This window comes from Ruditapes philippinarum, unplaced genomic scaffold, assembly GCF_026571515.1.
Source record: "Ruditapes philippinarum isolate M1 unplaced genomic scaffold, ASM2657151v2 ctg12_1_1_1_1, whole genome shotgun sequence".
NCBI lineage: Eukaryota > Metazoa > Mollusca > Bivalvia > Venerida > Veneridae > Ruditapes > Ruditapes philippinarum.
Window position 1 is genome coordinate 158,574 of NW_026861084.1, and position 144,179 is coordinate 302,752.

At 31.8% G+C, this 144,179-nt stretch overlaps 6 protein-coding genes across 8 annotated transcripts; 2 read left to right on the forward strand and 4 right to left on the reverse strand.

Moving 5' to 3' along the window:
• Window positions 1–3,507: 3,507 nt before the first annotated feature.
• LOC132714465 (uncharacterized) lies at window positions 3,508–14,666 on the reverse strand. Its single transcript, XM_060697363.1, has 5 exons — window positions 14,619–14,666; window positions 14,052–14,146; window positions 5,279–5,423; window positions 4,710–4,887; window positions 3,508–4,194 (listed from the first exon to the last, which is right to left on the reverse strand). The coding sequence occupies exons 1-5, from the start codon at window positions 14,664–14,666 to the stop codon at window positions 3,737–3,739; spliced, it is 924 nt and encodes a 307-aa protein (XP_060553346.1). The 3' UTR covers window positions 3,508–3,736.
• A 3,011-nt stretch (window positions 14,667–17,677) lies between these two features.
• Window positions 17,678–30,700, forward strand: LOC132714449 (putative tyrosine carboxypeptidase MATCAP2). The gene is made up of 4 exons (XM_060697337.1): window positions 17,678–18,925; window positions 22,696–22,972; window positions 27,086–27,391; window positions 28,454–30,700. Exons 1-4 carry the CDS (start codon window positions 18,296–18,298, stop codon window positions 28,705–28,707), a joined length of 1,467 nt encoding a protein of 488 aa, XP_060553320.1. The 5' UTR covers window positions 17,678–18,295; the 3' UTR covers window positions 28,708–30,700.
• Window positions 30,701–32,889: 2,189 nt separating this feature from the next.
• On the reverse strand, window positions 32,890–38,381 carry LOC132714451 (dynein light chain roadblock-type 2). 2 transcript variants are annotated; one of them, XM_060697341.1, is made up of 5 exons: window positions 38,308–38,381; window positions 36,073–36,148; window positions 35,529–35,696; window positions 34,564–34,645; window positions 32,890–33,385 (listed from the first exon to the last, which is right to left on the reverse strand). In XM_060697341.1, exons 1-4 carry the CDS (start codon window positions 38,308–38,310, stop codon window positions 34,599–34,601), a joined length of 294 nt encoding a protein of 97 aa, XP_060553324.1. In that variant the 5' UTR covers window positions 38,311–38,381; the 3' UTR covers window positions 32,890–33,385; window positions 34,564–34,598. The 2 variants fall into 2 exon arrangements, with proteins under 2 accessions (XP_060553324.1, XP_060553323.1); XM_060697340.1 differs by lacking the exon at window positions 34,564–34,645.
• Window positions 38,376–53,519, forward strand: LOC132714450 (inositol monophosphatase 1-like). 2 transcript variants are annotated; one of them, XM_060697338.1, is made up of 9 exons: window positions 38,376–38,467; window positions 41,244–41,325; window positions 43,472–43,605; window positions 44,051–44,155; window positions 44,513–44,558; window positions 45,135–45,243; window positions 46,907–47,012; window positions 48,333–48,484; window positions 49,862–53,519. In XM_060697338.1, exons 2-9 carry the CDS (start codon window positions 41,260–41,262, stop codon window positions 49,966–49,968), a joined length of 825 nt encoding a protein of 274 aa, XP_060553321.1. In that variant the 5' UTR covers window positions 38,376–38,467; window positions 41,244–41,259; the 3' UTR covers window positions 49,969–53,519. The 2 variants fall into 2 exon arrangements, with proteins under 2 accessions (XP_060553321.1, XP_060553322.1); XM_060697339.1 differs by lacking the exon at window positions 38,376–38,467 and adding an exon at window positions 38,489–38,510.
• A 693-nt stretch (window positions 53,520–54,212) lies between these two features.
• Window positions 54,213–60,461, reverse strand: LOC132714452 (U6 snRNA phosphodiesterase 1-like). The gene is made up of 7 exons (XM_060697342.1): window positions 60,304–60,461; window positions 59,510–59,682; window positions 58,138–58,306; window positions 57,593–57,646; window positions 56,875–56,980; window positions 55,592–55,675; window positions 54,213–54,889 (listed from the first exon to the last, which is right to left on the reverse strand). The coding sequence occupies exons 1-7, from the start codon at window positions 60,393–60,395 to the stop codon at window positions 54,764–54,766; spliced, it is 804 nt and encodes a 267-aa protein (XP_060553325.1). The 5' UTR covers window positions 60,396–60,461; the 3' UTR covers window positions 54,213–54,763.
• Window positions 60,462–64,145: 3,684 nt separating this feature from the next.
• On the reverse strand, window positions 64,146–102,542 carry LOC132714453 (sodium-dependent neutral amino acid transporter B(0)AT3-like). Its single transcript, XM_060697343.1, has 11 exons — window positions 101,919–102,542; window positions 88,736–88,851; window positions 70,055–70,243; window positions 69,578–69,739; window positions 68,827–68,937; window positions 68,000–68,201; window positions 67,524–67,648; window positions 66,241–66,442; window positions 65,654–65,813; window positions 64,911–65,073; window positions 64,146–64,429 (listed from the first exon to the last, which is right to left on the reverse strand). Exons 1-11 carry the CDS (start codon window positions 102,271–102,273, stop codon window positions 64,196–64,198), a joined length of 2,019 nt encoding a protein of 672 aa, XP_060553326.1. The 5' UTR covers window positions 102,274–102,542; the 3' UTR covers window positions 64,146–64,195.
• Window positions 102,543–144,179: the final 41,637 nt, after the last annotated feature.

The following is a 144,179-nucleotide window of genomic DNA, read 5'->3' on the forward strand; positions in this document are numbered from 1 at the left end:
ATTGGTCTTATTGAGCAGATGATCCTATTGTTTTTGGGGTCAGTAGTTCAAAGGTCAAGGTCACAGTGACGCGTTGGTCAATTTCTCGTTTCCGGATGATAACTAGAGTTCCTTTTGACCTACAGCCCTCAAACTTCATAGGATGATTGGTCTTATAGAGCAGATGATCCCTATTGTTTTTGGGGTCAGTAGGTCAAAGGTCAAGGTCACAGTTGACCGTTGGTCAATTTCTCATTTCCGGATGATAACTAGAGTTCCTTTTGACCTAACAACCCTCAAACTTCATAGGATGATTGGTCTTATTAATCAAATGATCCCTATTGTTTTAATGGTCAGTAGGTCAAAGGTCAAGGTCACAGCGACCGTTGGTTAATTTCTCCTTTCCGGATGATAACTAGAGTTCCTTTAGACCTACAACCCTCAAACTTCATAGGATGATTGGTCTTATTGAGCAGATGATCCCTCTTGTTTATGGGTCAGTAGGTCAAAGGTTAAGGTCACAGTGACCATTTGGTCATTTTCTCATTTCCGGATGATAACTAGAGTTCTTATCAGTGAGGACATTTAACTATTATTGATATATCAGTGATATATCAGTTGTCTGGTTTTATATACTCTGTTCTTTTTTGATCTTTCCACCCTTATGCGGTCATTTTCTTCCCAGCATTTATTCTCAGCAGTGGGGGAGACATGCGCTTTTTTACAAAAGCATCCTCTAGTTCATTATTGTTTAATGCTGTCTAATGGATATTGTCATTGGTTTGTAGTTGTTTTTGGATAGACTACTACATGATTTGAGATTATTGACTTGAAATTTGTCGTCGGTTTTGTGCTTCAAGCATTTGCAATGACCTATGCTTAACCCAAGGACTGTGAACGAATTAATTGTACTGATAGATGCCAGAAAATTGTCAGTCCTAGCTAAAGTCTCAGAATTTCTAAATTTTGGAATCTTCATTAATTATTTAAAAAAGATTAAAAGTGACATTGTAACTCTATTGAATACTTGTAATTACATGTACATTAAAAAATAAACAGGTTTGAAGAAAAGAAAGGAAACAAAATGTCTGTTTAACCCATTACTTCATGAGCATTTTGTGAGAAAAGAGCTGTTTCATTGAAAAGTCTCCCGTTACAAGTTCAAATTGCTATAAAACTAATGATGGGGGGGAGGGGGGAAGGCGGCGCCGAAAAAGTGGTCGCTGTTTTATACATTTCTCTAAAAAAAAAAAGGTTTTTTTTTTCACCATTTGAGACAACAAAAAGGGGGGGGGGGGGGGGGGGGAGGTGAAAAATGCGTGTATATCAAGTTAACACAAAATGAGGAAAATAGAAAATTGTTGTTTTGTTGATTTTTTAGCTCACCAGAGCCGAAGGCTCAGGGTGAGCTATTAGTATCAAAGGGGGATACTCCGGTGTCCGTCATCATGCGTCAACAATTGTCTTCTCTGAAACTGCTGGGCAAATTTACTTCAAATTTGGTCTGTAGCATCCTAGTGACAGTCACACTTGAATTTGCTCATGTCATTTCAATTGGCCCTTTTAGGGGTCAACAGAGCTAAAAATAGAAAAAATCTTTAAACATCTTCTACAGAACTAATTGATGTATGATCACCAAACTTTGTCTGTAGCATCCTTGGGTAGTCTTTTATCAAATTTGGTCATATTAATTTGATTGGCCCCTTTTAGGGGTCTCTAGGGTTAAAAATAGAAAAACCTTTAAAGGTCTTCTTCTACAGAACTAATGGATGGATGATCACCAAACTTTGTCTGTAGCATTCTTGGGTAGTCTTTTATCAAATTTGCTCATAATAATTTGATTGGCCCCTTTTAGGGGTCTCTAGGGCTAAAAATAGAAAACCCTTTTAATGTCTATTTCTACAGAACTAATTGATAGATGATCACCAAACTTTGTCTGTAGCATTCTTGGGTAGTCTTATATCAAGTTTGCTCATATTATTGTGATTGGCCCCTTGTAGGGGCAGCTCTAGTTAAAAATAGAAATACCTTTAAACGTCTATTTCTACAGAACTGATTGATGGATGATCACCAAACTTTGTCTGTAGCATTCTTGGGTAGTCTTTTATCAAGTTGACTCATATTAATTTGATTGGCCCTTTTAGGGGTCTCTAGAGCTAAAAATAGAAAAACCTTTAAATGTCTTCTGCTCTAGAACTAATTTGATGAATGATCACCAAATTTTGTCTGTAGCATTCTGAGGAAGTCTTTTATCAAGTTTGATCATATTAATTTGATTGGCCCCTTTTAGGGGTCTGTAGCGTCTTCTTCTATAGATGATCACCAAAATTTTGTGAACATCTATATCTAGAGAACTAATTGATGGATGATCACCATTTAGCATTCTTGGGTAGTCTTTTATCAAATTTGCTCATATTAATTTGATTGGCCCCTTTTAGGGGCCGCTAAAGCCTAAAATAGAAAAAAACTATGAACATCATTTCCTACTGAAATAATTGATAGATGATCACCAAACTTTGTAGCATTATTAGGTAGTCTTTTTATCAAGTTTGCTCAAGTTTACCGGGTCGTGTACCGGGTCGTATACAGTTCGTACAGTGTTTCTGTAAAAGTTCGTAACTGAATTAATATCTGATGATTAAAAGTACAAAGTTTTGTCAAGAAACAATACAATTAAACTAAAGCTGGCTGTTATTTTCGACTTTTTTTCTGCTCTGCAAAAATTTAACGTCTACGCCGCCATTACCGGAAGTATAATGGTATCTTTTAGATAGGAGGCGGCGCCGAAAAAGTGGTCACTTTTTATACAACATTTCTCCAAAAAAACAAGTTTTTGGGGCCTAAATAGGATTTTTTTTTCGATCATTTTAGACAACAAAAAGGGAGGGGGCTGAAAAAGACGTGTATATCGAGTAATGGGTTAAAGGTCCATTATGCCCCAGAAATGCTTTTATTATTTCTTGAAAGCTTATTTCTGGTCTACTTTTATACTTTACAAAAAGATACTCAACAGGCATTTACCTGGTCGTTCGATTTTCTATTACTGTTTGGCAATTAGTACAATTATAGTGATTTGATATTTTATGTAGAAGTCGAAATACTACTTTGTTTACCTTTTGCTACTTTTATTACATAATTTCATATTTACCGCTATTTTCTTCAGGTAACAAGCATCTAACATGCTCTTTAAGTGTTATTAAACTCCCTTTTTCCTTTATAGAGAAGTAGACATTTACTTGTTTCTGAGGCATTATGTACTTTTAAGAGATAATGGGGACTAGACCCTCAATCACTCAAATCTGCAGTAGGAAGACACAGTATTCTTTGTTTAAGATGAGCCATTTGTTACTGAAAAAATGTTACACATTTACCTGGAAACTGTTTTGTTTATACTAAAGAATTGAGAATTGAGAGATGATAAAACTATGTTTAACACGATCAAATTCGTCTAAACGAAACAAAAAGCCGACTTTTATGGTATAATCTTATCTATGATTATAAACATCTATCGATCAGCAGCAGAAAAAACAAAAATCAATGATATTTAATTTCCATATATACATAACCATAATTATGTATTAGTTACGAGAATTTTGCTGAGTCAGAATATTTAGTAAGATTTCATAATTATAGTTTCATTGGCAATTTGCAAATGCTAAAATCAAACTTTATTTCAAACTATCATAGTTCAAATCACTAGCATGATAATAACATGAACCAATATATTATACACTCTAATGTAGTTAGAAACTGATCTTCAGTTGCTTTTTGTAATGTTTGCTAGTATACTCGGGTGAGGTCGGTAGGAATTACACTCTGCTTTTTCTTCCTCTATATCTGTGTTTTTCAAGTATTTCTCTATGTAACTTTTACAACCTCTTGTATCGTGCCCTTGGCTCTTTGGTGTCCAAAATTCTTTCTGATGCTCTGGCATAGGATGAAGCTTGTTAAGTCTAATTTCCTCATACAACCAGAGTTTTAATTCTTCTGGGAAAAGCTCACTGAAAAGACTATCAATTTTGTCATGATGTCGTTCCATGTGAACTTTTTTAACTGTGGCGGCAGGTATAAAATGTTTGACAGCTTTCCAGAAAGCATGAAACAAAACTCCATGGTTCACACAAACAAATGCACCAAGGCGTTCTGGATAGTGATTAGACATAAGGTATTCTGTTGCACGTGCCAATCGTGGATTGCACGCCGAGACCTTCATTCCTGAAGATGAAGTAAAATATTATTTGCAATAATTATTAGCAGTCACAGTCTGCCAAATCCCCTGACAAATTTTTCGAGTAACAGCCTGAATAAAAAAATAAGCATGAACAATAATAAAAAAATGTAAAGCAAAGAGATACTATTCTTTTGTTCTTCACAACTCCATTAAATCTAAACACCTATGAAGTTGCAACTTGTTTTGTCTCGCCTTTTGAGTATCTTTTCATATTATCCGGTTTAAAAAATTTACTTTAAAAAAAAATAGAGTCAATTTACCAAAATCTGTTATAAATATCGCTCGAATTTAACGGTATATTGAAAATATAATACCGTCAAATTTGGCCAATTTCAAAACTTACGTCGTTAAATTAATATGATATTGTGAGGCCGTACATTCAGATAATGCGAAAAGATATTTAGCTGTATGAGAAAACATTTAAAAAAAAAAACCATTACATAATTCAAAATATGAGCCAAAATCTGCGGCCCCGTTCCCGAGTTCCAATGCTACTAACCAGTAAAGTCCATAACCCACACGAGCTGGTGCACGTGTGCAGGCATTGCCCGTATTGCGTTCTCGGATATATCCAGTAAATGTTGCTCGGCGTCCTCGACAGTATTATGTTGAGTCAGGCACTGGGCAAAGTTTGCATATAAAACTGGACGATCTTGTTTGTCAAATCCAACATGGCGCTGTCAAGAAAATAAAACACATTGAGAAACGGGTACTATTGCTTTATCTAAAGAGAATCAATCATGATTATCAATTCGGAAAGTATTGCACATCTGGACGAAGATGGTATTTCCATAATAATACTATAGTAATTTATTGTTCGTCGTAAATTTATTTAAATAAATTTGACTGAAACTCGTGGTAAGCCAACTGACACCTTAAATGATAAGCATGAAAGTGTAACTGCATGAGAAGTGTTAAAGCTGAAAAAAAGAGCGGCTTCAGGAGCTTTAGGGGAAGTGGAGTAACACCTTAAATATGTTTAGTGCAGTCAACTGACATCAACAAATTAAAGTTAAGGCCGGGATATCGAAGTCGAAAACAAATCAAATATTTTGTCTGGATACAAACCATTGAATGATATCCAGGTTTGTCATAACAGAAAGTGCAAACAATATTATGGGGTTTTGTTTCCCTTCTCCAACCTATGGTCGCTTTGAGAAACTTCTCGGCTACGCTCACGTCCCAATCACATGCTGTAAGGTATCGACGATATCTATAATATTATATAAATATTAATTGCATTCAACGACAAATCAGGATTGTAATACAAAATTTGAGCAAAGGCTACATATCATTTGAAGTAGACTAGCTTTGAACGTAAATTACATATCATAACATTAATGTTATATCTTTTGTTGAAAAAATCTTGTGCAATGTTTTGAATTGAACGTTAGTAAATAAAACTTTAACAATGACACGTTTATCTGAGTAACATTTCGAATGATTTATAATACATTTAATAGCGATAAAGAAAATTAAATAATTTCTCGTTTTTTTAAGGCAATTTTCGGCAATCCTTAATATATATGCACAAAATTTGATATGTAATACATGCGATAATGTATATACAATTAAATACTATGCTTTATTTGATTTTAGATCGATTTCTTACCGGTCGATCATTGATTTAAACAAATGTAATTTGTTGTTATTTTTCATGATCAATTGTTTACTATATATAACCTCACGTGAGAGTTAAGCACATGATGGGTAACGTATTTTATTACATTAGATAAATTAAAATACTTTAATATGTTAAAATGTAGGCTGTTTCAAAATAATTTGATCCATAAATTTTATCAAGACAATATAGTAGATACATATATAAACGAACAATATCAATGAAATCCAAGTATATCCATATAATTATTACTGTGAAAACATTTGATTAAGTAAGACCAAGTTCTGCACGTGAACACGCGATGATTAGAGTTGAATTTTTCGATACAGTTTCCGTTACTTGTCGAGCGTATCAGATCTAGCATAAATTTATGGAAAGCCTTGACTGTCTAATAATGATAAACCTAAACGTTGTTATGTCCATATAGCAATATATTGAGTCAATCTTTCCTTATACAATGTGCACTTATTAATATATTATGTGGATCCATCTTTATGGAAAGCCTTGACTGTCTTATGATTATAAAAATGAACGTTGTTGTGTCACTCTTTCTTTATACGATGTGCACTCATGAATATATTATGTAGATGCATCCTTATATGAATTCAACTGAACAATATATGATGTCAATGTGTCTTTATATGATGTCGACCAATCATTATACGATGTGCATTTATGAATATATGATGTGGTAGAATCATTATATACAGTCAACTCATCAATATATTATGTCAATCTTTCATTATACGATGTGCATCTATTATCATACGATGTGCATTTATGAATATATTATGTGGTTGCATCATTATATACAGTCAACTTATCAATATATTATGTCAATCTATCATTATACGATGTGCATCTATTATTATACGACCGCTACTTTATATGAAGTGCAAAGATCTTTATATGGTGTGCTTCTGTCATTATACTGATGGGGTTAATTTACCGGGTTATATTTCACTATGCACCGTTCGTGTCAACAAGTAAATTATATCATAAAGTGTTAAGCTGACTCTATGTAAAGACAATTCTACATACTATAGTGTTGTTTTGATTCTACATAAGAATGGTTGCACATAATATACTCGTAATTGCACATCATATAATGAAAGACTGACATCATATAAGGACGTGTGGACATCATATAATGTTAAGTTGACTCTATATAAAGAAGGTTTCACATAATATATTCATTAATGCACATCGTATAATGAAAGATTGGCATCATATAAGGACGTGTGGACATCATATAATGTTAAGTTGACTCTATATAAAGACGGTTTCACATAATATATTCATTAATGCACATCGTATAATGAAAGATTGGCATCATATAAGGACGTGTGGACATCATATAATGTTAAGTTGACTCTATATAAAGAAGGTTTCACATAATATATTCATTAATGCACATCGTATAATGAAAGATTGGCATCATATAAGGACGTGTGGACATCATATAATGTTAAGTTGACTCTATATAAGAATGGTTCCACATAATATATTCGTAATAGCACATCATATAATGAAAGACTGACATCATATCAGGACGTGTGGACATCATATAATGTTAAGTTGACTCTATATAAAGACGGTTCTACATAATATAATGTTGTTTTGACTCTATATAAGAATGGTTCCACATAATATATTCGTAAAAAGCACATCATATAATGAAAGACTGACATCATATAAAGACACATTCACATCATATAATGTTAAGTTGACTCTATATAAAGACGGTTCTACATAATATAATGTTGTTTTGACTCCATATAAGAATGGTTCCACATAATATATTCGTAAAAGCACATCATATAAAGAAAGACTGACATCATATAAAGACACATTCACATCATATATTGTTAAGTTGACTCTATATAAAGATGGTTTCACATGATATATTCTTTAATGCACATCGTATAATGAAAGATTGACATTATATAAGGACGTGTTGACATCATATATTGTTAAGTTCACTCTATATAAGGATGGTTTCACATAATATACTGAAAAATGCACATCGTATAATGATAGAATGACGTCATATAAGGACGCGTTGACATCATATAATGTTGACTCTATATAAGAATTATTCCACATAATATATTCATAACTTCACATCATATAATGACAGACTGACATCATATAAGGACAGATTAACATCATATATTGTTATTTTGAATCTATATAAGGATGGCTCCACATAATATATTCAAAAATGCACAATGTTTAATGATAGATTGACATCATATAAAGACACGTTGACATCATATATGGTTCAGTTGACTACATATAAAGATGGATCCACATGATATATTAATGGGTGCACATTGTATAAGGAAAGGTTGACTCAATATATTGCTATATGGACATAACAACGTTTAGGTTTATAATGATAAGACAGTCAAGGCTTTCCATACATCTTGTCAACGTGTCTTTATATGATGTCAATCTATCATTATACGTTGTGCATTTTTGAATATATTATTTGGAGCCATTCTTATATAAGGTCAAAATAACAATATATGATGTCAATATGTCCTTATATGATGTCAGTCTGTCTTTATATGATGTGAAGTTATGAATATATATATGTGGAATAATTCTTAAATAGAGTCAACATTATATGATGTCAACACGTCATTATATGATGTCAATCTATCATTATACGACGTGCATTTTTCAGTATATTATGTGAGACCATCCTTATATAGAGTCAACTTAACTATATATGATGTGAATATGTCCTTATATGATGTCAGTCATTTATTATACGATGTGCATTAATGAATATATTGTGTGGAACCATCTTTATATAGAGTCATAATAACAATATGTTATGTCAATATGCCCTTATATGGTGTCAGTCTTTCATTTTATGATGTGCAATTACGAATATATTTTGTGGAACCATTCTGATATATAGTCAAAACATCATTATATTATGTAGAACCGTCTTTATATAGAGTCAACTTAACAATATATAATGTCAACACGTCCTTATATGATGCCAATCTTTCATTATACGATGTGCATTAATGAATATATTGTGTGGAACCATCTTTATATAGAGTCATAATAACAATATATGATGTCAATATGTCCTTATATGGTGTCAGTCATTTATTATATGATGTGCAATTACGAATATATTATGTGGAACCATTCTTATAAAGAGTCAAAACAACATTATATTATGTAGAACAGACTTTATATAGAGTCAACTTAACAATATATGATGTCAACACGTCCTTATATGATGTCAATCTTTCATTATACGATGTGCATTAATGAATATATTATGTGCAACCATCTTTATATAGAGTCAACTTAACAATATATGATGTCAACACGTCCTTATATGATGCCAATCTTTCATTATACGATGTGCATTAATAAATTTATTATGTGCAACCATCTTTATATAGAGTCAACTTAACAATATATGATGTCTACACGTCCTTATATGATGCCAATCTTTCATTATACGATGTGCATTAATGTATATATTATGTGTAACCATTCTTATATAGACTCAAAACAACACTATATTATGTAGAATTGTCTTTATATAGAGTCAGCTTAACAATATATGATACACTTTACTTTGAATTTTCCCGCTGTTGCCACGAACGGTGCACAGTGAGATATAACCCGGTAAATTTAACCCCATCAGTATAATGACAGAAGCACACGATATAATGATGTTTGCACTTCATATAAAGCAGCGGTCGTATAACAATAGATGCACATCGTATAATGAAAAATTGACATAATATATTGATAAGTTGACTGTATATAATGATGCAACCACATAATATATTCATAAATGCACATCGTATAATAATAGATGCACATCATATAATGAAAGATTGACATAATATATTGACAAGTTGACTGTGTATAATGATTCTACCACATCATATATTCATAAATGCACATCGTATAATGATTGGTCGACATCATATAAAGTCACATTGACATCATATATTGTTCAGTTGAATTCATATAAGGATGCATCTACATAATATATTCATGAGTGCACATTGCATAAAGAAGGAGTGACACAACGACGTTCATTTTTACAATCATAAGACAGTCAAGGCTTTCCATATAAATTACAGAAGTTCTTGAGGAGGACTCCTGTGTAAGAAATTAACCCTTTAATTAAATGTCCCCGTTCTATGTACTCGTATGTAGTGTCTAATTTCATTTTCATTATTGTACACAAAGATTTAGTTAGTTTAGTCATGTCATAGTTATTGATCTTCTCAAACATTAAATTAAACACTTTTTTTACCAAACATATCGGCTTCAGTGATTATACGCAAGTATATCTATAACCAAAAACTAACCTATAATATGTGTTCTATTTAAACGAAAATCTGTTTGATGTAATATAAATAATTGCCATTTAAAGTACATGTATATACGGTGTTCCGTTTGGACACGTTTGGACAATCGTGACATTTTATTTATTCTGTACCCGCGATGCACGATGGTACGATGGTGAAAACGCGATGGCACGATGGTACGATGGTGAAAACACGATGGTACGATGGTGAAATCACGATGGTACGATGGTGAAATCGCGATGGTGCGATAGTACGATGGTGAAAACGCGATGTTACATCGCGTTTTCACCATCGTACCATCGTGATTTCACCATCGTACCATCGCGTTTTCACCATCGTACCATCGCGCTATCGTGTTTTCACCATCGTGCCATCGCGCTTTCACCATCGTACCATCGCGATTTCACCATCGTACCATCGCGATTTCACCATCGTACCATCGCGTTTTCACCATCGTACCATCGCGTTTTCACCATCGTGCCATCGCCTTCCTTTGACATGCGCATTGTACATCTTTATCAACACTGGATGAATGCATAACTATGTATTATGTGAGAGGCTATACGTATCGAGACATTTTAAATATAGTGAGGCTTAAAACGGGATTTGATCTCAGCACAGACTATTTAATAAGTGTTGTGTATTAAGATTCAATCATTATAAAACCTTTATGCACTGTGCTTAATTCATCTTGTCTAGATATCTATAACACAAATTTTTTAAGGTTTTATATCATAAATATGATGCTCAAATTAAGATAAGTTCCAAAAAGCATTATTTGTAAAGATGTTACCGAATTTAACATTTCATGTAAATAAAGGGAGGTAATAAAAATTTATTTTCTGTAAAGTCTAAGTCAAATTTTTCAATTAGAAATGAATGCATATATTTTAATGATTACATATCATATGTATAAATATTTGCAGTACATATTTTACATATTCTCGATGTTTGAAACTTGTTTTATATTAAAGCATTATTATATAAATATATATAATTTCACTGAAGTGTGGTGTTAGCTCAACAGGTACAGCGTTGGACTGTGAATCGGGCGATCGGGTTTATATTTCTCCTTCAAGCTACTCAATCAAAAGTAAACACACATACACAAAAATATGAGAGCAGGATAAAGGACCGATGTTTGATAATTCTATAAGCTTAACCAGACCGCTTATGGATTACAGTAAGGATTTTTGCCGTTGTTTTTAATTTGTGCATTCAAAATAGCAATTAACACCACTTTAACGAAAAAAGAAGAACTCAAAGAAATGTTGATGTTTATTTTATTCAAAGTTTTACAGGATACAGTCTTCTTGTAAAATGTTCACGTTATTCTTTATTAACTAATTAATTTATTCCCAAGAAACAGTATAGTTTGCAGTAACTTGTGTATCCGACAAGACTCTTACTGCCATCTTAAGCTTTTAAATAGATAAAGAAAGAATGTATACTGTACCTGTATCGCTGCTTCAATCTGGCCAAAGTCCAATGGTTGTCTTCTTTTCAAACCTAATCTCTTTAAGTGTCCTTTCAGTTGACGAAAACTGAAACAAAATGTCGCAATATCTGTACTGAAAATACATTTTATTTTTATATCACGAATTTTTTTTTAATGCCACAAGACATGATCGTTGAATATGTACGCAGAAGACAATCAAGGGCCTATGTGGGTCTCGGATGAAGCCGGATAAATGTAACGTGACGTTGACTTTAAACTTTGTTATCATTAATTGAATATAAGTATTGAAAATGTATTGTTTATACATTTTGATCAATGTATCATGAAAATCATGAATATCTTCAGGCGGTAGCTGTTTGTTTGTTTTTTTTCTTTTTTCATTTCTCATGATAATTATTTATTTTCCTCTTACAAATACCTTAAAAATAATATCATGTCATGTGTTAAAATTAACAAATATTCACCACTGTTATGTATACTCATGTGTTATATTATATGTAACTTGAGTTAATGTTCTGTACTTTTCTGATAACGTACTACATTTATGTACAAATCAAAGTAAAATAACGTTTTCTTCTGTTCTGTTATGTTATTTAATTGATTACAGAGGCAAATCTGAGAATTCAATCATAATCTATAACAATAAAATCTGAAAGTATGTAATTAAGTAAATTACTGATCAATCCCCAGGTCTGGCACTGGAACCAATGCTCGGATTATAGCGCCGAATTTACAATTTTTGCAGTTATAATTAATCTTCCATAGTAATATAATATTCTTTGGCTTTAAATTCCCAATCGGACCAGGTCAAGGGCAAACATTTCTCACTTTAAGGCATACACATTCTAATAGTCTCGGGAAATAGAATTATCTTATCTATATGTATGAGCTCTTGATGCATCATTTTCTGGCTCAGTATTTTCTTTAATTTTCCTTTTATTTTCATTTTGTTTTATAATTTACTTTCTAATACCTGAACGTATTGTGATTTTTCATTCTTCCATATCCAAGCAAGAATAATTGAAGAAAAAAAAACATGACGGCTATACCAAAAGACAATTTTGTACCGTTCTAAAGATTTTGTATGTTGTAATTGAGGTTGTACACCGTGGTGGTTGTGGTGATAGTTTTAACTTCCGATCATGACAGTAAGCCACATTGAATTCACAAGAGCACAGTTCAAACACCGCATTTTCCTGGGCAGACTGTCAAGCAGTTTACCAGTACTAGTTGCCTTCACTTTCGCAAGGAACTGAAACTTCTGCAGAGCAGAGACCAGTGTCAATGACCGTAGAAAGGATTTCATGATCAATCACAACGAAAGTGACCTGCATCCGTCGGGGGAATCCAACCCGATCGCCCGATTCACAGTCCAACGCTGTACCTGTTGAGCTAACACCACACTTCAGTGAAATTATATATATTTATATAATAATGCTTTAATATAAAACAAGTTTCAAACATCGAGAATATGTAAAATATGTACTGCAAATATTTATACATATGATATGTAATCATTAAAATATATGCATTCATTTCTAATTGAAAAATTTGACTAAGACTTTACAGAAAATAAATTTTTATTACCTCCCTTTATTTACATGAAATGTTAAATTCGGTAACATCTTTACAAATAATGCTTTTTGGAACTTATCTTAATTTGAGCATCATATTTATGATATAAAACCTTAAAAAAATTGTGTTATAGATATCTAGACAAGATGAATTAAGCACAGTGCATAAAGGTTTTATAATGATTGAATCTTAATACACAACACTTATTAAATAGTCTGTGCTGAGATCAAATCCCGTTTTAAGCCTCACTATATTTAAAATGTCTCGATACGTATAGCCTCTCACATAATACATAGTTATGCATTCATCCAGTGTTGATAAAGATGTACAATGCGCATGTCAAAGGAAGGCGATGGCACGATGGTGAAAACGCGATGGTACGATGGTGAAAACGCGATGGTACGATGGTGAAATCGCGATGGTACGATGGTGAAATTGCGATGGTACGATGGTGAAATCGCGATGGCACGATGGTAAAAGCGCGATGGCATGATGGTGAAAACACGATAGCGCGATGGTGCGATGGTACGATGGTGAAAACGCGATGGTACGATGGTGAAATCACGATGGTACGATGGTGAAAACGCGATGTAACATCGCGTTTTCACCATCGTACTATCGCGCCATCGCGATTTCACCATCGTACCATCGTGATTTCACCATCGTACCTTCGTGTTTTCACCATCGTACCATCGTGCCATCGCGTTTTCACCATCGTACCATCGTGCATCGCGGGTACAGAATAAATAAAATGTCACGATTGTCCAAACGTGTCCAAACGGAACACCGTATTACGTATAAGACTATTGAAATTAAATAAATTACGTCTGCTGTGACAGGAAGGCGGGGTCATCCTCCGCCGTTTCCAATCCCTCCACTCGCTTTTCTAGTTCCGCTATTTTATCCTGCTCGTCAGGAGTCTTTACATTCAATAATTATTATTATTATTATTATTATTATTGTGGAGTTTATTTTGTACGCAAAGACAATGTACTTAACAATGGAAATAACATGCGCACTGCTTACTATAGCACTTTGAGTTCACTTTTTTAAAAGCTGAAGCGGATAAATTGCGTTTAAAATAATAAATTGTGATTAGCTCAATTTTTAAAAATCATTTTTTTTAAACACAAAATTATTGCTTACCCTTGAATAGTACTCAGCATTGACCTTGGTGTAACGCCTGTCCCGATCTATGACGTCCTTGACTTCCTTAATTGACGCCACAGTCAACGTTGACTTTCTCCCACGACCCTTGTCGTCTTCAATGTCCTCTCGGCCGTCTCGAAAACGCTTATGCCACTTGAAAACGAGTGATCGACAAACAGGAGGTCTCACTTTTGCAGTCTCCAACATTTCCTGCGTCTGTGTTGGCGTCTTCCCAAGATTAACACAAAACTTGATGATAGTCCGACGTTTCGCGTAATTCGTGGACGTCATTTTTTGTTAAATATCCAAGAGCAACGGTTGTCAGTTGTCCGCTGGTAAACAATACATTTTTTTAGATACATAAGCTTTCGATAGTTCATGTTTTACAGTGTTGTTATATTTTTCTGGTCTCGGGCACCTTTAAGGGTAGAATATTGTGTACTGCTCAAACTGGTGCCAGGGCATGATCTCGAGGGATGTTAATGCACCCTTTCATTATCCCTCATGTACAGACTCCAACAAAAGACAAAACAAACAAACAAATAAACAACAACAACAAAAACAGCAAAAACATATAAACGGCAACAAACAGAAATCACAAAAAACTAAACACACGCACACAAACACAATACAGAAAAACAACAACAACAACAACAAAAAAAAACAAATAAAAACGCGGAACTAAATTTCGACTTACTGGAAATTTCGACTTACTAACCCTAAATTTCGACTTATTCACTCGAAATCTCGACTTATCAACTCGAAATTTCGACTTAGTATTTCGAAATTTCGACTTACTTACTCGAAATTTCTACTTATTACATCGAAATTTCGACTTAGTTACTCGAAATTTCGACTTACTAAACCGCAATTTCGACTTTTTAACTCGAAATTTCGACTAAGTAACTCGAAATTTCGACTTAGTAACCACGGATATTTATTATGAATCCGTGTAGCACGAATCTTAATTACATGTATTATAAATCCGTGTAGTAACTCGAAATTTCGACTAAGTTACATTACTAGAATGGCCAAAAAAGTTATGAGTTACCATGAGTTTAGATAATATAAGATATAGTGGGGAGTTCGATTGTACGATGGAGATGGAGAACCAGGTGCCTGGTCAAACTATTAAAGTTAACCTTAAGGTCATTTTTGACTATCGCGTTTACACGCCGGACCTCAAAAACACAAATTGCTGCCTTTAATTTGTGCGTTCAGGCGTTCTTCAGGCATTGTATTGTAATCCACCTGTTCGCACATATCTTTTCACTGATAATATTCTTCACATCCCTGTGAATAAAACGTTACTAAACTTCACGTGTTGGACATCTGAGGAAAGTACCGCGGAGTGGCCGAAATAGAGCGTGGCGCTGAGGCCTTTGGCTGACTATACGAGAATTTTTCCGTTTCTTGTAAAATCGGATGCTTTAATATTATTCCCAACAAACAACAAATTCCACTTTCAACACAATGCGAATCAAAGTCTGAGTAAATAAAAGAAAATAGAATATTGACATCTTTTAAAAAACATTACAAAATTAATACATGTGTATTAGTATAAAGAAACGTGACAGACTAACTGGCGTATACATACGGAAGCGTCCTGGTGCCAATTTAAAAACATGTTCTATAAAAAAAGATAACTCTTACGTAGGACTTTGTAACTCCTACGTAGGACTTTATAACTCCTACGTAGGAGATAAAAAAAGCCTAATTAGGAGTTTATAACTCCTACGTAGGACTTTGTAAGTCGTACGTAGGACTTTATACCTCCTACTTAGGACTTTATAAGTCCTACGTAGGACTTTTTAACTCCTACGTAGGAGATGTAAAAACCTAATTAGGAGTTTGAAAGTCCTACGTAGGACTTTATAACTCCTACGTAGGAGATAAAAAAAGCCTAATTAGGAGTTTATAACTCCTACGTAGGACTTTGTAAGTCGTACGTAGGACTTTATACCTCCTACTTAGGACTTTATAAGTCGTACGTAGGACTTTATATCTCCTACGTAGGAGTTAAAAAAGCCTAATTAGGAGTTTATAACTCCTACGTAGTCCTACGTAGCCTAGGAGATAAAAAACCCTAATTAGAAGTTTTAAAGTCCTACGTAGGAGTTTAAAAGTCCTACGTAGGCGTTTATAACTCCTACGTAGGACTTTATAAGTGTTCCTCTACGTAGGAGTTATAAAGTCCTACGTAGGAGTTATAAACTCCTAATTAGGCCTTTTTATCTCCTACGTAGGAGTTACAAAATCCTACGTAGGAGTTACAAAGTCCTACGTAGGAGTTAAAAAGTCCTACGGAGGAGTAAAAAAGTCCCACGGTCCCACGTAGGAGTTTTAAAGTCCTACGTAGGAGTTAAAAAGTCCTACGTAGGAGTTTAAAAGTCCCGTGTAAGAGTTATAAACTCCTAATTAGGCCTTTTCATGTTCTACGTAGGAGTTAAAAAGTAAGTGCATTTCTGGAGAAGGTGCGTTGTCCTGAAAAGGGGAGATCACTTCGTAGAGAAAGAGCCGAACTTATCGAGTCCTACGTGTAGGAGTTTTAAACTCCTAATTAGGCTTTTCTATCTCCTACGTAGGAGTTTTTCAATTTTATTGAACATGTTAAATTGGCACCAGGACGCTTCCGTATATACACGCCACTTAAAATTTAGCTTACAGTCATGAATATTGCACAGTTTACAATAGGGTGGGTTTTAGACTTGTACGTATCTCCACATGATGTTTGTATGTGTGCTTTAGACACAAGAAACATCCGGTTAATACGGAAATGTGGAGAGTGTTATCTCCTCCTCTCCCCTCACACAAAAGCAATCACAGAAAATGGGAAGGGTATGATGATCGGTCTGTGTGCAAAATTTGATCCTGTTAAATTGTCCCGATAAATACATGGGTGTATACATGGGTGTTTTGTCAATGTGCAACAGCTACACATGGAAGAAAGCGTGCTTTCGCCGGTAACCAATGTAAGTTGTGCAATGTAAGTCGAAATTCCGAATAAATAAGTCGAAATTTCGAGTTAATAAGTCGAACTTTCGATTTAGTTATCGAAATTTCGAGTTTGTAAGTCAAAATTTTGAGTCAATAAGTCGAATTTCGTATTAGCAGGACTGGTACGTATATTAGTAAGTCGAAATTTTGAGTTACGGAAGTCGAAATTTCAAGTTAGTAAGTCGAAATTTCGAGATAAGTAACTCGTGCATTTCTGGACTGAAAAGGGGAGATCACTTCGTAGAGGTTTCAAGGTTTATGAGAGAGAAAGAGCCGAAAAATTGCGATTGGAGATTTAATGCAACACCGTTAAATCAATTACTTCCGGGTCACTGTTTTGACAGTTGCCAAGGCCGCTATAAAAATTTGGCAAGAGTATTGGCTTTTAACTCTACAATTCAAATAATCTCAAGCAATGTCATTCACCAGATTTTGTTCCAATATATTATATTTGCATATTAGCAATACAAGACGCTCTTAACGAGCGATTTATGCTCTAAGAAAGAAAGGAAAACTCTCTACAAACTTGACATCGGCATTTGGAATTACACAGTATTCTAACTTGCCTTTTTATTGGACATATATTTCAGCCGCTACGTTGTATTCTTAAATCGGTTATCAGATTAATATGTCATCCGTTATCCATAAAGTGAGTAAGCGTTTTGATTCTATGGGAATAGAAACAGTATGGGAATAAAAATAGTACGGTAACTGTATTTAACCTGTTGAAATTGAATGGATATAACTTCATTGTTAACAATTAATACAGTACTGTAGCTTTATATTATGATGATTAATATGTTTGAAAAACGAACTGACTTTAAATGTCACAGTTCATATGTTAAACAACCAGAATACTTCTGTGGGAAAATATTCAAACAAAAAGCAAAATCTTGAGTAAAATTTAACATTATTTAAGTCTCATGTTTTCAATGTTTATGCCAAATATGCCAGACAAGAAAGTAAATCAAAACAGACCACCAGTTTATATCCAGACTATGGCAGGAGGTTCAGCCAAAACTGCTAATGGTAAAAAGAGGAAAAAAGGAAAGAAACTGAAATTCAGAAAGCAGTTTGTATCAATGGCCTCCATTGTGAAGATAGACAATGAAGAGGAAATGAGATTTAAGAACAAAAATGGTTATTCAACAGACAGGTCAGATGATAATTGTACCATGCAGTACATTTACAGACCAATAAGACAATCTCAAAGTGAACATGCATTGATGTCATTAACAAAACTGCCACAATTGCCAAAACCTCCCACACCTACACAGTCACTGTCAGGTCTGTCCTGTCAATCAACTACACCACGATCAGCCGCAGGATGTCGTCTTCCAATTACCTTGCCATCAAACTTGCAACCAGGTGCTCATGAAAGGCGGAAAAAGCTGCCAATTTTAGCTGCAATAAAACCAGAGAACGAAAAAGCAGAAAGGGACAGATTTATGAGGGCAAATTATAATTACAATCCATTGTTTGTGTATAGATTTCCAGCTGATTCTGAGGTGCTAGAGAGATTGGGAAAACCTTCTGATAAATACTTGAATCAGGTAAGAGGAGTCACCAAGATGAAGTTAATGAATTTAAATTATCTGTAAAAAATGTATTGTATCAGACGTAGCATTTTATATTTACTGATCATTTCTTCATCCTGTTTTCAACTGAATTGTTTACCAGCCAAAACATTACCTTATCAGTAAAAAAATGGCTTTCATGATTATATTTCTGTGCTTCTGAACTCCATAGTAACCATGCTATATTATAACACAGATCACCCAAAATCAAGATTTATTTCCTTAAAAACAAAACAGCAAATGAAATAATAATTTGATATATGTATTAATGGGAAACTATAATATAAGGGCGAGCTATCCTACTCAGAGTCAGATTATGAGTCACACTAAAGTGACTTATGATTCTGATTTATATACCATGTACCTCTTTTTTCCATATCCTTTGAGATCTTGTACATGTATTGCTTTTACACTTGGAATTTTTTTATCATCATTCTGGCCTCTGACAAGAGGACATGACTGCCAAGGAAATTGGCAAAATCATGACCTTTCATTTTCTACTTAAAATTTTGGGGAAGGTTTCTTAATTTTTTATTGTAATAATTGAATTTAAATTGACTTGATAGTGATGATCATGATGACATATAAAAGTTTTTTTTCTTACCATCATCTGAATATCATAAGACATGCTTTACAATTTACTGTAGATTTACGAAATACATTAAAATGTCAATTGTATGATATAAATGTATAGGTAATGCAAATTTTAACATGAATAGAAGCTTTAATTTAACTTATTATAAAGAGGAGCAGAAGAACTAAATTTCTTTAAATATATCTTTCTTTGAAATACATTGTCCTTGTATGTTTAAAATGTCTATTTAATTTAGCCTGTAAAGCAATGATTCTAAAACTTGTCATTTTATTTTATACAATGATTATTTACCCTCTTTTATGACATTTAAAAAAAAGATACCTTGGGACGGGTTTAATAAATGACCTAGACTTGTTCACTTAAGCAGATTTGAATTTCAAAAGAAAATCATATACAGGAAGATTAAGCAGTGCATAATGCTTATTAATTGTTAAGTTTGTCAATTCTAATGTATTAAAATCTAGGTGCTCTAAATGACATTACAAAAACTTCAGTCTTAAAGTCGCAAAATGCCTGCAGATTTAACACCTTTATTAAGTTATGATGACTTCAGTTTGTTTAATAGACATAACTTTAAAGTGAAATAATTGTTAGGAACCATACATGTAACTTCTATACACACAAGCTAAGTCATGTACATACATATTGCTTTTGGTGTAAAGTTAGTGTATTTTATGGCATGAAATAAAACCGAATGAGCTTTATTTCCTACATTTGTACTTCACTGAACTTTTAAATTTAAGCATAATTAATATAGGTTATTACAAAAAATAAAGTTTACTGAAAATAAAAGTCCTAAAATTATAAAAATATCATTTGTGTAGTGAACTGCTGTTTCCATTTGATATTGGGTCATTGACAGAATATAATGTTATAATTGTAATATTTACCTTAAGTTTGACATAAAAGCATTATTATTGCAGTCCTTTTTTATTGAATAGGAAATAGTATATTTTGAAGTTTAAAGTTTTTTAAGTACAAATTAATCATAAACCGAGTATAATATGCATGATTAAATTAAATGTTTATTTACTGAGAGATAAAATACCAAAATACAGATATCAAAGTAATATTCTATTGTTATAATCAAAACCTTTTGTTTTGGATGACAGATTTTTTATTAGCTGTACCTTAAACTGTATCTTGTGTCAATCTAATTGAATAAAATTGTATCCTTGTATTGTTTTTGATAAACCACCAAATTTTGGTGAGAATTTTTTTAAATGTGATATTGTAGATTAAATAGTAATGATGTGCTGCAGTGAATATCAATTATAATGCTAAGATTGAGTATTAAAGTCAAGTCAGTTTTACAAATATGTACAGGCTTGTCTGACTTAACTTACTCTGATGGCATACTGGCAAAGATAATTAATTACATGTACCAACACAAGCAGCCAGCTAACCAAAACGTCTTTTCTGTTTCGGCGGTATATGACCTAAAGGTGTGCTGTAAAATCCAACAAACAAACAAATTTTAACATGAATTTTTTATGTTGAGAACGATTCCTTGAAAGGTCCTTTATTATAAATTGAACAAAGAAACTGAAATAAAAGATATAAAAGGAATATATCAAGAAAAGTACCAGTCTCAACTTGACATTATTTGTATATATAACTTTAAAAAATGTTAAACGAACCAGCTATCATCAACTTATCAATTCTATGGGAGAAGAACAAATAGGCTCTTGAAAGAAAAGAAGAAAAAAGGAAAAAATAAGAATTAAAAAATTGCCCCTCCCTCCATGTCTATTATAATTTTTCCAGGTCACACATATAGGATGGATTTTAATTGGTTCAATTCTATAAAAATAAGACTTTTATTTAAAGCAATGTAGAAACTTCAGAGACAACAATTAGATGACTGGAAATCAATAGTCATAAAACAATTCCAGTCTTTTGTCTTTGACTTTTTGCTCAGTACAATTCAATAGAGTTTATTTGAAATTATTGCAGATAATTGAGCGACATATGTTGTGTCTTGTACAGGTATAAATTAAAGATATATAGTGGTAATAAAATACAGACTGATGTAAGGGACCAGTTTTATATAACAGGAATGTTTAAGTAACTTCATACAGATTTATTACAATATTGATGAAAATAATACAGTCAAGTACATGTAAATAAAGCAGAAATGGGTTATTACATTAGATCCATTATGTCAATGTACTTATTTTGAATGCAAACTAAGTGACTGAAACAGAACTGGGCATTATAAATAAGCTACAGTACCAGTGTACTGAGTGTAGCCTACACGTTTTTTATGCTCCCTGAAGGGAGAGCATATACATGTAGTAGCCGCTTTGTCCGTCCTTCCGTCTGCTAATCTTGTCCAGGACATAACTTTGAAACAACAAGAAGTATCAACATGAAACTTTGTAGGTAGATAGATCTCATTGAGTAAAAGTCAAGTGCAGTGCAAAAGAACCATAACTCTGTCTTGCTTAATTTTGTAATTATTGCCGTTAGTTCATTTTTATACTCTATATTCTTTGTCACGGACATAACTCTAAAACTATGAGATATTAGCATGAAACTTTGTTGATAGATAGATCTCATTGGGTAAAAGTGCAGTGCAAAAGAACTATAACTCTTGCTTGCTTAATTTTGGAGTTATTGCCCTTTGTTCATTTTTACACTTTGTCCCAGATATAACTCTTAAACTATAAGAGATATCAACATGAAACTTTGTAGGAAGATAGATCTCATTGGGTAGAAGTGTTATGCAAAAGAACCATAACTCTGTCTTGCTTAATTTTATAGTTATTGCCCTTTGTTAATTTTTTTCACTATGAACTTTGTCCAGGACATATTTCTAAGACCATATTAAGAGGTATCAACATGAAACTTTGGAGGTAGATTGATCTTAATTATCAAATAGAAGTGCAGTGACATAACTTTGACACTACAAGAGGTATACTTTCCTGGACCAAAACCTAATCGAGGAGCATCACCCGGTTCAATCTGCTCTTGTTTTTTCAAATAAAAATCATTTACTTGTCTTATAATATGTAATATTTAACATTCATCTCCTGAACATGACTTATTTGTACTAAATATTTGCCAAAAAAGTATCTCGCCTCAGTCGTCTGTAAGAAAATGTAATGATCGATATGTTTATAATGTATCATGGCATGATATTTTTAAGGCTATTCACATCATGGAGAATTCTCTACAGAAATACGGAACTTATGAAAACTTCGAGGAGAAAACTGGTGGTAAAGTACTGCAGCGGTCCAGTATTATGGCACTGATCCAGAAATATCTGAAACGTGACGAGTTAGAGAGGGAAATCCAGGTGAATCTTTCTGAGGATCTTTTATCTCGTGGCTCTATGACACGGACAAAAGGAAAACCTACTCTAAACGTGAGGGTTGTTGATTTAAGAGAATACTGGGTAGAAGGATTGTTACGACATGAAATTGGTAAACCTTTTTGTTATATGTTTTATGTATAATAAATTATGTGTTATATGAATTATGATTTTGCATATATAACCTGTTTCTTGAAGAATGGGCACTATAAGGAACTAAAAAATTGACATCATAGGGCAGATTAATTATACCTTAAAGTACACCTGTATGTAAAATTTAAACAAAATTTACCGTACGGAAATCAAGTTATGGCCACTTTTCTGAACTCAAGCTAGGATGTTTTGAGAGCCCTTTTTTAGAAATGAGGAACCTTTAAATAATCTGCAATTACATTCTAATGAAAAATGTTTTCCCATTAATTTTTGGTAAGAAACAAAATTAATAGTACCATTCAGCTAACAATCCACATCAGCAAAATTATGGTTTCTACTTAAAATTTATGAAATCTGTATAAAAATGTTACCCTACCCCACCCATTTTTACCACGTGTCTGACCATTTTCCTACTAAGGGAGCCTTATTTAAAAAATCCTTAAAATTTACACAAATGAGTGCCTGTTTTCAAAGTTTCCCTTAATTTTTAAAGAAGTGTATTGGTTGATCTTGTAAAATATGAAATACCTTTATCGTCTAGTTTTGATTTTATTACACTTTGAAAATATCAGGTACCATATTTATTACTAGATTTAGCATAATTTAGCCAATAAATACCTATATAAATTAAAAAATCAAAATTAAACACTTTTTATGCCCCCGGGCATATAGTGATTGAACCATCCGTCCGTCCGTCTGTCCGTACGAGGTTAACCTAGAATGGCAAGTTGGATTTTTCTTGAGTTCTACCTGTACCAATGGCTCCTAAGTTTACACACTTACTAATCAATACAAAGTACATGATCTGGGCAAGTTACATAACTCTGGCTTTCATATTTACCAAGTTATTGCCGTTTTCAGCACTTAGAAAATGAATAATGGTTAACCTAAAACGGCAAGTTGGAAATATCTTAAGTTCTATCTATACTAATGGCTTTATAATTTCCACACTTACTTATCAATACGAAGTACATGATATTCCCAAGTTATATAACTGTGTCATCCATATTTCCCAGTATTTTCCATTTTTTCACTTTGAAAATAGGGCCTAATGTCTGGTTAACCTATTTCGGCAAGTTGGATTTATCTTAAATTTCTCCTAATTGCTTAATTTCTTTAATGATATCTTTCATATTTAGTAGGTGGATACCTTTGATGGTCCTCTAATTTTTTGTGGAGTAAGCGGTCTCTAGGGTCAAGGTCAAGGTCACTGGTTTAAAAAATAAATATAAACATTTTTGCTCATACAGTCTTTATATTTTATGTGATGTCTTAGTTTAATACAAACATGCCAAGGGAGGTCCTCCTTCTTTGGGTGTAGTAAGGGGTCATTTGGGTCAAGGTCAATGTTACCAATGTCAAGGTCACCAATGTTAAAAATAAATTTTTACATTTTTACAGGTGTATTGACCTTATTCTAAAAACAGATGTTATTTATAATTGATAGAAACATAAACTTTGATGGAGTTAGTGGTCAGTTGGGTCAAGGTCACCAGTGCTAAAAATAGATTTTTACACATTTGCTCATACAGCCTTTATTAAGTGACAGATATATTTTATATTTGTTAGGAAGATAACTTGTATGGTATTCATCCTTTTGATTGGGGTAGGGATCAGGGGGTCAAGGTCACTTGTGCTAAAAATAGATTTTTACACTTTTACCCGTACAGCTTTTATTTATTGACAGATGTATTTCATATTTGGTAGGAAGATAACTTGCATGGCATTCTTCCTTTGGATGGAGTAAGGGGTCAGTTGGGTCAAGGTCACAAGTGCTAAAAAAAGATTTTTACACTTTTGCCCATACAGCCTTTATTTATTGACAGATGTATTTCATATTTGGTAGGAAGTTTACTTACATGGTATTCTTCTTTTGGATAGAGTTAGGGGTCAGTTTGGTTAAGGTCACCAGTGCTAAAAATAGATTTTTACACTTTTGCCCATACAGCCTTTATTTATTGACAGATGTATTTCATATTTGGTAGGAAGATATCTTACATGGTATTCTTCTTTTGGATAGAGTTAGGGGTCAGTTTGGTTGAGGTCCCCAGTGCTCAAAATAGATTTGCCCATACAGCCTTTATTTAATGACAGATGTATTTCATACAATAAAAAAATATAATGAAAATCCTGTAATTGCTGCAGTTCATATTTAACACAAAAGAACATTTTTTGGGAGAGAATTTAAATGCCAGTCTGCCAAAACAGTTTTTTTGTGTACAGTAAGGAGTTTTTATGTGTTCTTCAGGTAAACAAAACTCTGAGTATTTGTTATTATTAAAAACAATTGAACAGCCAAAATTTATGAGTAATCAAGTTATAAAATTCAAGCAGTTTATAATTTATAATTCTTCTTTAATATATCTTCTATATCTTCTTTAATATTTATATATCATAATATGCATGTAATAAAACTGCAAGTTTCGTGTAATTGTTTATTTAATATTTATGTACATTATTGGCATTCAGACATTTTAATGCAATAGATTATATAATATTATATACTATATCAATGATATGGTACAAACATACTCTAAATACATCATATTGTACAATATTAAATATTTATTATAAAGACAGAAATTGTCACTGTCAGGACAGACTGGGATATACACTGGCCAGGTGTACAAACTAATTGTATTTATTGGTTGAAATGTCAAAGAAACAATTACATCATATCACATTATATCAAACCATTGAAGTATTTATAATTAAACATTACATGTAGCCATAATTGTACAATTTCCAGATATTCAGATATAGGATCAAATAAATCTATAGGTTAAATACCATAAGTCGCCGTTTGACATTAAATACAGTGGAACTACAATTTTGATACCATAAACCACTACTAGCCCAATGCCAATGCACTGAGCGCAACTAGAATGATCTAACATGCAGTCTTTTCAAACAAGACTAGCAGAAGTAGTGTTGATCTGTGCCCTATACTGCTTATTTAAAAGAACCACTTTATATTTGAAAAATGAAACATTTAAAAACTTGTATCATATAGAGGATATTTGTTTAGTTCAGAGTGTAAGATCGGAATTTATTACATGCTTTTCGGTGGTTTATAGAAATATATCAGTGATATAAAACTGGTAATTTCACTGTTTCAAACAGTGAAATTACCACTTTGATAATTTCACTGTTTTGAATTTAAGCCCCTCACGTTGTTTCAGTGAAATACCAGCGTGCACAATACTGGGTACCAACTTAATGACGTGACGTCGTAAATGACGTCACATTGTATTATAATTTGGCGCGCATTTCATTCAGTATTAGGTTAAATGTCTTTTTAAAATGTTTCTTTGCATGTAATAAAAAGAAAATTTGTTTAGTTTAGTGTAAGATCGAAATATATTTCACCTTGTGAACACCAAAAGTTCATATTTTACTCGTGGCTGCGCCACTCGTGAAATATACCTTTTGGTGCTCACTCGGTGAAATATATTCCGATCTTACACTGAACTAAACAAATATCCTCTATATATTTCACCGAGTGAGCACCAAAAGGTATATTTCACGAGTGGCGCAGCCACGAGTGAAATATGAACTTTTGGTGTTCACAAGGTGAAATATATTTCGATCTTACACTAAACTAAACAAATTTTCTTTTTATTATATGCAAAGAAACGTTTTAAAAAGACATTAAACCTAATACTGAATGAAAAGGGCCAAATAATAATACAACGTGACGTCATTTACGACGTCACGTCATTAAGTTGGTACCAAGTTCTGTGCACGCTGGTATTTCACTGAAACAACGTAAAGGGCTTAAATTTAAAACAGTGAAATTATCAAAGTGGTAATTTCACTGTTTCAAACAGTGAAATTACCAGTTTTATATCACTGATATATTTCTATAAACCACCGAAAAGCATGTAATAAAATAAATTCTTTTTAAGAACTTGTACATACATGTATTTCATAACAACTAATGAGTGAAATTCAATGAATGTTTGAAGAAGTATAAACTTCAAATACATAAAATAACTTGTATTGCATCAAGTGTCAACAAATATGCCATAATATATAATTAATTACATATAAATGCTATTAATGTTTGTAGGAACACATTATCTGAGGAGTTACAATAATAAAATGCAGGAATGGTGGAACTGGAAGGTGAGAAAGGAGCTAGGTATGAAACCAGCAAACCCAACAGAGGAGGGTCTTGCCTCGCTTCACAGTGTGTTGCTAAGGAAAGACCCAAATTTATGGAGGATTGCTCTCCTTTATTATGTGTCATACAAATCAGCATTTCTATCATTAAAAGAGTTATTTAAAGACCTTGGACAGTTTGTGAGTGACCCTTATGTGAGATGGGATTATTGTATTCGAGCAAAGCGAGGACAAGGGGATACCTCAACTCCAGGTATGAATAATTATAGTCTTTGTATTAAAAAGGGAGGTCATATACTCGGCAAACTTGGATATCCAAGTCATGCAATGTACACAGTACTATTTATCATCAATGATACATGAAAGGTTAACTTGAATATCTTGGATTACCTTACAGTATACAAAGGGATGTAACTGAGTATAATTTAAAATGGCTATCAGGATTCATTCAATGATATGTCATTTACAGTGTATAAAGGGAGGTTACTTTGTATTATCAAATTTTATTTATCATGAACCAAATATTATATTAGGAAGTAACTTTGTATTATTTGCATTTTTTTTATTCTTTGCTATTATGTCATACTTACAGGTACACACTTTATAAAGGCCATAAAGCAGCTTTCAGTTAAACTGGTGGAGAATAAAACCACCAGAATTCTGTAAGCTAACTGAGATAGATAATTCATAGGTCTTGATTAGGGCTGTCATTGAATATCACGATATATCATCAATATTCATCATCCGATACATTATCAATACACAACTTCAAATATCGATACAAGCTTAAACAATTGTTTTTCTGTTAGTGAATATACATCTTTATTTTTGCCTAATAAGCGAAGTCACTTTTCTATTTTTCTTGGCTAATTTGAACTTTTAACTCTGTTTTCAAATGTCAGCGACAAAACTTTCTGTTAGTTTGTTTTGTAAATGTCTAATACAAGCATGCGTAACACCATGATCCCAATTTATAACTAATATTTACATGTTTTTCATTCTATCTACTGTTATTTCGATATATCAATATTTATAATTACATGCTTTTCGGTGGTTTATAGAAATATATCAGTCACAAACATTTTAGCTTTTTTCTAAAACAACTTTAAAAAACAGAAAATCTTGTAGGTTAGGTTTCACTTTTTTTTATTGTTTGATAATAAGAATATTTGGATGTTAAAAAGAAATGAAAATATATTATAATTATAATGTGTAATGCATATAAATTTATTACAACAAGTTTAACCTAAATAGGGCAGAATGTAAGAGCTATGAACAGGGAATGGAATAAGGCAAACATATAATTACATTTCAGGTGGTTTCTGTAAGGATCAGGTGTATTTAGAAGGTGCTCTACAAATTCTTAAAAATCGTAAAAACATTGACTTCCATCTGCTGGTTCAGCTGGGAAAGATATCATGGGAGGACATTGATAAAGTGGCGTTGCTAGGCAACTTAGATGACACAAAGATTCCATTCTTCATGCAGGACCTTGAGGCTTATCATAAATATTTGGACAGAATTTGTGAGGCAAATGATTTGACTGATGATATCTTAGAAGATGTATGACGAAAATAGAGGAAGGCTATATCTCAAGCATATCTACATAAATTTTGAGAAGGATCATTCTCAGCTTGTAATGAACGCTTGATTGACGACCAAATAGTTTTCCTTTTATTAAGTAAAATGACCAGTAAAAAGAAACAAAAAACATTTTGCATTAATATTGTTCTGTGGAGATATCAGTGGATTAATATGATTCTTCTTAATATGGCCGTTTTGAAAACTCAAAAATATGTACAACATCCAGATGTGACTGAAATTACAAAATACCATGTACTTTTATCAAAGTTCTATAAGTACTCTGATGATATATATATAACGACTGAATTAAAGATATTGGTGTTCGGATTCAATTTCTTAGTTAGACCATTTTATTTCATTTTAGATAGTTTTCACAACAAAATTCGACAAAAATTGTTTTTTATTTATCAGATTTTCAAACAAAATGGCGCCCTCAATGTGAAAATACACAGGGAGATAATAATAATGGCGAGTGCATTGTTGTAGAATAATGCGCGCTACAGGCCTTCTTCGTTTATATAGAAAAATTTCAGAGTGTTAGAATCAAAATTTTCTATTACAGTCAGAGACTTAGTGTGCACTACTTACAGCGTTGTATCTTACTTCAAGTTTGCTGCATGGATAAAACAGCTTTTCTGTATTAACAATGTGACAATCTGTTCCATTCTGTGACTTTTTTGTTATGTAACAATAACAGATTCATATGCTAAGTTGGCTACATTTCTCTTGAAAGTTTGGCCCCTTTATTTTTATCGGCCAAGTAAGCAAAGCCATAGATGCAACAAGCATGTTGAACATCTACCTAGTTATGGCACTACATGTTATTAGTTCATGATCTCAGTGCCTACATACAGCATACTACATTAATATAGGTTGTCCAGTTAGCTGGTGACATTTTTGCATCCCCTTGATAAGTTTCAGTTGCAGAATGTCATGTTTTGAAGACATTACCTATAATCATGTATCAAACTTATACCTTTAGGTTGCACCTTTAGATTAGGGTCACCTATAGACAACATTAATACATTTACCTGTGTCTATTTTCAATCATATTGTCAATCATGAATTTTCCCTGGTGCAAAAATCCAGCGCGGCGCTGCTCTCTGATGCTATAAATCTTAGATTTCATTATTCTTGCATATCAGACAGGATTATCTACTGTTTACACAAGTGCTAGAAAACCTCTCCCCCCTTCCATACAAGAAAAGCCCTGTGTCATTTCCACAAGCCTTTTATGAATGAAATGCGTTCTTAGTATGACATTGTGCCGTTATGAATGAAGTTGTAAATTCAAAATTATGCTACCATAGGAAAAAAGTGCTAAATGAAAATATAAGTTTTCCTAATTTCTTTTTTGAAATGTCATTAGTTTGTAATATGCAAGAAAAAGAATCAAACACTGGCTCGTCACAGACTGGAATATCTAGCTCTTAGGTAATTGTTTAGCGGAAACTTGGCAGAGCCTTGTTATCGCCTTAAACAGTTCCCTGGAGCTAGATATTCTGGTCTGTACCAGCAGCCTGTGTAAGATCCTTTTATTCTGTCATTGCAACAATAAATGATTCGACTTTATAAACAAAATATCATGTATATGTAATTTCATGTTTCAATTCTGGAGATATACACATTCCAATCAGAGTACTTCGTAGGGCATTTTGTTTAGTGTATATGATATTTATATTATAAACAATGCCAATGTATTAAAGAACAATTTATACCTTTATATGGCGTACTGACAATCCAATTTTTCAATTATTTATCTAGCTAGCTTGTATCTCATTTTCTCAAATGTATCGGAAACTAGAGCTAATTTCATGAAAGTATTCAAAATCTAAATGTTACTGCTTTCTTTATAATTTGTGCCTGCATTATAGACTTTCAGTATGCTGAAGGTTACGTAGATGTAAAATAATATTATTGTAATTTTGCTGAAGTAGCATTATGATAATAAATCTTCCAGATTTCTGCTCACATCTCATTGTTCTTGTCATATTTTTATGTGAATTTGAATAAAACATGATTTCAATAGAAAATTAGCACTGATATACTAGTAAAATGTAATGATAATATTACTAAAGGATATCGAGAAATCAAAATGGTTTAATATAGTTCATTGACTGATGTTCAGTTATGAAGTTGGGAATGTACTTCATGTTACTGTTTTATATTTTACAGGATCTCATGTTCACCCCACAACAACAAATTACACCATTGGGTCAAACATACATTTTCTTGTGAATCAGGTTTTTTGCTGGTTCCGGTATTTCTAAGAATTATATGTAGGGAGCCCTTGTTTGCAATGACCACTATTTCTAAGTGAAAGGAAAGGAATACCGGTGCTTTCAATAATTGTATGTTACCTTTCAAATTGCATGAATTATTCTGCTGGTTTTTATTCACTTTATGCACCAGGCATACTAATGACACAGCCAAACAAGGTCTCTTAGTGCACTGGGACAAAGCAACTTTGAGATAAGAAAATCCCTATCTTGCAGGGAAAATTAGATGGTTAAATATCCATGTTAACCATCATGTTTAATGCATGATCACTTCACATTTACCTGTTGACATGTTACAAGTAGTGCAGTTGTTGGCACTTTTAATCATAAAAATTTGTTTATTTGAATTAAAATATTGATGTGTAACTTACCATATTACCCAGATAAATAAAGTGATAAGAGGTCAACTAGTTACTTGTTGATGCATTAACCATGTTTAATTCATAAGATATTAACACATGGTTTTCTGGTGGCAAAAATATACAACTTTTACCCTGCCACTATCATGGCAAATATATTGCCCCTAGTATGGGACCATCACTCTGAAATTTAATAAGGACACAGGAAATCATCAATGGCTTGAAACATAAGCCCAGCACTATGAATTAAGGTAGAGAAATATAATTTTAGCTCACCAGTCTGAGCAAAGTGATTTCACTGTGTCATACAATGTATATTTACACATGTAAAATATTGTAACTTATAATAATTTACATAGATTTCAAATCATGGGTCAGTGAGACCTTGACCTAAAACTCAATATGGGTCATCAACTTGCCATGAACAATGTTCCTACTAAGTTTAACAGACCTTACCACGGTTTATTACTTCTCCAGCAATTGTTTTGAAGAAGATTTACACGAAGTTACCTTGAATGACCTGAAAATAAATAGGCAGGTCACAATGTCCATACTATGTTTAATAAACTAATATTTATTCGTTCTCAAACATTGACCAAATACATTTTACACAGAGACCTTGATTGAATGCCCTCATATTAAAAAGCTCAAGCTTATTGTGCCTCATTATGGGGGGGGGGGGGATTTAGATTTACCCTTGTCTGTCCATCCATCCGTTCTCATTTTGTGTCGCATGTTGCAAAAAAAGTTTTTGACCTAGTCATGAAACTTTACAGGAATGTTGCTCAGCATGTGTAGTTGTGCACCTGGGTGTTTTTGTGTATTTGTAGAATTACTGCCCTTGACTTAGTAAAAATTTGCAATTTTCAACTTGTGTCGCACATGGCTCAAAAATGATTTGATCTAGAGTCATGCAACTTAACAGAAATGATGCTCAGCATATGAAGTTATCCACCTGGGGTTTTGCTTGTATTCTGTTTTGTCAGAGTTATTGCCCTTGACTTAGTAAACATTTGCAATTTTCAACTTGTGTTGCATAGAGCTCAAAAAGAATTTGACCTAGTTCATGGAACTTTACAGGAATGTTGATCAGCATGTGTAGTTGTGCATCTGGCTATTTTCGTGTGAATTTATATAGGATTTGTAGTTATTGCCCTTGACTTGGTAAAAATTTGCAATTTTCAACATGTAGCTAAAAAAGAATTGAAAGGTTACAAGAATGTTGGTCAGCAGGTGTACTTATGCACCTTGGGAGTTGCTGGTGGATTTATTCTGTATTTTTTAAAGTTCTTGGCCTTTACTTAGTAAAAGATTTTTAGTTTTCTACTTGTGGCACATGTAGCCCAAAAAATATTTGACCTAGTCATAGGACTGACAAAACAGTGGAGTGTGGGTGCAACTATGGACACATTTCTAGTTCCTTCTCAAGTCGCATAAGACATACAAATAGATTACATATAAACCACGCCATCACAGTATGCTCCCCACTTTTTAAGTGGCGGCATTTTGAATAACAGGAAAAGCCTGTGTATGATTAACTGGATAATTTAATGAGATTTCAATCTTTCATTGCATATATCACATACACAAATAACTCTCATACATGAAAAAGAATTTGATAAATAAATGTCTTAATAAAGAAACAAAAAGTTGTATACCTAAACAAATAAAAACATGATCAAAAATGCTTATATTGTAAATGAAATAATAGTTAAATTGCTTATTTATTCCCAATATTTTACTTTTTCCCCTTTTCACAAAGTAATATAAAACATAAATATATGGACATATATACAACATTTACATTTTTATATAAATTAAGAAAATAAAATAGTTTCAACTTTACTACAATATTCAATTTCAATCTCAATTATGTTCTTTTTTCAAATTTCATTACTATTCGTATTTTATTGTGTTCTTTCGAGGATCTAAATAATGTTGGTCCATGTTAATGTTGTTGATCTATGTTGTTTACTGTTTAATTTTCACTAGGATTCTGCATAACTATCAAGAGGTATTCCTTATCTGGAAATGAAACAAAAAAACAACAAAATTAATATTACAATCAAGGAAAACAAGTGGGATATAACAAAGTGTTTGCTTCTAAAAGCGGAACATTACAATAGATGCTAAAGTCTGAAATAAACATGGCACCTGGGTGTCACTGCAGGAATTTAAACAACTATAATACTCAAGCAAAAGATCATAAACATTTTGTAGATTCCTTTCAACTGATTTATATGGTACTTTATAAAAGTACTTGACTTTTAAAGATGAGAAAATAAAGTAATTTCTAGGCAATAATATAACAACTTCCAGGTTTATGTCCTGGAGCCCTGCTCCTGTCGAAAATCTGGACTTTTGACTTTAAAATGCTTAATATATCATTTTACTGGTATATATTTGTCATACAATAATTGAATATCAAGTTTACAAAGATATAACATTCTGATTGAAGTAAACAAGACTGCTATTTACCATAAAAACATGCTTAAGCTGAATTTTTATCAAATCAAAAAAAAGTCAATGTTACATGATTAAACATGTCAAACACAAGCACTTTTATCACACATAAAATTCTTCTATATTAAAAAGTATTCTTAAGCCATAAGACACTTCTAACAAAGGTTAAAATTAATAATGCACACATTTTCACCAAGTTATAATCAAAAACCATAATTTAGATATTCTGCCTGTTACAAAACTCTCATTAATATACATGTATATATAAGTAGCAATAATTATAGTCCAACAGGTAGGGAAAAGTCATAAATTGCAAACTACATTTTATAAAGGTGTTGCCATGACAACATTTATGATTCTTTCAAAAAAAATTATTTACTGATTTATTATTTAACTAAAAACTCATTCAGGAGGTATATAAGATAACAGGATTACCAGTTCCTCAATTTTTTAGTTTGACTTTTAATACTAACAAATGAATGGTGTAATACAAATTGACTTTATAAATATAAAGGTCTATTCATTTATATTAATTAATTTAAACACTTTCATATTGAATGTATGACTGAATTTATTGTTCACTTTTACGTTCATTAATGGTAACCAAAGGATGAATAAGTAGTTAAAAAGTTTGAATAAGCCAAAAAATATTCCAAACATACTTATTATCTATTATCTAAGCTTTTGTTAAAAAAAGACAAAAACGAACAAAAAGAACACTCTTTAAATAAGTATCATACAAAATGCTGAATATTGAATGTGCAGAACAAGTTCCTCAAACTGAATTAGGGTTCTGGATAACCATCAGAACATAATCATTGTCTGGTGAGGAAAAAATAAAAATAAATATTCAATAAATTCATGAATATAACTAAATATCAAGCTATTTATACATATTCCATGATAAGTTTATTCCATGGTAGGTTAGGGACCCTTACAAGACATATTGCGAAAAATTATGTTAACTTTCCTATATCTGAGTAAATTAGATCATTTTTTTCGTTTCTTTCGTTTAACATTGACACATAAATATGCTGAACTTTATGTCTCACATTATTTCTCATCAAAGTATCTTAATAAAAAGATCCAGATATATTTTACATAGATTTCAATGGTTAATATTTGAATACCCTATATGCATGAGTTATACTATCGACATCGTCACACATGTGTATGGTACCAACACTGATTAAAAATGTCAAACTTTGGGAGCTTGACAAAAGGATTCACATTACAAGTTATTTGTGGCAGTCCTGCCATGGAACATGCCAATTGTCAACTTTGATCCTTCACAAAATAATTTTGGTCTTTAACCAAATAAAATAACCCTTGTTTATTTGTAAAAATTCCCCTTGAATTGAATATTTGGCTAACTTCCAAACATTATATTACAGTTAACCTAAATAACTGAATTTTAAGATTTTCAAACAATGTACCATATGTACAAGTAAATTTTAAAGATGTTTTGACCCACAGACTTAACAATAGCAAACAAATGCAACACACCCAACTTTACACACCCAACTCCCAAGTCCCATTTTAATCTTAACTGTACATGTGGAGATATAAAAAAATCAGTTTAAAATGCCGAATTTTACTATATATGACGTCTTTTATTTGGCAGGAAGATTATAAATTTATGTTCCTTTCTTAAGTGTACTTGAAATTTAGACTGACAATTTCAGAAAAGCTTTGAAGCACTTACCTGGAGCAACCATTATTTCATGTTTCTTTGACCTAATTCTGAGAAATGTAAGGTCATTTTGTGGGTCAATATCACGTACTGTGCTCCTTGCTTTGGCTGCCAACAGATGGATCAAACCAGCATACTGAACTGTCGTTGAGTTATCTAATGTTGTCCTAATTGGAATACCTTGTCAAATAAGAGAAAAGGGTTATATTTATAAGACTGTAAGGTAACCTATATGTATCTACATAGCATATATAGTTGCATTCTCCCTATTTCAGTTTTATTTGTCAGACATTTAAATTATTTTATTTAAAATTTATATTTGAAATTGATCTGTGATAAAGTGAAATGCTGCGTATTATACAAAAATGATAAATATGGCTTATGATGATTACTGGCTAAGACTTGTATTTGCTAATTGCATTTAAATACATAGTTTATATTCAATTAAAATCTTAAAAGAGACTTTTGTTTCTATCACTTAGCAAATGTCAGTTAGGATCAAATAGCAAGGTTTACCTTAAAATTACCATGTATACAGTTAAAACTATGTTATTACCTTCTGAATTGACAACAATGATACCAGTGACTCCCCTGTGAGCATGGATTCTTTTGAGAGTTTCTTCTACTTCAGACTGTTAAAAAATATGGAGAAAAATGGTAAAACACTAAATCCTTTACAAATTTTTTGAAGAAAGAGCAACAATTTAACTTCCAGTAAAAGAATTCTAAAAATTACAACAGTTGATAAGCTAAAGAAGACAAACAAACCAAGTCATGGTGTATTTAGATGTAACATAATAAATGTAAGACCAGGGCTCTCAAAAACATTTCATCAGCAGCCAAACAGCAAATTCTAGCAGGCCTTTTGTGTAATTAAAACAACAATTTTCTGCATAAAAGTAAGAAAACGGTATATCTTATAGAATTTCAACAGACCAAATCATGATTTCAGCCAGCCATTTTGTCCTGTGGCCTGCTGTTGAGAACCACATAAGACACCAGTATATGTATCAATGAGGTTAATAAATACACAGTCATACTGAAACTCTGCATACTGTGAAAATATGAATTATTGTTATATTTTAAAGTATAAAATTGAAACCATTGTCCTGTAACACATTAACTGTCAAATGACAGCGGCTCTGCAGGTCCACACTTTTAGACTAGATATATATTGAAACAACACTACAATTATCACTGCACAAAAACTTATCAAACATGTTATGACTACAAAAGTTGCACCATTTTAAGAGAGATAACCTTAATACTAATTATCTCATTTGAAAAATTTCTGTCAGATAAACTTAATAACATATTTAATTCTCAAGCATGGCCTCATAAAAAAATACACCAACCCAATGACTCCTTCCCCCACTTCATTAGAAAAAAATCAACATATCTGTACAAGACTCGTCACACAATTTGTAGGTGTTCCTAAAGTCTTTGAAGTACTGTAGGTATGCTTCATTCAATAATAAAAAGTAGTAATGAAGAATGGTGTTCCAAAATGGTCAGTATTATTACAAAACATAAAAAAAAACAACACAATTTTGTGGAGTCAAACTCACCTTTGTTTCCTAAGAGTAATATAAAATTATTTATTTAATACAATTTCCTTAAACAGAAATACAAGTAAAGAGAGCATTAAATAGCAGAAAATGTTCCAGCAAAGTTTACGCCTTTGAATAAGATAGTCTTTATAAGACAAGTTATAAAATTTCAGTTTTTTTTACCTCACAATTAACTTGAAACTCTGAATACTCATCATTAGCACCAATTTTAAAGTGAAATTGGAAGTATTGCCAAGACCTTCTTATTTTTGAAGTCTTCCATTGCATTTCTCATGCAATAAAATTTAAAATACATGAAAATCATAATACATGTATAGTAACCCATTTATTTACACTGTAATTACTTTCTTGCCCACTTTTGTCCGATAAATCAGAAAACATGAAATCAGTCCAACAACTGATAATGGAAATTTATAAAATTAACAATTTCAGTTCAATTTAAATATGCATGGTACAGCTTTCTGTCTTTCAGTCAATTAATTTATCTGATCATCGTTCAAATGCATTGTAATTAATCACTCACTCTTATCGACCTTCGTGACTATATTCTTACGCATTTAAACGCGAACCAAGCATTATTCTAAAGCAAAGGATTATGCCCTTATGGCCTAAAATGCTTATAGATTTAGTCCTAAACATAATTTCTGGTGAAAAGTAATGAGTATAATACTGTATTTAAAGAACATGTGACTTCACATGTTCAGTTGATATGCCGCTGGCTATTTTATGGCCAATAACACAATAACTGTATTCAAAATAGGACAGTGATATAAGCATGAAAACTAATACAGTATATAGATGAAGAAATAACTAGTATTTCTTCCTTTTATTTTCCTGTCTGTAACTTAAGATCGAAGTTTAATTATCACAGTGTTACAATTCAACATCTGTATTATATACACAGAATAACAAAAGATGAAAAACTACAATGCAGGATCCATAAATAAGAAGGTAAACATATGTAAGCAGAACTTAATCACATGTCATAAGTTGATAATTAAGTCAAACATGAGTCTTAGATCATGATTATCAACAAACAAAACATAAATTTTCAATGATGGTCAAAATATTATGAATCAGTCAACTGAAACTGTAAAATCAATTAACATTAAACAACAATTTTACGATCAAACTTACTAAATTCTGGGTTATAAACAATGTCAAAAAGTTGTTGCTTAAAATTATTAAGGAAATAGTAAAATTAAAACAATCGTACTTACCATTTTGGTGTGTTTTGTTGCTGCTCTATGTTTGACAAGTACGATCTGGAATCGTTGCTAAGGTTTGACGCATGCGCACCAATATATCCGGTGATTCACCGGTTACAAGGTTAACGCTTACTCGTTTAAAAGATCCTTTGACGAAAGTGCAATTTTTCATGTAAATACATGCGTTTTTTGATGATACAATGCAACATTTTAAGGTCCAGATTTAATGCAATATATTTAAGAACAAAATGTAAACTTTTGTAGGCAATGACTTTTTTAAGTAAATTCATTTAGGTGTATATGTCGCATAATTTCGCGATATCATCTTACTTTTTTGACGTTTCCTCCTCCAAATAACGAGCCTTGTTACTTTCCTTATTTAGACGCTTCGTTCGTAGGCACGCTCCTTAGTTTCTTTTTATCTGTGTTTGTATATGGGGATCCGCATTAACTAGGTTGTCAATAGATGCAGGGGCGGATACAGAACGGGGGGGGGGGGGATGCTGGTGCATGTTTGAAGATTTGGCCAATATCTTGTTCATGTGACAAAAAAAATGTAATTGATGTGTTTCATAGCTTATCTGATGAGTGGCAATGTACTTGCCAAGCAGGGGGGGGGGGGGGGGGTTGCTGCAACCCTGAAGCCCGGGCCTGAATTTGCCACTGGGATGTATATTGGACTAGGCCTGGGTCCAGATTTTCAGGTTCTTGAACTTCTTTCTAATAAAACCCAGGGTCTGGTAAGTTGTAACCTTTTATCACATTCAAATCTGATTGAAGAGTGTGAACATGGAGTTACAATGTACATGTAGTTCTTAAAATCTCAAGCTATTTTCTTGTATCATGTTACAGTTGTAGCCTGTATTGAAGCTCATTAGCCATGCTTTTAAAGAGCTTACCTCAGAGCTTCACCTTAGTGAATTGCCCATATACCTTGATTGATGACTGCACAAAATATACCCTGTAACAGACCATATCCTGTATTGGCTTTGTCACATTGTGTGGCTTTGAAAGTGCACGTAATGATAACAAATTTATACAATATTGGCATTATACTCAAAATCACAAGAGAGATACTGGCATTATCTCCATTTACTTTTTGTGTTAACTGACTTAAAAAAATTGATGGAGACTGGTTCTAAGAGGCTCCCAGTAATAAGTATTGTATAGGTATTAATCAGTACAAGTATTGATAGGGCCAGCCATAATGACATTTTTTAAGTGGTAGATCATGATTAAAGAGTGAAGTGAGGAATATATTTAGATTGATTAAGTTTAATATCAATAGCAAGAAAATTAAATTCCAGTAGTTTGGGGAAGAAGATGAAATTTTGAGTTTCAGACATCATAGGTTGGTCGCAAAACTGTTGTAAGTCCTTTATTTCATATATGGTACTGCAGTTTTGCGGTCAACCCTTCAAATATATCTTTCACCATGTCATTTTTCATCTTAGAGCAGTAACTGGTTAAGTCCTTCTAAATTTAATAGGAGTTAACCAGTTATTGCACTAACGATTTATAGTGAAATAATGAATTAAGTAAATTGGTCCCATATCAGAGTTAACACACCAGAGCACAAAAATTTTAACCCTTTCTGTCCATTTTGTCTGTCCACACTCACAATAATTATATTAATACTCTGGTGCCAATGGGAATATTGGCAATTTGCTGCAAAAAAACACATTTATAATGCACTGATAAGCTTTAAGATTTTTTTTATTGATTATAAATGTAAATGTAAATTTGCTCTTGTATATGATAAATCAAATATGTTTAAGCCAAGATTAAAAAGCTTCCAAACGTTTACAATTATTTGATGCGAAAATCAATTAATCAGGACACTATTAATTACCCCTTTTTAGCTCGACTAATTCGATAAGAATAAGTAGTACGCTATTGCAGTCACGACCGAGCGTCAGCGTCGGCGTCGGCGTAACCACTTATGTTAAAGTTTGTAATAGTTCAAAATATTTTCAAAGTCCATTGACATATGGCTTTGAAACTTTGCACACTTGTTCACACATCATTGACCCCATTTGTAGACAGGAGGAGTAACTCTACATCAAGCATTTTGACAGAATTATGCCCCTTTTTCGACTTAGAATTTACGTAAAGTTTTTGTAATAAGTAACTATTTTTCAAGTCCATTGACATATGGGGCTTTTTGAAACTTTGCATACTTGTTCACCATCATGGAACCCCAACCTGTACACAGAGAGGTAACTCTATCATAGCATTTTGACAGAAATTATGCCCCTTTTTTGAACTTAGAATTTAACGTATAAGTTTTTGTAATTTTCAAATATTTTCAAAGTCATTGACATATGGCTTTGAAACTTTGCACACTTGTTCCACCATCATGCCCAATCTGTAGACAAGGAGGAGGTAACTCTATCAAGCATTTTTGACAGAATTATGCCCCTTTTTTCCGACTTAGAAATTTACGTTAAAAGTTATTTGGTAATAGTTAAATATTTTCAAAAGTCCATTATATGGCTTGAAACCCTTTGGCAGCACTTGTCACCATCATGACCCCAACCTGTAGACAGGAGGAGGATCTAATCAAAGCATTTTGACAGAATTTATGCCCCTTTTTGAGCGTAAATAGTTTAAAGATATTTTCAATCCATTGACATATGGCACTTTGCACACTTGTTCACCATCGATCCAACTGTAAGACAAGGAAGGAGGTAATCTATCGAAGCATTTGACAATTATGGCCCCTTTTTCGACCTTTGAAATTTACGTTAAAGTTTTTGTAATAGTTTAAAATATTTTCAAAGTCCATTGACATATGGCTTTGAAACTTTTGCACCATTTTCATTGTTCACCATCTTAACCCCACCTTGTAAACAGGAGAAGGTAACTGTAATCAAAGCATTTTTTACTAAAGCACTTAGAATAGTCGAGCGTTGCTGTCCTACCGACAGCTCTTGTTTTAATTCCAGAACTTAAACAGGATACATGATGGGGGATGAGATTCAAGATTTCTTCAAAACAGGTCTCGAAGTAGCTAAAGAAGCAGGGGAGGTAATTCACAACAATTTATAAGATAATTAAAAGCTACAGATCAGAATGATTTTGTAGTAAGGCTGTCATTAATAGAAAATTTGTAATTTTGTACCGATATATTGAAGGTTAAAGATTAATGATATTTAAAACTGTTATGATCTTAGTTAAACATGGTTTAGATATAACAAAATACAACAGACCAAAAGAAATTGTACATTGTACTTCAGGGTTATTATTAATCTTAAAGGCCCATTATGCCTCAGAAATGCTGTCATTTTTATTTCTCAAAAATTTCTTATTTTTGGTATACATCTTGTGACAGTTTCCAAAAAAATGTTTGTTTGCCCAGAGTTTAGTTGAATTATATTTGCTGCTTTTGATTTGTTGAACATTGGTATAATTATTGTGATTTAGTATTTTGTATGGAAGTCGAAATACTACTTTGTGTACATTTTACTACCTTTACGACATATTACTGCACATTCAATGCTACTTTCCTCAGCTGTTAAACATCTAACATGCTCTAAATTCATTGTTAAAACATTATAAAACAGTACACATACTTGAAATTTCTGAAGAATTTAATGAATATGTATTTCTGAGACATGATGTGTCTTTAAGAAGTAAATGACTAAATTGATACATGAGAAACAAATATTTTAAAAGAAACCCACAAAATAGGAAATTAAATGTGACTTAAGCAGTCATTAACTAGAAAAGTTGCTTGACTTTCAAAACTGAAAAGAAAAATTAAACACTTGAACATAGAGGTTTTAAATGGTCTTATTAGAGCAGGAAATTACTTAAATTTTTAATTATGAAAATCATAAATACAATATATATAATGTATTGTCTAAATTAGGTTCACCCTGCTTTTAATTCAAGATGTTTCTATCTGTTATACTGAAGCATGCACAATGTCAACAGTAATGGCTGCTTCCTTTGCACTTAAAGGATAGCAAAATGCTTTGGTGACCATAGTGTTGCTTCAGTATTTCTTTGAAATGCTAGAACTAAAATTTGAAACATAAATATACATTCAAAACTTGCATTTTTAGCTCGACTATTCGATAAGAATAAGTAGAGCTATTGTAGTCACCCGAGCGTCAGCGTCTGCGTCGGCGTAACCACTTATGTTAAAGTTTTTGTAATAGTTCAAATATTTTCAAAGTTCATTGACATATGGCTTTGAAACTTTGCACACTTGTTTACCATCATGACCCCAACCTGTAGACAGGAGGAGGTAACTCTATCAAGCATTTTGACAGAATTATGCCCCTTTTTCAACTTAGAATTTACGTTAAAGTTTTTGTAATACCTCAAATATTTTCAAAGTCCATTGGCATATGGCTTTGAAACTTTGCACACTTGTTCACCATCATGACCCCAACCTGTAAACAGGAGGAGGTAACTCTATCAAGCATTTTGACAGAATTATGCCCCTTTTTTGACTTAGAATTTACGTTAAAGTTTTTGTAATACCTCAAATATTTTCAAAGTTTATTGACATAAGGCTTTGAAACATGTTGAAATTTTATACTCTTCTTTGAGAGCATAATAGGACTCTCTCCAAGGCCTATAACTGTAATATGGATTTAAAGAAAAAATTTGCTTTTTCTCTACTGAAAAAAATTTTACCTTTTAATGAAGGTTTTTTTACTATCAAGCACTAAGAATAGTCGAGCGTTGCTGTCCTTCGGACAGCTCTTGTTAAATTTTTGAAACCTTGGCCTGAATTATTTTTCTTATGAATTATTAAGCTATTTTTTGTTGTTGATGGCCTTTTTGCTAGTATAGTGACTAAATTGGTATTTAAATTGATTTACCCATGATAGGAGCTATTGTTTACATTTTGTTTTAAAACTTTTGAATTGTTTTAAAGTATTATTTGAGCAGCAATTTAAATAAGAAGTAATCAAAGTTACACAAAATCATCTAAACATAACTACATTGTTCATTTGACCAGTTATAATATTTATGAATAAAAACTGATTTTATTGTTTTCATTCTTTTATTATCATGGTGAATCATTTAAAATGTAATAGTCTGTCAAATAAGGACATACAAAATGTAATTGAATTGCAATTGTGCCACTTAATAAAGTATATACTTGAAATACACACTGTTTTTGTGGTTTACTTATTTTATCACATTACTGTTACAGAGAGTAAAGACTGATTTCTATAGGAATAAGAAGATAGAAGTGAAGGAGAACTTTGCTGACCTTGTTACAGAGACAGATAAAGCTGTAGAAGATTTGATCATGTCAAAATTAGGACAAAAATTTCCTAGCCATAAGTAAGTTCATAAATGGTCAAGTCAAACCCTTATAAGGAAATTATTTCAGTTTCTGTAGGTTTGAATGCCACTAAAGGCTTTAAACTCTTTTGAAGGGGCATCCTTGGGCGAATTGTTAAGGATATTGTCTTCAAACCAGTTGCTTCCACACCACTGTGGGTTTTAATCCCGACAGTGTGAAGAAACTAATTAGCATGATTTAGCGATCATATAAAAGATCTGTGGTCCTATTTGAGTTTTATTTTATGCCTGAAATATTTTGGGAGGGTATCCTCAAGAAGTTTTTACTTACCAATTTAGCTGAAAATTCAATTCTATTTAAACCTTACATTGTTGTAGTGACAACTTTTTTCTACCATCCAACAAAAAAATTGAAAGAATGTTGTATGATTAAAACCTAAGATGATGTAAAATATTGCATTATATCCATTTTATTACCTTGTAGATTTATAGGAGAGGAAACAGTATCTGCAGGTGGACATTGTGAACTTACAGATGATCCCACCTGGATTATAGATCCTATAGATGGAACTACTAATTTCGTACATGGGTAAGTCAGGTATTAAAGTTTTGTCTTTTCAGTAATAGAACTAAAGTTTGTGCTAGCTCTTGCACTTATGGGCTCTTCATCCAGGCTAAGTGTAAATGGGTACTAATATATTTCTTGGCACTATAATATGGGCTGCCCAGGGTTGTCATAAGAAAGCAGCTGTGGGCCAAAATGACCTCTTATTTGCATTTTTGGCATTATTTGTTGTTACATTGTAACATTCAAAGCTGGTACCCTTAAGGGTTTATTAGAATACATGTATTTTGTTTAACCTGGTCATAAGTTAGAAATTTATGTTTGTTACAGAGAATAGGCTATCTAGTTTATTTATTAACTTGTTTGTGTACTCTTTTTCAGAATTCCACATACATGTATATCAATAGGTCTAGCTGTAAATAAACAGGTGAATACATTGTTTTTTAATCCATCATTGAGTTCGTTTTCATGTACAAAAATAGAAGTCATTAAAACTTGCTACATAAAATATTTACCAAAAATGAAGAAAGTTTCAGATTTTTTTATCAGTATATTACATAAATAATGTTTCTAGTTTTCTTTTTGAAATGCTCAGAATGTTCTTTGATAGTGATAAATCATGCAATAACCATATCATTATCATATGATTCAAGATTATTCTACGCTTTTCCTCTCTGTTGTTTTCATAGATTAAAAAACGATAATTGTTAACTGTTGGTTTTAAATTGTGGGATCTCATTTGAGCTGGTGGTTTAACTTTGAAAAGAAATTAAGCAGAAGATAAGTTCCTGTTCATTGATTTTCAGCTTTTTCAAATTGATTTAAAAAACACAAAATAAATCTTCAAAGAAATTCTGCTTGCATCAGTATTGTATCTCTTTAGCCAAACTTTACTTATGCAGAAATATGAGGTAGTTACGTACATGTATATTAAATTGGCAAGTAAAGAATAGGCAAGTAAAGGATATTTAATTGGTAACTGATTAAAACATTATTGTTCCAGATAGTAGCAGGAATTGTACATTGTCCAATACTTGAGGAGACATACACTGCTATCAAAGGTCATGGTGCATTTTGTAACAGTGATAAATTATCTGTGTCTCACAATCAAGGTAACTTTAAAGCTGCATTTTATAAATTAAATAAAAACAGAATTAGCTACATTTTTTTAATTAAATGGATTTCATATCGACTACTATTCTGATTTTGGTGTCCAGATGACTAAAATGAGCTTTATAAGTTTCATAGTCAGCAACCTTGTTGTGGAGAAATCAAGAGTACATTTCCTATTTACATGTGAAACTCCACCTTTGGGTCATTCGAACATCAAACAGAAAATTGACAGTCATGGCTTTATGTAGCATTTCCAATTTAACCATATATTTCTGCATTATATAACATTTGTTTTCATAATTTTATTAGTCACATGATAACTCTTGAATAAACAACAGACCTAATGTAAGCCAAAAACGGTAAAATTTGATTAGATTGGAAAATCCTACATTTGCCATTTACAACTTCATGTATTGATTTTTGTGTTGCCTCTAAGGAGTAGTGGCGACATATAGGGATCACTTCTCCGTCGTCTGTCCGTCTGTCTGTCTGTCCGTCCGTCACAAAACTTGTCCGGACTACTCCTCATAAACTACTGGTGCAATTTCATCCAAACTTTACAGGAATGATCAGTACCAAGTCTAGTTGTGCATATTGTCAGCATTTTCCGGTTCAATGATTTTTGTCAGAGTTATGGCCCTTTAATAATTTTTAATTTTAAAGTTTGTCCAGACTACTTCTCTTATACCACTAATGCAATTTCTTTGAAACTTTGCAGGATTGATCTGTAGCTCAAGTCCTTGCGCATATTGCACGGGTTTTCTGGTTGAATGATTTTTGGCTGAGTTATGGCCCTTTGATAAAAAGGTGTTTTTTTTCTGTGTGTTGCCAGATACACAAAAGCTTGTCCGGACGACTCCTCATAAACTACTGGTGCAATTTCATCCAAACTTTACAGGAATGATCAGTACCAAGTCTAGTTGTGCATATTGTCAGCATTTTCCGGTTCAATGATTTTTGTCAGAGTTATGGCCCTTTAAAAATTTTTATTTTTAACGTTTGTCCGGACTACTTCTCTTATACCACTAAAGCATTTTCAATGAAACTTTACAGGATTGATTTGTAGCTTAAGTCCTTGCGCATATTGCACGGGTTTTCTGGTTGAATGATTTTTGGCCGAGTTATGGCCCTTTGATAAAAAGGTGTTTTTTTCTGTGTGTTGCCAGATACGCAAAAGCTTGTCCGGACTACTCCTCATAAACTACTGGTGCAATTTTATCCAAACTTTACAGGAATGATCAGTACCAAGTTTAGTTGTGCACTGTCCGTCTGTCTGTCCGTCTGTCACAAAATTTGTCCCAACATGAAATTGGCCATCATGAGGCGACACATGTGATTACTGATCGCTCTTGTTTAAAAATCTGACACTGTGATGTAGCGCATACACAAGCTAATTACAGCCTTCATTTAAAATTTGTATAAAAAACTTTAGTGTTACCATGGGATTTTCCTTTTAAAATCATAATTTCGGAACAGTATTTGATAAGATTTACAACAACGTTGTTAAAAAGGTTAATAAAAGAGACTGCTTGGTTTCGGCAGCAAAATATTTCTAGATATTTATGACATAAGTATAATGTAGTTTTAACATATACTACAATAACTTTAAAATTCTGCAATGTTTGCAGGATGATCTTGATTCGTTATTGTTCGTTATTTCAGAATTAAAAGGTGGTGTGGTTATCATAGAAGGTGGAACATCAAGAGTGAAGGAAATACTTGATGCTAAAATTAACAATACCAAAGCTCTCATTGAAAACTGTCATGGGTAAGACATCCGTTTAATTAATTTGTACCACTTATGCATTTGTATATACAGTGTAGATAATAAAACAGAAACTGTCATTACATATATACAAATGTAGATTGATGGACCTTTCCGGTATTTTGCCACACCTTTTCCATTCATTGCTAGGTCAACTGCTCACAAACAGTATCACAAACATAACCATGTGTTCTTTTGTGCAAACCAGGTCAACCAGTGACTATGTATAATCTCAGTGTAGCAATTGGATAACAAGTTAGCCAATTTACATAAAACTGTAAACACTGGAAAGGTCCATTGTGTAAATTGTCAAAGTATTTATCAATTTATTATTCAATTTTAATCTTATCCAATCTAATGAAACATTTTTAATCTGATCAAATCAAGTTTGAACAGCACTAATCTTATCAAGTTGAACAATTCATATTGATCTTATCACACAGAACAATTCCAATATAAATCTTGTCTAATCAAGTTGATAACTTAATGTATTTGTTGCTTTTTTTCTTTGAACAAATCTAATCTTGTCAACACAAAAAAAAATATTGGTTCAAAATATTCTCAATTTGTGGGAATATTTACATACTGTGATACATAATAACGGCAAATACGGAACCAGTCAAGTTGATGTCTACTCTATATATATGTCATGTTTAGTAAAAAAATAAAAAAAATATGGACAAACTGTGGTCCATCTGAAACATTAATCACAACAAAATACATGAAAATTACAGAATTGGTTTGATTGAGTGATATTCAATTTTCAACACTTAAAAGTGTTCAAATCATGCAATGATCCCATAACCAGAAAAATATAACAACACTGAATGTTTTTGAGTTGGGATGTATAATGTTGCACAGTTTTCTTGTTAAAGGTCATGTTGTCTAGTCTAGTGCTACATTTGGTTTATTTTAGTTTAAGTGTGTAGGAATCTTCAAGTTTATAGACACACTTTTGAGTCTGTCCAACTAGTACTATGCAATGACTGTAAAGTTTCCGGCATAAGAAAACAATGTTTTGCCCCAGGCTGGGTTTGAACTCATGCTTCTAGCCATCATAATATTACTAGTCTGGCAGAATAACCACTCGACCATGTGCTTGATTGTTTTCTTGGTCTCCTATCTATTTTATATTCTATGCAGCTATACACACTTGGTCTGAAAATGGATGTTTTTTATTTCTTGTGCGAGAGAGATAATGTTTGAAAGTACTTCTGTTCTAAAATTTTGTAATATTTTTTTTACATATATTACCCATGATAAGAGGTATTTTGCAATGAGTAAAGAATATCCCTTTTACAAAGATTTTCCACTGCCTTGCAGAATACGAGCATATGGTTCAGCAGCTATCAATATGTGTTGTGTAGCACGTGGATCACATGCTGCCTACCTTGAACATGGTATACATGTATGGGATATTGCAGCAGGGAAACTAATTGTAGAAGAAGCTGGCGGTGTTGTCTTTGATCCATCAGGTACTTTACATATGAATCTTTTGAGGGCTTATTTTATGATAATGACAACTTTATGTCATTTGTATGAAAAATAGCCTACATATCAGGGCAATATGCCCAGCTTTCACTTTTGATTGTCAAACCATGAAAAGTCCTTTTTTTAATTCAAACTTTTTTTAATTAAAGTCTCAAATGAAATCTTCTACTTACTGTAATTTTAACATTGTCGTGGCTCTTGTTTTACCATCAGTCATTGAGAATGGTAAAATGTAATGTACTTCTTACAGCTCTTATTAAAATACCTGGCCCCGTGTTCACAAAGATTTAAGGATCAGGATCAAGATCAGGATCAAATTTAAAAACTCAAATATTCCCGGTTATTTATCCTCATAGATTAAATATTCAGTATTAACTTGATAAAACTGGACTAAAAATAGCATGTTTATGAAAATTAAGAATAAATTTATTGTTATTTTCAAAAGGTATGGGCATTTTACAGTTGATCCAAATTTGATCTTGATCCTAAAAATGATCCTTATTTTGATCCAATTATTTTTGTATTTGTTTTGTTATTTGTTGATTTTATCCCAAAAGAGGTTGGTTTCTTTGCAAATTAGCAATTATTTATATTTCGAATACATACCATTTAATTCTAGCATAATACAATCAGTTTTAATATTATAAAACAATGAAAATTAAATCAGGATCATCTGATCCTGATCCTGATCTTTTCTTTGTGAACACAGGGCCTGTATTTTGCTACATTTACTGCATGTATCACATCTGCAAAATTAATACAACTGAAGTGGTTAAGGTTGTTGTCTTCAAATCACTTGCCCCTTCGCCGCTGTGAGTTTGAATCCCAACTTGGACTTAAGATTCTTTCATGTTGGCTTACATAACATTGGTGGTTCTACTGAGACTGTTTGTGCATGAAATTAAACTTGGCATGGCAACTGAGTTCTTCTGAGACTGTTTGCTCATGAAATTAAACTTGGCATGGCAACTGAGTTCTTCATTCATCAGTAAAGCTGGAAAGTCGCGTTATGACATATACTATGTTGGTGTGACATAAAACACACAAAAAAAAATTATGTATACTATTATGAATGATGTCCAATATGATGCTGCTTACATAAATGGTTGAATGTATATTGTAAATATAAAAATGTATAAAATAAAAGGATCTTCCTTTCCGAGTATCTTAATCTTAAGTTATCTGTCATGGGCAACTACCTCACTTGCTGCTTCCGTGCCTTGCGAGATCCTGGTCTAGTATAATACACACAAGTTAATAAAAGTACTCTTCTTATTACTCTTTTTTATTATAATGTAAAATATATATAAGGCATTCTTTTTGTCTTTTTGAATTGATTTATTAAACTTAAACTATTTCAGGAGACTCCCTAGATATCATGAACAGAAGGGTTCTGGCAGCATGCAATAAGGAAGTTGCTGGTCAAATTTCTAAAATCATCACAAATATTTCATTAGAGAGGGACTAGTCATTTTAATGCTATTATGTTTGTGTCATAAATGAATTTTGTTTCTTAATTTATTTTACTGATTTTTATCAATTTCCAATATTAGATGACAATATATAATAGTTTGATAGTAATGCACATTAATTATGGGAATTTATTACTTAGATTATATTTAAAGGTATGATTGTTAGAGGTTTTATGGTAATTGTCCCCCGCCTTTTCAAAAAAAGGGGGATATAGAAATAGGCTCTGTCCGTCTTTCCGTCCGTCCGCACTCACAGGAGAGTAATTATGTGGCTAGAGGGACAATAGGTTCTCTTTGATGTCATTCATTCCGTAATGCTTTTATGTGGCTATTTTTCTTTTGCGTGGCTAAAAGAACAATAGAGAGAACAATAGAGTAGCCACATAATTACTGTCCTGTGAGAACGTCCATCCGTCCGTCTGTCCGTCCGTCACACTTTCGTGTCCGGTCCAAAACTTTGTCATTTATTGAAGGAATCTGAAATAACTTTGCACAAATGTTTGTTATAATAAGATGATGTGTCATGCGCAGCAACCAGACCCCTACCTCCAGGGTCAAGGTCGCACTTGCTCATTCAAGTTCAACATTGTCTATTTGAGGGTATAGGTCGTGTTCATCTTTGAAGGGATTTTGTAAATACTTGCCACAATTGTTTACAATAATGAGATGATGTGTCATGCGCAAACCAGTCACCTACGTCCAAGGTCAAGGTCACACTTGAAGGTCAAAGATTAACATAGTCTGTTACAGGGTATATTTCGTGTCCGGTCCATAACTTTGTCATTTATCAAAGGAATTTGAAATAACTTGGCAGAAATGTTTGTTATAATAAGACAATGTGTCATGCGCAAAAACATGACCTCCAGGGTCAAGGTCGCACTTTCTCATTTAAGGTCAACATTGTCTATTTCAGGGTATATCTCGTGTCCAGTCTATTACTTTCTTATTTTTAAAGGGATTTTGTAAATACTTGCCACAATTGTTCACAACAATGAGATGATGTGTCATGCGCAACAATCGGTCACAAACCTCCAAGATCAAGGTCACACTTGGAGGTCAAAGATTAACATAGTCTGTTATAGGGTATATTTTGTGTCCGGTCCATAACTTTTTCATATATCAAAGGATTTTGAAAATACTTGGCACAAATAGTCACTATAATAAGATGTGTCATGCGCAACACCTGCATCCCTACCTATAAGGTCAAGGTCACATTTCGAGGTCAAAAATTAACATAGTCTTTTAAAGGGTATATATTGTGTCCAATGTAGAACTTCTTCATAGTTCAAGGGATTTTGAAATAACTTGGCACAAATAGTCACAGTTATAAGACGATATGTCAAGTACAACACCTGCACCCCTACTTCCAAGGTCAAGGTCACACTAAGAGGTCAAAAGTTAACAGAATCTGTTATATGGTATATTTTGTGTTCCGTCCATAACTTCTTCATAGATCAAGGGATTTTTAAAATACTTGGCACAAATAGTCACAATGATAAGATGATATGTCATGCGTAACACCATTGTCCCTACCTCCAAGGTCAAGGTCACATGTAGAGGTCAAAGATCTACATAGTCTGTTATAGGGTATATTGTGTGTCCAGTCCATAACTTTTTCATAGATCAAGGGATTTTAAAAATACTTTGCACAAATAATCACAATAATAAGACGATCTGTCAGGTGCAAAACATGGGTTCCTACCTCCAAGGTCACACTAAGAGGTCAAAGATTAACATAGTCTGTTAGAGGGTATATTTTGTGTCCCATCTATAACTTCTTCATAGTTCAAGGGATTTTGAAAATACTTGGTACAAATAGTTACAATAATAAGACGATATGTCATGCACAACACCTGCACCCCTATCTCCAAGGTCAAGGTCACACTTAGAGGTCAAAGCTTAACATGATAGATTTTTTAAATTCAGTGTTTCATTTTATTTCTTTAATTTTATTGTTGCATTTGCAGATCTAGCATTGATCATAATTTTTGACTGAAAGTCCTGAGATCCATACCTCAATCTTTTGAAATAGCACAATTTTATGCTTCATATAAAACTTCTCTGAGGCGGGGGACATTGGTAACTCTGTTACAAATTCTTGTTTACTGGGTAACGATTTAATTTAGATTTGATACTGTGTAGTAATATTTTCACGACAGTGAAATTGATTTGGTATGAAGGAATATGAAATAAAACACAAATATTTCACAAGGTTATTTGACAGTTTTCTATACATAACTAAAATATATGTTGACAGGTTTTGGGTGGAAAAACATATTAGAAGAGCTATTTTATTCTAGCTATTTTTCAACTGTCCATATATATGCTCATATTGAACAGGTCATTGTTAAATAACCTTTTTATTTTATACCCCATTTTTTTATACTTTCAAGCAAGGTAGTTTCTTTAATCCTACTACTTGTTTATCTATTTGCAATTGTTAATAAGGACATAGTATATAACCAGTTTGTATAGGGTGTCTTATTAAATCAGATTAACTTAATCATCCAGAATGTGTTCATGCATGTATAAATTTTATTGTTGAAGTTTACATAGGACTGGTAAATCATTCAATTTGGAGAATATAAGACATACATGTATATGCAGACATACATGCATTCACACTTTTAAAAGGAATCAGGCGATTGGTTATGTTAAATAAGTGAAGAATAAATATTCTAAACTTTGATTGTGTACATGGTGTATACATTTATGTTTTAAACGTTTACTTTGACAGGGTGAAATTTTATATTTTTATAGTATCTTATTATGAACTCTTTGAGTTGCCAGTAGGGGTAATTACATAATTAAATAGGGACCATATCTGTTCTTATTTGAAGTTGAATCATTGTACAAATTTAACTAGTGCTGCAACATTTCACAGGTATACTATTGTACTGGTAGACTAATGTAACATTAATTTAGTTGATACCTTTTGTTGTAACAGGTTGAGTGTATCACAATATATGGCACACAAGTTAAAACCTTAACCTGTATTGTTGACTCCTAATTTTAGCATAAATTCATGTGCTAGTCAGTTTAAATATGTTGTAATGTTTTTTAGTATCTTGTAACTTAGGGTTATATATCTGCTTTGCAAGACTTCAAGTATAATATTGGAAGACTATGAATGAAACTATCAAATACTTACATTGCACTATTTCTTTAGTCTTGGTAGCAATGCAGTATAAATTACTTATCTTTGGTACCCACAGTACACATTCTGTATATACTACATTTATTTACTGATAATGGTTAAATAGCCTGGGTTACCGAAGACGAAATTACTTTGTTTAGTTTACATAACAGGGTTGGCACACAACATTTCAAGTGTCCAATTTTCAACATATCAAGTAACAAGTCCTTGTATTACTTAGCATATACAAACTAGTAAACACATTCAGCTACAGTCCCTTTTTAAACTCATAAAGGTATCTCCAAAACTATTTTAATAGATGTACTAGTTACATATTATTATATACAGTTGTTATTATTTGATTATATTTTTATTCATGTTGTACTATCTTATTAAGGAATAAAAAATATAGGCTTCTTTTGTTCTTTTTTATGTAAATGAAATAATTGTCCATATGCTTGTCCTTAGGATTAACCTATTTTCAACAAATTGTATTTACCTTAAGGTCAATTTCTACCAATGACTTTATACTTTATTACCACTTGCAGGTCACAATCCTGGTATTAAGGTCAATAGCACTAGCTCCTGTTTATGTTATCTCCCATTCACACACTTTTAAGAATGATTGATTGACAAGATTTATTTGATTGCACCAATACAGTAGAGGTCATATGGCAACTTTCCAGCTTCACTGGTAGAGGATGACATTGGGTGCCCCTCTGTGCATAGTTATAAGCACCAACGGGCATCTGAGTAGAATCACCGACATTCTGTGAGCTGGCTCATGAGAAAATCATATCAATCCATTGGATCAATATACATTGTATCTATAAGTTCTACAAGTATCTGTGGCTTCATGCTATTCACACTTCTATACAAAGGCTTTAATACTAGCAAGTTTCAACTTGGAACAATTTGCACTGGCAAGACCTTAAGGTCAAGTGCTTCAGGTCATGAAAAAGTACCAACATTCACTACACCTGAAAGTATAGAATCAATCTTTAGTAAAGAATAATAGTTAATCTTCAAACTTTTTATAAACCTTACGAGTTTTCTTGGTTAACTAAAAGACATGTACATTTATTTAATTGAAAACTCATCAAATTATTTGCTTTTAGTTTTATTTTGATTGATTTCAACTAAAACACATTTCACAATATCTATAACAGCCAACTGTTTTGAGTAACAATCTTGTGGTAGTGTTCATAACTCTTTGCTTCAGAGAATATTTTGATAAAATTACAACCAAATATCACAGACTGCAAGTTGAAACATTTACAAATATGTTACAGCATATAAGGTATAATAAGGATTGTATTTCAGTATTTTATCCTTATGCATTATACATGTATTTAATGTTTTAATTAAGCCTGCTTATGGCAATATATCCTAACAGAACTATTTGACCAGTGTATACCAGTCCAGACTGAGATTAGCTGAAAACATCCACACTGTCTGATGTTGGTTTGCACTCTTGGCTATCATTCAGTAAATTTTTGGAAATGTTCCCTTAAAATGATGAATGGTTTTGTCCAGATTGAAAGATGGACAAGTCAATTAAAGATATTTAGTGTGGTAAGGGATAACTGCCAAGAACTGACACAAGTGTCTTTTAAAAGTTGTTTTGTTCCAATTGTCATGACTTGTTTGTTTATTCAGGTGACATTAGAGCTGGTATCAAGCTGAAACACAAACTGTTTATTTCCTGTCTTCATCAGTAATTTATCTATGTAGAAATATTTCAGATCTGAACATTCTTGTAGTATCCTCTCCACGATTTCCTGTTCAATTAAAAACAAAAACAAAATCTAATTTATTTGTATGAATGCATTTATTAAATTTAATAAGCCAATTTGACTAAAGTTAAGAACTTAGGTTTTTATATAAACATAGCATTAGTTTGAATCAGAATTTAATAAGATTGGTTGTAAGTATGACCGCACCTAACTGTAAATATATCCAACTCTACTTACTTGTTCCCTTGATATCTATTTAATTCATGATTCAATAATTTAAGACAAATTGGTAGAAAGATTCATTGTTAACACAAAATGAGATGTTCAAAGACCAAATTTATACAAGTATTTATTGTCTTATTTTGTAAGTCAAGGTCACAACTTCAAGTCAACAAGAGAGATATGTTTGTGTATCTAAACCTTATCTGATGCTCAGTTACAACATTGCAGAAACAATATGTTGTGCACGAACTGAAGTTATATCAGTAGATATAAGTCATGCTGCATCAATTTTGTTCTGACCAGATTTTTATACAGGTGCTTATTTCTAAAATTTTGATCTTGAAGGACCTTACATTATCATTAACAGCTGAATGAGTTCTTATATATAAATTATAAAGACTGGGGTGTATAAACATTACATGTTTTATTGAATCATTATAACTCCTTAAAATGATTTAATATCATTATCAGTTTTGAAAAATTACGATTTTATATGGATGATTTCAAAGACAAAACAATTATTACCTTCAATTTTTTATTACACTTCCCTGTAACAGAGTCTGTCACATCACCTAAACACCAACCTATGCTCACATGGAAATGTGGGGGCTGAAAAATGCAAAAAAAAGATATCAATGCAGAATAGACACATGACAGAAAAATACAATTTCTATGCCTTATTTTGACTTTTCTTTAATTTCATTGCACTTAATGTCATCCCTGACCTGATAAACAAGAGCTGTCAGAAGGACAGCGCGCTCGACTTTTTTAGTGCTTGCCTATAAAACAAAACTTTGACAGTTAAGGGCACACAAGACTTTAACTAGGAATTTCTAAGTACAAATCAAGAAACATTTTCACAGAGTTATCTTCTCTTGCTTACAGATAGGTCTCATGATGGCACATAAGAACTCCAACTTCCAAAGTAATATCTCAAATGGTTAAGTCAACAAGTGGACAAGAATGAAAATCTTAACTGAGTTTCTAAGTCAAAAAGGGCCATAATTCAAATAAAATCCTTAACAGAATTACCTTCTCCTGCCCATGTTTTGGGACCATGATGGTAAACAAGTATTCCAACTTTCAAATTAATATCTCAAACAGTTCAGTCAAAAAGTGGACTGGTACTAAAAACTTAACCAAGATTCTAAGTCGATAAAAGGCCTTAATTTTTAAAACAAATCCTTGACAGAGTTACCTTCTCTTGCGTACAGATGGGGGTAATGATGTGAAATAGCATTAAAAGTTTCAAAGCAATATCTCAAAGGGTTAAGGCAATAAGTGGATTTTACCCATATTCAATGTATTTTCTAAGTCAAAAAGGGGCATAATTCTGTCAAAAACCTTGACAGAGTTATGTCCTCTTGTCTGTTGATGAAGGTCGTGATGGTAAACAAGTATGGTCAGTTTCAAAGCAATACCTCCAATGGTTTTGAAATAAAGTGAGGTGGTACAAAAAACTTAACCAAGCTCAATACACTTTCTAAGTCAAAAAAGGGCCATAATTCTGTCAAAAACCTTGACAGAGTTATGTACTCTTGTCTGTAGATGGAGGTTATGATGGTGAACAAGTATGGTAAGTTTCAAAGCCATACTTGTAATACTTCTGAAATAAAGTGGGGTGGTACGAAAAACTTAACCAAGGTGTGACGCCAACGCTAACGCCGACGCCGACGCCGGGGCGAGTAGGATAGCTCCCCTTTTCATAGAAAAGTCGAGCTAAAAAAGGAATATGAAAAATAATTGTCCTCTATTTAACATGAACAAACTTTTAAAACCTAAAGCAATATTTGTGTAAAGTTTGATACCTTGTAGTATTCCTGTAATTTATATTGTTCAAAACATGTATCTATCACAGATATATAGTCGTGTAGTAAATCATCCGCCGGGGACACTGATAACACCAAGAATGATCTGTAATTAATCAAATAAATGTAGGACAAGATTTTAATGAATAAATAATGATCTGTCCCATAATGACATTTGTAAACATTAACCTCATGTTAGCGATAACATTATTGATGATTTTTCTCTTTTTTAATTATCAACATCATTCGTGTTTAAGGAATACAATTTTTAACATTAATTTTTATCAAAGTGGGGTGTTTCATCAATTACAAGAAGTAAATGAATGAACACAAAGTTAAACAGGGTGTCATTGACAAATCTGAGTGGGGCAAATAATTTTTTAACCATTTTAATATCATAAATGCTAAATATTACATATTATAAACATTCAAATGTTTATCAAGCATTACCATACAAGGCCCATTAAACAATTATTATATTTATTAAAATATTTATAAATATAAGAAGAAGATAAAATATCAGGATCTGTTTAACTGTAGATACATATAACAATTTGCAAGTTAACAAAATTTGCTAGTTTATTCATAGCATTTTTTAAAAAGATATAATCATAGTTGTTCTGCCAGTATGTTTGCAAACAGTAGAAATTAACTCAAAAACTTAAGACACAAACAACAAAATATAATGTAAAAATTGAAGTTTATTTGAATCCCTTACCTTGTTTTTTCATCATTAGTTAACACTTGAACCCCATCAATTTCACAACAGCAACTGGAAAATATGCCAAATAGAGAATGTTCTAAAATAAATGCTTCATTTGTTCTTATATGTTAAAAGGCTCTTGTCACATCAATGTTTTTTCTTTTCTTGTCTTTATAACAAACATTTAAATAAAAATTTCAGTAATTTCAGTAATAAAAAAAATTTGTACAAAATCAAACCAAAAACATGGTACATGTACCTGTCACATGAATTATTCATCTCACAGTACTGAAGATATGCATGCAGTTTAAACACATCTGACGGAATAGCCTGCGAGAGATCTTTTTAGCTTCAATACTCAATTAGTTATTAATTATTTCTTTCAACCAATTAAAACAATTTCAACCAATCAAGAAATTAGTGAAATAAAATTACCTGGCTTTGAATTTGAACAGGTCCTTATGCATTATAAGTTAAAATACTAAAATCTTGACAACAACAAAAGTGGGGTCATATGTCATCTATTATTCAGTGTTTAATTGATATCCTAAAAAAATTACCCTTCTAACTGAGAAAATTCCTTTGCCAAAGAATCACAAATATCTTGTATCCAGTGGTGACGGATAGTGACTGTTCTGGAGAAACTTATATGATAATCAGCCAATGGTTGAAATTCTAGAGGTCTCAAACACAGAAATAATTCCTGCTGCATCCGTAAGAAGTCATCATCTGTTTTATCTACAAGAACAATTTGATATTAAGTCCATCTTGTCCACATAAAAAAACTGCCTGTAATCGTGATGTGTACATATTACAGACAAAAATTAACAGAATCAACTATATAGGAAACATGGTTACTTATAGAATTTTAAAGGACATTTTGTATTACAACCTCAAGCAAGTGATATTTCACTTTAAATCTCAAAGTCATTATTCACATTTAAGGCATGCTTTTAGACTTATAAATAATCTTTTAAAATAAAAATGAAAATTTTTCAACCAAAGTATAATTCTATTCATAGCTACATGTATAAGATTAAATTTTGTTACAACATCTTGAATTTATCTTGATGATATAAGTAACAGTTTGCCAAAAATATAGTGAAGAAATGAAAATACAACGTCCATATATACATGAAAAAATCTAATTCTTGAAAAATGGATTCCAATAATAACATAGCAAATGTTTGTCTGCTAAACAGAGTGTAAGTATATATAACAGGGTACAATACTGGTTGGAGAGATAACTCCGACACTAAATCACATATTTTTTGCAATATCTTAATTATCTTCCTGTATATTTTAAATATTGAACCACCTAAACAAAGTTCAGTACAAAGACTTTACATTATACTACAAAAATTATGTATGAAATGGAATCTGGTACTTCTTAAAGTTTCTGAAAGAGGTATACAAAACATGGTCTTTTTACCCCACAACAGTAGATAAAGTCAACACTTAATTTTTTAAGTAAAAAATGACTGGAAAATCTGCATCAATAATTTATTTTTACATTTTATATGTTTTATCTAGTTTTTGTGAATATTTAAACAATTTTTCAAAAATCTTTCCCAAGCCAGTGGCCTGTGGTCAATACAATTCTAACTACCTTATTGTAATTTAGTAAAAAGAACGTTTTGAAGCAGTTCTGCCTATGAAAAGTTTAGGTTATTTGAAAAACATTAAAAAGTTTACCAAATTATAAAAAAAATCATCCCATTCTGTTCTGCTCCTATACTTTTATAACTTTTATATACTTTAGTTACAACAATTATATTTATCAAGTGTCTGGGTATCTATGCGTCAGAGTTATCTCTCCGACCAGTATGTATGTTTAATAGTTTAAATACATTTCAAAGTGAAGTAGTGGGTATTTAAATGACTGAGGTAGTTGAAATGACTAAGGTAAACAACAAAAGCAATACAGGTAACCTACATATTGTGCAAATACTAAAGTTGCCCAGTTTCCTTCCTCATGTGGAAAAGACCGCAACCTACCATCATGATGTTTAGGGTCATTGCTTACTTTTCTCTCACTGCCTGTATCATTAAACAACCCCCTTATGTCTTCTGGAACTGGTAATGCCTTTTTAACATTCCCACAGCTGAAATAAAGCGAATGGGAGGTAAATTTCAAAACCTCTGCATGTGCAACAAAATGAAAACAAACAAAATTATCTATTTAGCTTTCTATCTAATAAATAATGCATTACATCCACTCTTTTAGTGTTTTATGCTGGTGTCACAGGGTGAGAAAAATGTGCAGCCTGACCGGGACTCTAACCCGGGACCTTCGGAATACCGTACCGTGGCTCTACCGACTGAGCTATCCGGCCGCTTACACATTATCTCCCCTAAATAGTGAACAGTTCTGAACCGTGACACTGGTATGTCAGTAAAGAAATGTTGGGGCAAAGGAAGAAATACTTAATAGTAACATGTAGTATGGAGTCTGGTCTGTAGAAAGGGGATGCATGAGGCAACCCTCTTTACATGGGCCTTATTATCCTAAGTAATTTTAGCATTAACGGTTTGGACCATTTAACTTACTGTTTTCTTCGCTTGTCAAATCGATGTCGATTTGACGAGTTTAATTAGTTGGACTAAATACATAACAATGTATCTTACATATCCGAAATTATATTCACTTTGTCGCGAAATTATATAACATTACACCACTGAAACATTTAAACGTTTAATAGTTAATAAAATGTAATAACACTTACACTTTTGTTTCGCTTTGAAGAGATGAAGATGGTTCTTCAACAATGTCTTCATCAGATTCATCAGAACTTGAGTAACTTACCAAACCTGACATTTTTGTGGTCAGAGGGAAACATTTAGTTGCTCGTAGGTCAGACAGGTATATAGATTTTGCGCAAGAAAATAATGCCATTTATAAATGAGACAATTATTTCAACAAATTTGTGAAATGACAATGAAAAAGTCTTACCACAACGTCTCAATGATATGCAAATACGTTAAGAGTGAGTTACAAAGTAATAATTCTATAAGGAAGCGCGAAAAAAGTAGATCGAGTGTCTACTATGTACACTCTAGGTTAGGTATTACTGCTTAAACTCGGGAACATGTGTTCAGAAGAATAGTTTTGCAGGACTTTTGAAAGACATGGCAAACCCCTTAAATAATCTTAAACTTTATAAATCTCAATTACTACTCATACAACGGACATATACCGAAATGGCCGCAAAAATGCACGAGAAACATGTGCATGCATATATTGTTGAATTGTTTAGGACGTATACCTTAATTTTTCACTACTAAGCATACGGTCCGGAGCCATCTGATAAATAACAAAACAGACAACTGAGGCATAAGCAGACGTTAAGTGCAATTAATTTTCTCAAAATTAATATCGCAAGATAAAATGAATGATAAAGTTAACAAATGAATGACGCGTTACAGCTAGTGGTCACACATCACAAGCATTGTCATAGTTTCAGCCAACCGCGTACATGTAAGCTATATTAAAATTATTTCCAACACAATATCGTACTGTGGAATAGACTGACCAGAGAAATAGATACTACATGTATCTACATCTCTGGACTGGCTGATCAAGTGTAAACTCGTTGCTTTTTTTTTTAAAGAAATCATTAGAGTATAGAGATCTTCTTTGTCTCCGCATTATTGTATAGAACTGTTTATGAACAATATGATTTTAAAATGTGAGTTATATGAAAGACCTTGCTACGAGAGAAGACTAAGTTACATTCGTGAATAATACTGTAAATGATTATAGGTCGGACTTGTTGAATAATCTCTTTCTTAATGTCTTTGTTTTTAATCGCAATATTTAGAATATTCTCGGGTATATATACAGGAGTCTTAGCAAGAGTTATATGGTAAACATACCTTATCAGTCACTTGCTTATATCTTTAACATCTTACAATGGTACTCTCTGTTATGAAATAAGAGGAGTATTAGAATAACGTTGAAAGCTGGACAAACTTCATATTTCCCTATAAATATCATATAGATCTATAGGAAAATAAAACAAACAGAAATGTGATAATATAGCACATATAACATTATATGCTCTCCCTCTGTTCTCATGAAATAAACAAGCCGTTTACAGAAATATCTCGTATGATTTCGTATTTTTAAGATTTAATATATAAGTATTCTATATTAAACAGCATTTATTTACAATGTCTAACCCCGAGAACCTCATGTACATTTTAGAAACATAACACGTGCTTTCTCACGTTCATCTTCAAATGAAGAGTACACGTACTTCGGTAATGGCTACGGAAAATAAACAACAGAGACTTGCCGTAGAGAAATCAAACTTTGAATCCTGAAAAATCTCGAGGTTGACTTTTTTTAATTTACAAAAATGGTTCATTTTTTATTTAATCTCGTTTTGTTAATTCATACCAGGCAAAAGTTCATTAGAACTGTTTTTAATGGGCCATATTAGCATATTCTATATAAAGTCTTCATGCATATCTTATATCAGAATTTATTCACAAAATCTCGAAACATATTTTACAGATCTGCATTTATTTACTAAGTCTAGAACCACAATCCAGATCAGTATTTATTTACAAACTGTTAAAGCATAGTGCATATCAGAATTTATTTACAAAGTCTAGAAGAATATTCTATGTAAGGATTTATTTACAAATTGCAGAACCAAATTCTACATCAGCATTTTAATTTTTTATGAATAATGTCATTACTGCAAGAAAGCTTAATACACGATTATGTCATGCCGGTATACGCAGGTAATATAAGTGAGCAACTATATCATGTTTTTTCTGGGCCAAAATAAATAACGGGGAAGCACATGCCAATATTTGAGTTCCTTGAACGCTATATAGAATTACCGTGGAGGAACTTGTTCTACAGGCGAAAAAGAAGAACAACAAAAATCAACAAGAAATACACATCTTTATTTACAGCAGTACGTAAATCTATATATACAATTTCTATATTTACATCATATCATTATCACAACCTTTGACGAGCTATATAACTTCCATTATATCTACATAGCAATAATACATTTACAAATGTCTTTTCGATCACATCTGATGAAATGAAATGTTATCTTTAAGAGAAAACCCAGTTTATCCATGCATATTAAATGTAGGGACAAGAAGTCTTGCATATCTTTAAACATATAACTGTCCATATCGACATTTGTACACTTCCTATTATGTACCCAAACTTTTCAAGTATAACGTAAGAAGGGACATGGTAATTAAACTACTTTGCATATTATTGTTATCGGTTGAAAACTGTCCATAAATTCTCAAAAATGGAATTATGAGTATCTGCCACTTGTCGCTCTTGTAATTGCAGAGAATACACGACTTGTTTAGTTTTTTATGTGTCAAATATTCTTAAGCACATGGGATGAAATGAAGCATTTCCATTAAGTGTTTACAACGCCATCATGACCAGTTTTATATACAGCTTTGTATTTCAGTCCCATTCCACACTTGGTTAATACCAGCAGTCAAGCATTAATTAATGTTCGTTTATGTATGTCGTTTTAAAATTTGAAAAATGGATGTTTTCCCATAAACATTCCAGATTTAAATTTGAGAGTTAATAAATAAGCTAAATTACGTCAGTCGTGACCGAGACACTATGATTAGTTATTCCGTAAATGACTTTCTATCCGTTTCAACATCTATTTCAATATTTAATAATTAAAATGATTCTCAGGCAAATTAATGACAAAAGTATCAAAATGATCTTATGTACTCAAATCACGCTAAAATGACATTTTATAAAGTCCCAGCATGAATTTCTGTATAAATTCTATATAGCGTAAAAATATCTTTATATATTGAACATAATTTAGATGCCGACAGAACCACCGAGTAGTTTTAAAACATGTCATGTGACTTAAACAAACCCGGAAAGTTACAATAACAGATATTGGGGATATTGCATGATTGAAACAAGTCTAAGTCATTCATTTGACATGTTCTTTAACGTTCCAGAGTTCTTTGAAATCTTAACGCTCTAACCTGGCCCGCGTGGGTGAAGTTAGAAAACCACCATTTTATTCTTTATAAGGAGAAACGTTTTGTTCCTGTGACTGCCTTGTGTATTTATTTTCAGGATATTAACAGAATAATGAAAGAAAAATTCAAAACGAAGAAATGAAAATTTTGCCTGTATCTCCCTTTAATTGAAATAAATATTCATAAACGAACCAAGTTATTCTTTAAACAGAAGTTTTTTTGTGTATGTTGAACAATTCTTTTAATAAAATAACTATTAACAATAACAATATCTAACAATTAAGCCGATTGACACGACATTACATACGTTTTTTTCTATTTTTACAAATGCATACAGTGTGTTTGTATAACTAATAATTGAGCCGCGTCATGACAAAACCAACATAATGGGTTTGCGACCAGCATGGATCCAGATCAGCCTGCGCATCCGCGCATTCTGATCAGGATCCATGATATTCGCTGTCCGTTTCTCTACTTGTAATAGAGTTGGTAAGCGAACAGCATGGATCCTGATCAGACTGCGCGGATGCGCAGGCTGGTCTAGATCCATGCTGATCGCAAACCCATTATGTTGGTTTTGTCATGACGCGGCTTATATACTTCTATACAGTTCTATGATTTAAATCCTAAAATATATTTCTCGAACCAATTAGATTCTTTTTCCTTAATGTTTCTTTCTTCTCTGAGTTCGTCACTTGGAAAGAAAGCTGGGATTTCTTCTTTCCATTGTACAATATTAAAATATTTGAATAAAGCAACACCTGGAATCCACAAAGTTGACATGAGGATAAGTAAAGCAGCGAGAACCTGACACCACCAAGGCCACTGAACTAATATCGTTGTTCCCTATAAATATAAATTTATATATCAGTAATGAAAATATGTGTGGAAAGTACAAGTAAACGTACATATCTAGCTCTACGTATTTATATAATCTTTTCTCATTGATCACAAAAGAAAATAATATATACTTGAATAATTACTGACAAATACATATATTATTTTGTATTCACGTAAGATAAGTAGTCAAAATAAGCACCCGTGACTGCTACAACCAACGACATTTACATCATTTAGGAAATAAAAAAAAATGTGTGATTCGTTGTATGGTTAAGTTATGGTTCAGTGCGGTTGATGCTGATATTTAAGTACTTTTTGATTTCATAACTGGATTTATTCTAAACAAATTCAAAGCTTAAAATCTGATTAGGGGTTCATCCCTAAGAAATTGCCCTATCAATTTTAAACAATCAGCTAAAAAGATATCTTAAGTCATAGCGTATATGATCTATTTCTATGATTGTAACATGGCCAAACAAAATGATACCTTTAATGAATCCCATATTTCATAAGGTGTGCCTTTATTTACAATTTCTACCAAGCTTGCTGCCAGAATTCCCATCATTGCTAGAGGTCCCACATATCTCCAACATATCAGCCAGAAATAATGTGGTCTGTGGCCGACCATCATCTCTATGTCATCACTAAATCTAAATTATGCCAGTTATATATTGGTATCATAGTCATATATCGAAATATATATCACGCCCATATGTCATTGTGATATTGATTATACCGATAACCAATTTGGTAGTATAGGATAGCATTAATAGTTTTTGATTTTCTCAATATGACAATTTAATTAGATTGAAAACAACATTTAACACATCAGACCACTCAATCTAATATTTCATTCTCTGAATCAGTCAAGCTAATAAATATCTAAACATGACAAATTATCGATCGTACAAATAACGAAAATGAAAGATAGCACTAAAACTTAAGATAATATATATGTCAGAGAACTAAATTTCATTAAAAAAACAATAATTATGATGTATTTGTGTTTTGCTGAGTAAATTCATGTACTTAGACCATGCATGTATTTATCCGTAACTTCTCTGCATTGTTGTTGTTTTTTTTAAAGAAATATTTGCTTACAATAAGTCTTTCTAGAATTAAATGTCAAGCCTCTTTAAGAGTATAAAACAGTTAGTAACGGACGCAGTTTCTCATTTTGTTATTGTAAGAAAAGTAATCTTAGATATACAAATCCACTAATATACGTACTGTTTAAGACCATACTTGTACGATATAGCCACACATTCCATGAAGGCTATGACTAACAGTGGTATGTTAGCACAGTACGAGTCATACAGATCAAAGACATACGGGCCCGTTGTAGAAGCAAACGCTAGTGATACGAGAAACGATACCAAACATGTGATACCTACAAAACAACAAGTGGTTATAACTAATTATTTATACATATAATTATTAGTTTATGCAGCAATTATGTAGAGACTGTTTTTGAACGATCTGTGTTTTATATTGTACAGAACTTCAATTGTTCAAGTTCAAACAAAATATTGCAAAAATCTCATGAAAATAAGAATGTAATAATCAAAAGTACAGGTCGTGTTTGAACAAATATCAAGAACATGTAAAGTATTAAGATTATATTTTATACACAGTTAATCAAAATATCAAGCAAAGCAAAACGATAGTCCATTAATGGGATAAAGTATTATGTGACTTAAATGGTCTCCAAAAGTGGTGGAACAACTAAACCAACTTACACAAATGACATTAGTAATAAAAGTGATTTAAGTATTATAATTATGTATAATAATCTAAACGATTTCCATGAAGCATACCAACTAGAATTTCCTTTCTCAAACCCGGAAACATCATCATATCGTTGATAGATGTCAGGGCACCTTCCAAAGTACCAAACATGCTGTCTAGTCCTAGTGTCAGCAACATCAGAAAGAACAAAACTGACCAGAGTTGTGCGATGGGAAACTGATTTATTGCTTCCGTAAAAACAATGAAAGCAAGTCCCGTTCCTGACGCTGACTGAAATTAAATATGACAAACATTAAAAAAAAAACATTTATATATCTAATAGTAAAACTCAGACGAAAAAATACAACATATTCGTACACGTATAAGAACTATACGCATGCCCATTTACTGATTTATCTGTCTATAGTACATGCAATACTGTTTACAGTATTCCGCGAAAGACTGTATTCTTTAATCAGATTCTAGATACTGACTTTATTCGAAATGAATATGATGCGCCATATAAGGGCCATGTTTGACCATTGAATATATAAAACAAAACAAAGCAAAGGCAATTCCAGTTCTATGAATTTGAGTTGAAATGTATTTACAACAAATCTCCAGACTCATTAGGACATTGGATCGATCACAACATGTGTTGTTACAGACAGTAGCAAAGCATTAAACAAATCATTTGAAGATTTTTTTCGTAAATACTTATGAATTATTGTCGGCAAAATCAAAACATTTTACATACAAAACAAACACATACTAAAAAACTTTTAGCTTTAAGCATATTCTTGTTTTGTTTATTTACGATATGGAAGAACATATTAAATATCAATTAGCATACGAAACGAGAAAACAGCAAACATTAACCAATATTTATTGGTCTTCCATGGACAACAAAGCACTTGATTTAGGAAGAAATGAAACAGACGGAAATATATTTATGAGCAAGAAAATCCATACAATGTAACAAAAAACATGTTTACAAACATGTTTTCAAAAAAAAAAAAAAAAAAAAAATTAGCAATAAAACGGTTTACATGAGAATTGATTTATTATTCATAAAAAGTAGGCAAACGTTGAAAAACATGTCAGAAAATCTGGAATATAAATTTAAGTATCTATAAAATTACTTTTTTATTATGGATTATTCTAATTTTGATAATACCTCAAGAAATATTCAACCAATCATTTGGATTTATACGCGGATTTGACCTTGGCAAAATTGAAAATTGTTGAAGACTAAGTTTGATTGATCGAATTTGTAAATGGACGGTAAATGCAAACTACCGTTCATGCTTTCTAGCTCAGGCTTTAGCAAAACCCTACATTAAACAAAAACTGGCACTTAAGTAAAACATACCCCTTCTAGAAACTCTTTAAAATCACAAGAAGTATTTCCAGTTCCTGCAGTTTGACCTGCATGCAGCGTCTGGTTCTCAGAATGTTTTGACACGCATTCTTCAAAAGCCATTGTTGCTTTAAAACCTAGAGTCAAGAAAAGAATCACTTAACATAAACATATTTCTTCGTTCAATTCAACATGAGATTTTTTTAAACGCACCACTTCTTTACGTGTCAATTGCTACTACATAATGTAAGATCTCACATGCACTTCAATGCATATTTAGATATAGCCCGAGATGTTCGTGTGTTTAGAAGCATGTAGTAGGTGAACTGCGAAATACGTAAATTTGCACGTACAATTGACAGAATTTCGTTCACATGATGTTTATATGACAGTTTCTCGAAATTAAAACATGAATCATATGGATAATCAAATATGACCGAAACATTTTCATGTTATATCAACATTTTCGAATGGTAATATGATCTCACCAAGTATAGAGAAGACAACAACAGCTGTAAATATAGATGTGAAAAAATCCGTCACAGAAACAATCAAAGCTTCTTTCACAAAGTTACTCCTGACTGGATTGTACGACGACAAGGCGATGAGACACCCGAACGCTAGACCAAACGAGTAGAAAATCTGGGTAGCGGCATCTAACCACACAGCCGGATCTGCCAAACGACTCCACTATATAAGTAAAAATATATAATGATAATATTTTACGACATCACTTCCTTGCCCCCCCCACAATTATAACTATCTATATGATTAAAATATATGATTTCCGTTTAAGTAAATTGTGTCTAAACAACTAGTGTTTATAGCTTGAAAGACTCGATATGTAATAAAGACTTCTGATAAAAACCTAAATGACTTTCCATCTTAAATGTCTTCGTCTATTAACATCAAATGCTTTTATTATAATTTGAATACTTCAGATTTTAGACAAAAACATTAGGCAATACCTTTTGGTCTACTCTGTTACTATTTTAAGACTCCTTTTTTTAAATCGCAGTTTAACGTCAGTGAGGCAACTTGCATTAGAATATAATATACCGGTACGAAATTTCCAACACAATGATTGCGTAGACTTAATATTCAATCAGGTGGGGTAGTGAAAAAAGCAGTGATTCGGGGAAGAAAGCCTATGATAATGATTAACAATAATAAACAAGGAAGAGCCTCAAACAAACACACGTTTCTAGCGAAACAGGTCCGTGCATGTTTTCTAGGTGCTTTAGTTACAGGAACTTCCGGTCTATTTCTACGTGCAGATAAGTCTTGTAACTTGTATACAATTGGAATCACTTACCTCCGGTATAAAAAGGTACTCTAAACCTTTTTCAAACCCTGGAAGCGTCACACCACGAAAAAAGAATATTACCAAAACGAAATAAGGGAATGTGGCTGTTACATAGACTACCTGTAAAATGTTTAAAAACAAGTTTTAGCATCTTAATACAAATCTGTAACAGGAGCAATTGATTGAAAAAAAGTAAAAAAAAAAGTAAAAAACAATTCAATTTTATTTTCAGACATTTTGAGGGGTCAAACCCATGCTTTTCAAGGTATAAAACAAGATGATGGAATAGTCTTAATGGATTTGATGATATCACAAATCATTTTGTAATAGCATTTTTGTATCTATAAGTATGATATAAATGAGAATTTAGCATAGGAAATTATTAATGCGCTATTGATCCAAATTTATATAATTATTATTCCACAAAACCGATTCGTTTTGAAGTTCAGAATCATCAAGCAATCTAACATTATTATTGAATCAATTTCATTTTATTAATTGGTAAAGTTCAGTAACGCGAAATTATCAAGCTGTGATTTCAATGTATCATTACATGCTATAAATATCAAAAGCATATTGCCATTGCAATCGTTTAATCTAAATTATATGTCATAAGGTTATCTTATGTAATATACGGTTTCTGTCATACAAGGACTAAGCATTTCAGATGATGTAAATTTTGTATTTTTTATATTGTTTTTTTTATTTGCTGTGAATTATTTTGCGTATTGATAACCAATAATAAAGGAGAAAGATTTACCTTTCCAGAGCTTTTAATCCCCTTTATCATACAAAGATAGACAAGAATCCATGAAGCCAGTAAGGCAGCTGCTAGTTTCAGATTGAATCCAGGTGTTGATTCTATATCAGGTGATATTTGTAACGTTTCACGGTACCAGAAATAGGTTGTAGGGCCGCTTCTCTTGGGAATAAGAAAATACTTCAAATATGGTAGTTTTCATTTTTAAATTATCAGAAATCGTTTTAAATATTATGGTTATTTTCATTTACAATTCTACCTGCAACACTAGCATTTGAAACATGTCAAAGTATTATCTGGCTACACTTAAATTCTTAACGTCACCACTAATAATCAATACGAGTATGTAACAAAATATGGTAAAACAGAACTGATTCTACTAACTGGCCTAAACAATATTTGAAAGATTAATGAATATATTGTTGGGCAAACAAGGATATCTAAATAATAAACCTATTATTAAATAAACGACTATACCTGACATTCGTCGTCGACAACTGTAATATTTCCATGCTGAACAGACGGACACGTTGACCATGGTAACGGGTCCTGGAAACTTTGGACAAGGTACAATATACACCAAGCCATTATTGTGTTATAATACAACGCAACATTGAAGGACACGGCAGCTGATGCCAAACCAATTCCACCCAAGTACGGTGATACCTGCAAAAAGTCATCCAGGATCATGGAATGAAAGCTCGTCAGTCACATCATTCCATAACATTTTTTGAATCGTTTTCTTTTCATACACATTCTAACAAGAGTATCGACAAAATATATGAGGTAACAATTTTTAAAAATTAAACTTTATTTATTCACGCTTTCTATAAATAAAACGCTTCATTACCATTGTATTATTTTGTTATGAGTTAATGGCAAACATTTTGATTATGCATTTTCTTTTTAAGCAGGACATTTTATATAGATGAGATAGTTAATTTTGTAAGTGAAGTGACAAATTGACATCAGTTGAACCTCACTTTGACTTCAGACAATCAAATTGGTTCTCACTTTGAAAATGATAACAGTTTGATAATATTTTTGATAGAAGGACATTTATACCGGTATATGAATTGGTAATTAATTTCAATAGTGAAGAACCTACTTTAATAAAAAAAAACCCTATATACATGAGAGTTTGTTAAACGATCGAGGAAACATTTTCGATTTTGCCGTTTTGGGCAATTCTTTAAGGCTTTCAATTTCTCTATATCATTTGAAATAAAAGATGTGGAAAAGGTTCAATTGAACAGAAGACGATTAATTAGACCTTAAAATATGTACGACTACAAACAATAAAGTAATACTTTGAGATAACATATTTGATTCGTATTGCGCAATTAAGAAGTTCATTTGTGATTAATCTGAAAAATAGAAGGATGCAGTTAGTAAGATTCTAAAAATGAAAACAACAAAACTAATACCATTAGCGAATTGACATTCAAGGCATGTATGCATATCGTTATTCAAAAAATACCGGGGGATTAATAATCAAGAGGAAATCCTTTAAATGCCATTTTAATGACAGCTTATCTTCCACATTTTATTTCTGTACCTTTTTTTATTAATACGTTAATTTGCATTTTTGGATTTAAAAAAAAAGTTTTTTTTAAAGCTTGTTTTTCTTAAACGTCATGTTTTACCAAAATAATTTTATTACAAAATAATTTTGATAAAATGGAATAAAACCTGTAAGTGCACACCCTTTACCGAAATACAATTTGTAACCTGTTTGCGCAACCCTCCAAACATTGGGACTAAAGTCACTGTTAAATCCTACTGCCAAACATTGTGGACCTGAACTTATTTCCAGACAGAATTAATAGAAAAAAAGAGAAAACGGAATATGTAAAGAGTGCCTAAAACGAAAGTATGGAACTATTGCACGATCGGTTTTATTTAGCTTGCCCATGACGGTACATGTAATGGTAAGTGCAACCTGCCATCCACGCCCCCTCCCCTTAGCAACGGCTTAAGCAGGACTCAACATGGTGAACTTTTGAAGCTTTGACTGGACTGTATGATTGGATGTACAACTTATTATTGGATTTGAAGAAAATTTCGCCAATCTTTCTCGATATAAAAGATTTATCAATAATGTCGGGCCTGCAGAATTGTTTTGATTTAGCAGTGTTGGGCGCATCCTTAAAGGTTACCATTTTGACTATTTTCTTGTCATTTCAACGTTGTTGTTTTGCCCTCAGGCGACCGGATAACGAATCTAAGATGATATACTTGCAACCCAATAATATATTTCACTACATCATTCCGGTTGCGTATGTTCTGTTTTTGTTATGTAAATATATATTTTTCTTGTTATGTAGTTTGAGCAATTATACTTGTCAATGTTTTTAACTGTGCGTATTTAAATTTGAAATAACTATATATCTTTTGACATGTAACGGATGATAACCAAACGAGTATAGTTATCTAATAGACAAATTAAAAAAAACATGGTGTCAGAATTTTAAAGTCCATAAGTAACAGAACTTGTTGCATGTAATTCATATGATTTTTAATGTGAGTAAGCGATAACATTTGTGTCATAGGTGAAAGTATAAATATTTGTTTTGAAAATGGCTCTCCTCTTAAGTAAATCCAGAGCCTTAATACTGACCAATAATGGTGTCATCTAAAGTGGTGTTATTAAGCTCTTATAATACAAGAACCAATGTAATCAATTAAAGAGTGACTATTTTAATGTTTTCATTTATCTTCGAATAAAGAAATTAATTGAATTACGTATTCATATTAAAACTAGATAAACTGACTTCATATATTTCATTTTGCCATATCAGCTTGGTCAATATTAAAGGAATAGCTGTTAAAGTAAGAAGAAAAAATGTTATTCAAGTCAGCGCATCTATTTCAACATGTAATTTTGTGATATCCATTTTTTTCAACGTAAAATTCTATTGACTTACTTAACTGATGTACAATAAACGTGAATTAAATCTCTGGAAACTCATTTGGTATCAATCATTTTCAGAGAACGATTTACAACAAAGTTTAATTGATTGGAGAATGATCTTGTAAAGCAAATACATACAATTACATAAATTGTTTTTAAAAATCTTATTACATGTACTCATTTTGTATATTCAAGGATTTACTGGGAAAATTTCTTCCGAAAATGTCAGGAAAAGGACAATGATTGACTTTTCTCAAGCCTCATTAATACAAACTCTTTACTTAATTAAAAGACGACACAAAAACAAATATTTTACATTCTAAATAAATATGTGTTAAAACATGACTATTCTTAATAAAGCATAGCTGTAGTTATCTGCGAAATCGTTATGTAGTAAATATCAATTTTGACTCAAAATGGCGGGAAATTGATTGTTTACTTTGAAACGCGTTAGAGTCAACAAATCAACAAGAAATAAAGCTGTATTGCATATTTGTAATCAAGCACGCAACTTAAATGTGTTGACAATCTATAATAGACTGTAAGAAGTTTTGACATTTCATCGATAAGACACTCTCCAATCATCTTTGCTAAAGTCAGGAAATAGCTAATTTAATTGCTTTATGTAAATCAGCATGTACAGGCACGCACGTTTAACTCACAACGAGTGAAAAATGTCCATCGGTAAAAATGTTGTGAGCAACTTCCGTTCCTCGTTGTGAGCACCCATCTTTGATGTGTGACACGATAAACAAGGTGAGTTTTTCATAATTTTGAAGATTACAGACATTTATGTAAAAATATCGAAATGCAGTTAGCTAGCGATGTGTTTTCCGAGTATGCACATGTAAAGATATTGCCTGTTGGTGGACAATTTGATGGAAATACCGTGCGACGCAGTCACTCGGGGTAGCTGGAAAACTGGAGACAACTTCTCTTTGGACCTAATTTAACATTGAAAACGTCGATTCTGGTGACGTTTTGTGCATTCTAACATAAAACAGATGCCCACAAGTCTTCAGCGTAAATTATTATCTGAAAGCCTTCATAAAAACGAAGATATACCCTTTTTTGCTTTAATCCTCGTTGTGAGCACCATAACCTCGTTGTGAGCAAGACAATCGCAGTGCGTGTATGGTATTAATATGTAATTCAGATGGTGAAAACATAATTTTCAATCTACCACAGCAATTAAAACGTTTTTGCACAGCAGCATTTCTTTGCAAGACGTTGTGCATACCCCAAAGGGAGGCATATTAGTTTTGAACTGTCCGTCTGTCATTCCGTCAATCTGTCCGAAAACTTTAACATTGGCCATAACTTCCTTATTAGTAAACGGATTTGATTCATATTTGAACACAACATCCCTTAGCACCTTCCTACGGAACTGTATTTTTTACCTTGACCCCTGAATGGCCTTTACCTTGAAGGTCAAATTGTCCAAAAACATTTAGGACTGGCCATAATGTCCTGGCATAATGTTTAGGCACAACACATCTTTGGACAAGGCCTTTCAACTATCCTATATTCTTTTGACCCTGACCCCTGAATGACCTTCACCTTGAAGGTCAAATTGTCCAAAAACTTCAAAATTGGTCATGACTTCCTTATTAGTATACGGACTCTACTCATATTTTGAAACAACACCCCTTTAGGCAAGACCTTCAAACTGATCTGTATTTTTTTACCTTGTACCGTGAATGACCTTCTAGAACATCCAAAATCTTTAACATTGGTCCTAACTTCTTTATAAGTAAGTGGAATTAATTCATATTTGGACACAATGCCCCTTTGGACAAGACCTTCCAACTGACCTATATTTATTTCACCTTGACCTTGAATTACCTTCACATTGAAGATCTAATTGTCCAAAAACAAATAATCTATCTGGTCCATAAATTAAAGGACAAAGCACCACTTCAGGGGCATTGTCAACTTACCGTGATAGTTTTTGTTTTACATAACTTGGTCAGTCTTCAGCTCAGGATAAACACATGTATGTGTGTATCACACAGATTGTGAAATTGTTGAAATATTCATAAACAACCCGTGATGTTCACTTGTGCCACACTAGAGTATACGAAATAAATTTAAAATACCTTATTTACCTCCACTGATTAGTTCTTCTGTTAATCTGATGACTTGTGAATATGAAGAATAATTTTCAAAAAAGAAAAAGAAGAACTATTGCAAAGAAAAACTATTGTACAAAAACTTTTTGATTGCTTTTGGTAGATTGAAAATTGTATTCTTGCCATTTGAATAACATATTAAAACCAGACAAGCACTGCGCTTGTCTTGCTCACAACGAGGTTATGGTGCTCACAACGAGGATTAAAGCAAAAAAGAGTATATCTTCGTTTCTACGAAGACTTTCAGTTAATAATTTACGCTGAAGACTTGTGGGCATCTGTTTTATGTTAGAATGCACAAAACGTCACCAGAATCGACGTTTTCAATGTTAAATTAGGTCCAAAGAGAAGTTGTCTCCAGTTTTCCAGCTACCCCGAGTGACTGCGTCGCACGGTATTTCCATCAAATTGTCCACCAACAGGCAATATCTTTACATGTGCATACTCGGAAAACACATCGCTAGCTAACTGCATTCCGATATTTTTACATAAATGTCTGTAATCTTCAAAAATTATGAAAAACTCACCTTGTTTATCGTGTCACTCGTCATAGATGGGTGCTCACAACGAGGAACGGAAGTTGCTCACAACATTTTTACCGATGGACATTTTTCACTCGTTGTGAGTTAAACGTGCGTGTACAGGCTAACGCAATCACGAATGAATTTAATACACACGTTCGGAATATTGCGGCCACTTCCATGGCGTTATGTATTATCACATTAGTAGTCAATTGTTGCAAGATGATTGTCAATTTCTGATACTTTCTGTTCCATCTTTTCAAGTTTTATGCCTTGACTGGTCTATTTCTTTTTTAGGTATTTGTTAATATACTTTGTAAAGTATCAAAATGCTACATTTGTTTAACACTTTGTGTATTTACAGGTTGCTACAGCAATAAGGTATGTTATATTTCTGATTCGTTACGCCATTGACATAGGGTAGTTATCATTGATAAATAAAATATGAATAAATACGGGTTGTTGTTTCTTAAATGCAAAATGGGTCTCTTAATAGGTCAAACAAATTTCTCTTCACACCAACCTGTACTTTATCTCAGTCATTAAATAACTAAATGGCCCGATATCCTATACTCCTATAGTAACATGTACTAACCTTTCACAAGTGTGTTTATACAAAGTGATATTTACGGGTACGACAATGCATCATTGTATTCACTGTGTGTACATATATATCTTTAATATATAATAAACTATGATAATCATATATTGTTTCAGGTTAGTGATGTAATATCTTCCTAGTTTGTCATATGCTCAATTTATAATTGTTTTGTAAAATGTTGTTGTTAATAAAAAGATAATTTATCCTAGAAAATAAGTAAAATACAATGCCCCGAATATTGAAATGGATATATTGATAGATAGATTTATTTCGGAAAAAGGTAAACATGTTACATGATAAACAAACACAATATAGATTAAAAAAATTACAAATAAATAAATAAATGAATAAATACTATATTATGTAAACTATAACATGTTCACAAAACCAAGGATAACACAAAAAAGAGCAAGTAAGTTTGAGCAATTATACTTGTCAATGTTTTTAACTGTGCGTATTTAAAAATGAAATAACTATATATCTTTTGACATGTAACGGATGATAACCAAACGAGTATAGTTATCTAATAGACAAATTAAAAAAACATGGTGTCAGAATTTTAAAGTCCATAAGTAACAGAACTTGTTGCATGTAATTCATATGATTTTTAATGTGAGTAAGCGATAACATTTGTGTCATAGGTGAAAGTATAAATATTTGTTTTTGAAAATGGCTCTCCTCTTAAGTAAAATCCAGAGCCTTAATACTGACCAATAATGGTGTCATCTAAAGTGGTGTTATTAAGCTCTTATAATACAAGAACCAATGTAATCAATTAAAGAGTGACTATTTTAATGTTTTCATTTATCTTCGAATAAAGAAATTAATTGAATTACGTATTCATATTAAAACTAGATAAACTGACTTCATATATATTTCATTTTGCCATATCAGCTTGGTCAATATTAAAGGAATAGCTGTTAAAGTAAGAAGAAAAAATGTTATTCAAGTCAGCGCATCTATTTCAACATGTAATTTTGTGATATCCATTTTTTCAACGTAAAATTCTATTGACTTACTTAACTGAAGGTACAATAAACGTGAATTAAATCTCTGGAAACTCATTTGGTATCAATCATTTTCAGAGAGAACGATTTACAACAATGTTTAATTGATTGGAGAATGATCTTGTAAAGCAAATACATACAATTACATAAATTGTTTTTAAAAATCTTATTACATGTACTCATTTTTGTATATTCAAAGGATTTACTGGGAAAATTTTCTTCCGAAAATGTCAGGAAAAGGACAATGATTGACTTTTCTCAAGCCTCAATTAATACATAACTCTTTACTTAATTAAAAGACGACACAAAACAAATATTTTACATTCTAAATAAATATGTGTTAAAACATGACTATTCTTAATTTAAAGCATAGCTGTAGTTATCTGCGAAATCGTTATGTAGTCAAATATCAATTTTGACTCAAAATGGCGGGAAATTGATTGTTTACTTTGAAACGCGTTTAGAGTCAACAAATCAAACAAGAAATAAAGCTGTTTGCATATTTGTAATCAAGCACGCAACTTAAATGTGTTGACAATCTATAATAGACTGTAAGAAGTTTTTGACATTTCATCGATAAGACACTCTCCAATCATCTTTGCTAAAGTCAGGAAATAGCTAATTTAATTGCTTTATGTAAATCAGCATGTACAGGCACGCCACGTTTAACTCACAACGAGTGAAAAATGTCCATCGGTAAAAATGTTGTGAGCAACTTCCGTTCCTCGTTGTGAGCACCCATCTTTGATGTGTGACACGATAAACAAGGTGAGTTTTCATAATTTTGAAGATTACAGACATTTATGTAAAAATATCGAAATGCAGTTAGCTAGCGATGTGTTTTCCGAGTATGCACATGTAAAGATATTGCCTGTTGGTGGACAATTTGATGGAAAATACCGTGCGACGCCAGTCACTCGGGGTAGCTGGAAAACTGGAGACAAAACTTCTCTTTGGACCTAATTTAACATTGAAAACGTCGATTCTGGTGACGTTTTTGTGCATTCTAACATAAAACAGATGCCCACAAGTCTTCAGCGTAAATTATTATCTGAAAGTCTTCATAAAAACGAAGATATACCCTTTTTTGCTTTAATCCTCGTTTGTGAGCACCATAACCTCGTTGTGAGCAAGACAATCGCAGTGCGTGTATGGTATTAATATGTAATTCAGATGGTGAAAACATAATTTTCAATCTACCACAGCAATTAAAAACGTTTTTGCACAGCAGCATTTCTTTGCAAGACGTTGTGCATACCCCAAAGGGAGGCATATTAGTTTTGAACTGTCCGTCTGTCACTCCGTCAATCTGTCCGAAAACTTTAACATTGGCCATAACTTCCTTATTTAGTAAAACGGATTTGATTCATATTTGAACACAACATCCCTTAGCACCTTCCTACGGACCTGTATTTTTTTACCTTGACCCCTGAATGGCCTTTACCTTGAAGGTCAAATTGTCCAAAAACATTTAGGATTGGCCATAATGTCCTGGCATAATATTTAGGCACAAACACATCTTTGGACAAGGCCTTTCAACTATCCTATATTCTTTTGACCCTGACCCCTGAATGACCTTCACCTTAAAGGTCAAATTGTCCAAAAACTTCAAAATTGGTCATGACTTCCTTATTAGTATACGGACTCTACTCATATTTTGAAACAACACCCTTTAGGCAAGACCTTCAAAACTGATCTGTATTTTTTTACCTTGTACCGTGAATGACCTTCTAGAACATCCAAAATCTTTAACATTGGTCCTAACTTCTTTTATAAGTAAGTGGAATTAATTCATATTTGGACACAATGCCCCTTTGGACAAGACCTTCCAACTGACCTATATTTAATTTCACCTTGACCTTGAATTACCTTCACATTGAAGATCTAATTGTCCAAAACAAATAATCTATCTTTGGTCCATAAATTAAAGGACAAAGCACCACTTTCAGGGGCATTGTCAACTTACCGTGATAGTTTTTTGTTTTACATAACTTGGTCAGTCTTCAGCTCAGGATAAACACATGTATGTGTGTATCAACACAGATTGTGAAATTGTTGAAATATTTCATAAACAACCCGTGATGTTCACTTGTGCCACACTAGAGTATACGAATAATATTTAAAATACCTTATTTACCTCCATGATTAGTTCTTCTGTTAATCTGATGACTTGTGAATATGAAGAATAATTTTTCAAAAAAGAAAAAGAAGAACTATTGCAAAGAAAAACCTATTGTACAAAAACTTTTTGATTGCTTTTGGTAGATTGAAAAATTGTTATTCTTGCCATTTGAATAACTATATTAAAACCAGGAACAAGCACTGCGCTTGTCTTGCTCACAACGAGGTTATGGTGCTCACAACGAGGATTAAAGCAAAAAAGAGTATATCTTTCGTTTCTACGAAGACTTTCAGTTAATACTTACGCTGAAGACTTGTGGGCATCTGTTTTATGTTAGAATGCACAAAACGTCACCAGAATCGACGTTTTCAATGTTAAATTAGGTCCAAAGAGAAGTTGTCTCCAGTTTTCCAGCTACCCCGAGTGACTGCGTCGCAAACGGTATTTCCATCAAAATTGTCCACCAACAGGCAATATCTTTACATGTGCATACTCGGAAAACACATCGCTAGCTAACTGCATTCCGATATTTTTACATAAATGTCTGTAATCTTCAAAAATTATGAAAAACTCACCTTGTTTATCGTGTCACTCGTCATAGATGGGTGCTCACAACGAGGAACGGAAGTTGCTCACAACATTTTTACCGATGGACATTTTTCACTCGTTGTGAGTTTAAACGTGCGTGTACAGGCTAACGCAATCACGAATGAATTTAATACACACGTTCGGAAATATTGCGGCCACTTCCATGGCGTTATGTATTATCACATTAGTAGTCAATTGTTGCAAGATGATTGTCAATTTCTGATACTTTCTGTTCCATCTTTTCAAGTTTTATGCCTTGACTGGTCTATTTCTTTTTTAGGTATTTGTTAATATACTTTGTAAAGTATCAAAATGCTACATTTGTTTAACACTTTGTGTATTTACAGGTTGCTACAGCAATAAGGTATGTTATATTTCTGATTCGTTACGCCATTGACATAGGGTAGTATCATTGATAAATAAAATATGAATAAATACGGGTTTTGTTGTTTCTTAAATGCAAAATGGGTCTCTTAATAGGTCAAACAAATTTCTCTTCACACGCAACCTGTACTTTTATCTCAGTCATTAAATAACTAAATGGCCCGATATCCTATACTCCTATAGTAACATGTACTAACCTTTCACAAGTGTGTTTATACAAAGTGATATTTTACGGGTACGAACAATGCATCATTGTATTCACTGTGTGTACATATATATCTTTAATATATAATAAACTATGATAAATCATATATTGTTTCAGGTTAGTGATGTAATATCTTCCTAGTTTGTCATATGCTCAATTTATAATTGTTTTGTAAAATGTTGTTGTTAATAAAAAGATAATTTATCCTAGAAAATAAGTAAATACAATGCCCCGAATATTGAAATGGATATATTGATAGATAGATTTATTTCGGAAAAAGGTAAACATGTTACATGATAAACAAACACAATATAGATTAAAAAAATTACAAATAAATAAATAAATGAATAAATACTATATTATGTAAACCATGACATGTTCACAAAACCAAGGATAACACAAAAAAGAGCAAGCTCTTATTTCCATTGTGGTCCTTAGCATTTAGTGGCATGACAAAGAGAGGTTTTTCATAAAAGAAAAATAAAGGCCTGTAAACATTTATGTTTTTACTTGTTTACATGTTTTATGATTCGGAAAACAGGAATGCATCATTGCATTCCGTCACTGTTGAAGATATATATCTTTAAAATATAGTAAAAAATATCTATGATAATCATATATTGTTTCAGTTATCTTATCCCAATTAGAATCCACAATCTAAAAATTATTTGTACGAAGGACCCGAGTTATTCAATAATCAGCAAGGCAGTCCTACGTCACTATCATTGCTGTGTTGTGGTATTTAAAGTTCTACAGTTCTATATGAAACTGATCTTTTTTCTTTTTGGATGGTTCCAGTATTTTTAAACGAATACTGCTACATTATACTCAGGATATGTTGCCTTCTTTTTTTACGTCTAATGTGTGATATTCAATCTACATAACTTTTGATTCCCTTTCAACGAATTCTTATACTTGGTGATCATATGCCGCTTTTCATGGAATGGCACGTGCGTGTGTGCCACACTGAAAGTTCCAAGATAACCGCCATATGAATAGATACCAGGCGAATTATTCTTAATTAAAACAATCGCCATCATTTATGTAAAATGTTGAATATTGTTGAATTCGGTGCTAGCGGAGAAGACGATATTTTGCATTTTCCAGTGCTGTCCTAGGATAGGCTGTATCAAACAGGGCCTGCAACAATTTCAATAGTACCGTTATTTTTGCAATCTTTAAGATTTTAAGCGTTGCAAAATGTTTGTCTCGATATGATCAATACACATGTTACATTTCTTATGAAAATTATGTTTATAATCCCCATTCCAAGAGTATCTAGGGGTTTAACGTAATAACCGATTAACGTACTGCCATTTCTACGTGTCACTTACAATATTTGTACTTAGAATAATAGGTAATCTTACTTTAAACTGCTACAATTCGGTAAAGAAATGTTTTCAATGAAACTTCATGTTTTTGTCGATGAAATTTTGATTTTTTTTGTGTTAATACTACATAAATCAGTTAAAATTTTAATAAAATTGCATTGCACCCCTTGTGTGAAATTTATTTTGATATCCATAACTAATTAATTAAATTAAATTTATAGACATTTTTGTCTTATCATAAGCATAGATATCATAAATATGATCGGAGCTGACGTAAACAAAACTTTTTCACAACAAAAAATGTACGTCACATTAGTTCCAACTCTTTTAAACAATATGCAAAAAATACAGTATAGTAGCTATCATTTACATGCTCATAATATTTCTTACGTCAGTGTTTCAATCAAATTTTAACATCAAATTTTAACATTTTTAATAAGGGACGGACGGACGGTCGGACGGACGGACAGACGGATGAAAAAAGAGGAGACCGAAAAACACGGTTGACCATTTAATGTTTTTTTCACCACTTCTGTATGTCTTTTTCTAATCGTTTTAATCACAGTACCAAAAGCTATATAATGTGACAGTTTGAATAACAAAACATTCTCGACATCAGCTAAAAAATAAATCGAGCAGTTATGATTCTAATAATAACGCAATTTATCACATTCTATTTGAAGTCCATTAAATGCCGAGACAGCTTTTAGTAAGTCATGTCTGAAGTATTCTTAAAACACAATCGATGCTTTTGAGAGACAAAACTTTGAGTCGTATTGCACAGACATCATTGTTCCATTATTGTTGTAAATATCTTAATTATTTTGACTGTCATATTTCCGGCTTATGACACGGAATACATGGAATAAGAACATTTTTTTTTCAAGCGAAACATCATTACGAACAACACAGAAATAGAATAAAATTGCTGTTAATTTGCTTTTGTAAGGTATATTTATAAATAAATGGCAACGATTAACCTGTTTTGTCATTGTAATATTGTCATATTTTTATTTCCAAGAAATATGCTCTGAAATAATTATACAATTCCTGCAATAAATAGCTTTGAGATTATTTATTACATATACATGTATATTAATCAAAAATTAGAGAACAATGTCATCTTTAAAGAATGATAAAAACTCCAGAATTGAAAATATTGCAGCATCGTTTAGATTCAGCCTAGTGGTAAATGCGGGCTGCCGTACATGTCGCCTAGCACCGGTGTAAATAGAATAAAACATTTATAATGTTTTGGTGAAAGTGTGTGTTAACAATCTTCCGGTTAGGCGTTCATACAATGGTGAACATAGAACCTTTTTGTCATTCGATGAAAAGCTGCGTATGCTCTTCAAGTAAATGAATACTTGTGCCCTAAACGAGATTTCAATAGCCGATAGTAAATACAAGGGCATTTTTAAATTGGGTCAAAGTTAATGAAATATGCATATCAAATTTAGATAACAGGTACCATATCCTCAAAGTGATTGCATAGTATTCAAGTAGGAATACTAAAAGTACACAACCAGACACACGTCAAATAGAAGAAACTTAAAAAAAATTAAAAACACAAAAACACAACAATAATCGGAACTTCCGATTAAATTTATTTAAACATCGCCGATGTTAAGATAAATAGGGGAAACACGGATTCCTTGAAGAACGAACAAAACATGTTTGAGTGTGTTTATGGACGGTAGTAGAAAATGCAATCTACTGTTCACACACGCAAGCGCCATGGATATGAAAAAACATGGATATGAAAATTGTGGCTTCGTCTTTTAAATAATCACATTTATATATACATGTATATGTTTGCTAAAATATCATTTAATGAATAATTCAATGTCAAATTTAAATATTATAAGTATGTTTTTTTTTTATTCTAGCGAAGTTTCTGAATATGTGGATAAAACTTAAACAATTAATTAGCGCTTTTCGCAGAACGCAACCCTAAATAACATCCAACCAAACAAAAACAACCAAACAAATTAAATTCAGATGAAATTGGCATAAAATGCATGTTTTACTAGCATATAAAAATCAAAGCACAGAAGGCGCTGAATTTGTTTGGGTCTCAGAATGTAATAAAGGTACAGGTTGTGAGATTATATGTATAGTGCCACCAATGCTTTCCAGCGTTTTAATTATAGTAAATTGGCTATAAGACTAATTGCAACACTGATATTCAATCCATTGTTTATTCGACTTAAACAATTTGAAAAAAAAAATGAGTTGCCTTTACTGGGATTTGAACTCCAGACCTCTCGCTTCCTAAGCGAGCGCGAAAACCCTTCAGCCACGGTGAATTTATATGTGAACGGCCTGAAGAAAACTATATTATTCTAAATTAGGGCTTGTAACGACTTTAACCGTTGTTTAACACAGATGTAAATAATCCTGGAGCTTACTATAAGCATGTATATTTATAAAGAATCAAAGGGCTGTAAGTTCTGTGGTATTTTGTGATCTTTGCAATCTAAATCGTACTGTATATCTATATGTATTTTCCTGTATAAATTTATTTTTATGCATTATAATTCATTTTGCAAGGCACCAAAGTTTGATACATACGGAATTCTGCATAACTATGGTTGCATCAAAATATCATTTATGTTCATTTTTTACGACAGCTACACTTTATCCTTGCATATCATGGCTACTTCCTTAACAAAGACACTTAAAAAAGAATTAAAAACAAAAGTTTTCTCGACTGGGATTTGAACTCCAGACCTCTCACTCACTAAGCGAGCGCGCTACCCCTGCACCACGGAGAAGTTATACATACAATGTCTGAATAACATCAAGTCATTCTAAATTTAGAACTTCCATTGCATTTCGGGTTTGTAATCCTTATTAATTTCGAGGTATTTTGTTCAGGATAAACCTGTTGTTTAAAATTGAAGTAAATAATTTAGCGAAAATCTTCTCGCCCAAACAGTCCGACATGTAGAATCTATATATTCCACTACTCGGTTTGGGTAGTATTTGGTAATCGACATCGCTAAAAATAGTATTTTCATTGATAAAATCATATTCATCCGCGTAATTTGTGATTGTGCATTTATTGACAATTCTATAAGCCAACGCTATTTTCAAACTTTGAATGCCTTGTAATTTGTTGGATACTTGTAACAAAATAAAAATATTTCTTTCTTTTAAATCGCTAGTTTTAAGCTGTTCTGAGAACTACTTGTTGTTAGGTTTGTCGTAAACTTCTGTGTCAGAGATTGAATGTCCGCTTTGTATTTACTTATTTTCGATCAGAAAATACAATAAAACAATATTAGAAATCTTCGACCATTCGGGAATTATTTTGCTTGAAAATTAATGTGCCTGTCTTTGACCATCTTTACGCAGTGATCTCCCCTGAATTTTTCGGCGTTAGTGTACATGTAAAGGGAAGTCACCGCTTCAAAAAAGTGGACTACTTTCGGCATTTGCAATTAACAACATTAGACTCTGAAATTTCGCTACCATTATTTGTTTGGTCTGACGACCCAAACAAATAAAAAGTATTGAATTTCTGCACTTTCATAATTTTTCAAGAAAGTAGTAAGAACATTGTCAAGAATGAAAACAAATCTAAAGACATATTTTCTGCGTGATGATATGCTATGATATTAATTTATGATAAACTGTACTTAAGTCCGCGTTATGCAAGAAGCGAATTGTTGCCAAGAACTCGGACAAATGTCAAGTGTGTATAACAAGTTAATTTAACGGTGTTCTGTACAATCACGAGCGGCATTTGATAAACGCATCTCCAAACAAAAACCAGTATCACAGGACCACCGGCAAGGAGTCCAGCAGGGCACCATATAAAACTGTAGATGACACAAGGGAACGGACGTGGTTTTATTATAAATTAATTAAAATATGAAATGATAGAATCCAACAAGGAAAATTAAGAAGACAATTAATTAAAAGGCCAAAAAAAGGATAATGATGCAGGGGGAAGAGGCAAGAGAACGGAGGAGAGTAGGATCATATATCAGTGAAACAGTGCTTGTCACAGTTACTTACACTTAATGGTTATATTATGTGAAATTATAAATTCTAATAAAGTTATGTTTCAGCGTTTATACATCATAAATGCTTATTATTTGGATTTTTTCTGGTTATTTTGCATTACTAGATGTATTATTTATATTCATGTAAACACGTTAAAGTAATTGCTATCAGGCAAATGGAATAAATAATTAAATGATTTGTTTCATCTTTTTTATAAGCTTGTTCAGAGAATTACATAATCATTTTCGCATGGAAATTTAAGAAGAAGAATTTAAATTCTTAAAAAAGGCTAGCAGATAAGAACAAAATGCAATATCACAAAGCAAAGTATCCATTACATAATAAAAACAAAGAAACACAAAAACAGTCTTTCAAGAAGATTATCATATTAATACTATACAAAGAAACGGGTTTTAATGGAGATTTTTATGTGAAACAAAAACTATCTTATTATTTTCAAGATGAGAAAATTGTTTGTTTGATTATAATTCTTATACATACATTGGAAAGATATTGCTACAGCATGGAGGAGTGTATTTGATATTTTGCAACAAAGACGATATTCCGGTATTGTTAAATTTATATGGTTTGCAATGGATTTCGCCTGTTTTTAGTTTATATATTTAAAGTGTATAAGTTTATTCATACCAATAATTTCTAGTCAGCATGAGCTTGTTGATATTTAAAACTAATACAGAATCAATAGTTGAGAACAATTTTGCCCTCTTGTATTTCATTTAATACGATTATTTTTTTTTACAGGTAATACCATTATTATTTTTATAGGTAGCAAACAGCTTGGAATTAGTCATAAACATTTCCTTCCTATTATTTATATTGGTCTATTTATATAAAACAGTACGTCCATGTTGTATTGGTATGGATTGTTAACACTTTAAATCTGCAAAGAAGGTGAACACATTTAATTTCATTCAATACAATATCATACCGAGATACATATATATCCGATAGTACTCTTTATAGATTCAACATGTAAATCATTTTCGGTTTGGGTTAAAATCACACCCTCATACTGCATACATCCAGCTTTACAATCCACTTCATATGCCTTCTCTACATTTTTACAGGCACAATAGAACCATCGGTGCATCAGTAGCTTGCTTAGATATACATATACAATTAGTCTAGTGAAACGTGGTTTTCGCACCTAACCAATCTTCAGCTACAAATGTCTTTGTCTCACTCATTAGGAAAAAGCAATTGGAACTGACAATACTGAATATTACCACAGGGAATGTCTAGGGATGTTAAAGAAGGATTTAATTGGCAGAGTCGATTAACCGCTTTTTACGGCATGCAATTTATTACTATTATACTTACAATCGATACTGCACTAGATTGATTTTCTCTTCTCTTGCGTTGTTGTAATTATTTTTAAAATACACTTTAAAGCCAAAAGGTTACCAAATGTAATTAAAAGAATCAGATATATAGCATGCAAGTAAAATTGTAATAAAAATGACGACAATATTTTACCAATTTTATACTCGACAGAGGTTAGTTCCGGATATTCTAAATTCCGCACTTTGGAATGTTAAAAATATTGTTTGAATTCAAACATTATTTTTTAAGTTATTTAAAATAAAAAACACGATTTGTCAATTTAAAAGATGAATCAGGAGGGTTGGCATTCAATGAACGAATATCCAAACAAAACCCAGTCATAAAGGATCACCGACCAGAAGCCCAGCAGGACAGCCAATGTATGGAAAGATTGTGATACACTGAAAAATATTCTATTTAGTCAGTCTGAAGTCAAATGACGATTACAAGGTATATTGTTTTTATAGAATGATCTAAACATGAAATTTATGTGTTTTTTCAACGATTTGTATCATTTTATAACAATAATGTTGTGGGTAACCTTTAACGTATATCTTTAATACCACTCTTGGGAAATTGATAGGAAAGATTATCTATCTCCAAATGATATAGTGTTTTTGAAAGATTATGTTTCCTTCAGCTATATAGTGATTTATGTTTTATAAACTGTTTTTTTCCTGATACTTTCATTTTTCGTTCTCATTTTGGAATGCAGTTTTGATTAGCTATCTCGTGTGCAATGATTAAATGTGTTGTTTCAATTTATTTTATAAGAAACAACAGCAAACAGAAATAAATGTCTAGTGAAATAGATACGATAGGACAAAAATGTAATTAATAATTCAATCGACATTTGTAAAATACATCGTTCCCTAGCTTTAGGACTTTTTACTTACGAAAGGATTTGAGGTGATATACACATATTTGAGTATATTTTAAACAAGAAACTAAAAAGCACAGTGTTTTTTATGATACAATTATATATAAACGCTATATCTAAATCGTGTTTGAAACGAAATACATGCTACTACATGCTTTATCTTTATCTTTTCCTGTTCTTGTCTTTCATTGTAATATGTCGTAAATACCGAAATAATTAAATCTGAGAGAATGTCCGTCGTAAATATTTGTTTATATGCGAACATTTCGTTTCATCTCACATCAACCTATTTATTCTTTCTTCTTCTGTTGTCAGCAATGTATCTGATTACAAGCACAGCAAATTGAAATTGTTCTTCTTTTAAATTGAAAGATCCACAGGAGAGTTTAATCTTGTTTCGTTTCTACATTACATTTGTTATGCAAAGCTGATAGGGTTATTTTTCTATTCTATCTATATAAGTTACAGAAGGTTTGATGATATTTATCATTCAATTTTCAAGGTTTACTTGATACTATTCTTCAAAACCAGACAAGAGAAGTATGCATTGAAAGTACCGTACTAGCATAATGCTTCCCTGAATTCTATAATGTTATTGCAATTATCTTATTGAACGCATTTTCTAAGATAATATATTGAAAAAATAGTTTACTATTAATTAGTTTGATGATTCACCGTGTCTTTTTCTGGATGTAGTTTCTGATTTAATGCTTTCCAACTCAATTAATTGTAGAATTTAGGAACACAATATGTCTGACTATGCGGAAATAATGATCAGGAAATTTTGTAATACAATACGTAAAAACATAGCATAAGGCATAAATTTAGGAACAAAACGGTATTGTGAGCTGATAATGCAAATTTGAAGCTTACTGCGACGCATACTTTCATGAGATAAAACTTTCTCAGATATGTGCCGCAATAAAATCATATTTTGTAACATTTTACCGGACATTTAGTACTATATAAAGTTATAAGTACATATTGCTATATTTGGATTGATATACACATTGCAATTACATGTACCTCTAATCAACATGAGTAGAATATATTGAAGTTTGAATGGAATGATCAGTTGTTACACTGGATAAGTTATTAAAAGAGACAATTCTTACTTGATTCCAAGACCCGACAGCACCTTTTCGTAATCGTTGCCCTACAGCAAGCTCAAGATAAAACAAGGGAACACCCTCGATTATTATCATCACAGCATATGGAATCAGAAATGCACCTGAAAGCATAACAAATTCTATATAAGTATGTAAAATAGAGAAAACTGACATCCCAGTCCTAAAGAACGCTCAAAAGACGGCAAAATTGAAAATGTTGCAGGCTCGGTTTGATTGAGCATGTTCATTTACGGTACTGGAAAATGCAAGTTTCAGTCCACAACCCTAGCACCGCCTTAATCAGAATTCAACATTTAATCATTTAAACCTTAAACAGTTTTACATCAGTATTGTCTTGAACCGTTCAAATTAATCATATTTCTATTTAGTCTGGACATTCCAACGAATTGAATACCGTGAAATCTTGGCATAGTAAACCGTAAATGTTATTGTTTTACAATGGTTTGGTGCATAATCAAGAGCTAAGCAATTGTTGACAAACGTGAGAATGGCATATGGTGTACAATATAAAATCACTATCGGTTTCAACAGCAGGTTAAGGGTTCAATAAATAATGTTTACACTATAATTAGTATGATGTAAATGAGTACAATTGCAGCTTTATGACATTTTTTTTCCAGAAAAAAATATTATAGATCTAACTAATGCTTAATTAATTGACATCTTCTACATTTTCTTTTCTTCATAGTTCAGGACGTTTTTCTTAACAAAATGCACGTGATGAATTGTTTGTTAGGGTAAGATCGTTAATGTTACATCTTAAACTGAATATGAAAGTAAAAAAATTGCATATAATCATGGTATAAGTGGTGTTACATGTTTTTTCCTTGAAACATCTAATTTGATATATGGGTTTAATTGCTTGGAACACGGATTTATATGTAATATAAATCCGTGCGTGGAACATTGCTAGAAACGTACGAAATGTTTTAATATGCTTCACGCTATTAACTTTGAATATTGAATCTGAAGTATTATTATATCATGGATAACAGAAAAGGTCGGAATATGGTATTTGAAATACAATATTGTGTGAAAAGGGGGGACATGAAAAAGCTAAACATTACTTATTATCCTAAGAAGAATTTTAAAGGCTTTAAACGGAATATTGACTTCATACTGCGTTTAAATTGGGAAATTTTCTTATTTTGTTTTTGAACCGGTACAATATTCCTCTTAATGTTTTTATATGACTGTAAATGTTTATATTACAATATTCCATGTATATTTATGATCACCGCATTGTATTTTCTTTGCAATTTCATGTTTGTTGTATAATGTTGTGCCGAAGGCCTATGTTACAAGTATAAACATACAATTACAATATTCCAAAACAAAAGGAAGCAAATTTGACATTGTTATCAAGTCAAGCTACCTGTGAGATGGCGTACTCTTGCATTTTAGCATGTGAACATAAGCTGCATGGACGTGTGACATTCCCAGAATTAAACATTATTTAAAAATTTATATAACATCAGACAATTCACCGATTGTTATCTAAAAGCAACACAATACACACTTTGTGTAAAAAAATAACAAAACATAATGCCTTAAATTGATGGAAATATGACTTCGTCTTTTGATGATGAAATTGAAAGTAAACACAAAGCAGAATAAACTAAACATCAGTCAGAAGACGTCCTCTGAATCGGAATAAATCAAACGTAATTAGAAAATATTATCATCAAAAACGTCGTTATAACTGCGGAAATGCTTATTAGCAATTTTAATATATCTTCTGAAAGGCGCATTAAGCTTGAAATGCTAATTATGGTATTTTAATTTTTAAAAGGCTAATGTTTTGGTCTAAAATTCTAATACGATATTCTCATTTTTATAAGGCTAATATTTTGTTTGTCCAAACAATAATGCTAATACCAGTATTCTAAGCTTTAAAAGATTAATATTTTTTGCTAATATATGTATTCTTATAATCATAAAGCTAATATGTTTGACCTTAAATGCTACTAGTCTGATCTTTAATAAAAAGCCAATAGTTTGGTATCAAGTAACAATTCTCAAAAAGCTAGTCATTGGCTGTACAAATGAACCATCTTTTGATTTGATTCTTATCTTTGATTTGGTTCTTTGACTATTAGTTTAGTTGAAAAGATATAGTTTTCTGTAAGGGTGTCACCATTTTCTTTACACTTTGTTCCATTTTTGACATTGTTTCACATTAAAGACTATGTGATAAACATGTTATGATTATGTTTAAAAATGTATTAATGCAAACCTGGCTTTCTACAGATCTACAGAAACTCAATTCATTTCTTAGTGTTAATGTGCCTATAAATGCATGAACGCTGAAAAGTAATTCCAATTTAGTTCTTGATTATACAAAGAAAGCAAGCTTGCATCTAAATTGAAATGATTTTGGTTATAAAACATCCGCAATCTATGTATAAACAAAGATTAGCGACCGTAGTCAAGATACGTCTAACAGTTTCAAATGTATTTGACGTCATCAAAATATTAAAAATTCATTTCTAACTACTCTGAACTAGGAATGTGATTCAGGCGTAATCAAGATTGACTACATATAGAACATATTGATCTGCAATTACACAGATGTCTAAAATGCAAAAAAAAACCAAAAAACATACCTATGCCAAATATTTCGTGAACTGATTTGTACCATTCATGTCAATAAATACTATAGTATACATGAAAATACGTGAGTTCATCTTCGTCAGCAAACCTAAGTCAATACGAAGTCATATATAATTCATAAGTAACACTTTTTATAGATTCAATCAATCCGTTCAGCTGATTTTTCTATGTTTCGTTGAATAATCACTGAAAATAATAATTCTTACAACTTGAGACCTTAATTTTGGTTTCATTTGAAACATTCACACTTTATCATGCAATCTGGTTATCATTAAAATTCTGGAAACAAAGTGGTCCATCGGAAGCATTAATCACAACAAAATTACAAGGGAATTGCAGACTCGCTTTGATTGAGTCTGTACATGAGGGATAATGAAAACGTGCAACATCCGTCACGCCCCCCTTGCACCGGCTGAGCGGTACTCAATTCTCAACACTTAATAGTGCTGACATCAATGATCCCGAAGGACCAGGGGAATATAACAACACGGGTGAAGTACGGGGCAACTTTTTACAGCTGCCACACAGCACTTATTTATCTTATTTAAATGAAACATAAAATGAAGCATGCTTATTGTGAATTCAAGATGAAAACATAATGTAAATTGGTACAGTAAACAGGGTTCTGATATTTAATGCTATCTTGACATAATTATCCTCGATACATCTTTAGATTAAGTAACTTGGACACTAAAAGTTTAGCAATATTTTTTATGTAATCAGACGAGCATAATCGGTCACAATAGAAATCAATTCCTTTTTCGTCTGTTGAAATATCAGACAATAACATAAAGTATACTCACAGTAACATTAGAACCCATTAGCTTGTTGATTTAATGGCTAAATTATTTAGCTTTTTTTTCTGATGGATTTCGTAATTGTAGGCTATGCTTATTTTAAGAAATAATGTTAACAGTAAACACATAAGTGAAGGCAAATAAATAGTATTCGGACGAAGGAATCCTACTTAAAGAAAGAACGTTTGACTAACAAATATACATGTATGTACATGTTAAGGTCTGCGTTGGCAGAATCTATGATGTACCGCCGACCTTACAATGTTCTACTTTTGACCATTTGTCTCCAAAATCAACTATCTATTTTAGGACATAGACCATTTTACAGTTACTATTTTAACATGTTCAGTAAGCAAAAGCCTAATTGTATTGATATATGATTTCTGTTCCTCATTATTGCCAATCCCTCTTGATATGCCAGTGATATGTCTTGTTAGTCATTTATAGTGCTTACATGTACCTCGAGCGACTAAAAGCTACAAAGTAAAGATGCATTTTGAAATTATATGTCTAGCGTGTAATTTGTACAAAATGCCAGGAAGTTCAACAGTATCAAAACTTTTGAGGCATATTCAGACTTAAAAAACAGCAACAACATTTTTGTCAATTGTGAAAGTATATAATACTTGACAGAGTATCTTTAATTTTAAACCTCGAAAACGACGCTTTTGTTTAAATTTAGAGTGATATCTGCATTACATAACATTTGAATCTACTGGAAATGTAACGATTTGGTCAAAGATTGACCGATACTTTGTTTGGCTATCAAATTATGATTTCCGTGTCATTTGACACATTCCGGGATTGTTTTGGTAATTCTCTCTGTCTGAAGCATTTTAGACAGCACCTTAAATGATAAAAAGATATATGCACACAACAATTTGCATTATATTTCAAAAGAGTAACAAGTTTGGTTTCATTGTAAAATATTCGCAAAATGTGTAAAAAAAACTAGGTTATTAGTTGTTGCACTATATAAATAAATGAGCCGCGTCACGACAAAACCAACATAGTGCGTTTGCGACCAGCATGGATCCAGACCAGCCTGCGCGGATGCGCAGGCTTGTCTTGATACATGCTGGTCGCAAATCCATCAGGTTGGTTTTGTCGCGAAACGGCTCAAATGAAAATTTTAATTACTCGTAGGAAATAAAATGAATAAGATAATATTAATGTTCATTTACAGACATTGGACCAAGAGTACTGTTATGTGTGCCACTATACATCTAAATATTTATATATACTTTTGTGAGACTCATTTCTCTGGGTTTTTAAAAAAAAAAATGTAGTGCTGCTTTATAGCCAGGCTTATCAATAGTCTTTTGTAATATCAAATTTATTTTTCCTTAAATTAAAAAAAAGCGTAAAAGGTAATAAGCAAACATTTCGTAATATTTTGTTATAATAAATGATTATTCATTATGCACTAACAAATTTGTCACCAACGCAGTGCTTTTCAACCATATAGTGTAACACGTCAATATATGCCGTCATTCCAAAGAACATATTAACTATTTCTGTCATAAGATTTCCTTACTTATTCTCGTTAATGTCTTTATTCAAGAGAACATGGCAGCACTTTTATATTTAAAGACAACATTATCGACTACATTATTTTAATAATAAGATAACATTTCCGCAAAGTATTGTGACATAAGTTTGCATTTATTTCCTTTAATTCTTTTTGAAATGACATATTAAATGTAATTATTTCCACCTTTCTAGTATTTCAGGCATTGTTTGGTTGGGTGGCGAACAACTGCTGAACTGTGGTTGACTGTTTTTTTTTGCCTAGAGTCAAGCTAATAATGTCACGAACGTCAACTATTTCGCTGACAAATAGGTCACCTATGCAGAAAAATATCTTTATAAAATGCATGGACTTAAAAAAACCGCCGATGTTTAACCTTGAACGAAAATAAGTGATAAAATAGATAACAAGAACTGTCGGAGGACAGTAACGCTCGACTATTCGAAAATTTGTCACAAGGGTGTTTCATTGAGTATAATAATGCTTACCTATATGAATACATAAAATTGTACGAAAATGTACAAACCCTTCAAGTTTCAATACAATCACAGAGAACAAGTGTGTGAAGTTTCAATCCATTCCCTTCAGTAGTTATGGAGATACCAGCTTACACACAAAAACTTAACCACGAATTTATGAATCGAAAAAGGGGAATAATTATGCGAAAAAGTAAATCAGAGTAATGGGACTTGTGCCAATCATCTTAAATAATCACAGAGACCAAGTGTGTGAAGTTTCAATCCATTCCCTTCAGTAGTTATGGAGATACCAGCTTACACGCAAAAACTTAACCAAGAATTTCTAAGATAAAAAAGGGGCATAATTATGCAAAAAAGCAAATCAGAGTTATGGGACTTGTGCCAATCATCTTAGATAATCACAGAGACCAAGTGTGTGAAGTTTCAATCCATTCCCTTTAGTAGTTATGGAGATACCAGCTTACACGCAAAAACTTAACCAAGAATTTCTAAGTCGAAAAAGGGGCATAATTATGTAAAAAAGCAAATCAGAGTTATGGGACTTGTGCCAATCATCTAAGATAATCACAGAGAACAAGTGTGTGAAGTTTCAATCCATTCCCTTCAGTAGTTATGGAGATACCAGCTTACACGCAAAAACTTAACCAAGAATTTCTAAGTCGAAAAAGGGGCATAATTATGTAAAAAAGCAAATCAGAGTTATGGGACTTGTGCCAATCATCTAAGATAATCACAGAGAACAAGTGTGTGAAGTTTCAATCCATTCCCTTCAGTAGTTATGGAGATACCAGCTTACATACAAAAACTTAACCACGAATTTCTAAGTCGAAAAAGGGGCATAATTATGTAAAAAAGCAAATCAGAGTTATGGGACTTGTGCTTATTATGTTAGCTAATCACAGAGAACAAGTGTGTGAAGTGTCAATATATTCCCTTCAGTAGTAATGGAGATACCAGCTTACACGAAAAAAGTTAACCAAAGGTTTCTAAGTCGGAAAAGGGACATTATTATGTAAAAAAGCAAATCAGAGTTATGGGACTTGTGCCAATCATCTTAGATAATCACAGAGAACAAGTGTGTGAAGTTTCAATCCATTCCCTTCAGTAGTTATGGAGATACCAGCTTACATACAAAAACTTAACCAAGAATTTCTAAGTCGAAAAAGGGGCATAATTATGTAAAAAAGCAAATCAGAGTTATGGGACTTGTGCCAGTCATCTTAGATAATCACAGAGAACAAGTGTGTGAAGTTTCAATCCATTCCCTTCAGTAGTTATGGAGATACCAGCTTACATACAAAAACTTAACCACAGGGACGCCGACGCCGACGCCGACGCCGACGCCGACGCCGACAAATGGGTGACTGCATTAGCTCGATTATTCTACGAATAGTCGAGCTAAAAATTGAACACGTTTCAATGTTTCTTGTTATTATACGTACTGAGCCATATGTTATATCATTTTTAGTGCAAATTTCGGAAAGTGTAGAACCAGTCCTTATCTGCCAGTCGCATTCATAACATCTATGGTTTGTGCCGGAGACTTACAAAAAGTTTCATGGAATTGTATGATAGACCTTGTTCTCATTGCATCTTATCTTCTGTCGGCAACAAATGGGTACAATAGCAAATTCATGAAAATTTGTAGAATACAATTATTAGAACATATTTTTTCTACAGGATGTCTTAATATCAAGTCGTCTTGGAGCAGGAATAAAATAATAACATTTATCTTCGAACCTTATTCGAATAAACAGCCGCCGTGAAGCACGCTACTACGATGATAGTGAGAGTAAATCTATTTGGAGTCTAACAAAATGAAAGCAGTAAGTAATGAAAAGGGTAAACTTACACCATTGCTTTACAATAAATCCAATGTATTAAAGTGTATAGGTAAATCTCTTTTGTCATATCTAATTAAGGCACAAAGTTGAGAATATTCGAAGTTTAAAGGAGTTTGAAAAAGCTTTAAACTTGATCTTTCCAAATTAATCTTCTAACGCAACTCCCAAGACATTAAGCTATATAGAAGTGATGTATTATTCAATACTAACTAGCGATATTCAGATGTTATCAATGCATGCGAGACTTTTTCTACGTTCAATTAAAATGTTCAAAGCTGAGTGCATTGTGTGGGAATCCTGTGTAAAATGATAAAATACCGTGATTTTTTGTGCTTTAGTTTAAAATATGCATACACATGCACCTTTTAGTAAAACGATCAAATAAAAAATAAATAAATCACGCTTAATTGCTGCTGAAATGCTTTTTATTTTGTTAACAACATCATTGGCAACTTTTAATAAAGATACTTAAAATAATTTTATTAAGATTAAATGATTATTAATGAAAATGGCAAGAATAACAACACGAATATTGTGACGAAGAAAGATTTTAATTAAGTTTTTTGTTGAAACATCTACTATCCTACACACAATTTTGCTATATATTGTTTTTTACCATTTTTTATTCATCAATTTCACACAATTGGTATCTTATATAATAAAATCAGTTTATTGGACACAAGACAGTAACATTCTGTTAAGGTTATATATTATAATAAATTATGATGCTTTCAATTTAATCCCCGACCATTAGATGAACATATTAGACAACCGTCAAAATAACTGCTTAATTTTAACTTCCAAATTTAATTGTCTTGTGTCATTTGCATGCGCTTTGCAAAAAACTTTAACACACTATAATTATAATAATTCTACATTGTAAATTTGCGATTAAAGCAATAGCAATCATAATGAAAGCACACAGTTTCACTATAATAAATGGATAACAATTTGTCGTAAAAACGAAAGAGATTATCGAGAATAAAAATTAAAAAATAAATGGATAACTCAACAAATTGTCATATAGATTAGAAAAAGATCACCAAGAATTAAAATACGAACACGAGGAGTCCTTAGATAGCAATGGGAACAAAAACAAATTGTTTACAATTGCAAGATTGTTTTTTATGAGTTTTTTCATTGTAAACAATGTTATGTTCAAACTTGTATCGCCATCTATCACTGGCTTGAGCGGTATCCAATCTTCAACTTTAAAATTATTGTTATCAATGATCCCGAAGGACCAGAAAAATACACTGACATAAAGTGCTTTTTCAGTTGTCACACAACATTTCACTTCCACTGTTGTAAATGAAGAATTCTAGGATGTCCCTAAAAACTGTACTGAAAACAAAGCAATGTTTTGAGTTATGCAGTCTTTTCGTTAGTGACAATCTAATTTGCAAATACATGTATTGTAATAAAAAATCTCGACTGGCCAGAAAAAGTATATTGTTAATATTCAATTTGGCTATTTTAAATTATCATAAACATTTACATTCAAAAGTTAAGAACAAGACTAAATGCTTAGAATACATGTTACTTTTTAAACTTGCGAATTAAAATTTCATAATTATCACAATGAGACAGCAAAATTTATATTAATATTTGAGATAGATTGTTCCAATTATTAGAATATGATGTTGAAGAAAAATAATCTTAAAAAAAAAGAAGAAAAAAAGTATGTACAATTATTTCATCTGGTATGATATTAATTAAAACAATAGCAGTAAAGTATGAACACAGATGTATGTTTGAGTTTGTATCAACATTAACTTATTCTACATCTTGAGTTATTTTTTCTATTATTTCAATATTTTATGAAAACTGTTCAAGGGATAATGAAAACTAAATAATAAAGAAATAAAATAAATGTATGGATGAATAATCAAATATACGTTTACTTTAAGCATGTTATATGCCCGAGTCTTGTACGATAAATGCTTCATAAAGGTATAACATGTTTTCAAAAGAAACAGAAGGGTGTAAAAATCTTTCTAAAATATATCATAATAAACCTCATTTAAGTGCAAATTTCGTAAACAAGATACTGTTTGATATTTAGCATATTTGATGCTATTTTTAATCGACATATGAAAAAATGTTTTTATTCGAATTCACTGATCTACTGGTAAAATGTATATGGCTAGTGAAAATTTGCCTGAGAGTATTTAAAAATTATCATCTTAAAAAAGAATAAATCTATGTACTTGTCTGCAACGTCTTAGCACTGCGCCTAGATCTTAAACATACTGTTTTTCCTACAGATGAGTAAATCGTATTAAGCAGTAATGCACCAGCGGGTCACTTTCACATTTACACACATATGCGAAAAACATTACAAAAATCTTCTACTACTACTACTACTACTACTACTACTACTACACTTTAATTTAAGTTATTTAGTGTAGTGATTCTTGTTAATAATTTCAATAGAATACATATACTGTGTAAAATGCATTATTAAAAAATACATTGAGTATAGATACAGAGTTGATAACTAAAGTTGCTTCTCAAAGTATAAACATACCCCACTTTGTTAGTGATTGTAATAACCAGCCCTTTATAATGATTTTGTAAACAACGAAAGACACTGGAAACGGCGTTTTACATTGCTACGTAAGTGGCCAGTCCCAGTCCTGATATGCATTTGTTTAAGTTTATCAAATGCGAAAATTTTGTTGTGAAGCTAAAACGCTCAGAGCCAAGATATTTGATAAACTCTAAAGCATATAGAGTATCTATTTCGTATGCATCACAGTTTGGTAGACCGATACAAAGTTCCATAAATCAAGGTACATTGACAATTATTGGTAAAATAGCAGCGCCATTATGATAATGTCAAATTTGTAACAATTTTCTTCTTGCATATTAAAGACCAAAAGTATAGCTCAATGCATCTCTGCAAATGTTAAATCTTTAAATCATATACATGAAGTTAAAATTGCCTCACAATTGATGTCATGGGAATTCACTCTTGGCAGCCTATAACACTAAAGCAATCAAACATTTTTTAGTTTAGTTTTAGTTTCTTTCTTTTATTTCGGTAATACATCTGAACACATTTGTATACATATAAAAAATTATATGGTAGATCAACAGGCTTTCTTTTGAATATAATAGAAATGTGTTACATTGCACTATAAATTTAGCTCATATAGCCATTCAAAGCTAGTACAGTTACACACTAAGAAATCTGGTCACGATTTTGTTTTGTAATAAAACATTATTACTTTTTCACATATCGAGAAAATAGCACGAACTTAGATAAATGGAAGTTAATCGATGTCATGATACGAGGTTATCTAATTAACACACATAACCATTTCTTCTACTTTACCAGTCACGTGAACCAGCATTTTACTTAAGAATATCAATTCAGACCATGCTTATGAATATAAACTCAGTAAAGCATTATGCCAGAAACAAATAACCATGCTATATTCAAGAAAAGCTTTATTATCTTATTATAAAAATATGTTTATGAAAACAAAAACCTAACTAATCAGTCTATAGAGGTCTACGTTTCATTAAGGTAATTGTCTATGATAGTTATCAAATAACTGATGCTGAGACACGCGATAAAGCACTTGAGACCAAGAACACCAATAGTCTTATTATTAGTGGAAATATAAAAAAGTTTGACAAGATCATATGTGTTGAACTTTGCTCAAAGCTTTTCATAAATTATATTTCCGATAAATTTGGAGAAACACATTTAGTATATGTATGATATTTTAAGAAATAGTGAAAGTTTATTCTATAATTCCTTACTAGTTATTACCCTCCAAAGACGATTTAAACTTTATGAAATAATCCCTTTTTCTCCAGTTTTACGTTAAGATAATAATTGCCAAAATAATATCATGTTTTTCATAAACGTATCATCTTGTTTAATAGGCCACATGAAAATATATCATGTTTAAAAAATGAATTACCATCAAAACGGTAAACACACTGAGTTTGTGTGAGTCTTCTAATTGTTCAAAAGCTTGTTGTTTTATATTTTTTAAAAAAGCAATGGTGACTAGATTGTGGACATTTCCATAATAAATATAAATTCATAAGAAAAATATAGGTTATTTCATATTTTGATATCAAAACAATGCACACCTTTCTGACACCTTTCTGATTGCAATATATATTCTTTTATTGTTGGAAAAGATCAATCCTACCACCGGGATATTATAAACCATCGATTTCTTTTTTAAAAAAAAATGGCCATTTCCTAAGATTAGTGGATGTTTTAACTTCCTTTCCATTAAGTGTATTGTTTATGCATTCGGTTATATGTATTACATCTTTTTATTTTTTATATCTTTTAAGTGATAATAGTATACACTATTATAAACTATGTCGATGAAACCTAACGTTTAGCAGCACGATATTTATATGTCGGAATATTTGTAACTTTTATTACGTTAACAAAAATAGACCTGGAAATTATTGACAAACTGAACAAACAAAAGGTCGACAACGTATTTATCCGGACATCAATCACAGACGGAAATTAGACATTTGATTTGAGTATACTTCTCAGAACAACTGTATTGTTTGACCTCTGATAGGATTATTTCTGAAGTAGATGTTTTTGTCAACTTTAATGAGGCAAACAGCTGAATGCTCTATCCTTTCATATAAGCTAAAAATAACATTGAATACTTGTCATTCTATCAGTGATAGAGATTTGGCAGCAACCAAACAATACATTTTCGATAATAAAATTGTGAACAACAACAACAACAACAACAACAACAACAACAACAACAACAACAACGACTTTCAAGAACATTGTTGTTTGAGACTATCTCTATGCCATATGCTGCTTATTACGCTAAAATATTCCTAATTAGTTAAACCACAAGGGAGGATTTCTTTGATATTATGGTTCTGTTCGCCATTGTGTACACAACGCTTTTTCAGTGGCGTTACAAACTTTTAGCAGTAGCAAAGCATCATCAAGACGAATAAATTTCAGAAAAGCTTAGAATGCAAATTTTTGTTTTTGTTTTCATATCCAAATTTTACTGTAGGTAGCCTACACTAAACTAGTTTTAAAATGATAATTATTTACCTGACATGAACATTGAATTCTATGACATATTAGTTAATGTATATATTGTCAGTTTAACGTCCATTCAAATAATATTTCAGGATTGATAAAAAATGCAGCCAAAACTAAACGTACAGTTTTCAGGTCGTATACAGTCTGTGTTTTTACAATACAATAAACCCTAATTGACATTATGTCTAAAATGTAACATTAAATAAAATTTATTTTTAACCTAATATATAATATATAGGTTTTGTGATTTATTAGAGGTCAGTTGCTGACCATTTGCTATATTATTTTGAAAACAGTTATCTAAAAAGTGGATTATGCCTATATCGTTACAAGCCTTTATATTATTTATTATAAATGATGTATATCTTGATGTTATTTAAATGAAATATATATACATATACAAATTGGAAAGTCCGCGAAAGGAATTTCTGTAGCTGCTCACAGTGATGAATTAGCCTTACTTTTTTCTATAATTGTGATCCATAAATACTTTAAATAAAATGATTTATAGTTTCTATTGAATGTAAGTAAAAAATTCGTTAACTTATTCTTAATTATATTTTCTATTATTTCTGGGCTCCTGAAACTAATAAAAACCAATATGTTTTCACGTTTTAATTTAGTATTAAAATGATTAAGAAGATCCTGCAACACATACCAAAATGAAATTAATCTGCTGTGAAAATCAATTTTCTTAATTTAAATGAATCCTTACATTTGAGAGAGGCAAATTCTTTAATTATTTTTGTTAAATGAAGAGTACTCTTTCGAAATGTTAAATAACAAGTGAACCTTTGTGTCTTAAATACCAAGTATGTCTTTAACATATAATATCTTACCTCCGCCATTCTTTTGAGTAAGATAAGGAAATCTCCAAACGTTTCCAAGGCCAACTGCGTACCCGATCAAAGATAGGAGAAATTCCGCTCTACTGTCCCACATATCACGTTCCTCACCGGTATGGCGATCTATTTTCTTCTCCAGGTCAATCTTCAACAAATTAACAGTTGAAGCCTCAGGATTTATACTAAGCATGCTTCCACCTAGTGTGCTTCCATACGAATTAGATGGCGGCGAAGGTAAATTCAAGGCTTGATTTTCATGTGGTCCGCCGTCTCGCAAATGGTCATTGCCAACGTTGGAATGCGGCGATACCAAGTTCGTCATCTCTACTTTGTCTTGATTATCATCCATAATTATTTTAATTAGTTTTAAAACATCCACTGAGCATTCATTTACATGCACATACTTACACAAAATCCAATCATAAAATTTATTTTCATTTTATATATTATTTTACTATGTGAATGTATATGTAGTACACAAAACTCGTGTATATCTCTTTTTCGGTTATACTCACAAGATCAATCCTGTCAGCGCTAGAATGAAATTCCAGGAGGACAGATAAGAAAAGCTCTGATCAATGACACTGAAGGATTGATAGAATAATTAAAGGAAATACACCAGAGCCTGTTGAAAACTGATAACAGTTAACTGCAGACATACCGTTTTTAGAAGCAGCAGGGAGCATTAATGAAAATCAATTGCATTGGGAATGTTGCAACAACTACATTGTTATTTTACAAACCATGTTATATTAATAATATGATATAATGTATTACAAGATGAAAAAATAAATCGTGATTTTGAGCTGTTTCGATGAATTTTATCATTGATAGCAATGGCAATTAGCAACGACAACAGCAGCAACAGCAAAATAAGCAACAACAAATATATTGACTCTTTCTTTCTCTTCCTTCCTATTTTACTACTTTATTAATCTACATGTTCTAGTTATTGATTTATTTTCATCGTCAATTTTCTAACAAACTTGTTAAATAGATTAAACGCCAAAGTAAGAAAAGTATTCATTGTTTAAATTAAATTCTTGTTAATTTGTGTATATGCCTCAAAACGAACAGTTATGATTAATGAATTTACTTATTATAAACGTAAGACAGCAAGTACAAGTCGAAATGATATGTATAGTTTAGTGTCTATATTGCATATTTTGTTAACATTTATATAAAATTTGTAAAATACTGGTTACAGAGCGAGTTTCTAAGCTTCCTACTTAATCCGTACGGGGGAAAAAGTGTGGAAAATGTCACACTAGGGGCACCGTAGAAATGTGACCGCCCCAATAAAATAAAAAACTTACAAGATAATATCCGATAGTACAAAGAATGTTGTATATAAAATAACATGAATTGTTTACTGTTTAAAAATAAAACAAATAGATTAAGTTAAAAATATTAAAAGAAATTTCTTAATTTCATGTCATAAACATCAGAGTTAAAAATTTTGGAATTCCCTGTCTAGATAAGTGCCAAGTATTGTTTAATATTCTTGAAACCTAACTTTATTTTTAACATTTGTGTATAATATATACTGACATACTTAATGCAATGGAAATGCGATTTATCTTTCTAAAATGAAATCAAATTGGCAACGCTGAAAGAAACAATCCTTATATTGTACTATTGGCAAATCTGGACGCAAAACAAAGTAATTTGTCTATTTATATGAACACAAATCTAGTTATTGTAAGAATATTACAGCGATTTCCATATAAATAGATATTTCAGTCTGAACATTATTCAACACATTGACTAGATTAATGATGTTATTAAATCGTTAGTCTTAACGATTTACAAAAAAAAAAAAAAAAAAAAAAAAAAAAATATTTTTAAATTTTCACAAAAAACAACCAGTGCCTGTATACATAGGTTTTATATACTTCATCCTTAATCTCTTAGAAAATTGTATTCATTTATCAATTCAATTTATTTCCAAACATTGCGAGTCAAGTCAGCCGTGAACAGTTAAACATAACGAAAATTATGTAGGTTTAATGAAGGAATAATGATCAGATATTCACGATCTGTTTATAAAATTAAATAAATTGCTCATATCTCATAAAATTACATTTTATAATCGTTCATTTCACGCGTACGCTTTAACATGTTTAACAATACATTAGTTTCATATACATGGAGACATGAATAATTTAGATAAACGAATAATTTAGGTATATGCCATTTTTTTGTAAGTTGGTGCAATTTATACGATACAGAGACAACATCTTTCACTTTGGTGGATTCGCGTTTTAATTTTTCCATCCACAATCTTTGTTAACTAAATAAAATAATATAGCACAGAGCAGTTTATCATAACATATTTTTTTCATTTGCCTTTAGCATCACAACATCACCGACATACTAATATAATAACATGTTTGTGTGGCTTGTTTATTTAGTTTATATGATAACATACTCGTAGTAACGTATAAATTCCTACTTATTGCACCTAATTACATGTACCTCTATAACAGCATTCTGTCTTATTACAGGTATCTATATAACAACTTTGTCTTATTACATGTACCAATATAACAGCTTTGTCTTATTGCATGTACCAATATAAAAGCTTTGTCTTATTACATGTATCTATATTACAGATTTGTCTTATTACATGTACCAATATAACAGCTTTGTCTTATTACATGTATCTATATAACAGCTTAGTCTTATAACATGTACCTATAGAACAGCCTTGTCTTATTACATGTATCTATAGAACAGCCTTGTCTTATTACATGCACCAATATAACATCCTTGTCTTATTTCCTGTACATATATAACAGCCTTATCTTATTACATGTACCTATATAACAGCCTTATCTTATTACCTGTATATTTATAGCAGCTTTGTCTTAATACATGTCAAATCAAAATACATGTAATATGAATTACATAAAATTTACTAAATAATGCAGCAAATTGCAAGCATGAATATTGACATTCACAAAGATATATAAAGAGGTTTGGTTTAAACAATATTTATTTTCAATAAATTGATTACATAATATATCATACAAAGTACACAAGAATAATTACAGAGCGATTTTACATTAAAACTAAACTAAAATGTATACAGAAATTATTAGGTGTACTAAACATGTAAACTATCAGAATAGAGGAGAAAGCTAAAAGCTTATGCTAAGCCTCGCTACGACTATCGTGCTAAGCTGCCATGATGGTGTAATAATAAATATGTAATAATATTTCTGAGAAAACTACAGAGAAAAAAGATATATATATAGATAAAAAATAAATTGTTAGTTGGTAAAATAAAGTGTAATTGAAACTTAAAAGAGTCAGGGGAATATACAGTTCAGAAATTAATATTTAACAAAGAACTTATGAAAGAAAATAAAAGGGTCAAGGGTCAAGTCCATGTCTAAGTGGGATTTTTATCACTTGAAACGACCTGTGCGAAAAATGTAATTTTGTACCTGTGTGAAAATAAATGAGTTAGTGTCATTGTCCAAGGATTCATCGCCAAAAAGAAGGATATCCAAATTTACTGAGTAAATTGGTGAAATATTACAGAGAAGATCCGCTCTTTGGTTTGTATAAATCGGACAGTGTAAGAGAAAATGATCTGTATCCTCAACTCCGCCACAAGCACACGCTGCTGAGTCTATAATGTTTTTTGAGTAAAGATGTTCCTTTAGTGAGCTACAATGCATGCGAAGGCGTGCGTGTTGAATAGCTAACTATATAGTAGAAGGAGGGTGTTTTTGATATGTTCTTGTTCAGAGCTTGTTTAAAGGCCGATACAGACGTGGCATTTTGTATGTCAGACGGAAGAGAGTTCCAAGAAGAGATAGTTGACGGTAAGAAAGATTTAGAAAAAAGCTGTGTATTGCAATGTATGTTTCGCAAATGATCCGAGTTCCGAAGGCTGTAAGAGGTAGTGTTTCCAACAACAGGTGGGATGAGGTCCGATAGAAAAGGGGGTGTTTCTAAATGTATCATTTTATAAAGAAGAATAAGTTTATGTTTCAGTCTTCGATCTCTGAGAGGTTCAAGAGAAGATTCTTTGTAAAGTTTTGCGAATGAAACCAATTGTGTTGCTCCTGTGATAATTCTTGCTGCCTCTATTTGTATACTCTCTAGTTCCTCAGCCTCTGCTACAGTGATATTGTCCCACACTACATCCGCGTATTCAAGAATCGGGCGAATGAAGGACATATAAACAATTTCAAGTGATTTTCGATCAAGAGTAAATTTGAATGATCTTAAAACGTTAACTCTTTGCCAAGCTTTGTGTTTTATATCCATTATATGGGTACTCCATGAGCCATCATTAGAAAAAGTAATTCCAAGATGCTTGTGATTTGTAACATTAATTATTTGTGTGTTGTTGAAAACAATTGGGGGGTGTGCGGGTTTAAATCTCTTTCGTGAAATAATCAGGGATTCTGTTTTTGACGGATTAAAAGTTACCAGCCACTGATCAGCCCAAGAGGAGATTTTACGCAAATTTGCATTTAGTTCATTAGCAGCATCGAGAGGGTTATCAACAATAATATAAAGTGTAGTGTCATCGGCAAATAGTCGGATTGGAGATGATATATCGGAAACTATGTCATTGATATAGACTAGAAACAGGAGAGTATGGATCCTTGGGGAACTCCCGCAGAAATTTCGACAGTATCAGAATATACACCAGACAGAACAACATACTGTTTTCTACCCGACAGATAGTCCTGGAACCATGCCAATAATTTACCTGAAATACCACTTACTCGGAGTTTGTAAAGAAGACCACGATGCCAGACTCTGTCAAAGGCTTTGGATATGTCGCAGAATACAGCTCAAACTTCCTTGCCTTCATCTAAAGCTTCACAGAAAGAGTGATATATAGACGTAATTTGATTAACAGTTGAGTCTTTAGGAATAAAACCTGATTGGAAAGGGCAGAAAAAGTTTAGATCCTTGTAAAAGTTGAAGATATGCTTATGTATGATGCGTTCAAGAGCTTTGCTGAGAGCACTGAGAAGAGAGATAGGTCTATAATTACACACATCTTGAGGGTCATTTTTTTGTACACTGGACAAACATGTGCAAGTTTCCATTGTGTGGGGATTTTGCCTTTACTTAAGGAGAAATTGAAAAGGGTGCATAGTGGGACTGACAGTTCAACAGCTGCTTCACGAAGGACAATGTTATTTATAGCATCTGGACCTGTAGCTTTACCTATTTTGAGAAGACGGAGAGCATCAGTAACTTCAGACGGCGTTATGTTGATGGTGCTTAATTGTGGCGAGTCGGCGTTTTGAAATGTATTAGGTAACTGTTTATTATCTTCACTAAGTTTGGTTTGTGCTTGAAAGAAGTTATTGAGTGCATTGGCTTTTTCCGTGTTGGTTTCATATATACGTGATGCGTCTTTGAGTGTAGGAATACCTGTATTCGTGTTATTCGGCTTAATGAACTGTTTTATAGTTTGCCAGAAATTTTTGTCTAATTCACAAGTGTTTTTTAAGGAATCTGCAAGTTTATTGAGATGAGTCTGCTTTGCTTGTCGGATAAGTTGGATAGTTTTATTACGTTTTTGTTTATATATTGACCAATGTTCGGTTAAATTTGTTCGCTTTGCTCGGTCATATGCAATTTTTCTATGCCTTATTGATTTTCTGATATCATTATGAAACCATGCTGGCTCTGATGTTCTAATTGTAACTATTTTTTTCGGAATGCATGTGTCACACATAGATAATAGTGCTTCTGTTATATTTTAGGCATATTTGTCGATATTGAAATCAAAGCATTCAGTCCAATTAAATCTAGAAACCATGTTGCGAAGGAGATTGTAGTCACCAGATGAATATTTCCAGACCCTACGCTTAAAAGTGCGCGGCAGCTCCTTTTCATACCTTAGACAACAGAATATTGGGCAGTGATATCTGGTATCTTGATCGAGAAAAGGCTCTCCAACTGCACTAGCAGTAACGAGGTCAGAGGATGAGACAAGGAAAAGGTCAATCAGTGATTTAGAATTTTCTGTGTAGTGGGTAGGTTCATGTATGACTTGATTGAGACCGAACTGAATAGAGATGTTGTCAATTTTTTCTTTTGACTGTTGCTTGAGATAGTCAAGATTAAAGTCTCCAGTAATTACTATGTCTTTTATTCCGGTATCAACAGCAAGACCAATAGAGTCCCGGATTGATGACAGCAAGTAAGCAGGGGAGTTAGGAGCTCTATAAAACACACCAACCAGCAGAGGTTTCCTCTTGATTCGAATCTCAAGCCAGATTGTTTCAATACCATTTAGTTCGAGATCAAAACGACGAGACACAGTGAGTGAGTCCTTTAAATATACCAGAACTCCACCGAACCTATCCGTTACTCGATCTCGTCTAAATGGAATATGATAATTTGGAAATATAGGTCATCAGTGGAAGTTCGTTGGTCAAGCCAAGTTTCGGTTAGAGCTATAATATCAAAATGATTTAGTTCAGAATAGAGAATCTCAGACTTCTTGTTTATACTTTGAATATTATAGTGAACAATTGACAACTGAGATATGAAAGCTGAGTATGTATTTGCAGTTTCTGGAAATGAATGATTATGTTCGTTTCGAGGCCCTGGGTTTACATGAATATCACCAGATTTTATCAAGAGCATTGACAGCCAAGTCACTAATTCGAAGTTGGGTAAGGGGTTTGAACCCATTCATTTTAAGTTGATATGGTCCGAACAATCCCACTCTCACTCTATATATTGATATATCTACAGTCATAGTTAAGTTATGCCAGGATGCAAGTGATGAATGAGTGAGTAGACATAGACATGACCAAGACCAGAGAAGTAAAAGAAGAAATGTGATACACAAATATTAAAGAAGAATAACGGAAAGAAAAGAAAAAATATGTACATGTTTAACATAATTATGAAAGAAATATAGTTGAGATGAAAAGAGTCCCGATGATCGTTGGCATTCGATTTAATTAATTAAGGGTAAGGTATTCACCAACAGACGTTCTGGTATTTTTAGTTGTTAATTAACAATGTATAAACGGACATAATCGAATCCTTTTAAGGTATATATATGTTTAAAAAAAATAATAATAAAAAGGCGATGAAAACATCTATAAATTAGGTAATGTTCAAGTATTAGCTTAATGTCAGCTCTAAATGAGTCTAAATATAGTATCAAGATTAAGTGAAATAGACACAAGTTTTTGACAGGCGTGTTGAATTGACTTTACTTGCCAAAGCGTGTACTGAATGACACTTGAGGTCGTTCAATTTGGTGCATTTAGAATTGATAATAATATTATAGACGCTGGATAAATTACACAATTAAGTTGAAATGAGTTGGATAATTTTATGGCATAATATATTTTGTGAAAAAAAAAACAAAAACAAAAAAAACCCGTAAAATATGACATAAAATCACGTGTTTAAACTTGTGGATTTATTATTCTAACTACATGCATGGTGGAAAGGAAACTTGAGCAGCTAGCATGATATTCAAATGGTTGGCATATCAGGTATGTCAATATTAATTACTTTCCTTGTCACTGTTTCTTGATAATCAAAATGTTTCAACTAACATTGTAATAATTAGTATTTTATATATGAATTTTTTTAATCAAGCGCCGGTAAACATGATAAACAGACCTATATTATTTCAAATTGAAATGTTCTGTACAATTAAAAGTATAATTGGAGACATGTTATGTACATCTGCAAAATATAAAGAAAAAATGTTTACATATGCAGTCTTTATATCATACAATACATTTTTTACTAATATTTGGTTATGACTAGAATAGACAACAAAATATATCATAATCATACTATTGGTTCTTTGCAAAAATGATTTATATTTTGTCCATTTGAACTTTTAATTGTATTCAAAATTCCTAACGGAATTAAATCAAGATTTGCTTTATAAAGACAATGTTTTGTTGATAGAAGAATTAAGAATTTGACAAAAATGTCAACAAATAAGGAAAGAAAGGTTACATATTTGAAAAAAAAATTAAAGTTTCAAGAGAAATGGTTAATTACATATGCAATTTTTTTTAATTCAAATCAATACAGGCAAGTTGATATTGTGAATAATAAGTTATTTACAGTTTGAATGTTCTATACAGAAAAATATGTATTTATAGATATGTACATACAACTGCAAAATATGACTAAGAAATGTTTACATATGCAAACTTTGAATCATACATATGTACTTGGAAATATAATATACATGTTCATAATCATGTGATTCAAATGATTTTACATTAAGTAGAGGAGTAACATAAATATGGGTTAAGACAATGCTTTGTTTATAGAAGAATTAAAAGTTTGACAAAACTGGTAACAGATAAGGAGAGAAAAGTTATATTTTTGAAAAAATTTGAAGTTTTCAACACAATGATTTATTGTATATATAATTCTGTTTTTAGTTCAACTCAATCAGGTTAATTGTCATTTTCATTTCCTTTGATAACAAAATATTGGAACTTTCAAATAATATTGCTATGACAAAAGTACATTATTCACGGTTTGTAATATTCTATATAGATAAATGTATATTTATAGATATGTTATATTTATCTGCAGAATATGACTAAGAAGTGTTTACATATGCAAGCTTTAAATCTTACAATACATGACTAGAATAGACAAAGGAAAAACTTTAAAGATAATTTAGTACTCTTGATATCAATATTCTTGGCAAGATGATTTAACATTTGTTCATTTATTCCAAGCACAGGATAATAACACTTAAACACTTACAATCAAAGTTCATAGCAGAATTGAATCAAGATTACTTTATTTGTGAGAAAGCTATAATGCAGAATAGATAATTTAAAATCTGAAATGTTCTGTATAGATAATTGACTATATATGTACATATATACTTTTTAGTTTTGAAGAGAATATCATGTACATGTTCATAATCATGTGGTTAAAAATCATTTTGCATTAGATAGAAGAGTAACATAAATTTGAGGTAAAGACAATGCTTTGTTGAAAGAAGAATTAAAAATTTGACAAAAATGACAACAAATAAGGAGAGAAAGTTTACATATTTGAAAAAAAAAATTAAAATTCAAGAGAAATGGTTTATTACATATGCAATTCTGTTTTTAATTCAAATCAATACAGGCTAGTTGACATTATGAATAATAAATTATTTACAGTTTGAATGTTCTATACAGAAAAATATATACATGTATTTATAGATATGTACATACATCATTCTGCAAAATTTGACTAAGAAATGTATACAAATGCAAGCTTTGAATCATACAATACATGACTAGAAAAGACAAAAGACTTTTCAGATCACTAAGTACTTTTGATATGAAAACTCTTGGCACAATTCTTGGCAAGATGATTTAACATTTATTCATTTAATCCAAGCACAGGACAGTAAAACTTTCAACACTTACAATCAAAGTTCATAGCAGAATTGAATCAAGATTGCTTTATTCATGAGAAAGCTTTAATGCAGGATAAATAATTTACAGTCTGAAATGTTCTGTACAGATAATTGACTATATGTGTACATATATACTTCAGCAAGTTTTGAAGAGTATAATCATATACATGTTCATAATCATTTGATTCAAATAATATTACATTATGTAGAAGAGTAACATAACTATGTTACACAAATATTCAAATGTCAGTATAATGCATTGAGCATGTCATTTAATAGAAATCTATTGCATCCAAACTGAGACTATGATTTCATTTGAATTTGAAAAGATTGTAATTTAAGAATAAGACAAAAATCACTGTGATACTTTTGTATTCAAAAATCTTAGCAATAACAAAAGTAGAACTTTTTGGATTTTGAAAATTTTTCAGCACAAATTGGAGGTATCTTAGATGGAGAAAAGATAATTACAATTAAAAATAATATTTAAGGGCCATACTTACTAAATGCATAACTTATCACAGTTATGTTTAAAAAAAATTGAAGTTTACCACAAAATGGTGTATTTATATCTGGAATTTTCCAAGACACAAAAAGGATAAACTAGCTTTTAATCATTGAAAATGAAATTATATATTTGAAGATGATCTTTAATACTCTGTTAATATCATATAGTGAAAACAGTGCTTTTTGTTAAAATGTTGTTGTTTTTGTTTATTTGTTTGTTTTTTAATTAGTTAATCTTTAAATTCTGTTTTTACAAATCAATACAGACTAATACATATTGTCATTATCAGGCAATGATGGTGTGTATCCAAATTTGATCAGGTCATCCAGGCAGTTTATTCTAAATGAAGGTCCTTTTTGGTCACTTTTCTTGGCTTGAAGTCTTATATAAATGTTTCCATTAAAGGACCATGTATCAACTATAGGTGATGATTTATCTCTCTTGAGATGTCTACACTGAAATGCAAGCTCTCTCCTTGAAGAGCTAAGTTGTTCATTAATGTAGTAAGAACTTTTGTTTTCTCTCAATTTTCTCCTCCCTTGCAAGAAATTAGTTTTGGCTTTGAATGAATTAAATCTTACAACAATATCTCTATGTTTGCTAGAATCAATCTTCTTTCCAACTCTGTGGCTAACATCAATATCATTTTTTGTTACAACTGATCCACTCTCAGAGGCTACCTTTATCACAATATCATCTGTTGATTCCTTGTCCTTTTCTGGGACATTACTAATAACAACATTAAGGCGTCTGCTGTATTGATTTGTATCAGCCTGATCTTTCTCAAGTGAATTTACCTTTTCCTGCAGCTTTTCAATTGATTTTTCAAGGGGCTTGATAATTCTATTAATTTGTTCATTCACCTCTAGCTGCACTATTAGTTGTATTTCCTCTCTCAAGCTTTGTTTCACCCCTATTATGATTCTTTGTACATCCAAATCAGACAAAGCAGCGGTTTGTGGAGGCACTTGCATTGATAGTTGAGGAGGTAAATGTAGTGGCGAGGACATAAACAGAGGTATTTGACTGTTATGACCGGCAGGATTCATTATAACTTGCTGAGGAGTAATTGGTTGTTGTTGAGACAGAGTGTTCATAATATCTGGATCGATTACACTCTGACTTAGTATATGTTTCTCAGCCTCAATAGTTGTGTTCAAGCTGGAATCATGGATGTTGTTCGCATTAGACATATTCATTCTACTATTATTTTCAAGAAGTTGAAATTTATTTTCAGTTGAAACGTTTATTTCTATATCAGACCATTCACTATTCACACTGTTTGTGTCACAAGAGTCCGAGGCAGAGTTGTGTCCAGATTTTTTGTCCAATTTTGAATGTTCAGGGGAGATAATCGGTTTTCGTTTTTTACTCAATAAGGTTTTAAGTGGGTTTTCAACTGTTTTGGATGATTTTTTGCCTGGCTTTGGAGTCTGGTCGTTAGTCTTACCCATTTGGTTCAACGCCGCAACAAGAGCTACATCGGATTGACTCTTTTTAACTAGAAATTACATAATTTATTGAAGACACAATTTTTTTTGTTTACACCTTGGGCACAGTCTAAAGAGGTTTGTGATTAGATATGTCATAGCAATTCATTACATATGTGTGCTGTTGATCGAACTATAGGTATCCACAATTTGATTTGACTTAATATGATCTGAGTTAATGTGTTTCGACATAAAATATAAAGGTATGTGTTACTTCAAAATAAGTACAAATTCTAACAAAATTATTCATATTATACAAAAAGTACAAGCAGCTGTAAATGCCATGTACACAGTATAGTCTTATATTCAGCTTAGTAGAAAATTATAAATTATATCAACTATAATGATACATATAGAATGTATAAATCTTAAATATGGCAGAGCAATTGCAGTCATGGAATAATGTTACAAACAACATGGCTAATTCTGTGCTGCTTTTTTCTATGTAAACATAGCTTCCAAACAAATCTCCTTCACATCGCAGAAATTGAAGACGACAGACGTGGAAAATTAATTTATCTACAAATCATCGGCTCTTCAACAGACAAAAACTTCTGTAAATTTCTCTTCATGTTGAAGACATTAATTGTTGTCGAAACCAATCAGTCAGAAAGATAGGGCATAATCATTTCCTTTTAAATAATTGAAGCATAGTTGGAAAATGTGTCTTTTGCTTGACTCAATAAGCAAGGCAAAGTGATGTGCTTGAATTGCATGTCTTTGCAAGTTCTCATTCTGATTAAAAACAGACCTGGTTAATGTTTGTTGAACTACACATACTACAAATATAAGGCTGTTTGTAAGCTGTTTGTTTTTAAGACATAAATAATTTTTATTAAGATTGTTCAGCAAGTAAAAGCTGTCAAAATCTTCAAAAAATGGACAAGCTATTATAAGACCCGTTCGTATTTACAAAAACTCAGAACTTTCCAAACACCTCTTACATATTATTGTTAAAATGAGTATTATCTAAATATTTTTTAGCAAAATCAATATTTTAGAAAATGAAAAGTGACTACTGGACAATTATTTTCACGCACTTTATCTTTATGTGTAGCAGAGAAAAAATGACTGATTAAATATTATTTTAATCATTTAAAATGTAAAGCTGCCAAAAGGTCAATATTGCGGTTAGATTAAGGCAAACATTTCCTTCAATTTGTCGCAAATTAATTTACAGATTTCCGTGAAGAAATACTTCCATTAGGAAGACTGACATTGTAGACCATACCTTGAACTTTTGCACAAACAAGTCCTATTTACGACAGCAGGTATGGGATTTCCTCATAGCTGACATAGGAATCAACTTTTATTTAGACTGGATTAATAAACCTAGATATGTACAATTAGATATGCTCCTCAACATTACATTTGACGAGGTCAGGAAAGCTAGGTTTTCTCTTCTCAGACGACTCTATCATTTGTTTAAAACAGGCCACTGACTTAACATGCTGCTGTAGGCCAAAATGGTCATTCATAGTATGTACATGTTGTATACCAGTTTGTTTAGAAATACTGTATACGTATTATGTTATCTCTGTGGTTTTTAGTTGATATTATAATACAATCGTTTATTACTTTTGCTCATATATGTCTTTTATGTAATAGTAGTTTTTTGTCCGCTAGAAAAACAACAACACATAAATAGGCATGACATGTTGTGTGTATGTTGGGTGTTACTTAACAACATTGTTGTTCACTACATAAGTACTTATACATGTACATCACTACATAAGTTCATAATTAAGTTAAATGATATGACAGACCTGCTTATAATAATGAAAGTATAAGTGATTATGTAATTATATACTCTTGCTCTGACAATACATGTAATACATTTATAATACATTGTCGTTAGAAACAAATCCTTAAATAGTCCAATTTTATTTTAATATACTCTTGGTCATAGTTATAACAAAATTTTCTGTATCATGCACGTAAAAGAAATTTGCTACTATCTAATGTTCACATCAAATGCATCCTAAGGCATTGGTCATTAACGTATTGTTTATTTCGACATGACTGTTTGGTTTCTTAGATAATATGAGTGGCAATGACACTAATTTTGTGCCGTTGGTAATATCCATCAACCATTTCTTGTCTTTTTCGTTTTCGGACAAGACTGGTTTTCTTTATGGATAAACTTGAAAGCTTTAAATAACAATATACATATGCTTGTAATATTGTAATAGTCAATGTATTATACAAATATCTTGTTGTTAACCTAATTTATTAGTGTTAAGAAATTATTGTACATGATGTATTTTTGTATATATTGCATGTTCTGCTCTTCATAATTGGAGGAAATAAAAGAATCTATCTATCTATCTAACATTGTTTTCGCGAATATATCGATCAATCTTTCTACAAACATAGAAACTGCCTCTAGTTCTGGATGTGAGTAACTTTGCAATAACTTAAAAAGATATTATCTTTTGTATATGATTATTTTCTTGTTTTAAGTGCCCAACTGAAAGAATTAAAAATAGTGTTTTTAGGTTTTTAGACGTCAGTAGAGGTCTGTATTATACATGTATAGCGAACATCGTCACTTTCATGCAAGAATATTTAAAGGATTCGTTTTTTTAACTTTTGTTTTAATACATATAATTGCTATTATCAGGCGGGAAATATACCTTTTCATACAATTATGATCTGTAGTTTAATTAACATGCAAATAGTACAAATAAATATGGTTGCACTGTTTCCGCTTATAAACCTGTGCATCATGTCCATTTACATTGAGTCTCTGGTTATTAAGTATAATTTATACACCGCTTTAACAAAACGCGTTCATATATTGCAATCAATACTATCAAGATAATTGATATTACATTGCTGAGTTTTAAATATTGAAATACAAACCTGTTTTTATCACCCTTTAGATGTGAAACCTGCCTTTCTTATTCATTTTTAGCAACCGTATGCGATACATATGGAATGCCATGAAAGATTCACAAATGAAAAAAATGTTTAATGATCGCCGCCGGTTAACTAACCACTTTCATATTTAAATGTTGAATTTTGCATATCTCACAGCAGTGGGCGTGAATGGTAGACTGTATTTGCCAATTCTGCAATGAAACGTAGCTATGCTAGGAAATCTACAGAGACAACACTAAATATATTGTAAATAAGATTAAAACAAAACTTCGCGACGCGATAATCGAAAGAAAACGAAATTGAATTTAGAGTTATATTGATTATACATCAGTAATCAAATCTATTTAATAAACCAATATGTGTAACTGATTGTGACGGCTATAAATTCAGTTAGCTCTATTCATTAAATAAAGTGTTATAAATATCTAAAAAAGAGAGATCCCTTGGCAGCAATGAAAACAAATTTTTATAGTCAGTGATAATTGCAGACTCGTTTTCATTGGATCTGTTCATTAGTCTAAAAACAGCATCAAATTTAAATCTTGATGCAGCTGAAACAATCCATAGACAAAATTACAATGAATACTTACGAAAAAGTAAACAACACGGAAGACCTTATAGCAGTATGGAACAGAACATATCATAACGTTTATTTTCTAGACCTATACAAATGTACATTGTCTTGTTAACATACATTGAAAACATATACAACATATGGAAACACAAGAAGTAAATTGATAAATAATTTAGCAGAACAGAACCGAACAGATACTTTATTTAGAATTGTACAATTATACAATCGTCATACAAATATCAATAATTTTACAATACATATAAACATAAATCACAATTTCAGATCTTAACATGTCTCTTTCAAATCAATATAGAGGATGAATTATTAAGGTTAAAGGTTTTTAATTTAAGTCATCAATAACTCAGACATGATATATTTTATTTTTGAAAACAAATATGAAAGAGAAACTTTGCCAGGAATAAATATTTCAATCTAAAAATCCAAGCAGGGTTTTGATCATTCTTTCTAAAATAAAAACAAAAATAACACGATAGCCTAATCAGAATAAACAAGGATTGTTTTTAATAACAAACATTAATGATTCAATAATTCAAACGGTTCATGTTAAATGCTGGATAACCTAATAGTTGTAACTAATTAAACTTCCAATTAAAGCTAGAGTAACAGTAGACAGATTAATCGTGAAGCTGTGTTGTATTTTTATGAGAAAGCCTGCTATTAGCATAAAGTAAACATGTCTCATGAAATGGTTTGTCTCTGTTGTGAGACGAGGTGTTCTTTTTATCCAAAACGACTGGTTAATATTTGAATAAGTGATCAGCATTGGGAATACATATATCATTTTAGTAACATCAGCATAGCTATTGGAAAGAATTACAATTGTTAGCAGAAAAGAGTTATTTGTAGAAATTTTGGGTCAAAAGATCAACATGGACGTTTCCTTTTATCCAAAAGCAACGGCACACAACGGACACAGGGACAGATAAACAGGCGAAAGATGGGCCAAGTAGTATTTAAAAAGGGGCTTAATTATAAGTACAAATGAACACGTTTGTAGGGGGAAAGGGATAGAAACATTATGAAGGGATGGAAAAGCAAAAATAAAATAGATGGAAGTTATTAAAAAAAACTTGTGATAACAACAACAACAATGGCGGATGACGTTTGAAATTTGAAAATCTGAGGTGAAAAATACTTAAATATGTGGTAAATCAGAGACATTTGAAAACATTTTGAATTGTAATTAAATATATTAAACACATGTGCCATCACGTATGTCAACAAAACAGAACAGAAAGCGGCAAAAGGTCCAAAAAGGTTCGAGTTCAAGTGATACCGAGGATCCAATAATCAAAATGGCGACCAGCGCCGATGTAAACAATAAAAAAGGTTCAAAAAAGGTAAAAATCAGCCTACCTTGGTCCAAAGCAGTGTTTCTACCGGAGTAAAAACTTTATCCAGTGATCAGAAACCTAGTATGAATCCAAATGCACCAGCATTTATATTCCCTACAAGCAGTGTGCCCACGAACCCGTTTGGTACGATCAAGACCCCTTCCAGTAATCCAGGACAATATTCGAATCACTATCTTTCGATGAAAATTGACACTGTGCTTCTTAAACTTTCAAAACTTGAAACTATTGAGTCACAACAAGCACTGATACTATCCAGACTCACTACAATTGAAACTGACATTGCAACAAATAGGTCCCAAATTTCCGAATCCAAATCCCAAATACAAGACATTGCAAATGGCCAGACATACCTTAGTGACAAATATGATGATGTGTTGAAAAAAAGTGACACACACGAGGAAAATACAGGGTGAGTTAAAAGTATTGTCAGACTGTAACAAAGATTTGCAAAAACAAAATAAACAGCTACAGGAGGATGTTACCGATGTTCGCTGTCGCTCTATGAGAGACAATCTGGTAATGCTAGGTATCTCAGAGCACCCACGCCTGCTACAAGATTCTATCAGAGGTGCCCCAGCCATTCCCCTACACATGTCACCAGAAGCCTCAGGTGACAACAGCATGGAGACATCACATCCTTCAACCGATGATCCAGCCAAATTCCCTATAAGTACAGTCGCAGGCGCCCCGGGTCATAGCCCAGACTCTTATGCGACAGCGGCTGCCACTGAAAGTTGTGCCGAGAAAGTGTTTGTTTTTTGTGAGAGAATTCTTAAAATCCCCAGTGCTAGATCACGCATTAATATTAACCGTGCACACCGTTCACCTACCAATCCAATCCCGGGAAAAACAAGGCCGATTATTGCAAACTTTGACTCTGATTCGAAAGCTTTAATCAAGCAAGCACTGAAAAATGTGACTTGTAGAGAATCCAATTTTTCAGTGTTTGATCAACTTCCAAAAGATGTTCAAGCCCGCAGGAAGGAACTCGTCCCGAAGATGGTGCAAGCTCGAAAGGACGGACAAACAGCTTACCTTGTGCGTGACAAATTATATATAAACAATGTACTCTATTGCCCTGATCCAGACTCTTCCTCTGCTTAGGACGAGAGAGAAGAGTGTGAACTGACAGTTTTAGCTTGGAATGTCGAAGGGTTAAAGAATTGTTTGAATGATAATGAATTTATTGATTTTGTAACTAATTTTGACTTAATATTTTGTAGTGAAACCTGGCAATGTAAAACTGATGTGTATGAAATTCAAGGCTACACAATTATTAGTGTACCTAGACCTGAGAGTGTAGCGGTAAATAGAAGAAGTTTTAGAGGTCACGGTGGTGTTTGCCTATTTATTAAAGATAATATATTAAGGAATTACTATATTAGAAAAGGATGATAGTGGTTTTATTTTGATTAAATTATCAAAGCATTTCTTTTATATTGAATATGACATTTGTATTTGTTTTGCGTACATACCACCTAATGATTATGTTTATTTTAAAATGCACGACATTGGTTTTTTTGAGATGTTAGAAAGCTATATAAGAAAATATAATGATATGTATAAAGTATGCGTAATTGGCGATTTAAATGCTAGAACAGGGGATCGTAAAGATTTTATTGAACCTGTTGATTTATTTGACAAATATGTACATACTATAGATACTAATACTGAAGAGTGTCACTCTACTTTACCAGATAGGCAAAGTGAGGACCATGTTTGTAATACCTCTGGTTTAAAGTTGCTTGATATTTGCTGTTTCTCCGATTTGAAAATTATAAACGGTCGAAAAGGTGATGATTCTAATGTTGGCAGGTTTACTTTTCTGTCGTCACTTGGTAGAAGTGTAATTGATTACACAATAGCATCATATCATCTATTTCCTATTATATCTGACTTTGTTGTACACGATAGTTTTTCATTTTCTTCACACGTACCAATACAGGTCAATTTTAAAGCTGACTTTTGTGCTAAATCTGAGAATGTTAAATTTGATGTAAAAAAACTTGTATGGGATATTAATAGAGTTGATGTATTTAATGAATTGTTGTTAAACAGTAGTGATTATTTGAATGAAATTATATCTAAAATTACGTCGTCAAATGTATCTATAACTGATGGTGTCAATATTTTTGCAAACGAACTGTATAATGTGGCACATAAAGTATTTGGTGTAAATAAAACTGTGTATTCACTATCATATAATAGAAAGCATGATAATCCGTGGTTCACGGGCGAATGCAAATCTGCCAGACGAGAATTAAATAGAGCAAATAAAGTTTATCGTGCTACGAGGACAAATGAAAACTATCTTGTGGTTATTAACAAACGTAGATTTTATAGAAATGTTACACGTAAATCCAAATATGCATATGCACGACAACAAAGATCTGAATTACATAGTGTTTCAAAAAATAACCCTAAAAAGTTTTGGGATTTAGTTCGAAAATAAAAGAAAAAGAGTAAATATAATTGTAACCTAACAGCCAATGACTTTTATGAGCATTTTAAGTCTCTTTTTTCTGATAGTGATGTTTTTACGAATACAAATGTTGATAATACTGTTAATGATGACACTTTGAATACTCATGTCGTAGAGCAGTTAGATTGTGACTTTAGTATTGATGAAGTTACTAAAGCTATAAGTACTTTGAAACGCCAGAAAAGTGCAGGGGAAGATATGTTAATCCCTGAAATATTTTTAGATTCAAAACATATTTTAGCACCATTATTGTGTAAATTGTTTAATTATATGTATTCTCATTGTATCTACCCAGAATCATGGACAAAGGGTATTATTGTACCCGTTCCAAAAAAGGGCGATTTGAACAGTGTTGACAACTTTAGAGGTATAATGCTTACTAGTATTTTTTCAAAGATATTTTCACAATTGCTAGACACTAGAGCACGCGCTTTTATTGAGAATAATAGTATTTTAAGTGATTGTCAATATGGGTTTAGACAAAAACGCAGTACTGTGGATTGTATATATGTTTTACAAACTTTGTTAAATAGAGTTATCCAGCATGAAAAAAAGAAATTATATTGTGCATTCGTTGATTTTAAAAAGGCATTTGACCTAGTTTATAGAAATGGAATTTGGTTTAAATTGTTACAATATCAAATGTCGTCTAAATTTATTATATGTTGAAAACTATCTACATGTCTGTGAAAACTTGTGTGAGATCAAACGGGAATTTGTCTGAATATTTTGACAGTTATATGGGTGTTAAACAAGGAGAGACGTTATCTCCCCTATTGTTTATACTGTTTATAAATGATATGGAAGAAAATATTAAAGATATAAATGCCGATCTAGTAACTTTACATGAAATTCAAATTTTTATGCTTCTTTTTGCAGATGACACTGTATTGTTTTCCTACTCTTTAACAGGATTGCAGACATTGCTTAATAAGTTACATGTATATTGTCTAAAATGGAACATTACTGTAAATACGTCGAAAACTGTAGCTATGGTATGTAAACTTGGAAACAGACGTGAAAATATTGATGTTTATTACGATAATGTTAAACTTAATGTTGTCAATAAATTTTGTTATCTAGGTGTAATGTTATCAAGTAATGGAAAATTTTATAATGCTCAAAAAACTTTATCTGGGCAAGCACTACGTGCCCTATTTACTCTTAACTCATTATTTGATGTTGTATCTTTAGCTGTCTCAGAAAAGTTGAAATTGTTTGATGCAATGATTTTGCCAATTTTAAACTATGGATGTGAAATATGGGGATTCCATAAAGCCCCTGATATTGAAAAAGTGTACATAAGATTTCTTAAACAGATAGTGCATGTTAGACAGCAAACCACTAACATTACTGTATATGCTGAACTTGGTAAAGTACCATTAGATATAATTAGGAAAGAACGTATTCTGAAATATTGGTGTAAAATTGTGAATTCTCCAAATACAATGGTGCACAAAGGTTTTATAGATAGTAAGCATAACAATGTTAAAGATTCTTGGGCAGTATTTGTTAAATCATTACTAGAAAACTTAGGTTTTGCATATTTATGGAATTGCATTTCCATTTCTCAATATCAATTGAATGCTGTGATCGAAAGATTGTATAGTCAATCTTATCAAGATTTATACTCAATGATTGATACAATGCCAAAACTGAGTACCTATAAAATTATAAAAGATTGCATTGGATTTGAAAAATATTTGACGTGTGTCAAAACTGATGTTTATCGTATTGCATTAACTAGATTAAGATGTTCATCCCATAGACTTGCAATTGAAGAAGGTCGTTTCAGAAATGTTGTAAGAGAAGATAGAAAATGTATATATTGTAAAATGAATGCTATTGAAAATGAATATCATTTTGTTCTTGTGTGCCCGCATTATCGAGATATAAGAAATGCATGTCTCCCTAAATATTATTGCCATTTGCCAACGTCTCAGAAATTTAAAACTTTGTTAACTACACAACAGTCGAATGTTTTAAATAAGTTAGCAAAATTTATATATTTAGCAAATATAAAACGCACTGCGTTTACTGATTAGATTTATATTAGTTCAAATGTAATACTGTATTACTTTTTTTGCATGTAAAGCACATAATTTTGTTTGTGTGGCCTGGTAACATGTACCGATCTTGTATTATACATGTTTATAATTATACGACCCAGTAATCGGAATATTTATCGGACAATGTAGTAGTCACTTGCAAATAAATTTATGTGCTATCGAATTGAAATGTATAAATATGAGTGTTTCCTTATACATATATATTATAATTGACATTTATCATCATTCTTTGTATATAACATACTCTTCTCATGATATTTGTTGCCGCCTAATATATTCATTTAGGCAAAAAACTGTATATAATGTTTATATGCCTAATAAAATATTGAAATTGAAAATTGAATATTATCGACAAGATGAATTTTAATTCAAACGCTAATAATAAACACACCAATTAAGACAAGACATAAAGAAGGTTGGATCACTGCTTTGAAATGGTCAACAGCAACTAGTGCTTGGGAATTTCAACCAACTAATTGTACGATGTAATATCCTGTCATTCTAATCGATTTAAAGAAGCATGTGCAAGAGTTTGTCAATAAATTAAGTGTTGTAAGTATTTTACCTGAGGAAAAGTAAAGATGAAATATTTTAATGCAGATAAAATTTATCGTACGTGACATGTGCCTTTTAATCAACAAGTTAAATAACTAGGCCTCGGAAAATATCTGGTCAATTATCGACATAATTTACGAGACTAAACTAATAAACCATCTAATGATACATTAAAAAAGAGCATTCAGTCTAATGGAAATGTAATGTGTCTACATCTAATGATCGATATTCTTAAGGATGTAACAATGAAATGTAATTACACAATTACCCAACAATTACAAATCTTCAGATATAAAGTAGGACAGAATTGCGTTAATTCATTTGAGACATAAAGTTTGATGTTTACTTAATTGAAGACAAAACATTTCAATGTTATTTGTTATAATACTATTTTTCAACCGTTTTTACGTGAATTTAAAGCAGAAATTTTCCAAATGCCAAAATTATAATAGATATTTAAGAAGACCTTTGTCATCATATGATTTTCGTCATAGTAAATTGCAATTACGTAGTTAAATCAATGATGTGCACTGGGTTCGCCAGTCTTGTCTTTTTTATCTCCATGTAAATACAGCATTTGTTTGCATATTTCATTTCAAGCGATAATACATTACGATTTTGCACATAAAATATTCATCCAATAACGATCCGCTTTACAAACATTCCTTCCTATTGATAGTAAGCTTTTTTGTATTTGCTTAGAGTATTTCTTGATAGACGTAATTTCATTTTGATTTTAAAATACAATTTCACAGAACAGATTTATAACCAACCCTATACGAATCAAGACGTCCTACAATAACAGTCAATCCCTGAATACATTGTAGATCCGAGCAACATCAGTACCTTCAGAACTTCGATTTACCTATATCTTTATTGATGTACATTTTAAGACAATATTCTTTATATTTGTAGTACTCAGATTTAGTTTTATAACACTTCGTCTGTAATAAGATGACAGAAGCAGCAGTTTTCGTTAGAAAAGCCTATGTACCCATACACTCGTGATGTTGACATAGCACGCAATAATTATATTGTTTGATAAGAACATCTGAAACAATTGATTATTGTAACTTGATTCAGTTACAACGACAATACCATGGCTTTTGGGAACATTTCACATTGACAATATAATCCGCTTTATGATGTTTTACTTTATATATAACTCTTTGTAAAAGTTGTTATGAGAAAATGAGAAAAAATATTTTCAAGTCGTACGTTGCAAGTATTCTAGTTAATCATAAACAATAACTATACCTCAGAAAACGTCTGGTTAATTATCGACACTTCACTAATAAATCATCTATTGATATATTAAGACAGAGCATTTTGTCTAAGTAGTTATGCCTTCATCTAATATTCGATATTCTTTACAGAGGTAACAATGAAATGTGACTTAAACCTTTTTTCAATAATTATTAAGCATGCAGAAATGGAATAAAATTCTGCTTCATTCTTTTGCTCCAACAGTTTTAACAAAGTAAAGACATTATATCACAGAGTATAACCTGTCTGTTATATACAAAGACTTTTTAAATAAAAAAAACCCCAACAACAACAAACAAACAAAACATTATATTATTTGGGCATACTTGATAAAAAAGCAAAAAGCTATTGATAGGCCTAGGAAAACATTATACTTACGTTAACTCACTGTGATTTACAAATACTAAATATTTGATTAAGACTATAGATTATAAGATTATATACTTATAATAATAATGATGGAAAATAAAGTGATGTTTTATATAAAACTTAAGAATTTAGAGAAGATGAGCAATTATTCATAATTAAAAAAGATGATAATGATGTAGTTCTTTCAGGATCAAGAAGCTGCGTTAATCCATAAAGACAAACTGTTCATTCAGCGGTGGTCTTGAAAACTTCAATGAGACGCTTTCATACCATAACATGAACATGATACTAAATAAAATGGAGTTTTGACAGAGTATCAGAGATTATGAAGCTTGCATATCAGAAATAACAGTCAGAGACAAATGTAATAATCAGTCAACATATCCTTAGGGTGAGTATACTTATTCAATTAAGTTAATGGAACTACGAAAATGGTCGAATGGAGGAACTAAACTACCAAAGACAGCAATGTTGTGCTGCAAGGATCGGAAACATTAAATCTGAATGAGCATACTAAACGTGCAAATAAACCTTTATCAGCGGTGCTTATCTGCTTGTAAAAGTGCATTGGTCTACAATGGGCACATTTTAAATAACAATTTTAATAACAATGCTTTTCACATATTGATGAAAACAACTGAAATGTACCATTAGAAATTCAATTCTTACAGTATATTTCTAGACGAAAACATGTTGATATAGTTCCAAATAATTATGTATGAACATTTATGTGATGAATGGTAATAATTTGTTCTAGAATATTTTAATATCTGTTATTTACTATAGATCTCGATTTAATATTTTATGTCGGATCTTGTATCTCATACTCTCAATTACATCCATATAAAATTCCTTCATTGTTTATTGTCACGTAAGAAACTAAATACTATCCACTTTATTTTATGGTTTCGTATACCTTTCTGTATGAATACATTTAGTTTGAAAGGACTATGTTAATTGGTTAATATACAAACAACATGTCGACTGAAAGAAAAACACAAGAAAAGCTAAATTGTCCAGGAACACGTCTTTATAACAAATCCAAAGCGTACTTTACGTTTACTTTTAGCGTTTACTTTTCTAGGAAATTGATTAATCGGAAAGAGCATAATAAACTTTATACTCTTAGCAACAATGAAACTATTATAAAAAGGGAAATGTCTATCACTTTCTAATAAATTTACAGTCATAAAATACTGCCAGACGTTCTTCTTTTATTGCAGGTCAGAAAAGGCATTTGAGATCCATATTCATGCATCACATGATCTCAAAAATGTCGATACAATATATATAATGGCCAATCTTGCAATTTCCTTTCTTAAGTATTGACGAAAGAAAAACTGTTTCTAGAAAAATGACAAATATTTATATTATATCCGGCATGGCTAAAGCAAATTAGGGAGACAACTTAACACATTAAACACATTTACCGTAAAACATTTTCAATAAAAATTGAATTTTTAAAATGTTCCTTATTTGGTATGGTCAAATACAAACTGGAAATAAAAACTCAATTACGCATCAAATTACATCTAGGTTTAGTAATTGGATTTCGTCTGTTAGAGGTCTCGAAACGATAATTCATGCAGTTAAATATTTTTTCATCAATTTAGGTAATTCTTTATTAATAAACTGGGAGAATCATTTATATAATGTATAAGTGGATATATATGCGTCACAAACATTTTGCGAGTGTCAAAAGTTGGATTATTTGCGTGCGGAAATATTTGCTAACATATGCTTTCTTTAACTTTTTACTGTTTTTGTGATATCATTAATTAAGCAGCTACATATTAAGAATATGTCGTTATTGTAATAGTTCTATTCAGTTGTTTAATACCTTTATTAATTATATAATTGTTCGAAGTATACATTGTTAGTTGGATAAAGGACCTAATCACATATTTCTTTGTCATATTCCTGTAATACAGTTTATAAGAATATTTCGTCTCCGTAGGAGCTTTAAGTGTCATTCTGATTTGAGGCAAGAAAATTATTGTTACAATTTATTTAAAGATGAACACTGAAGTTGAAATATTATTTTTCTTAGCATAATGTAAAACACTTGTCACGACAAAACGTATTTTATATGTTTTCATCTATTTTAAGGATTTTGATTATTCATTACACTGTCAATTTCTTCTCCGATTTCAATTGAAGTTTTCGATTTTTATATTATTTGTTGAAAGAAAATAACAATGATGCTGCAGAAATCTAAAATAGATTCTACAAACAGAAAATACCAAGCAATATGAAATTTCTCAATAATTTATATAAAGGGGCATGCCACGCAGAATATGTAACAACAAAAACAATAAACCCTGTAACTGATTTTTATATTATATATAAATAATAGATGTACAAAATATGATAAGGAAAGGCGGAGTTCAATTAACGCTAACTCCACACGACCCAGCAACAAGAACCAGTGGCAAGGAGCCCAGACGGACTCAAAACAAAAATAGGACAAGGCACAAGGCAGAGCACGGACAGGCTAATCACTAAAATAATACATATTTTGTAACTGATAAGGAATTCAAAGAAAACAAATAAAAGATTGAATAATGTAAAATAATTTGTAATTAATAAAGAATTCAAAGAAAACAAATAAATGAATGCATAATAGGCCCAGGGGAAGGGGACAAGAGACATGGGGAAGGGGGAGGGTAAATTAAAAAAAAATAAAACTAGGGGCAAAGGGGAAGATACTTACCGTCAACAAGGAAAGGCAGCGTTCAATGAACGCAGCCCCAACACGGCCCATTAAGCCAACAAAGTTAAAGGGTACAGGGGAAGGGGACAGGAGACCCGGGGAAGGGAGGGGGGGGGTGTAAATTAAAGAAATTAAACTAGGGACAAAGGGGAAGATACTCACCGTCAACAAGGAAAGGCAACGCCAAAATTATCTAAACACGCGCATTCCAAAGGTCAACGTTGTACTTTGACTATCTTTAAATTTTGATTCAAATAATGTATTTGAAGACATGTTTCCTTAACATAAAAAAAAACAATAAAAAACAAACAGACATATCAAGGAACCGTTTTAAAATGTTTGACCAATTTGTATTCTTCATTTGTATTATTGTCAAATAATGGGGCATTTCCAAAGACTGCTTTGTCATAATGAAATTTCAAATTCTTTGAGGATGTTTCTGATGAAGAAAAAAGAGAGAAAAATTAGATCAATGAGGACAAGAAACATTTTTAAAAAAAAAAGAAACTGGATATTTTTTGCTTGTTAAAAGTTGGCTTTTTTGTTTTAAATGTATAAATACACTATGAACAAGGTAAAGTTAAAAAATAATACTTTTGATAACAAAACCTGATAATAACCTGTTTTTCGCACTTTTTATCTCCAGTTTCATTTGACAGATAATACGATGTGCGTAAAATATTTTCCCACGGTCAGTAACGCGCACCTGCCAAATCTCGCGAGACTATGTTAAAAACAAAAATGGGGACGAACGAAGGACAGGGACGAATTTTGGCCAATTTCAACTTGGGTGGTTCCAGTATTCCTACTTCAATACTGTATAATCACCCTTAGGATATGTTGCCTGCTTTTTAAATTTGTCTTTTGACGTCTTATCTGTGATATGCAGGCTTCATAACCTCAGATCATCCCCTTTCAAAATTCCATGTAATTAACTTCCGCCCATTGTTTTCTCGTTTAGGGCAAAAGAATTCTTTTACTTTGGGACCATGCCGCTTTTCATGGAATGGCACTACTGTGTCACATTAAGGGTTCCATGATGACCGTCGTAAGAAAACATCTGCGGATGTTTCTAAATTCAAAATTTCACCATTGTCGTGTTAAATGTTGAATTCTGCTTAACCTTTTCCCTTATATAAGCCTGTTTCGACGGCTTTTTGCCCCCCCCCTTTTTGAGGCCTCAAACAGTGAGCATGCTGTTACAGAGGCTATGGTGTAGTCAACATTTGTGCCAAGTTTCATTAGTATTGAAGCATTTTTCATAGTTTCATAGCAGTTTGAACTTGTTACAGGAGGCTTGTCAATGAAAACGGCCATTTTTCGCAATATGCTCATGGGGTAAAAGGTTAATTAAAAAGATATAAAATGTCAAAAAACAACAATTTTTCACCAAAATTCGGTGTTAGAGCATGATTTAACATGGAAAATCTAGTTTTTGTGTAATTCCAAGGTTTTTCATCATTTTTTGTTAATTAAAAAGATATAAAATGTCAAAAAACAACAATTTTTCACCAAAATTCGGTGTTAGAGCATGATTTAACATGGAAAATCTAGTTTTTGTGTAATTCCAAGGTTTTTCATCATTTTTTGTTAACCTTTTCCCTTATATAAGCGTGTTTCGACGGCTTTTTGCCCCCCCCCCCTTTTTGAGGCCTCAAACAGTGAAAAAATGCCCTATTTAGGCCCCCAACACTGTTTTTCGTTTGAGAAATGTTGGTTAAAAAAGTGACCACTTTTTTGGCGCCGTCCCCCATCCAAATATTACATCAGGGGGTTGCCAGAAGGGGGATGTGCCCCCCTTCTGTTTGGGGGGTTTGAAGGGGGGCGGAGTCCCCCTCATCGCCAAGAAAATTTTGGACATGTGACAGGCTAAAAATGGCCTCAGGTTGATCTTAGGGTAACTAGTAACCGACGCTGAAAAGCCTTTTACTCTATCTCAATTCATTGAGAAGTTGCAGCACTTTGAAATCAATTTTGATGGAAAAAAGCAATGCAAAATAGTGATTTTTGGCAATTTTGAGACGTCCCCCCGTTGCCATGGTAACAGGAAATTTACCATTGAGCATGCTATTGCAGAGGCTATGGTGTAGTCAACATTTGTGCCAAGTTTCATTGGTATTGAAGCGTTTTTCATAGTTTCATAGCAGTTTGAACTTGTTACAGGAGGCTTTTCAATGAAAACGGCCATTTTTCGCAATATGCTCATGGGGTAAATGGTCAATTAAAAAAATGAAAAATGTCAAAAAACAACAATTTTTCACCAGATTTCGGTGTTAGGGCATGTGTTAACATGGAAAATCTAGTTTTTGTGTAATTCCAAGGTTTTCATCATTTTTTGTTAATTAAAAAAATAAAAAATGTCAAAAAACAACAATTTTTCACCAGATTTCGGTGTTAGGGCATGTGTTTACATGGAAAATCTAGTTTTTATGTAATTCCAATGTTTTTCATCATTTTTTGTTAACCTTTTCCCTTATATAAGCGTGTTTCGACGGCTGCCCCCCCCCCTTTTTGAGGCCTCAAACAGTGAAAACATGCCCTATTTAGGCCCCAACACTGTTTTTCGTTTGAGAAATGTTGTTTAAAAAAGTGACCACTTTTTCGGCGCCGTCCCCCATCCAAATATTACATCAGGGGGTTGCCAGAAGGGGGATGTGGCCCCTTCTGTTTGGGGGTTTTGAAGGGGGGCGGAGTCCCCCTCATCGCCAAGAAAATTTTGGACATGTGACAGGCTAAAAATGGCCTCAGGTCGATCTTAGGGTAACTAGTAACCGATGCTGAAAAGCCTTTTACTCTATCTCAATTCATTGAGAAGTTGCAGCACTTTGAAATCAATTTTGATGGAAAAAAACAATGCAAAATAGTGATTTTTGGCAATTTTGAGACGTCCCCCCCGATGCCATGGTAACAGGAAATTTACCATTGAGCATGCTGTTGCAGAGGCTATGGTGTAGTCAACATTTGTGCCAAGTTTCATTGGTATTGAAGCATTTTTCATAGTTTCATAGCAGTTTGAACTTGTTACAGGAGGCTTTTCAATGAAAACGGCCTTTTTTCGCAATATGCTCATGGGGTAAAAGGTCAATAAAAAAATGAAAAATGTCAAAAAACAACAATTTTTCACCAGATTTCGGTGTTAGGGCATGTGTTAACATGGAAAATCTAGTTTTTATGTAATTCCAAGGTTTTTCATCATTTTTTGTTAACCTTTTCCCTTATATAAGCGTGTTTCGACGGCTTTTTGCCCCCCCCCTTTTTTGAGGCCTCAAACAGTGAAAACATGCCCTATTTAGGCCCCAACACTGTTTTTCGTTTGAGAAATGCTGTTTAAAAAAGTGACCACTTTTTCGGCGCCGTCCCCCATGCAAATATTACATCAGGGGGTTGCCAGAAGGGGGATGTTGCCCCTTCTGTTTGGGGGTTTTGAAGGGGGGCGGAGTCCCCCTCATCGCCAAGAAAATTTTGGACATGTGACAGGCTAAAATGGCCTCAGGTCGATCTTAGGGTAACTAGTAACCGACGCTGAAAAGCCTTTTACTCTATCTCAATTCATTGAGAAGTTGCAGCACTTTGAAATCAATTTTGATGGAAAAAAGCAATGCAAAATAGTGATTTTTGGCAATTTTGAGACGTCCCCCCGTTGCCATGGTAACAGGAAATTTACCATTGAGCATGCTGTTGCAGAGGCTATGGTGTAGTCAACATTTGTGCCAAGTTTCATTGGTATTGAAGCGTTTTTCATAGTTTCATAGCAGTTTGAACTTGTTACAGGAGGCTTTTCAATGAAAACGGCCATTTTTCGCAATATGCTCATGGGGTAAATGGTCAATTAAAAAAATGAAAAATGTCAAAAAACAACAATTTTTCACCAGATTTCGGTGTTAGGGCATGTGTTAACATGGAAAATCTAGTTTTTGTGTAATTCCAAGGTTTTCATCATTTTTTATTAATTAAAAAACTAAAAAATGTCAAAAAACAACAATTTTTCACCAGATTTCGGTGTTAGGGCATGTGTTTACATGGAAAATCTAGTTTTTATGTAATTCCAATGTTTTTCATCATTTTTTGTTAACCTTTTCCCTTATATAAGCGTGTTTCGACGGCTTCCCCCCCTTTTTGAGGCCTCAAACAGTGAAAACATGCCCTATTTAGGCCCCAACACTGTTTTTCGTTTGAGAAATGTTGTTTAAAAAAGTGACCACTTTTTCGGCGCCGTCCCCCATCCAAATATTACATCAGGGGGTTGCCAGAAGGGGGATGTGGCCCCTTCTGTTTGGGGGTTTTGAAGGGGGGCGGAGTCCCCCTCATCGCCAAGAAAATTTTGGACATGTGACAGGCTAAAAATGGCCTCAGGTCGATCTTAGGGTAACTAGTAACCGATGCTGAAAAGCCTTTTACTCTATCTCAATTCATTGAGAAGTTGCAGCACTTTGAAATCAATTTTGATGGAAAAAACAATGCAAAATAGTGATTTTTGGCAATTTTGAGACGTCCCCCCGTTGCCATGGTAACAGGAAATTTACCATTGAGCATGCTGTTGCAGAGGCTATGGTGTAGTCAACATTTGTGCCAAGTTTCATTGGTATTGAAGCATTTTCCCTAGTTTCATAGCAGTTTGAACTTGTTACAGAAGGCTTTTCAATGAAAACGGCCATTTTTCGCAATATGCTCATGGGGTAAAAGGTTAAGCCGGTGCTAGGGGGCGTGGACGGTAACTTGCACTTTCCAGTATCGTCCATGAACAGGCTCAATCAAACCGAGCCTGCAACATTTTCAATTTAGTTGTGTTGGACTTTCTTTAGGGATTCTGTTTTTCGCTATTTTGATACATCCTTCAAATTGGTATGCCTGGTTTGGGTTTTAACAAGAGAGTTCCTGCACTTATTTTCGGCAAGCTAACACATGATTTCAACAGAATGGATAAAATACCACAACCTGTCCGCCGCACATCTCCTGCTTGTATTTGATACCATAACTTTTCAAGTAACACTTTACTTACGCAATACGTTTTTGTCTCAATGTTTGATTGTATACCACCTCTGTTTGATCTAAAAGTAATAAAGAGAATTGTTTCTTCATTCTTATCGATATTACAGTTTTGTGTTGATTGTATAGGAAAAAGCTGAAACAAACATTAATTTTCTAGATTCTAGATTTTTTATGGTCGACGCAAATAATAAATAAGAGAGGTCAAAGTCGTGTTATTGAATCTAGGAAAGATTTCAAATACGAACTTACGTTTACTTACTGGAAGTAATATTTCGTTAGTTCGGGTTGATAGAAAGAAAACATTTAAAAAATGGTGATAACGTTAGTCATCTATGACAATATAAATGTCCCTTGTGGCGGAGGGGTTGCTGTACGGTTGAGGTATCAGAATTGCAGCCATTGTTAAATTCTGCGTGGTCGTAATCATTAATACTATTTCTGTAAAGATATTGTTTTCCTTCAGAATTTCAAGAAAGTGTTAAATCTGTACAGTAGCTGTACAAACAACTTGCGTTCCATATTATTTTTATGTTATCTAATGACGTCTTTTGAACGTCTTTGAACAAAAATCTAGCTATTGTAAGAATATTACAGCTATTTCCATATAGATAGATATTCCAGTCTCTGAACAAAACTTAACACATTTAATGGATTAATTATGTAAGTAAACCGTAAGTCCTTACGGCTTACAAAACAAAACACAATGTTAAGTAACATATAAATTCTTACATTTATTGCACTTTATTACAAATATAACAATTTTGACTTATTTAATAGTAAGGCTCTTATTACGTATAAAGCAATTAAATGCTTAAATTCATAACAATATTCGTATCATTAATAAAAATGAGGGTGGTTATGGTAGGGAAATATTGATACATAAAATCAATGTGACACACAAGTCACTAAATAATGCACCAAACTGCAAGAAAATATTAATATTAACATAGATATGTAAAGAGATTTTGGATTAGATATGTCATCACAATGCATTATACATTTGTTTCTGTTGATTGAACTATAAAGATACACAATGTGATTAGACCAAATGTGATTCCTATTTTAAAAAAGATATTTGTTTCTACAAAATAGGTTAAAATTGTGACAAAATTATTCTTATTATACAAAAAACACAAGCAATTGTTTATGTCATGTGCACATGATAGCCTTTTTATTCAGACTCATGGAAAATTATAAAACTATATCAACTATAAGGACATATATAGCATGTCTTAAATCTTAAAATGCAGAGCAAATGCAGTCATGGAATAATTTTACATAAGCATTGTTAATTCTGTGCTACTTTTCTCTATGTAAATATAGCTTTCAGCAAAAGATACATTTTAAATCTCCTTCACATCGCAGAAATTGCAGACGACAGACGTTGAAAATTAATTTATCTACAAATCACCGGCTCGTCAACAGACAAAAACTTCAGCAAATTTCTCGTCGTATTGAAGACATTAATTGTTGTCGAAACCAATCAGTCAGAAAGATAAGGTATAATCATTTCCTTTTAAATAATTAAAGCATAATTGGAAAATGTGTCTTCTGCTTTGACTCCATAAGCAAAGCAAAGTGATGTGCTTAAATTGCAAGTCTTTGCAAGTTCTCATTCTGATTGAAAACAGACATGGTTAATGGTTAGTGCTTGTTGAACTACATATACTACAAATATTAGGCTATTTGTAAGCTTTTTGTTTTTTTAGACTAAAAAAAATTTTATTAAGATTGTTCAGCAGGTAAAGTCTGTCAAAATCTTCAAAAATTGTATATTAAGCTATTATAAGAACCGTTCTCTTTTACAAAAGCTCAGAACTTTCCAAACACCTCTAACATATTATTGGTTATCTTATAATTTCTAAAGCAAAATCAATATTTTAGAAAATGAGATAAGTTTTTCACGCACTGTATGTGTAGCAGAGAAAAAATGACTGATTAAATATCATTTAAGTAATTTAAAATGTAAAGCTTCCAAAGGTCAATATTGTGGTTATATTAAGGCAAACATTTTTTTTTGTTTTGATGCAAATTTATTTACAGATTTCCGTGAAGAAATACTTCCATTAGAAAGTCTAACATTGTTTTTGCGAAGCTATCGAGCGATCTTTCTTCAAAAATAGAAACTGCCGCTAGTTCTGGTTCTGAATAACTTTGCAATAACTTAAAAAAATATTTTGCATTTGATTATTTTCTGTTTTAAGGTATGATCCACCTAATGCATTACCTCCACTTTGAAGAGTATTCAAATAGGCTAGAACTACTGTCAACTGCATTGTAACTGAGGAGCGCGGGTTCAAGCCCCAGAAGAGGCAACTTTTTTTTTCTTTTTTTTTTAACATTACTTGTGTCTCTCAGATCATTCTTGAGAAGAAAAAAAGTGTTTCATTTTAATTATGAAATTATTATTGGTATTTATTGGCTAAATTGTGCCAAATTTATTATCAAATATGGTACCTGATATTTTCAAAGTCTAGTAAAATAAAAACTAGACGGTAAAAGTATTTTATATTTGACAAGCACAACCAATATACTTTTAAGAAAATTTATGCAAACTTTGAAAATAGCCCCTGATTTGAGTAAATTTTAGGGATATTTTGAATAAGGCCCCCGAAGTAGAAAAATGATCAAACAACTTCTTAAAATGGGTGGGGTAGGGTAACATTTATATACATATTTCAAACATTTTGAGTAGAAACAATTATTTTGCTTGGTCATTTGTTAGCTGAATGCTATTATTTGTTTCTGATAAATGTTCTATAGGAAAACATTTTTTCATAATGTTTATAAAATAGAATATTTAGAGTTTCTCATTTCTGAAAAAGAGACCTTCTAATAGCCAAGTTTTACTTAAGAAAAAAATCTTCATAACTCGTAAACCATACGGTAAACTTTGTTTAAATTTTGCATTCTTGTGTCTTTTAAGGAATATAACTGACCTATGTTGTCAATTTTATAGTTCCTTATAGTGCCCATTAGGGGGCTCATACCTTAAGTGCCCAACCGAAAGAATTAAAAATAGTGTTTTTAGGTTTTAAGACGTCAGTAGAGGTCTGTATTATACATGTATAGCGAACATCGTACTTAAATGCAAGAATATTTAAAGGATTCGTTTTTTTACTTTTGTTTTAATACATATAATTGCTATTATCAGGCGGGAAATAGACCTTTGCAAACACTTATGATCTGTAGTTTAATGAGCATGCAAACAGTACAAATAAATATGGTTGCACTGTTTCCGCTTCTAAACCTGTGTATTATGTCATTTTACATCTTTGGTCATTAAGTATAATTTATACACCGCTTTAACAAAACACGTTCATATATTGCAATCAATACAAATAAATATGGTTGCACTGTTTCCGCTTCTAAACCTGTGTATTATGTCATTTTACATATTTGGTCATTAAATATAATTTATACACCGCTTTAACAAAACACGTTCATATATTGCAATCAATACAAATAAATATGGTTGCACTGTTTCCGCTTCTAAACCTGTGTATTATGTCATTTTACATCTTTGGTCATTAAGTATAATTTATACACCGCTTTAACAAAACACGTTCTTATATTGCAATCAATACAATCCAGATAACTTTTATTTCATAATTCAACCGAAAAGGCATCACAATGTCTCCCTTTAGGTATCATGTTTGATATTATATTACATTGCTCAGCACGAACGTTTTAAATATTGAAATACAAAGCTGTTTTTATCACCCTTCAAACCTGCTTTTATCACCCTTAAGATGTGAAACCTGTCTTTCTAATTTGTTTTTAAATAACCGTCTGCGATACATATGGAATGCCATGAAAGATTCACAAATGAAAAAAATGTTTAATGATCGCCGCCGGTTTACTAACCACTTTCATATTTAAATGTTGAATTTTGCATATCCCGAAACAGTGGAGGTGAACGGTAGACTGCTTGCCAACTCCGCAATGAAACCTAGCTATGCTAGGAAATCTACAGGGGCAACACTAAATATATTGTAAATAAGATTAAAACAAAAATTCGCGACGCGATAATCGAAAGAAAACGCATTTGAATTTAGAATTATATTGGTTATACATCAGTAATCAAATCTATTTAATAAACCGGTATGTGTAACTGATTGTGACGGTTATAAATTCAGTTAGCTCTATTCATTAAATAAAGTGTTATAAATATCTAGAAAAGGGAGATCCCTCGACATCAATGAAAACAAATTTTAATAGTCAGTGATAATTGCAGACTCGGGTTGATTTGATCTGTTCATTAGTCTAAAAACAGCATTAAATTTAAACCTTGATGCAGCTGAAACAATCCATAGACAAAATTACAATGAATAATTTAGAAAAAAGTACACAACACTGAGGCACTCATAGTAGTATAGAACAGAACATAGCTTTTATTTTCTAGACATGTACAAATGTACATTGTCTTGTAAACATGCAATGAATACGAATACAACATATGGAAACATAAGGAGTAAATAGCAAAAACATTTTATTTTTGACTTGTACAATTATACATCGTCATACAATATAAACAATTCACAATACATATATTAAACATAAATCACTTTTATTATATCAGATCTAAACATGTCCCTTTCAAATCAATATAGAGGATGAATTATTAAAATATCAGGTTGAGGTCCAATGTTTTAAATTTAAGTCATCACGATATGTATTTTTTTGAAAACAAATATGAAAGAGATACTTTGACGGAAATAAAGATTTTAATCTAAAAATTCAAGCAACAACATTCTTTATAAAATCAACAAAAATAATATGATAGCTTCGTAAAAATAAACAAAAATTTTTGTTAATAACATAATATGGATGATTTAATAATTGAAACGGTTCATGACAAATGCTGGGAAACCTGATAGTTGTAACTTATTAAAATTCCAATTAAAGCTAGAGTAACTGTAGAAAGTTTAATTGAGAAGCTCTATGCCGTGTTATATGAGAAATCCTGCTATTAGCATAAAATATACACGTTTCATGAAATTGTTTGTCTTTGTTGTGAGACGAAGCGTTCTTTTTGTCCAAAACGACTGGTTTATATTTGAATACATGATCAGCATGGGGAATACATCTATCATTTTAGTTACATCAGCAAAAGTTAGATGTAGCAAAGAATTACAAATGTTAGCAGAAAAGAGTTATTTGTAGAAAGTTTGGGTTAAAAGATCAACATGTACGTTTCCTTTTATCCAAAAGCAACGGCACGCAACGGACACAGGGACAGATAAACGGACGAAAGATTGGCTAATTAGTAATTAAAAAGGGGCTGAAATATAAGTACAAATGAACACATTTGTAGGGGAAAGGAATGTAGAATCATTATGAAGGGATGGAAAGGCAACAATAGAATAGATGGAAGTTATCATCGACAAGATGAATTTTAATTCAAACGCTTATAATAAACACACCAATTAAGACAAGACATAAAGAAGGTTGGATCACTCACTCGACTAATTGTACGATGTCATATCCAGTCATTCTAATCGATTTAAAGAAGCATGTGCAAGAGTTTGTCAATAAATTAAGTGTTGTAAGTATTTTACCTGAGGAAAAGTAAATATGAAATATTTTAATGCAGATAAAATTTATCGTACGTGACATGTGCCTGTAAATCAACTAGTAAAATAACTAGGCCTCGGAAAATATCTGGTCAATTATCGACATAATTTACGAGACATAACTAATAAATCATCTAATGATACATTAAAGAAGAGTATTTTGTCTTGATGAAAATGTAATGTGTCTACATCTAATGATCGATATTCTGTAAGGATGTAACAATGAAATGTAATTACACCATTACTCAACAATTACAAATCTTCAGATATAAAGTAATTGCAAATTATTGTTCCGGCAATTCTTCTGTAAATGATTAAAGCAATAAACATAAAAGAATTAATACAAATATTGTCAACAGCTTATTGTGGTGTGTGTGTGTGAAACGACAGAATTGCGTTAAAATTTGTGCTAAAATAAGTGTTAAAATACGAGTACTTTTAGTAAAACAGGTCAAATCTGATCTTTTACATTTAAGAGGGTTGAATGTAAATTACATTTACATATATTTCGTAGGCCAACTTAATTTATTTGAGATATAAAGTTTGATGTATACTTAATTGAAGACAAAATATTTCACTGTTATTTGTTATAATACTAATTTCAACCGTTTTTACGTGAATTTAAAGCAGAAATTTTCCAAATGCCAAAATTATAATAGAAAGAAGATCTTTGTCGGCATACGATTTTCGTCATAGTTAATTGCAATTACTTAGTAAAATCAATGAAGTGCACTTGGTTCGCCAGTCATGTCTTTTTTATTCAAATACAGCATTTGTTTGCATATATTCATTTCAAGCGATGATTTATTACGATTTTGCACATAAAATATTCATCCAATAACGATTCGATCCACTTTACAAACATTCCTTTCTTTTGATATTAAGCTGTTTTTTTGTATTTGCTTAGAGTATTTCTTGATAGACGTAATTTCATTTTGATTTTAAAATACAATTTCACAGAACAGAGACTTATAGCCAACCCTATAAGAATCAAGACGTCCTACAATAATAGTCAACCCCTGAATACATTGTAGATCCGAGCAACATCAGTACCTTCAGAACTTTGATTTACCTGTATCTCTATTTATGTGCATTTTAAGACAATATTCTTTTGTAGTACTCAGATTTAGTATAATAACACTTCGTCTGTAATAAGATGACAGAAGCAGCAGTTTTCGTTAGAAAAGCCTACGTACCGATACACTCGTAATGTTGACATAGCACGCAATAATTATATTGTTTGATAAGAACATTTGAAACAATTGATTATTGTAACTTGATTCAGTTACAACGACAATACCATGGCTTTAAGCAACCTTTCTCATTGACAAAATAATCCGCTTTATGGTGTTTTACTTTATATATAACTCTTTGTAAATGTTGTTATGAGAAAATGAGAAGAAAATAAATATTTTCAAGTCGTACGTTGCAAGTGTTCTAGTTAATCATAAACAATAACTATACCTCAGAAAACGTCTTGTTAATTATCGACACTACACTAATGAATCATCTATTGATATATTAAGACAGAGCATTTTGTCTAAGTAGTTATGCCTTCATTCTTTTGTTTTAACAGTTTTAACAAAGTAAAGAAACTATATGGCAGAGTATATGATATATACAAAGACATTTTTAAATTGAAAAAAGCATTTTATTATTTGGGTACATTTAATTGATAATGTAAAAAAGCAGAAAAAACTATGGCTAAAAAATAATTTCACTTACGTTAACTTACCGTAATAGAGTAGATAATTACAGAATCCCTAAAGAAAGCCCAACACGACAAAATTGAAAATGTTGCATGCTCGGTTTGATTGAGCCTGGTAATGGACGGTAATAGAAAGTGTAAGTTACCGTCCACGCCCCCTAGCACCGGCTTAAGCAGAATTCAACATTTAACACGAAAATGGTGAAATTTTGAATTTAGAAACATCCGCAGATTGTAAGTTACAAATACTATCTATTTGATAAAGACTATAGAATATAAGATCATATACATATAATAATATAATGGAAAATGTTGTGATATTTTATATAAAACTTAAGAATTTAAAAAGATAAGAAATTATTCATGATTAAAAAAATGATAACAATGATATAATTATTTCAGGATCAAGAATATACGTTGATTCATAAAGAATGCACTGAACGAACATTTTAATGCGACGCTTTCAGACCATTACATGAACATGCAACTCAATAAATAGAGTATCAGAGGTTATAAAGCTTGCATGCCAGAGATAACAAGGACACATGTAACAATCAAGTAAACATATCCTAAGGGTGATAATACTCATTAAATTAAGTTAATGAAACCATTCACCACGAAAATTATCGAACAGGGAAAACTAAAATACCAAAGACAACAATAATGTCGTGTTTTGAGAGTCAAAGTATATTTCTAGAAGAAAAAAATTGATATAGTGGACATTTATTTGATGAATGAAAATATTTAGTTTAAGAACAATTTAATATCTGATATGTACTATAAATCTCGTATAAATATTTTTTTTATCGGATCTTGTATCTCACACTCCCAATTACAGCCATATAAAATTCCTCCATTGTTTATTGTCACGTAAGATACTAAATACTATCCACTTTATTTTATGGTATCGTATATCTTTCTGTATGAATAAATTTAGTTTTAAAAGACTATGTAAAATAGTTGATATACAAACAACATGTCGACTGAAAGAAAAAAAACAAACACAAGTCAAGCTGAATTGTCCAAGAATACGTCTTTATAATAAATCCAAAGCGTACCTGGAAATTAAATAATCGGAAAGAGCATAATAAACTTTGTAATCTTATTTTAGACCCGGACAAAAGCAACAATGAAACTATTATAAAAAGGGAAATGTCTATCATTTACTAATTAATTTACAGTCATAAAACACTGCCAGACGTTCTTCTTTTATTGCAGGTCAGAAAAAAGCATTTGAGATTCATATACACGTGATCTAAAAAAGTCGATACAATATATATACATATATTTATATATATTTAAAAGATCAATCTTGCAATTTCCATTTCTAAAGTATTCACGAAAGATTACCTGTTTCTAGTAAAGTGACAAATATTTATATGATATTCGGCATGGCAAAGCAAATGTTGGAGTCAACTTTACATGTAAAACACATTTACTGTAGATTTTGAATTTATATTTTTTTCTTTTTTGTCTGAAAATGTCGGTGTAAGGTAGTACTACAAACTGGAAATAAAAACTCATTCACGCATCAAATTACATCTATATGTAAAGTAACTGGATTTCGTCTGTTTTATGTCTCGAAACGATATGTTAAATATTTCTGTTTTTGTTTTAATCAATTTGAGTAATTCTTTATTGTTAAACTGGGAGAATCATCTACTTACTGTATTAGTGGATATTGATGCATCAAAATTATTTCGCGAATGTCAAAAATTGGACTTTTTGCGTGCTGAAATATTTGCAAAAATATGATTTCTTGAATTCAATACTGTATTTGTGATATTATTAATTTAGCAGGTACATATTAAGTATATGCTGTTATTGTGATAGTTCTATTCAGTTGTTTAATACTCTTATTATTTATATAATTGTTCGAAATATACATTGTTAGTTTGATAATGGACCTACTCACATATTTCTTTGTCATATTTTGAAACATTCTTGTTAATAGATTTTATAAGAATATTTCTTCTCTGTTAGTGCTTAAAGTTTTATTCTGATCTGAGGCAAGAAAATTATTGTTACAGTTTACTCAAAGATGAACACTGAAGTTGAAATATTCTTTCTTCGCATAATGTAAACCACTCGTCACGACAAAAAAGTATTTAATATGTATTCATCTATTATAAGAATTTGATTATTCATTACACTGTCAATTTCTTCTCAGATTTCAATTCAATTTTAAATCTTTATATTATTTGTTAAAATAAAATGACAGTGATGTTGCAGAAATCTAAAATAGATTCTATAAACAGAAAATAAGTACTAAGCAATATGAAACTTCTCAATAATTTATATAAAGGGGCATGCAAAATATATAACAATAAAATTAAAACACTTTGTCACTGGTTTTGATATCTAAATATTAATAATAGATGGACAAAACAAAATTATCTAAACATGCGCATGCCAGAGAATGCACAGATAAAAGCATGCACCCCCAAAAATAATAAATAAATAAAGAAAAACATAAAAAATAAAAATAAAAAAAAATAAGAAAAAAATAACATGCTCGAATATTAAAGATATCGCTATAATACAGGATTTTTATTTTGAAAAATAAAATGAAACAACATACTTACAGAGGAGATAGCACAAAATATCAAATGATTGACAACTAGAAATCGGTGTAAAATAAGTCTGTCTGAATACTGTGTTTTCGTTTTCGACACATGCTCCTATTCATATTGATTTAAAATGTTTTTGTTTAAAAAATGAAAATATAAATGAACCTGTCATTGTCAAGAATATAAAATGGGAAAATGACCGAAACGACATATTTAGAGAATGTATTTCTTCTGATTTATCAAGCATTGAAACTATTGTTAAAGATGTAATTGATAATAATTTAAGCTTAGATAGCGGTATTGACTCTATATCTGATATTTTATACAAAAATTCATATGATATTTTCGGAGTTACGAAAGTCGTTAAAACGTTTAAGTACAGACGAAAATTTAAAAGTCAATGGTATGACCAAAATTGTGAGCGTGAAAGAAAGAATTTTGTTCATGCAAATAGATTGTATTCAAATTGTAGATCTGCACTTAATAGAGAAAATTTGATTAATAATAGACGATTGTATAGATTAGCTAAGAGGAGAGCAAAGACAAAATATCATTTAGCTCAAAAGAATAAAATGCATAACTTATCAAAAAACTTCTCCGAAATTGTTTTGGAAGGAAATAAAAAAGTTTAGAAAAGAAAAGTCCCGATTGTAAAGTGTCGAGTGAAACGTTTTTTAACCATTTTAAGAATTTATTTTAATAGCCAAAATGTATTTTCAAATGATGATGTTGAACAGTGTATTAATAGTGATGATGTTATATTACAACAAGTTGATATGTTAGATAAAGAAATTACAATAGAGGAGGTATCTAAGGCTATTTCTTCGCTAAATAGGAATAAAAGTGGTGGTTATGACTTACTTTTACCAGAAATATTTATTGAATGTAATGATTTATTATCTCCAATTTTAAGTAAAATTTTTAATCATATTTTCACAAGTGGATCTTATCCAACATCATGGAATAAAGCAATTATTGTACCTGTCCCAAAAAAAGGGGATCCCGGTGAAGTAAATAATTATAGGGGTATTGCGCTTACAAGTATTTTTTCAAAAATTTTCTCAGTAATCCTAGATAATAGACTTCGAAAATGGTCAGAGGTCAATAATTTTTTAACAGATAATCAGTATGGATTTAGGAATAGTAGAAGTACTATTGACTGCATATTTGTACTAAATTCTATTATTGATAAGATTATTAAACGTGATAAAAAGAAATTGTATACTGCATTTGTAGATTTCCGCAAGGCATTTGATTTAACATATAGAAATGGTATTTGGTTCAAATTAATTGGCACTGGTGTCTCAGGTAAAATGTTAAAAATTCTAAGAAGTATGTATGAGGGTGTGAAATTATGTGTACGTAATAATGGCTCACTAACTGACTTTTTTGATAGTTACATGGGCTTGAAGCAAGGGGAGCCATTATCTCCCTTTTTGTTTATTATGTTTATTAATGATATGCAAGATCACTTAGCTGACGATAGTATAGATGTTTTTACCATTGAGGAATTACAAATTTATTTGTTGTTGTTCGCAGATGATACTGCTTTATTTTCTTACTCTGAACAAGGTTTACAAATTCTACTTAATAAATTGTATAATTATTGTAGGAAATGGGGTATTGAAGTTAATTCAGATAAAACAGTTGTAATGGTTTTTAGACAAGGTAATAGACCTTCAAATATATCGCTTAAGTATGACAATAAAATTTTAAAACAAGTT

What these genes read in the sequence shown, in the direction of transcription:
- LOC132714453 (XM_060697343.1), bottom strand. Translation starts at nt 102,273, where the DNA reads ATGGATGATAATCAAGACAAAGTAGAGATGACGAACTTGGTATCGCCG. An exon ending in GGATTAAAAGCTCTGGAAAG is followed by an intron (nt 68,938 to 69,577) that starts GTAAATCTTTCT and finishes AACATTTTACAG; the next exon opens with GTAGTCTATGTAACAGCCAC. An exon ending in AAATATGGGATTCATTAAAG is followed by an intron (nt 64,430 to 64,910) that starts GTATCATTTTGT and finishes TTATATTTATAG; the next exon opens with GGAACAACGATATTAGTTCA.
- LOC132714451 (XM_060697340.1), bottom strand. An exon ending in CATTGTTGTCAATTCAGAAG is followed by an intron (nt 35,697 to 36,072) that starts GTAATAACATAG and finishes TTATTTGACAAG; the next exon opens with GTATTCCAATTAGGACAACA. An exon ending in TGAAATAATGGTTGCTCCAG is followed by an intron (nt 33,386 to 35,528) that starts GTAAGTGCTTCA and finishes TTTCATTTCCAG; the next exon opens with ATAAGGAATACCTCTTGATA.
- LOC132714449 (XM_060697337.1), top strand. Translation starts at nt 18,296, where the DNA reads ATGTTTTCAATGTTTATGCCAAATATGCCAGACAAGAAAGTAAATCAA. An exon ending in ATTGTTACGACATGAAATTG is followed by an intron (nt 22,973 to 27,085) that starts GTAAACCTTTTT and finishes TAATGTTTGTAG; the next exon opens with GAACACATTATCTGAGGAGT. An exon ending in AGGGGATACCTCAACTCCAG is followed by an intron (nt 27,392 to 28,453) that starts GTATGAATAATT and finishes ATTACATTTCAG; the next exon opens with GTGGTTTCTGTAAGGATCAG.
- LOC132714450 (XM_060697338.1), top strand. Translation starts at nt 41,260, where the DNA reads ATGATGGGGGATGAGATTCAAGATTTCTTCAAAACAGGTCTCGAAGTA. An exon ending in CAAAAATTTCCTAGCCATAA is followed by an intron (nt 43,606 to 44,050) that starts GTAAGTTCATAA and finishes ATTACCTTGTAG; the next exon opens with ATTTATAGGAGAGGAAACAG. An exon ending in ATCTGTGTCTCACAATCAAG is followed by an intron (nt 45,244 to 46,906) that starts GTAACTTTAAAG and finishes TCGTTATTTCAG; the next exon opens with AATTAAAAGGTGGTGTGGTT.
- LOC132714452 (XM_060697342.1), bottom strand. Translation starts at nt 60,395, where the DNA reads ATGTCAGGTTTGGTAAGTTACTCAAGTTCTGATGAATCTGATGAAGAC. An exon ending in ACTAATGATGAAAAAACAAG is followed by an intron (nt 56,981 to 57,592) that starts GTAAGGGATTCA and finishes GATTAATTACAG; the next exon opens with ATCATTCTTGGTGTTATCAG. An exon ending in AGTGTAATAAAAAATTGAAG is followed by an intron (nt 54,890 to 55,591) that starts GTAATAATTGTT and finishes TTAATTGAACAG; the next exon opens with GAAATCGTGGAGAGGATACT.
- LOC132714465 (XM_060697363.1), bottom strand. Translation starts at nt 14,666, where the DNA reads ATGACGTCCACGAATTACGCGAAACGTCGGACTATCATCAAGTTTTGT. An exon ending in AACCTGGATATCATTCAATG is followed by an intron (nt 4,888 to 5,278) that starts GTTTGTATCCAG and finishes TTTTCTTGACAG; the next exon opens with CGCCATGTTGGATTTGACAA. An exon ending in GTGGGTTATGGACTTTACTG is followed by an intron (nt 4,195 to 4,709) that starts GTTAGTAGCATT and finishes CTTCATCTTCAG; the next exon opens with GAATGAAGGTCTCGGCGTGC.